Source organism: Saccopteryx leptura, chromosome 1 (assembly GCF_036850995.1).
Source record: "Saccopteryx leptura isolate mSacLep1 chromosome 1, mSacLep1_pri_phased_curated, whole genome shotgun sequence".
NCBI classification, from domain to species: domain Eukaryota; kingdom Metazoa; phylum Chordata; class Mammalia; order Chiroptera; family Emballonuridae; genus Saccopteryx; species Saccopteryx leptura.
Genome location: NC_089503.1, coordinates 387,669,498 through 387,798,344, shown reverse-complemented (window position 1 = coordinate 387,798,344; position 128,847 = coordinate 387,669,498). Strand labels below are relative to the sequence as shown.

Genomic DNA, 128,847 nt, shown 5'->3' with positions numbered 1-128,847 from the left:
GTCAGCCCTAAGCAACGGGATGAGGACTTCGCCAGGACTGGGGGCTGAGGGAAGGGCCACTGAGCAGGGAGCCAGGAGTCTGGGTGTCCATGGGCTTCCCTGGTAGAGCTCCTGGTGGGGAGCAGAGGACACAGCCTAACACGCAGGTCCGGGGCCCCAGGGGAGGTCTGGGCGAGGGATGTCTGTGGTCACGTGGCTACAGGGGCCCTTGAGGGTGGTCAGCGCTCCGGGGGTGGGAAGTAGCCAGGCTTCTTCCCAGAGAGTCCCAGGCTCTCCTGCGGACCCAGCAGTCCCCTGTGAGGGGAGGACCAGGGCAGCTGGGTGACAGGTGACCGGGTGTGGTCCCAGCAAGTGGCTCTCTGAAGGGGGGGTAAGGAAGGCCATGGCCCTCACTCACAAAACCCCAAGACCCGGGAGACGGAAAAGCTTATCTGAATGTGGAAGGAAGTCATTTAGGAAGTTGCAGGGGACAGGTACTGTTCCACTAATAAACAGGACACGTCACAATAATATTTACATAAAAGGTCTCCATTCCTTGATGACTCATTATGGGCCTGACCCTGTGAAGGGGTTATCGCATAGAAAATCCTCCTACGTTCGATTATTACCTCTTGTTTGCAAACGGAGGAGCCCAGTGAGGCCCAGGAAGGTTAGCTAGCTTGAGCCATGTCGCACAGCCGGCGAGTAGTGGTGAAGGCAGGACTACAACCCAGAACACCACACTCCAAAGCCAGGGTGTTCCCATGTATCGCACTCTTCTCTCCCCCACTGCAAAAAGTCCCTGTCAGCCCTTTGGTGCAAGAAAATTTTGTCTCCAAAGGTAGAATTCCTAACAAAAGAGACTCAAGCCATTCAGAAAAGATTTGGAACTGAGGCCCTGGCTTCCACCTGCGCCCCTGCCCTGCGCGCCCCATGCCCTCTGCAGCCACACCTGACCAAGGGCAGGACTGGGCACCCTCTGCAGCCACACCTGACCAAGGGCAGGACTGGGCACCGATGCAGCCACACCTGACCAAGGGCAGGACTGGGCACCCTCTGCAGCCACACCTGACCAAGGGCAGGACTGGGCACCCTCTGCAGCCACACCTGACCAAGGGCAGGACTGGGCACCCTCTGCAGCCACAGCTGACCAAGGCAGGACTGGCACCCTCTGCAGCCACAGCTGACCAAGGGCAGGACTGGGCACCCTCTGCAGCCACAGCTGACCAAGGGCAGGACTGGGCACCCTCTGCAGCCACACCTGACCAAGGGCAGGACTGGGCACCGATGCAGCCCCACCTGACCAAGGCAGGACTGAGCACCCTCTGCAGCCACACCTGACCAAGGGCAGGACTGGGCACCCTCTGCAGCCCCACCTGACCAAGGGCAGGACTGGGCACCCTCCGCAGCCACAGCTGACCAAGGGCAGGACTGGGCACCGATGCAGCCCCACCTGACCAAGGGCAGGACTGGGCACCCTCTGCAGCCCCACCTGACCAAGGGCAGGACTGGGCACCCTCTGCAGCCACACCTGACCAAGGACAGGACTGGGCACCCTCTGCAGCCACAGCTGACCAAGGGCAGGACTGGGCACCCTCTGCAGCCACAGCTGACCAAGGGCAGGACTGGGCACCCTCTGCAGCCCCACCTGACCAAGGGCAGGACTGGGCACCCTCTGCAGCCCCACCTGACCAAGGGCAGGACTGGGCACCGATGCAGCCACAGCTGACCAAGGGCAGGACTGGGCACCCTCTGCAGCCCCACCTGACCAAGGCAGGACTGGCACCCTCTGCAGCCCCACCTAACCAAGGCAGGACTGGGCACCGATGCAGGATCCCAGGTCGCCTCTCCCTGGATCTTAGCAAAGGAGGAAACCTTAGAAAACAGATAAAGTGAGTTTTCAAACTGTGTTCCCAGAATCCTAGATCTGGTAGGAATCTTTGAGAGGCACTCTGGGTGGTGTTGGGGGGGAGGAGACCCAAGAGGGGCCAGACTCAACCACAACACTGACACTGTATTCCTTTCCAAAGAATAATTTTGATCAAAAAAATTTCTCTATATTTGATATGATGAAATGAAAAAGCTAGAAAACCACCAGCAAGACTTTCACTAAGATCCTTTGTGGCCCTGGCCAGTTGGTTCAGTGGTAGAGTGACAGGCAAGCATGTGGAAGACCCGGGTTCGATTCCCGGTCAGGGCACACAGCAGAGGCACCCATCTGCTTCTCCACCACTCCCCCTCTCCTTTCTCTCCTTTGCTTTCTCCTCTTCTCCCACAATCATGGCTCAGTTGGAGCAAGTTAGCCCCAGATGCTGAGGATGGCACCATGACCTCTGCCTCAGGCACTAAGAAGAGCTTGGTTGCTGAGCAATGGAGCAAAGCCTCAGATAGGCAGAGCATTGCCCCCTAATGGGCTTGCTGGGTGGATCTCAATTGGGGCACATAGAGGAGTCTATCTCTCTGCCTCCCCTCTTCTCACTGAATTAAAAAAAAATCCTTTTCAACTCCAAGGTCCTTGGACTACGCTGGTGATTTCATGACCCTGAGAGAACCTTCTGCTCTGGTTTCTTCTCATGAGGCCACTGGCTTCCACGCAGAGCGGGGCTCTCTGTGAGAACAAAGGGCTTTCTTTCTTGTGAATTTGTTGCAGAAGAGTTCCAACCCCAGAAGCTTGTTCAGTAAAATTCACTATTACACACACACACACACACACACACACACACACACACACACACACACGGCGGTTAACCAGAGATGGAGTGGGGTGTCTGATTAACTGATGGTGTCCAGAGAATGGACTGACCCTATGGCTCTGTAATCAATACGCTTCCAGTCCGTGAAGGCCGGGGAGGCGGGCTGCTCACCACAGCATGGACAAGAACATTTGACTAAGAAGGACGAGGGACTCGGCACCCAGGATTTTCCCCAGGGCAGCGCGGGGCCTCGGGTGCTCCGGGGTGCGTGTAGCCATCCTGCGTCACCCTCAGCTGCCCCGTGGCCAGCGATTAACCGCGACCCAGTCCTTCCCTCCACCAGACATTGAAGAGCTCGGCCCCGGGTCTTCTCGACATCCCGCTCGCTCGTACGACCACTCGTGGTGGCTTCTCCGTGGACCGAGACAACCGACACGACACCATGGCCTCACACCTGAGCTCTTGGTCTTTCCCCGGCGGATGCTCCTGACCTCCCTGTGCTACAGCCACACGTTCTACAGTCGTGCTGTGACCGTGTTATTACCTGGACCGGTGACCTCTCCACGACCTCAGTGTTGAGGGCCCTGCACTGCGCTCAGCACCTCCTGTTCCTGCAAGTCACTCTCTGCGCTCCAAGGTTCTCTCCACTCCCCAGACCTCCAGCCCCGCGACCCTGACAGTAGAGAGCCTTCCCCCTTCCGCCTGACCCCATGAGATGCCAGGAGCCCATGTTATAGCGCCCACCTGGCACGCTCCGCCCCTTCCGGCCTGACCCCATGAGATGCCAGGAGCCCATGTTATAGCGCCCACCTGGCACGCTCCGCTCCCGTTTCCCTCATTCTCACCGAAAGCCCAGCTGTGGCTACACCCAGCCTCCCACCGACCTCACGCCGGCATCCAAGCAGCTGAAGCGACTGAGTTAAAACACTCAGCATCGTGAAGTGGCCGCTGCAAGGAGTGAAAACATGTGAGAGCTGACTTATCCACAGTTATGCTATGTAAAAACTCACCGGAGTCTTGGAGGATGCTAGGGAGTGAGCTCGTTGTCCTGAAAACCGATAAATAAAGAGCAAAAACAGGTATTAATCCGCCTTTCCTCAAGACATCATACTGAGCCTGACCAGGCGGTGGCACAGTGGTTAGAACATCGACCTGGGATGCTGAGGACCCAGGTTCGAGACCCCGAGATGGCTGGCTTGAGCGCAGGCTCATCTGGCTTGAGAGTGAAATCACAGACATGACCCCATGGTGGCTGGCTTGAGCCCAAGGTCGCTGGCTTGAATAAGGGGTCACTGGGTCGGCTGTAGCCCCCCAGTCAAGGCACATATGAGAAGCAATCAATGAACAACTAAGGAGCTGTAATGAAAATTGATGCCTCTCATCTCTCTCCTTTTCTGTCTGTCTTTCTCTCTCTCTCTCTCTCTCTCCCTCCCTCTCTCTATAACACATGCTCGCCCCCGTGGGCTCATGCATTCTCTCTCATAGCCGCCATGTGGGCCTAGCACCCGCCTGGGGTCGGACAGTGAGGAGCTCCAAGCGGGAGCCTGGGTACCGCCCAGCGCAGCACAGCCAGGAACACAAGCTAAGCTGGCTGGATGGGGACAGAGACTGGACTGACCCAACGGCACAGAATCTGTGGACCCTGACATTTCTTCCGGGCTTGATGAAGACAAGGCCGGATTTTTCCGCAGTGGGACGGACGGGGACGAGACGTCAGGAATGGGGGGGCAGCCTTCTGTTTCTATCCCAGTAACTCTCACCATAACACCTCGCCCTCCCATGCAGGGGTCCCTGGAAATGCTTGTCTTCCGACTCTGCTAAGTGGCACCAGAACGCACCGGGGTTGGAGCTGCCCGTCGCTGCTGACTCACGGACCCAGGGTCCGAGCGAGCGGCGTAGAAGCGTCTTTTATCAGCTCGCCAGCGAGCGGAGAAAGCAGGGAGCCCAGAAACGCGCCAGCTCCTGCCTTCACACTGTCCCGGTGCTGACTGTGTACGTGCGGTTCAGGGGCCGTTAGCAACGGTGCAAGCGGCAAACGTCTGTGCGGTTAGTCACCTAGCCAAGGGGGTAGCGAGATGCTCTGTCCTGGAGACAAGGGACCGTCCGTCCTTGCAGACCTCCGCGACAGAGTAGTTCCCATTGGCCGGCTCCTTTGTCAGTCTTCGGGTTCCTCCCAGATGCCTGTTTCCAAGGACGCTTCCCAGGTCCTCCTGCAAAGACAAGATTCTCATCTCTCTCCAACCGGAAGGCCAGCGAGCCACGTAAGAGAGAATAGCAAGTGAATGAGCTATTTCCTAAACCTTACATAATCTCCTGTTAGTTACAACTAGGAGCTACTGTAAGCGTAGCTGTCACCAGAGAAAACCCACGTCCAAGGGGGCTTTTCCCTCCTCAGTTCTTACAATGTATTACTTAAGATTTTATTTATTCATTTTTAGAGGAGAGAGAGAGAGAGAGAGAGAGAGAGAGAGAGAGAGAGAAGGGGGAGGAGCAGGAAGCATCAACTCTCACATGTGCCTTGACCAGGCAAGCCTAGGGTTTCAAACTGGCAACCTCAGCATTCCAGGTCAATGCCTTATCCACCGCGCCACCACAGGTCAGGCTTCCCTCCTCCATTCTTGTCACGTTTGTGAGAAAGAGGTCAGGCAAGAGACACAGTGCAACGTTCATGCGAAGCAAGCAGTGTATTAAGCAAAGCTCTACACTCAGCTCAAGGCACAAGCAGACAGCTCAGCTAGCCTGAGAGTCCCCCCTGTTGGGGTCTTGGAAGTTATATCTGCTCTCAGTTTCAAGGCTTTGTTTCCCTGTTATCGGGTCTAACATGTAGGGTTTCAAGGCTTTCCTTTCCTGACATTTGGGACTCACATACAGGGTTTCAAGGCTCCCCTTCCTGATGTTGGGACTCACATACAGGGTTTCAAGGCTCCCCTTCCTGATGTTGGGACTCACATACAGGGTTTCAAGGCTCCCCTTCCTGATACTGGGACTCACATACAGGGTTTCAAGTTTCCCTTCCTGATATTGGGACTCACATACAGGGTTTCAAGGCTCCCTTTCATGATACTGGGACTCACATACAGGGTTTCAAGGTTCCCCTTCCTGATATTGGGACTCACATACAGGGTTTCAAGGCCCCTCTTCCTGATATTGGGACTCATATACAGGGTTTCAAGGCTCCCCTTTCTGATGTTGGGACTCACATACAGGGTTTCAAGGCTCCCTTTCCTGATACTGGGACTCACATACAGGGTTTCAAGGCTCCCCTTCCTGATGTTGGGACTCACATACAGGGGTTCAAGGCTCCCTTTCCTGATACTGGGACTCACATACAGGGTTTAAGGCTCCCCTTCCTGATGTTGGGACTCATATACAGGGTTTCAAGGCTCCCTTTCCTGATACTGGGACTCACATACAGGGTTTCAAGGCTCCCCTTCCTGATACTGGGACTCACATACAGGGTTTCAAGGCTCCCCTTCCTGATATTGGGACTCACCTACAGGGTTTCAGGGTCGTCTGGACGTCTGGTGGTTTTGTTCTGGCAGACCTTAGGACTGCTGACTCTCCTTCAGGGGGTATGATAAACCCCTTGTTTCTCCCCTCCCATTTTCCTGCCCTGGTCACTGTCTAGGCTACCTGACGAAGCTAAATTTCTAACTTTTGGGTTCCCCTATCCAAAGGGCCCCATTCCCACTGCCAACACTTTCACAACAGTTTACGTTTCTCCCCACCACCGCCACCTGATGTATACAAACGTCCACAGAACTCCAGGACTGAGTGTGTCTTTCCCACCCAGCCAAGCTGCCGGTGGCTCAGACTCCACGCCCCCACGCTGGTCTTCTTCTTCTTCCTTTTTTTGGCTATCAATGGCCTAATAAACCCTTTGTTTTAAAAGGACTTTTAGCCACGCACATTAACATTTTTTGCTTTAACAGTTTCCTGATTTTGATAATTGTGTAAAAAGCATGTTCTTGTTCTGAAGAAATTCACGCAGGGGTGTTTACAAGCAGAGGGATGTCTTGTGTGCAACAAACTCTCACCTGGTTCAGCAAACAGTTCTGCGGAGTGTTTAGAGGAATCGTGATAGAGTTCACGGGGTGAAGGGACACCAACCGGCGAGTCTGAGTGAAGAGCGTCCTGGAATTATTTTTAGTATGATTGCCCTTTTTCTGTGAGTTTTAAATCATTTCAAAATGAAAGGTTTTTTTTGTTAACGGTGTTTGCAAAGTGCATCCGGCAGAAGAGAGGGCTCAGGGTGCCCAGGCCGCGGGTGGAGGGCTCCTGGTGCTGGGGTCGGTCCGCTGCCACACCTGCAGCCACCCCGACTCCCAGCCCCGCTGGCCGAGGCTGGCGGGGAGGTGACCCCACCTGCGGCCTCCCCGACTCCCAGCCCCGTGCTGGCCGAGGCTGGCGGGGAGGTGACCACACCTGCGGCCACCCCGACTCCCAGCCCCGCTGGCCGAGGCTGGCGGGGAGGTGACCACACCTGCGGCCACCCCGACTCTCAGCCCCGTGCTGGCCGAGGCTGGCGGGTGGGTGACCCCAAAGGCCAGGGTTCACTCAGGAAGGTAAGGTGAGTCAGGGCAATGAATTCTCTTTTGTAACTGTGTTTACCTCCATTTTTTTTTTTTCAGTTTCAGCAGCTGTTTTTGTTTTTATTAATTTGAGAGAGAGAGAAAGCATTTATTTGTTGTCCCAATTAGTTGTGCTTCCCGTATGCACCCTATCCCAGGACGGAACCGGAACCTTGGTGTTTCTGGATGAGCTAGTGGGCCAGGGCTACCTCAATTGTAAAGTCAGTGACTACCCTGGACGGATGGCTCGGTCAGTCAGAGCACTGTCCCCAAGCTCAGAGGCTGCCAGTTTGATCTCCAGTCAGGGCACGTACAGGAGCAGATCGATGCTCCTGTCTCTCTCTCTCTCTCTCTCTCTCTCTCTCTCTCTCCCTCCCTCCCTTTTCCTCTCTCTCTAAAATCAATAAAATAGATATTAAGTAAGTAAATAAATAAATAATGTCAATGACATGCCTGACCAGGTGGTGGCGCAGTGAATGGAGTGTCAGCCTGGGACGCTGAGGATCCAGGTTTGAAACCCCAGGGCCGCCAGCTGAGTGTAGGCTCATCCGGTTTGAGCCCAAAGTCGTTGCCTTGAGCAAGGGGTCGCTCGGTCTGCTGTAGCCCCCTGGTCAAGGCACATGTGAGAAAGCAATCAATGAACAACTAAGGGGCTGCAACAACAAGTTGATGCTTCTCATCAGATAGGATGCTCTCCCTTCCTGTCTGTCTGTCCCTCTCTCTCTCACTAAAATAATAATTAATAATAATAAAGTCAGGGACCACCCTTGCCTCCCTGGGCCCTCTGCAGCTGAGTGAGGACGTCACGGGGGGGAGGGAACGGCCCACGTGTTTGCTGTGAACAGTCCAGACTGCAACGTGCCGTGTAGATGTCATTCCTCACTGATGACGACCTTGCACATTCCCCTGAAAAGGGAGACCAGGACTTTCCCCTAAACTAACCCACCATCTTGCCCCTTCCCCGGAAGGAGAGAAGCCCCAGCAAGGGCCAAGGAAGGCCCGGAAGGCCCCTCTGGGAGGCCCACAGGTTTCCTCTGCCGAGGGAAGCCTTTTTGTTTTGTTTTTAAGTGAGAGGAGAGGAGATAGTGAGGCAGACTCCCACATGCTCCCCAACCGAGATCCCACCCAGCAACCCTATCTGGGGCTGATGCGTGAATATTAAGCTATTTTTAGCACCTGAGGCTGAAAAGCTGGGACCAGCCAAGCCATCCTCAGCACCCAGGGTGGACGCTCAAAGCAGTCAAGCCACTGGCTGTGGGAGAGGAAGAGGGAGAGGTGGAGAGGGAAGGGGGAAAAGCTGGTGGTCATTCTCCTGTGTGCCTTGGCCAAGACTCAAACCCAGGGTGTCCATATGCTGGGCTGACGCTCTATCCACTGAGCCACCAGCCAGCCAGGTAGTATTTTCAAGCTACACAATGTTGCAGGTTATCTGAGCAGCGTCCGTAGTGACCTCGGAGAACAAGCAACCTTTCCTAGGAGGAGAAGCAGGAGACCTCCCATCACCCCACACCTCCTTTTCCAGGTCCTGACCCTCCGGGCACAGGCAGCGAGCGGCCTCCAAGTTCCCTTCTCTAGAAAGCAGAGCCCACATCAGCAGAAGGGCGGGCTGTCCTCAGGGGCCCCCAGCGGCCGGTCTCCCCTCCTGTCTCCAGCCCTCCAGCCACTGTGCCCTAACCCTCCTCCCAGGGATTGTCAGGGACAGAAGGCCCCTCCCGCGTCCCCCCCCACACTGTCCCTCCCTCTCTCCCTATTACTAGGGTGTCCAAGACATTGTGTGACTCAGGAAACAGCTCAGACGTGAGACTTGCAGCGGACCGAGGTGGAGAAAGGGGCTGCGGGAGCAGAGGAGGGGGTCCGGACTGAGCGAGGGCTCGGGGGGCCGGGCTCTGGAATGCAGCCCCCGTCCCTGCTGCTGCTGCTGCCGCTGCTGCACTGCTGGGCCCTGGAGTCCGGAGGTGAGGCCCGGCGGGCGGGCGGGCGGGAGAGGTAGGGGCCGTCCTCCTTAGGAGCGTGTCCGTGTCCGGTGGGTTGGGGGCCAAGGGCGAGCCCCGTGCTTTGAGGCAACAGTGGATGGTGGAGATTCTCACTCCCTGGAGGGGACAGTGCGCAGGGAGAGGTGACTCCACCGCTGGATCCACACAGGCTGAGGCCGTGGGCCTGGTGCCAGGCGGAGACTGTTGGGGGATGGCCGACAGGGTGCCCACCCCCAGGGAGAACCCAGGGGCCCTGGAGCTGGGGGACAGCGGGCTCTTTTAGGAGGTGAAGAGGAACACACTGACCACTTGGCAGGGACAGAGATGTGAGGGGAGCCGGAGGCGTGGAGAGGTCAAGGGCCCACCAAGTCCCTCCCGAGTCCAGCTGTCCCCTTCCTTCCCCCTGACTCAATGCTGGGCCCTTCCGGGAGGAAATCCCTTCTCTGTCTCAGCCATTCACCTCCCAGGAGGCCCACAACCCCCCTCCTGGTCCCTGTTGTCTGGCTTCCGAGGGATGGAGCCTGAGGCTGGATTTGGAGGCCAGAGAAAAACAGGAAGGGGGGGTAGTGAGTGAGTGGCGTGGGACCTAGGGGGCTGGGCGGGCACCCCGTGGGAACCAGGCACGGGGGTGTGGAGGCTGCTGCAGGCAGGGCCCCGGCTGGGGACAGGTGGAGCACTGTGCTCCCGGCTCCCCGCTCACCCTTGCCTCCATCCTAGGGCTGCCTTGCAGGGGGCTCTCAGAGCCCTGTGCCAACGGAGGCACCTGCCTGAGCCTCTCTCAGGACCAAGGCACCTGCCAGTGAGTGTGGCTGTGGGGGTGGGAGGCTCGAAAGGGGGAGGGAGAGCAGGGGGAGGAGGGAGAGCAGGGGGAGGAGGGAGAGCAGAGGAGGAGAGAAAGTAGGGGTGGAGAAGGGAGGAAGGAGGAGGAACAGAAGGGGAGGAGGAGGGAGAGCAGAAGGGAGGAAAGAGGAGGGAGAGCAGGGGGAGGAGAGAGCAGGGGGGAGGAGGGAGAGCAGGAGGGAGGAGGGAGAGCAGGGGGAGGAGGGGGAGCAGGGGAGGAGGGAGAGCAGGGGGAGGAGGGAGAGCAGGAGGGAGGAGGGAGAGCAGAGGGAGGAGGAAGAGCAGGGGGAGGAGGGAGAGCAGGGGGAGGAGGGAGAGCAGGAGGGAGAGCAGGGGGAGGAGGGAGAGGAGGAGGAGGAGGGAGAGCAGGGGGAGGAGGGGGAGGAGGGAGAGCAGGGGGAGGAGGGAGAGGAGGAGGAGGAGGGAGAGCAGGGGGAGGAGGGGGAGGAGGGAGAGCAGGGGGAGGAGGGAGAGCAGGAGGGAGGAGGGAGAGCAGGAGGAGGAGGGAGAGCAGGGGGAGGAGGGAGAGCAGGGGGAGGAGGGAGAGCAGGAGGGAGGAGGGAGAGCAGGAGGAGGAGGGAGAGCAGGGGGAGGAGGGAGAGCAGGGGGAGGAGGGAGAGCAGGAGGGAGAGCAGGAGGAGGAGGGAGAGCAGGAGGGAGAGCAGGAGGAGGAGGGAGAGCAGGGGGAGGAGGGAGAGCAGGAGGGAGAGCAGGAGGGAGAGCAGGAGGAGGAGGGAGAGCAGGAGGGAGGAGGGAGAGCAGGGGGAGGAGGGAGAGCAGGGGGAGGAGGGAGAGCAGGAGGGAGGAGGGAGAGCAGGGGAGGAGGGAGAGCAGGGGGAGGAGGGAGAGCAGGGGGAGGAGGGAGAGCAGGAGGAGGAAGGAGAGCAGGAGGGAGGAGGGAGAGCAGGAGGGAGAGCAGGAGGGAGAGCAGGGGGAGGAGGGAGAGTAGGAGGAGGAGGGAGAGCAGGGGGAGGAGGGAGAGCAGGGGGAGGAGGGAGAGCAGGGGGAGGAGGGAGAGCAGGAGGGAAGAGGGAGAGCAGGAGGGAGAGCAGGGGGAGGAGGGAGAGCAGGGGGAGGAGGGAGAGCAGGAGGGAAGAGGGAGAGCAGGAGGGAGAGCAGAAGGAGGAGGGAGAGCAGGGGGAGGAGGGAGAGCAGGAGGAGGAGGGAGAGCAGGGGGAGGAGGGAGAGCAGGAGGGAGAGCAGGAGGGAGGAGGGAGAGCAGGGGGAGGAGGGAGAGCAGGGGGAGGAGGGAGAGCAGGAGGGAGAGCAGGAGGGAGGAGGGAGAGCAGGGGGAGGAGGGAGAGCAGGAGGGAGAGCAGGAGGGAGGAGGGAGAGCAGGAGGAGGAGGGAGAGCAGGGGGAGGAGGGAGAGCAGGAGGGAGAGCAGGAGGGAGGAGGGAGAGCAGGAGGAGGAGGGAGAGCAGGGGGAGGAGGGAGAGCAGGAGGGAGAGCAGGGGGAGGAGGGAGAGCAGGAGGGAGAGCAGGAGGAGGAGGGAGAGCAGGGGGAGGAGGGAGAGCAGGAGGGAGAGCAGGAGGGAGGAGGGAGAGCAGGGGGAGGAGGGAGAGCAGGAGGGAGAGCAGGAGGGAGGAGGGAGAGCAGGAGGAGGAGGGAGAGCAGGGGGAGGAGGGAGAGCAGGAGGGAGAGCAGGAGGAGGAGGGAGAGCAGGGGGAGGAGGGAGAGCAGGGGGAGGAGGGAGAGCAGGAGGGAGAGCAGGGGGAGGAGGGAGAGTAGGAGGAGGAGGGAGAGCAGGGGGAGGAGGGGGAGGAGGGAGAGCAGGAGGGAGGAGGGAGAGCAGGAGGGAGGAGGGAGAGTAGGAGGGAGGAAGGAGAGCAGGGGGAGGAGGGAGAGTAGGAGGGAGAGCAGGGGGAGGAGGGAGAGCAGGGGGAGGAGGGAGAGCAGGAGGGAGGAGGGAGAGCAGGAGGGAGAGCAGGAGGAGGAGGGAGAGCAGGAGGAGGAGGGAGAGCAGGGGGAGGAGGGAGAGCAGGAGGAGGAGGGAGAGCAGGGGGAGGAGGGAGAGCAGGGGGAGGAGGGAGAGCAGGAGGGAGAGCAGGGGGAGGAGGGAGAGCAGGGGGAGGAGGGAGAGCAGGAGGGAGGAGGGAGAGCAGGGGGAGGAGGGAGAGCAGGAGGAGGAGGGAGAGCAGGGGGAGGAGGGAGAGCAGGGGGAGGAGGGAGAGCAGGAGGGAGAGCAGGGGGAGGAGGGAGAGCAGGGGGAGGAGGGAGAGCAGGAGGGAGAGCAGGAGGAGGAGGGAGAGCAGGAGGAGGAGGGAGAGCAGGGGGAGGAGGGAGAGCAGGAGGAGGAGGGAGAGCAGGGGGAGGAGGGAGAGCAGGGGGAGGAGGGAGAGCAGGAGGAGGAGGGAGAGCAGGGGGAGGAGGGAGAGCAGGGGGAGGAGGGAGAGCAGGAGGGAGGAGGGAGAGCAGGGGGAGGAGGGAGAGCAGGGGGAGGAGGGAGAGCAGGAGGGAGAGCAGGGGGAGGAGGGAGAGCAGGGGGAGGAGGGAGAGCAGGAGGGAGGAGGGAGAGCAGGGGGAGGAGGGAGAGCAGGGGGAGGAGGGAGAGCAGGAGGGAGGAGGGAGAGTAGGAGGAGGAGGGAGAGCAGGGGGAGGAGGGAGAGCAGGGGGAGGAGGGAGAGCAGGAGGGAAGAGGGAGAGCAGGAGGGAGAGCAGGAGGGAGGAGGGAGAGTAGGAGGGAGGAGGGAGAGCAGGGGGAGGAGGGAGAGTAGGAGGGAGAGCAGGGGAAGGAGGGAGAGCAGGAGGAGGAGGGAGAGCTGGGGGAGGAGGGAGAGCAGGGGGAGGAGGGAGAGCAGAAGGAGGAGGGAGAGCAGGGGGAGGAGGGAGAGCAGGGGAAGGAGGGAGAGCAGGAGGGAGAGCAGGAGGAGGAGGGAGAGCAGAAGGAGGAGGGAGAGCAGGGGGAGGAGGGAGAGCAGGGGAAGGAGGGAGAGCAGGGGGAGGAGGGAGAGCAGAAGGAGGAGGGAGAGCAGGGGGAGGAGGGAGAGCAGGAGGAGGAGGGAGAGCAGGAGGGAAGAGGGAGAGCAGGAGGGAGAGCAGGAGGGAGGAGGGAGAGTAGGAGGGAAGAGGGAGAGCAGGAGGGAGAGCAGGGGGAGGAGGGAGAGTAGGAGGGAAGAGGGAGAGCAGGAGGGAGAGCAGGGGGAGGAGGGAGAGTAGGGGGAGGAGGGAGAGCAGGAGGGAGAGCAGGGGGAGGAGGGAGAGTAGGAGGGAAGAGGGAGAGCAGGAGGGAGAGCAGGGGGAGGAGGGAGAGTAGGAGGGAAGAGGGAGAGCAGGAGGGAGAGCAGGGGGAGGAGGGAGAGCAGGGGGAGGAGGGAGAGCAGGAGGGAGAGCAGGGGGAGGAGGGAGAGTAGGAGGGAAGAGGGAGAGCAGGAGGGAGAGCAGGAGGGAGGAGGGAGAGTAGGAGGGAAGAGGGAGAGCAGGAGGGAGAGCAGGGGGAGGAGGGAGAGTAGGGGGAGGAGGGAGAGCAGGAGGGAGAGCAGGGGGAGGAGGGAGAGCAGGAGGGAAGAGGGAGAGCAGGAGGGAGGAGGGAGAGCAGGGGGAGGAGGGAGAGTAGGAGAGAGAGCAGGGGGAGGAGGGAGAGCAGGGGGGAGGAGGAGGGAGGAAGGAGGCGAGTGAGAAGCTGAACCGCAGCCGGTGATGTGAGTCTCCCTCTTCCCTGCTCTCCAGGTGTGCTCCCGGCTTCCTGGGTGAGACGTGCCAGTTTCCTGACCCCTGCCAGGCTGCCCAGCTCTGCCAGAATGGGGGCAGCTGCCAAGCCCTGCTTCCCAGCCCCCCGAGCTCCCCCGGCGCCCCCTCTCCCGTGACCCCCGGCTTCCTCTGCACCTGCCCCTCTGGCTTCACTGGCGAGAGGTGCCAGGCCCAGCTCAAGGACCCCTGCTCTTCCTTCTGCTCCCCCATGGGCCAGTGCCACGTCCAGGCCTCGGGCCGCGCGCAGTGCTCCTGCCTGCCCGGGTGGACAGGTGAGTGGGGGTGGGGGGCGGACAGGCAGGTCTGCGCTGGGCCCAGGGGTACAAAGAATGACCGAGCCCTGTGAGAACAGAGGCCCTGAGAATCTACAAGCCCATTCTGGTGACACATTTGCCCAAGATTGACATTCCCTGGCATAGCTGTGCCGATTGCTAACATGCTGAAGTATTTCTAAACCAATTGGTCCATAGCCACTGCCACAGGCCCCTTAATGTAGGACCCTGACCCTTCCCCAGCCCCCCGCAACCTCCCCTCTGCCCAGCAGCTAGAGTGTTAATGCGGCGCAGCAGGGGACCCCTGCAATCTGAGCATCGGAATGGCTTCTGACCCTGGGTGCCCCTCAAGTCTCTGGGAAAGACCTCCATTGGGGAGGGGGAGGCATGATAGGGGTGGGAGGTGCGATGAGCTTGGGGAGGGTGACCCTGGAGAGGAACGGGTGCAGCCCTGGGGCAAGAGAGAGGACACGTGGTGGCCGCCTGAGGCCACGGTCAGGGTGCGCGGACAGAGCGTGAGCCCTGGAGGGAAAGGTCAGGGTGCGTGGACAGAGCGTGAGCCCTGGAGGGGAAGGTCAGGGTGGACAGAGCGTGAGCCCTGGAGGGAAAGGTCAGGGTGGACAGAGCGTGAGCCCTGGAGGGAAAGGTCAGGGTGCATGGACAGAGCGTGAGCCCTGGAGGGGAAGGTCAGGGTGGACAGAGCGTGAGCCCTGGAGGGAAGGTCAGGGTGGACAGAGCGTGAGCCCTGGAGGGGAAGGTCAGGGTGCATGGACAGAGCGTGAGCCCTGGAGGGAAAGGTCAGGGTGCGTGGACAGAGCGTGAGCCCTGGAGGGGAAGGTCAGGGTGGACAGAGCGTGAGCCCTGGAGGGGAAGGTCAGGGTGGACAGAGCGTGAGCCCTGGAGGGAAAGGTCAGGGTGCGCGGACAGAGCGTGAGCCCTGGAGGGAAAGGTCAGGGTGCGTGGACAGAGCGTGAGCCCTGGAGGGGAAGGTCAGGGTGCGTGGACAGAGCGTGAGCCCTGGAGGGGAAGGTCAGGGTGGACAGAGCGTGAGCCCTGGAGGGGAAGGTCAGGGTGCGTGGACAGAGCGTGAGCCCTGGAGGGGAAGGTCAGGGTGCGTGGACAGAGCGTGAGCCCTGGAGGGGAAGGTCAGGGTGGACAGAGCGTGAGCCCTGGAGGGAAAGGTCAGGGTGCGTGGACAGAGCGTGAGCCCTGGAGGGGAAGGTCAGGGTGGACAGAGCGTGAGCCCTGGAGGGGAAGGTCAGGGTGCGTGGACAGAGCGTGAGCCCTGGAGGGAAAGGTCAGGGTGCGTGGACAGAGCGTGAGCCCTGGAGGGGAAGGTCAGGGTGCGCGGACAGAGCGTGAGCCCTGGAGGGGAAGGTCAGGGTGCGCAGACAGAGCGTGAGCCCTGGAGGGAAAGGTCAGGGTGCGCGGACAGAGCGTGAGCCCTGGAGGGGAAGGTCAGGGTGCGCGGACAGAGCGTGAGCCCTGGAGGGGAAGGTCAGGGTGCGTGGACAGAGCGTGAGCCCTGGAGGGAAAGGTCAGGGTGCGTGGACAGAGCGTGAGCCCTGGAGGGAAGGTCAGGGTGGACAGAGCGTGAGCCCTGGAGGGAAAGGTCAGGGCGGACAGAGCGTGAGCCCCGGAGGGGAAGGTCAGGGTGGACAGAGCGTGAGCCCTGGAGGGGAAGGTCAGGGTGGACAGAGCGTGAGCCCTGGAGGGGAAGGTCAGGGTGGACAGAGCGTGAGCCCTGGAGGGGAAGGTCAGGGTGGACAGAGCGTTAGCCCTGGAGGGGAAGGTCAGGGTGGACAGAGCGTGAGCCCTGGAGGGGAAGGTCAGGGTGGACAGAGCGTGAGCCCTGGAGGGGAAGGTCAGGGTGCGTGGACAGAGCGTGAGCCCTGGAGGGAAAGGTCAGGGTGCGTGGACAGAGCGTGAGCCCTGGAGGGGAAGGGCCGGCAGCACCAGACGGGATGGAGGACTGGGCCCGGCAGCTGCCGCCATGTGGGTGAGAAAGACGCTGGACTGGGGGTGCCCTGAGCGGGGCAGGCTTCTCAGACTTGGCACCGCGATCACCTGGGATCTCTTAGAAATACTGGTGCCCCATCCCAGAAATTCAGCGGTTCTGGGATGAGCCCAGGCCATGGAGGTTTTTAAGTGGCCCGGGTAATTCTGAATAAACCGGGCCTAAGGCTGCATGTGACAAGCTCGCCGCGCGGTGCTCGTGGACGCAAGTCCCCGCCAGATCACTGCGCCGCCCAAAGGATGGGGAATCGGGGTGAGAGCAGCTGGAGGACCGCTCCGGGCAGCAAGGTCCTCAGCCTCCTGCCCGCAGAGCCCCCACGTTTGCCACCTCCTCTGTCTCCCCGCCGAGGTCGCCACAGAAGGAACCCCGCGGCCCAGGTCTTCCCAGGCAGGGCCGATTTGTAACACTCCACTGACAACTAGGCGTCTGAGATTTAGCTTAGAAAATAGTCACTCCAGGCCCTGGCCGGTTGGCTCAGCAGTAGAGCGTAGGCCTGGCGTGCGGGGGACCCAGGTTCGATTCCCGGCCAGGTCACATAGGAGAAGCGCCCATTTGCTTCTCCACCCCCCCTCTCCTTCCTCTCTGTGTCTCTCTTCCCCTCCCGCAGCCAAGGCTCCATTGGAGCAAAGTTGGCCCGGGTGCTGGGGATGGCTCCTTGGCCTCTGCCCCAGGCGCTAGAGTGGCTCTGGTCGCGGCAGAGCAACGCCCCGGAGGGGCAGAGCATCGCCCCCTGGTGGGCAGAGCGTCGCCCCTGGTGGGCGTGCCGGGTGGATCCCGGTCGGGCACATGAGGTAGTCTGTCTGACTGTCTCTCCCAGTTTCCAGCTTCAGAAAAATACAAAAAAAAGAAAGAAAATAGTCACTCCAGCCTAACCAGGCGGTGGCGCAGTGGATAGAGCGTAGGCCTGGGGCACAGAGGATCCAGGTTGGAAACCCGGAGGTCGCCAGCTTGAGCCCAAGGTCGCTGGTTTGAGCAAGGGGTCACTGGGTCCACTGTAGCCGCCCCCCCCCCCCCACCGTCAAGGCACATATGAGAAAGCAATCAATGAACAACTAAGGTGCCGCAATAAAGAATCAATGCTTCTCATCTCTCTCCCTTCCTGTCTGTCCCTCTCTGTCTCTGTCTCTATCCCTAATAAAATAAAATAAAATACTTAGTCACTGAGATGTAACCGGTCCAGAAAACGGGCCAAACGGAGCCCGGGTGACGGACAGGCGAGAGAGGGAGGGCGATGAATTAGAGAGGGCAGGTGGGAGGCGGGCTCTCTCCGAGCCGAGCCGCTGGGGCGTGGGCAGCGCTGACGGCCCGCTGTCCTCCGCCTCAGGGGAGCACTGCCAGCTTCGGGACTTCTGCTCAGCCAACCCCTGCCTGCACGGAGGGGAGTGTCTGACCACCTACCCCCAGATCCAGTGTCGCTGCCAGCCTGGCTTCGAGGGCCACGCCTGCGAACACGATGTCAACGAGTGCTTCCTAGACCCAGGGCCCTGCCCCGAGGGCGTCACCTGCCTTAACACCCTGGGCTCCTTCCAGTGTCTGTGCCCCGCGGGGCGGGACGGTCCGCACTGTGAGCTCTGGCCGGGACCCTGTCCCCCAGCGGGCTGTCCCAATGGGGGCACCTGCCAGCTGGTTCCAGGAAGAGACCCCACCTTCCACCTCTGCCTCTGCCCAGCAGGTGCGTCCTCCCAGGGACCTCCCCGCAGCCTCCCACCCTCCGGGCAGGCGGGTTGTCTCCCTCCCTCCGCTGATCCCATCACCCTGTCAGGTCTCACCGGGCCGGCCTGCGAGGTGAACCCAGACGACTGTGTCGGGCACCGGTGTCAGAACGGGGGCACTTGCCGGGATGCGCTGGGCGCCTACACCTGCCTCTGCCCAGACACCTGGACAGGTGAGTCCTTGAGAGCCAAGTTCGTGGCACTCGCGGCCAAGATGGCGGCCCCTGGCCTCGCCACGTGCGCGCGCGCACGGGGTCCCCCGCCCCAGCCCTGTCTCTGCCCCGCCCCGCAGGCTGGGACTGCTCCGAAGATGTAGACGAATGTGAGTCCCAGCGTCCCCCGCGCTGCAGAAACGGGGGCACCTGCCGGAACTCGGCGGGCGGCTTCCACTGCGTGTGCGCCAGCGGCTGGGGCGGCCCGAGCTGCGAGGACAACCTGGACGACTGCGCGGCGGCCACCTGTGCCCCGGGGTCCACCTGCGTGGACCGCGTGGGCTCCTTCTCCTGCCTCTGCCCGCCTGGCCGCACAGGTGCGGAGCTGGGCGTCCAGGGCGGTGGGCAGGAGAGGCGGGCCCATGGGAGAAGGCTGGGCGCTTCCAGTGACCGCGACCAGCCTCGCCCCACCCGGCACACTCCCTGCAGGTCTCCTGTGCCACATGCAGGACATGTGTCTGAGCCAGCCGTGCCACGGGGAAGCCCAGTGCAGCACCAACCCCCTGACGGGCGCCACACTCTGCCTGTGTCAGCCTGGCTACACGGGGCCCACCTGCCACCAGGACCTGGACGAGTGCCAGATGGGTGAGCGCCCCCCCACGGCGGACTGCTGTGAGCCCCCAGGCGGCCTCTGCACAGACACAGGCAAACTGTTTTCCGGACTACAAGTATAAGCGACTCTTCCCTGAATTGGTCCAGATTTGGCATCTCTTCCCCACACCCCAGTGCTCAGTCCTCCAGGCCCCGTCCTAAAAGACACGGCCCTTCCCCCACGTGGTCTCGTCGGCCACGCACAGGCCCCCAGCGCCCCCAGGCCACCTAGGCTCGCGGCCACCCCACCGCTGGCCCTCATGGACCCAGGTCCCCTCTCCCCCCAGCCCAGCAGGGTCCCGGCCCCTGTGAACACGGCGGCTCCTGCCTCAACACCCCGGGCTCCTTCAACTGCCTCTGTCCCCCCGGCTACACGGGCTCCCGCTGCGAGGCCGACCACAACGAGTGCCTGTCTCAGCCCTGCCACCCGGGCAGCACCTGCCTGGACCTGCTCGCCAGCTTCCACTGCCTCTGCCCGCCAGGTACCAGCCAGACGGGGGCCTTGGGTAGGAAAGGCAGGACTAGTCCCACACCCCCAGACTATCACCTCCCAACCCAGAGCATACACAGCCTGAGGTGGGGTCCGTTACCCAAGAATGCTTCTCTTCTCCCCACCCCAGATGAACATGCTGGAAAGCCCACGGTCACCTGGAGAAGGGCCACAGCTAGCAGGGAGGTTGTGCCCAGCTCAACTCGGGAGGGAAGGGGGACATCCATTCCATAGCTGCTGTAAAGCCCTGGTCAGTTGGCTCAGCAGTAGAGCGTTGGCCTGATGTGTGGAAGTCCCCGGTTCAATTCCCGGCCAGGGCACACAGGAGAAGTGCCCATCTGCTTCTCCACCCCTCCCCCTCTCCTTCCTCTCTGTCTCTCTCTTCCCCTCCTGCAGCCAAGGCTCCATTGGAGCAAAGTTGGCCCTGGCACTGAGGATGGCTCCCTGGCCTCTGCCTCAGGTGCTAGAATGGCTCTGGTTACAACAGAGCAACCACCCAGATGGGCAGAGCATCGCCCCCTGGTGGGCTCCCCAGGGAGATAGTGGCAGAGCTAGTAACAGAACGGAATAAAACCGGAACAGTAATACCTTACTCTGTGCCGGATACCACCTGAGTGCATCACCTCATTTTGACAATAACCCGCGAGGCCAACATTGTGACTGTGCCCACTTTATAAATGAAGAAACTGACTGGGACGCGGCAGAGGTTAAGTGACCTGCCCAAAGTCACTCAAAGAGACCGACGAGTGTGCCTTGGCACCTTGCCTGAACCAGGCTGTCTGCCAGCTTCTAAGTGGCAGAGCCAGAATTCAAAGAAAGCTCAGGGCTTCGCACACCTAAAGCTGAGCAGCTTTAAGGAAAAAATGTTGAGAAAACAGTTTGGTAATTCAAGGGACAAGGTTGTGGACATCCAGCAGCTCTGGGGTTCAGGCCTCGCGGGTCAGAAGAGGGAGGCGGCCATCGTCCAGGGGCTGACCCAGCTTTAGTCCAGGGAGAGACAGTAAAGACCGGATGAGCCCGGAGGCACAGGACGAATCTGGGAGTGAGCAGCTTCCCCAAGGCCCCCCCCACGTTGGGGAGCCCTGGTCCCTCTGGCAGAGCCCTGCCCAGGTCGGACGAGTGTGTCACCTCCAAGCAGATGTCCACCTGTCTCATCTGTGCCTCTGGGGTCTCCCAGCTGGTCCGCACTCCTGTGCACAGAGGTGGTCCCCACGCACGTGCCCACAGCCTCCCGCAGGCAGGGCAGCAGGGCCCGTGTGCACCTCTGTGAGCCACGTGCCCACAGCCTCCCACAGGTGCCACAGGGCACACGGCACGCAGGGCAGCAGGGCCCTGTGTGCACCTCTGTGACCCACGTGCCCACAGCCTCCCACAGGTGCCACAGGGCACACGGCACGCAGGGCAGCAGGGCCCGGTGTGCACCTCTGTGACCCACGTGCCCACGGCAGGCTGAGAGGAGCAGCCGGATGGGGCACACGTGGTGGGGCAGCTGCTTCTAGAGCCCGGGCCTCCCGGGCAGAGGGCCTGGCTGGGCCTCAGCCCTCACCCTGGCGCCCCGTCTCCACGTCCCCAGGCTTGGAGGGCCGGCTCTGCGACACGGAGACCGACGAGTGTGCCTCGGCGCCTTGCCTGAACCAGGCTGTCTGCCAGGACCAGCCCAACGGCTTCCAGTGCGTGTGCCGGCCCGGTGAGTGCAGCTTCTGCTCCGGCCCGGGCCTGCAGCCCTGGGCCTCCTCAGCCCTGGGCCTCCCCAGCTCCGGTCCGCAGCCCTGGACCTCCCAGCTCCGGTCCGCAGCCCTGGGCCTCCCCAGCTCCGGTCCGTAGCCCTGGGCCTCCCAGCTCCGGTCCGCAGCCCCGGGCCTTCCGAAGCTCTCCCAAGCCTACCAGGGGGTCCCCGTTTCTCCAGCTGCTCGGCTCCCCACTCCCTGAACTGTCTTCCCTTCCGTGACATCCCTGCCCCGCCTCATCTCTGTCCGGCCAAACCACCCTAGCGCCCGGCTCTGCAGACCTCGCTCAGAGTCCCCTGCACGTCCAGCCCCAGGCTCATCTGAGCGCGGCTGCCATGGACGCAGGGACAGCTGCCCCGGGCCTCCTCCACTGCACAGGACCCCTCTGCCCCTGCTGTGCTGATAACTGGTGTCCGTTGAATACTTTTACCCTGGGCCGTGCATTTGGCTCTATTCTCATTTACTCCTTTCTTTTGTTTTTTATTTTTTATTTTTTTAAGAGAGAGGAACAGACAGGGACAGACAGGAAGGAATAGAGATGAGAAGCATCAACCCGTAGTTGCATCACTTTAGTTGCTCATTGATTGCTTATATGTGCCTTGACCAGGAGGGGGTGCAGGGCTCCAGCTGAGCTAATGACCCCTTGCTCAAGCCAGCGGCCATGGGGTCATGTCTATGATCCCATGCTCAAACCCGCAACCCCACACTCAAGCTGGTGAGCCCGCAGTCAAGCTGGTGAGCCCGCACTCAAGCCAGCAACCTTGTGATTTCAAACCTGGGTCCTCAGTGTCCCAGGCCGATGCTCTGTCCACTGTGCCACCACCTGGTCAGGCTCTTTTACTCCTTTCAGTGGTACCCTAAGGTAGGCTCCATTATTAATCCTCTTCAAGGGAGGGACGTGGAGCCCAGGCGGGTCGAGAAGCTCCCCAAAGTCACCCAGCTGGTGCTGGGCTAAGCCTCACCTTCCCGCGCCCCCCCCATCCTCCACACCTGCCCAGGAGTCTTCTCTGGGACGCCTTACACGTTCACCTTTCCTGGCCAGGGGAAGGGCCAGGGCTGGTATTTACACTTTTGATAAAATGTACCATCAGCATTACTACATGTATCCAGTTATGCCTTATTTATATGAAGAATAAAGTTACCAAGTTATGCTCCCTTACCTCCTGAAACTGAAATCACCGTGTGAGAAGCCCTCTTCTTGGTGCTTTCGTTGCGTAATGATTCGTGCAGGCAAAGCTCCCAAAACCCCGAGCCACGCCCTGTGGTCTGTGGTGACGTCATCTCCGTGTAGGTAACGAGAACGCAAGAGCTTACCATATTTTTTACTCCATAAGACGCACGTAGAATTTTAAGGAGGAAAATAAGAAAAGAAAAAGTTCTGAACCAAATGGCGTGTTAAAATATTTAATAAAATACCATATTTTTCGCTCCATAAGACACACGGGCATTTTTCCCTCCACTTTGGGGGGGGGGGGAGTGCGTCTTACGGAGCGAAAAATACGGCAACTCCTTCTTTGAATCCTTGAAATCATTCCTGCGGAGTCCAGTCAAACGTTTTTAACAACTCCCCTAATAACTGCTGAGGGAAAAGAGATGCCCTTCACCGTCTGCCCTCACCCACCCCCGCCCCAGCAGGCTTCACCGGCGCCCGGTGCGAGGCGGACGTGGACGAGTGCGCCAGCGCCCCCTGTGCCCACAGCGGGCAGTGCCAGGACCGGCCCGGATCCTTCCATTGCGAGTGTCTCCCGGGTAGACTGGGGCTTGGACGCGGGAGGGAGTGTGGGGCCCCGGGCAGACTTCCTCCGGCCCCTGAGCCCCCTGCTGTGCCATAGGCTTTGAGGGCCCGCGCTGTGAGACCGAGGTAGACGAGTGTCTGAGTGGCCCGTGCCCCCTGGGCGCCAGCTGCCTTGATCTGCCAGGAGCCTTCGTCTGCCTCTGCCCCTCGGGCTTCACAGGTCAGCAGGGAGGTGTTGGCCAGGGCTGCTGGGGGTATTCCAGTCCTTTTGGGCTTGGGGGGGTGGTCAGAGGTCATAGGTAGGTATTTGAGGATTGGGATGTCAGACTAGAACGAGAATGGGACCCCTTATTCGGTGCACAGCCACGGGCTGGGGGCGGTGTTATTGTAGGGCCCACGTGGGGCCCAGCATGGATGGTGTGTGATTGGGGTTCAGGATCAGAGGCCAGGGCTCAGAGGGAAGCCATTCATTCGCTCATCAAGCAAGCACTTACGAAGGGCCAACTATGCCAGACCCAGAGTTGAGTAAGAGGGGTGCCATCTCAAGTGGCTTTAAATCTAGGGCAGAGAGACCAACAAGTCTCTTGCTGAAGCCCTGGCCAGTTAACTCAGTGGTAGAGAGTCAGTCAGCCCAGAGTATGGAAGTCCCGGATTCAATCCCCAGTCAGGGCACACAGGAGAAGCGCCCATCTGCTCCACCTCTCCCCTCCTTCTCCCCCTCCCCTTCTCTCTCTCTCTCTCTCTCTCTCTCTCTCTCTCTTGCTCTGTCTCTCTCTCTTCCCCTCCTGCAGCCATGGCTCAATTAATTGGAGTGCATCGGCCCTGGGGCTAAGGATGGTTCCATGGAGCCTCCGCCTCAGGCACTCAAAATAGCTTGGTTGCGAGCACGGCCCCAGATGGGCAAAGCATTGGCTCCAGGCGAGAGTTGCCAGATGGACCCTGGTTTGGGGCACATAAGAAAATAAAGAGTTTCTTGCTGATGATGGCCCAGAGAGGTACTCTGAGAGCAGAATGCACAAGATCCCAGGAGCACAAAGGACCCACCAGCCCAGGCTAGAGAGAAGGTGTTACGGGCTGAGTCTTAAGGAATGAGTGGGGCTTGTCAAGACAGAAGGCCAGACAGCAAGTCTTAGCTGCAGAGAACCACATGCACAAGGTGCAGAGAGAAGAGAAGAGACAGTCACCCCAGTCACCCCACTTCTGGAGCTGTGGGACACCCAGAGCTTAGGGTGCAGTGGGACAGCTGTGGGAAGGACCTGTCCTGCAGAAGCCCAGGCGTCCTTCTGGGGAAGTCGGGGAGCATCCTGGGGCCACAGGGAGCCACTGAAGGACCGGTCCCTGAGCAGCGGGCCTGTCATATATAAGCAGTGGCCATGGGCCCCAACAGGGACATGGAGGGACCCTGTTTTTTTTATCTCTGACGCATCTCCCCACCCCAGGTCATCTCTGCAAGGTTCCCCTGTGTGCCCCCAACCTGTGCCAGCCCAAGCAACAATGCCAGCACCCGGATGACAAGGCCCACTGTCTCTGCCCCGATGGCAGCCCGGGCTGCGCCCCCGCTGAGGACAACTGCACCTGCCAGCATGGGCACTGCCAGAGGTGACCTCTCCCGGGCCCTTCCGCTCGCATCCACCTCGGGCCCCAGCCGGGGCGGGAGGAGACAGCCAGCGAGGGGCCCGTCTGTGGGGAACGGCCGGTGGGGGACAGCCAGGGGCTGGCCGAGTTCTGAGGTCGCGGCCAGCGGAAAGGGCAGACTGCCCAGTGGCAGCCAGTGAGGGGAGGAGTTCATACACAGTGGAGCCAGCCTGACCGGGCGGTGGCGCAGTGGATAGAGCGTCGGACTGGGATGCGGAGGACCCAGGTTCGAGACCCCAGGGTCGCCGGCTTGAGCGCGGGTTCATCTGGTTTGAGCAAAGTTCACCAGCTTGAGCCCAAGGTCACTGGCTCAAGCAAGGGGTCACTCGGTCTGCTGAAGGCCCCCAGTCAAGGCACATATGAGAAAGCAATCAATGAACAAGGAGCCACAACAAAGAATTGATGCTTCTCATCTCTCTCCCTTCCTATCTGTCTGTCCCTGTCTGGCCCTCTCTCTGACTCTCTCTGTCTCTGTCACACACACACACACACACACACACACACAAAATAACAATGAGGCAAACAGCGGACTAGGGGGTCAGCACAGAAAGGCGAGCATCACCTCCCAGGGCCAGTTCATCTCTGAGCACCTGCTCTGTGTGGCTACTGCCCTGGGGGGCCGGGGGGCAGCACAGAACAAAGGAGAAAGTGCCTGCTCTGAGGACCACTGACTGAGGATACACATTGCAGAAGGAATCACGTGAGCCTGGGGACGTGAGAGGGGGACAGCGCTGAGGGCACAGACACTGCCGGAGAGGGCCGGCGTCTCGGGGACCAAACGGAGAAGAGGTCACCCGGGTCCGGCCCACGGGGAGGGAGGGAAGAGGATCCAGCCCCCCCCTTTCTCTTGGGACCAGGTCCTCCTGCGTGTGTGACGAGGGCTGGACAGGACCAAAGTGCGAGGCCTGGCTGGGGGGCTGCGTCTCCACGCCCTGTGCCCACGGGGGCACCTGCCACCCCCAGCCCTCTGGCTACAACTGCACGTGCCCCCAGGGCTACACAGGTGAGGTGCCCCCAAAGCCACGCACACCCTGGGCCAGAGGAAGAACCAGGCCAGCGCAGGCGGGTGACAAAGGGCCCTCGGGCTGGGTCGCCCCGAGGAAGCCTGAGCACCGGCTGCAGGGGACACAGGTGGGGGGAGAGCTGTTGGGGAGGGAGACAGGGTGGGGGTGAGGAGAGGAAGAAGGAGAAGGGGAGGAAGAGGGCTGAGGGGCGCATAGGAAAGGGGGCGCCCTTTCTCAGTCCCCCCCTTCCCTTAGGGCCCGCCTGCACTGAGGAGGTGACAGCCTGTCACTCGGGGCCCTGTCTCAACGGAGGCTCCTGCAACCCCAGCCCAGGGGGCTACTCCTGCAGCTGCCTTCCAAGCCACACGGGGCCCCGCTGCCAGACCAGCACTGACCACTGTGCCTCCGGTGAGTGCCCACCATGTCCTGGGCCGGGTGGCCACGGCGGGCAGGGCAGGGTGAGTTGGTGCCATATTGAAAAACAGAACACTGGACACTGGACGCAGCGCGCTGGCGTTTCAGTGAGGAATTGGGGGGGCGGGGAAATGTACCGCAGGTGACCTGACCGAGGTCACAGGCCAGGTCATAGGCAAGACACCCAACCCCTCACAGCCTCCTCTCTCCAGCCCCGTGCCTCAGCGGGGGCACCTGTGTGAGCAGGCCGGCTACCTTTTCCTGCTTCTGTGCCCCTGGCTTCCAGGGCCCACGCTGTGAGGGACGGACCCGCCCTAGCTGTGCAGACAGGTGAGCAGGGCGCAGAGACCCCTGGAGGAGGGAGGGCGCCCCTCATCCTTCCTCCCCTTCCTCCCCGCCTCTTCCGGGGCTCCAGCTGCCCCGTCTCCCACCATACCCCACATCCCACACCCCACTCCCTTCACTGGGCACCACACTCCCTCCCCCTTCCTCTGGGACCTTCCTCGGACTGAGCCTGGTCTCTCCTGTCCTCCAGCCCCTGTGGCAACAGGGCGACCTGCCAAGATGGTCCCCAGGGTCCCCGCTGCCTCTGCCCCGCTGGCTACACAGGAAGCAGCTGCCAGGTGAGGGCACGGAGCCAGGTGTGCAGAGGGAGGGGCTGGGGGTCGGTGGGGCCGGGGGGGTCTCAGGTACGAGCAGGTGGACAGCGGGGACGTCTGGGCAAGGCTCCCACGCACAGAGAGGTTTGGAAGCCTAGGCGCTGACGTCTGCATGGACGTGAGGGCTGGGAGGGTGTCCTCCCGGGGGCTGTTCTGGGATGTGAGTGTCAGAGGAAACCGGAGGGGGGGGGTGTGGCGGGGCTGAAGGTGGCCGAGGACCGCCTCCGGGCCTGGGCACCCTGATGGACGCTCCGTCCCGTCTCCTGCCCACTCCGAACCCTCAGACTCTGCTAGACCTGTGTGCCCAGGAGCCCTGTCCACGCCACGCCCAGTGCCTCCAGACCGGGCCCTCCGTCCAGTGCCTGTGCCTCCAGGGATGGACCGGGCCCCTCTGCGAGGTCCCGCTGTCCCCCTGCCGGAAGGCCGCCCTGAGCCAAGGTACCACCCCCAGGACGGGCTGGGGGGGCAGGCGGAGAGAACAGGGGTGCCCCCCTCGATGCCGTCCGTCCCGAAGGTCGCCCCCACGTCGGGCCAGAACGGCCGGCTGAGAGTCACAGCAGTGCCGAGGGCACCTAGCCCCACTCAGCCCCCCGCACCACGTGCAGGGCACCCCGACAAACACCGAGTCCACAGGACTCCGGTGCGACCCCACCGCCAGGGTCCAGACCGGGTGCGGAGCAGCTCGGCTCCGTCACTGTCACCGTCTCAGCCACCGTGGACAACAGTGACCCCAGCTGAACACACCTCACCACACCCCACTCGCCTGGTGTCACACCAACCCCCCCACCTTGTCAAAGAACAGCCCCTCCTTCAGAGGAGCTTTGACATCAGGGGACTTCGTGAAAGGCACCCGTGCGGTGAGGGGGTGCTTGCTGGGGACCGCGGTGAGGACATCGGAGGGTGCCCAGCTCACGCTCTGATGAGCCTAAGAGGGGGGCTCCCCCTCCGTTCTGGGAGAATAGGCAGGAGGGGGACTTGATGTTCTAACCTCTTCCGTGTGGGAGGTCCTGACCCCTCCAGCCGCCGCCGGCCCCGAGAGTATCCGTGGCTCCCACGGGCCTCTCCACTCAGGGTCCGGGGCCTGAGCACCTGCCACCCCACGTCGCCTACTGACCCCTCTCTGCCTCTCTCTGCAGGCACGGAAGTCGCCTCCCTGTGCCGGAATGGAGGCCTCTGCGTTGACAATGGCTCCTCCTATTTCTGCCGCTGTCCCCCGGGGTTCCAAGGCAGTAGATGCCAGGACAGGGTGAACCCATGCCAGTCCAGGCCTTGCCAACATGGAGCCACCTGTGTGGCCCAGCCCAGTGGGTATCTCTGCCAGGTGAGCGGGTCTAGCAGAGAGGAGGTCATGGTCACCAGAGTGGGCGGTCCATGGGGAACCGTCGTCATGGGGGCGGGTGGGGGGCAATAGAGCCGTTTCCCTCTCCCCCGCACGTCCGGCCAACCACCAAGTCATGCCGTCCTGCCTCCTAACCATCTCAGCTCCGTCCTTGTCCCTCCGCCCTGTGTCCACTGCCTTCGGCCAGGCCTTGCTGCATTCCACCTGGACACCTGCGTCAGCCTCCCGCCATCCCTGCCTCCACCCTTGTCCTCCTAAGAAGGAGTCAACCTTTATTTACTGCTAAGGTGCTGCGTGAGAGTGTTCAACTGACCCGTCACCGCCCCCGCCCTGCTTAAAACCCTTCCATGGCTGCCGCCGCTCCCGCACTGAAGTCCGAGGCCCTGCCGGCCTCTCAAGCTTCACGTCTCCCCACCCCCTGCTTGGCTCCAGCCACACCCAGCGGCTGCGGGCTTCCCTGCGGACCCGCCCTGGCCCTCTGGCCCCGCCTCCCTGCTTCCGCCGGATGGTGCCCAGGAGATGCCTTCCTCAGGACCACGCCCCCACTTCCCTCCAGGCCGGCTCAGGCCTCTCCTGGGTGGTTGGGTCACTGAGCAAGAGACCCTGAGATTCAAGCCCGAGCAGCCTGATCCCTGTATCCAAACCCTCAAGTTTATAGAAGGCACCACGCACATCCCTAACCACCCTCTTTACATGGGCGCATCCAAACACACACACACAGACACTCACACACACACACACACACACACACTCACACAGGTATTGTACTCATCAGGAGGAACACAGTGCACCTGTTACTCAGCACACACACACACACAGGTATTGTACTCATCAGGAGGAACACAGTGCACCTGTTACTCAGCACACACACACACACAGGTATTGTACTCATCAGGAGGAACGCAGTGCACCTGTTACTCAGCACACACACACACACACACACACAGGTATTGTACTCATCAGGAGGAACACAGTGCACCTGTTACTCAGCACACACACACACACAGGTATTGTACTCATCAGGAGGAACGCAGTGCACCTGTTACTCAGCACACACACACACACACACAGGTATTGTACTCATCAGGAGGAACGCAGTGCACCTGTTACTCAGCGCGCACACACACACACACACTCACACAGGTATTGTACTCATCAGGAGGAACACCGTGCACCTGTTACTCAGCACACACACACACACACACAGGTATTGTACTCATCAGGGGGAACACAGTGCACCTGTTACTCAGCACACACACTCACACACACACAGGTATTGTACTCATCAGGAGGAACGCAGTGCACCTGTTACTCAGCACACACACACACACACAGGTATTGTACTCATCAGGAGGAATGCAGTGCACCTGTTACTCAGCACACACACACACACACACACACACAGGCATTGTACTCATCAGGAGGAACGCAGTGCACCTGTTACTCAGCACACACACACACACAGGTATTGTACTCATCAGGAAGAACACAGTGCACCTGTTACTCAGCACACACACACACACACCGGTATTGTACTCATCAGGAGGAACGCAGTGCACCTGTTACTCAGCACACACACACACACACACAGGTATTGTACTCATCAGGAAGAACACAGTGCACCTGTTACTCAGCACACACACACACACCGGTATTGTACTCATCAGGAGGAACGCAGTGCACCTGTTACTCAGCGCACACACTCACACACACACACACAGGTATTGTACTCATCAGGAGGAACACAGTGCACCTCTTACTCAGCACACACACACATACACACACGGGTATTGTACTCATCAGGAGGAACACAGTGCACCTGTTACTCAGCACACACACACACACACACAGGTATTGTACTCATCAGGAGGAACGCAGTGCACCTGTTACTCAGCACACACACACACACACACACAGGTATTGTACTCATCAGGAGGAATGCAGTGCACCTGTTACTCAGCGCACACACTCACACACAGGCATTGTACTCATCAGGAAGAACGCAGTGCACCTGTTACTCAGCACACACACACACACACACACAGGCATTGTACTCATCAGGAAGAACGCAGTGCACCTGTTACTCAGCACACACACACACACACACAGGTATTGTACTCATCAGGAGGAACACAGTGCACCTGTTACTCAGCACACACACACACACACAGGTATTGTACTCATCAGGAGGAACGCAGTGCACCTGTTACTCAGCACACACACACACTCACACACCGGTATTGTACTCATCAGGAGGAACGCAGTGCACCTGTTACTCAGCACACACACTCACACACACAGGTATTGTACTCATCAGGAAGAACGCAGTGCACCTGTTACTCAACACACACACACACACACACACACAGGTATTGTACTCATCAGGAAGAACGCAGTGCACCTGTTACTCAGCACACACACACACACACAGGTATTGTACTCATCAGGAGGAACGCAGTGCACCTGTTACTCAGCGCACACACACACACACACACAGGTATTGTACTCATCAGGAAGAACGCAGTGCACCTGTTACTCAGCGCACACACACACACACACAGGTATTGTACTCATCAGGAGGAACGCAGTGCACCTGTTACTCAGCACACACACACACACACAGGTATTGTACTCATCAGGAGGAACGCAGTGCACCTGTTACTCAGCACACACACACACAGGTATTGTACTCATCAGGAGGAACGCAGTGCACCTGTTACTCAGCACACACACATACACACACACACAGGTATTGTACTCATCAGGAGGAATGCAGTGCACCTGTTACTCAGCACACACACACACTCACACACACACACAGGTATTGTACTCATCAGGAGGAACGCAGTGCACCTGTTACTCAGCACACACACACACACACAGGTATTGTACTCATCAGGAGGAACGCAGTGCACCTGTTACTCAGCACACACACACACACACACACACACACACAGGTATTGTACTCATCAGGAGGAACGCAGTGCACCTGTTACTCAGCACACACACACACACACAGGTATTGTACTCATCAGGAAGAACGCAGTGCACCTGTTACTCAGCACACACACACACACACACAGGCATTGTACTCATCAGGAGGAACGCAGTGCACCTGTTACTCAGCGCACACACTCACACACAGGCATTGTACTCATCAGGAGGAACGCAGTGCACCTGTTACTCAGCACACACACTCACACACAGGTATTGTACTCATCAGGAGGAATGCAGTGCACCTGTTACTCAGCACACACACACACTCACACACACACAGGCATTGTACTCATCAGTAGGAACGCAGTGCACCTGTTACTCAGCACACACACACACACACACACAGGCATTGTACTCATCAGGAGGAACGCAGTGCACCTGTTACTCAGCACACACACTCACACAGGTATTGTACTCATCAGGAGGAACGCAGTGCACCTGTTACTCAGCACACACACACACACACACAGGTATTGTACTCATCAGGAAGAACGCAGTGCACCTGTTAGCACACACACACACACACAGGCATTGTACTCATCAGGAGGAACGCAGTGCACCTGTTACTCAGCACACACACTCACACAGGTATTGTACTCATCAGGAGGAATGCAGTGCACCTGTTACTCAGCACACACACACACACACACACACACAGGTATTGTACTCATCAGGAAGAACGCAGTGCACCTGTTAGCACACACACACACACACAGGCATTGTACTCATCAGGAGGAACGCAGTGCACCTGTTACTCAGCACACACACTCACACAGGTATTGTACTCATCAGGAGGAACGCAGTGCACCTGTTACTCAGCACACACACTCACACAGGTATTGTACTCATCAGGAGGAACGCAGAGCACCTGTTACTCAGCACACGCACACACACACACACACACAGGTATTGTACTCAGGAGGAACGCAGTGCACCTGTTACTCAGCACACACACACACTCACACACACACAGGCATTGTACTCATCAGTAGGAACGCAGTGCACCTGTTACTCAGCACACACACACACACACACACACACAGGCATTGTACTCATCAGGAGGAACGCAGTGCACCTGTTACTCAGCACACACACTCACACAGGTATTGTACTCATCAGGAGGAACGCAGTGCACCTGTTACTCAGCACACACACACACACACACAGGCATTGTACTCATCAGGAGGAACGCAGTGCACCTGTTACTCAGCACACACACACACACACACTCACACACACAGGTATTGTACTCATCAGGAGGAACGCAGTGCACCTGTTACTCAGCACACACACTCACACACACACACACGGGTATCATACTCATCAGGAGGAACGCAGTGCACCTGTTACTCAGTTTTACTTCCTCTCTCATGGAACTCCCCACAGAATTCTCCAGAGCACCCCGTCACCTGCTTCTCCCAGCGCTCTGGCTGCTCCTCTGTGAGGGCCCCCTTTCTCCTCCCTGCTGCAGCCCTCCCGGTATTCCTGCCTCTTGCAGGCACTCAGCACAGGGCACAGGCCTCGGCGATCAATGCCTCTGCCGTCTCCTAACGGTTAAGGGCACCGGTGATGAAGTCGTAGGCTGGCATGGGGTCCCCACCCTGGCCACCTACAAGCTGTGTGACATGTACAGGTCACTGAATCTTGCCGGAAATTAGTTTTTGTCTCTGAGAAGTGAGAATCAGAAATCGTCGGCACAGAGGGGTGTTTAGGAGGGTTTTATGAGGTGAGGCGTATAAATCGCATGAGGAGTACGAGCTGTCTCCCTCCCGGTTGCCTGAGAACTTCACCTGGACACAGGGACACCTTCTGGCTTGGTGTCCCTACTGCCCAGAGTGGTGGCCGGCACCAAGCAGGCATTCTGTGAACGTTTGCAGATTAATAAAGCGTGAAGCGGGCCGTAGGTTTTTACCGACGGAGTTAGGTTTGGGGGCAGTGCATCCTGGAGATTGTTTGGGACTGCGGAGGGAGGAGGTCGCTGAACCACTAACTGTGTGTCACGTGGAGTTGATGTGGGTTAAGCTACATGTGGCCAGGATGACTGGTGAGTTAAGTCAGTGGTCCCCAACCCCCGGGTCGCGGACTGGTACCAGTCCGTGGGCCATTTGGTACCGGTCCGCAGAGAAAGAATAAATAACTTACATTATTTCCGTTTTATTTATATTTAAGTCTGAACGATGTTTTATTTTTTTTTAAATGACCAGATTCCCTCTGTTACATCCATCTAAGACTCACTCTTGACGCTTGTCTCGTAAGTTCGACAATTATATTTTAAAATGCCACAATTTTTACGCTGGTCGCATAATTTTATTTTGTGCATTTATCCGTCCCACCCTAAAGGCCGGTCCGTGAAAATATTTTCTGACATTAAACCAGTCCGTGGCCCAAAAAAGGTTGGGGACCACTGAGTTAAGTGACACAGTTGAGCTGGAAGGTGGGGGTCCGGACAGGCGACCTTGAGCTGGGTCTCCAGTCAGCGCTGTGAGGGGCCTCACTGAAACTGGTTCCCTGTCCCACCCTTCCGCCTGCAGTGCGCCCCCGGCTATGAGGGACAGAACTGCTCAGAGGCAGCCGACGCCTGTGAGTCCCAGCCCTGTCACAACCACGGGACCTGCGTCCCCGAGCCCGGAGGCTTCCACTGCGCCTGCCCTCCAGGCTTCGTGGGGCGGCGCTGCGAGGGGGACGTGGACCAGTGTCTGCACCGGCCCTGCCACCCGACGGGCACTGCGGCCTGCCACTCCATAGCCAACACCTTCTACTGCCAGTGTCTCCCAGGACACACAGGTGAGGCCCAGGACGGGGGCGGGCAGGGGCGTGGGCATCTCTGGGGCGCCGCTGCGCTGACCAAGAGAACCTAGTCCCCTCGTCCAGGCTGCTGCCTCCACGCCCCAGCCCAGCCCGGGAAACACGCCCCAGGTCCCTTTGCCTGTGGAGCTAGTGCCTGGCCGATTCCCAGGAATGAGCTGGGAGAAAGGCAGTGACCACAGCAGCATGTGACATCCCGCCCCACCCCCGCCCCAGGCCGGCGGTGCGAAGTGCAGACAGACCCCTGCCAGAGCCAGCCCTGCTCCCACGGGGGGTCCTGTGAGGCCACAGCAGGACGCCCCCCAGGTTTCACCTGCCACTGCCCCCAGGTGAGTGCACAGCCGCCTCCGTGTCCCCGACACTGACACAGGGTGCGTAGGGCTGAGCTGAGGTCCTGGGGGGCAGCCTGGGCGCACTGGGGAGGGAGTTATTGGAGAAAGCCCCCCTTGTTCACAGAGGTGAGTGGCTCTCAGAAGCAGACCCAGGGTGGGGAGGCAGCATGAGGGGGAGGGGGTAGCACAGATGGAATTTTCAGAAATCGTGGGCATTGCCTAAGGGAAGGTCCCCAAGGGCAAGCAGGGTGACCTTGCATAAGTTCTTAGTTCTTTTAACTCGTGTTTGTCTGTGTGTGTGTGTGTGTCTGTGTGTGTGTACACACATGCTATGTATACAACTGCGTTCATCTTAAGCCCTGGCTCACAACACACTAACACCATTGGTTTGTGTGTGGCTGTCTAACTTTTTATCCTTACAATATAACACCCATGAATCTAACCCAAGAAGTACAGGATTAATAACTTGCCTGTACTTATGTCCTCCTCTGTCCTCTTCCCCTTTCCAGAGGAAAGTGTATAATCCTACTTCCGAGGGTTAAGACAATACTAGCTCAGTAGCTATGACTCTATTAACTGTTCAGCCCGCCGAGACTTGTGTCACGATGCCACAGTCCGTCCGTCCGGGTGGCTGCACACAGCTGTGGCTCATCCGCCTGCACCACGACGGAATGCCATGGTGTGAAAAAGACTTGGGACCTGGTCTCAACATCCATAAAATGATCCGCCCAATGTTGGCTGCGAGCCCTTCCTGATAGTAGACTCCGGGACCCTCTGGGCCGTCTGGGTCGTCTTAGCCCAGGAGCGTGCTGGAGAGAAGTGGGAGGAGCCCTACCCTGTCCTTCCACACGGCTCTCCTCCTCTCCGCAGGGTTTCCAGGGCGCCACCTGCAGCCACAGAGCTGCCTCCTGTGGCCTCCATCACTGCCACCACGGGGGCCTGTGTCTGCCCTCCCCCAGGGCCGGCCTCCCACCGCGCTGCGCCTGCCTTGACGGCCACGGGGGGCCCGACTGCCTGACCCCACCCGCTCCGCAAGGCTGTGGCCCGCCTTCGCCCTGCCTGCACAACGGCAGCTGCTCCGAGACCCCCGCGCCGGGGGGCCCACGCTTCCGATGCTCCTGCCCACCCAGCTCCCCGGGGCCGGGGCCCCGCTGTCAGAGCCCCAGGGCAGAGGGCTGTGAGGGCAGACGTGGGGATGGGGCCTGCGATCTGGGCTGCAGCGGCCCAGGGGGAAACTGGGATGGGGGGGACTGCTCCCTGGGGGTGCTGGACCCCTGGAAGGGCTGCCCCTCCCACTCGCGCTGCTGGCTTCTCTTCCGGGACGGGCAGTGCCACCCGCAGTGTGACTCTGAGGAATGCTTGTTCGATGGCTATGACTGCGAGACTCCTCCGGCCTGCACGTGAGCCCCCAACCCTGACTCGGGTGGGCGGGGCTCGGGCGGGGCTGGAGGACCCCAACCCTGACTCGGGGTGGGCGGGGCTCGGGCGGGGCTGGAGGACCCCAACCCTGACTCGGGTGGGCGGGGCTCGGGCGGGGCTGGAGGACCCCAACCCTGACTCGGGTGGGCGGGGCTCGGGCGGGGCTGGAGGACCCCAACCCTGACTGGGGGTGGGCAGGGCTTGGTGAGGGCTGGAGGACCCCAACCCTGACTCGGGTGGGCGGGGCTCGGGCGGGGCTGGAGGACCCCAACCCTGACTCGGGTGGGCGGGGCTCGGTGAGGGCTGGAGGACCCCAACCCTGACTCAGGTGGGCGGGGCTCGGTGAGGGCTGGAGGACCCCAACCCTGACTCGGGTGGGCGGGGCTCGGGCGGGGCTGGAGGACCCCAACCCTGACTCGGGTGGGCGGGGCTCGGTGGGGGCTGGAGGAACGTAGAGGCCTCTAAGTTCCCGGGTCACAGCCGCAGGCTGCAGGGAGCTCCCACCCTCCTAACCATTGCTAAGACCCCCTACACCGCAACCCAGGCGCATGGGGCATCGCCAGTTTAACGGGGGACACAGAACAGGCTCGGCCTCTGCCTGGGCTCTTTGCTGAGTGTTGTAGGAGCTGTGGCCTCGAGCCTCTCTCTCTCTAAGCGCTGCTGCTATGGAGTATCTCCCCTAGCCACCTGCACCCCTGACGGAAAAGGGACTCAGGGTCCCCTTCAGGGAGGCAGGAGCGCTTGGGAGAGGAGGCAGGAGGGGCCGTGCTAGGAAACAAGGGTGTCAGGAGACGCTAGGCTGTCTGGGCTACCTGCCGAGCAGGGCCTGAGTAAGCCCACTTCTCTGCAGCGGTCCCCACGCAACCACAGGTGCCCGGAGGCTGTGCACTCTCAGGAATCCTCTCTGGGGTGCAGGAGGGAGTCGGGTTTCTCTGGGGGGTCCTGAGTTCCCCTCTCCTCACCCCCACAGCCCAGCCTACGACCAGTTCTGCCACGACCACTTCCACAACGGGCACTGCGAGAAAGGCTGTGACATCCCGGCCTGTGGCTGGGACGGGGGCGACTGCAGGCCGGAAAGCGGGGCTTCAGAGTGGGGCCCCTCCCTGGCGCTGCTGGTGGTGCTTCGGCCCTCAGCGCTGGACGCGCAGCTGCTGGTCCTGGCCCGGGCGCTGTCGCTGGCTCTGCGGGTCGGGCTGTGGGTGCGGAAGGACCGCGACGGCAGGGACATGGTGTACCCCTATCCTGGGGCCCAGGCCGAGGAGGAGCTAGGAGGGGCCCCAGACCCCTCTCATCGGGAGACAGCAGCCCCTCCCGTGCAGCCTGCAGGCAAGGAGACAGACTCCCTCAGCGCAGGGTAAGGTTGGGGGGGTGGCAGATGATCCACTTTTCTTTCATGGGCGGGAGAAGGGAGCCAGGGACCAACCCAGGGGTCTCTGAGGTGCCCTGCTGCTCCGCAGGTTTGTGGTGGTGATGGGTGTGGATCTGTCCCGCTGTGGCCCCGACCACCTTGCATCCCGCTGTCCCTGGGACCCTGGGCTCCTGCTCCGCTTCCTGGCTGCCCTGGCCGCGGTGGAGGCCCTAGAGCCGCTGCTGCCAGGCCCCCTACTGGCTGCCCACCCCCGCTCGGCCACGGGTAAGTGGCCCGTCCTTCCCCCTGGCTCTGCTCCCAGCAGTGGTGGTCACGGGAGTCAGACTCGCTGGGACCCGAGGCTCCCGTGGGGACTCGCCTTGTCAACCTCTTTCTCTGACTGGGCATCCTCCTGGACCACTTGCTCCGCAATCTCCTTCCTTCTTTTCCTAAGGACTTTATCCCGCGGTGGGACTCAAGTTTAACAACCGGTTGTCTGCCCTAACGATCATTTTAAGTATTAAAAAAAGATATACCGACAGGCAGTTTATTATTTCATGCATTTAATACTTAAATAAGAACAATATAAGAGGTGCACAAAACTAGATTGTAAGAAAGTTTTTAAAATATTAATGAAAAATATTAAATAATATCTGACCAAAAAAATAAATAATAAACCTATTAAGATATTTCCATATTGCTTCTTGATTGGCGTCCTCACTTGCAATGTTTTCCACCTGAGGACGGAATGAACATGACTATGGGCGTGTAGAACACGCTGTTGCACAGATGGACGTTAAAATAGAAGGAGGAATGTCAATTGGTGATTTCCACGTTGGGCGGCTGCCCAGGCGCCCACCTTAGAACCCTGATGACAAGTGCCATTTTAACAACCGGTTCGCCGAACTCAACAACAAAATTAGGTATCGGTTCTGCCGAACCGGTGCGAGCCGGCTGAATCCCACCACAGACGTGATCCTAACGTCTGTGGAAGAGCTCCCACAGACCTCAGGTTTGGGGCCGTCCTCCCTGCTAGACCGGGAGTAGCCAGTCACTCCTGTGTCCAACAGTTCAGAGCTCAGGAAAGAATAAGAACGCGTGCGTGGCCGTGCTCTAAGTGCCCTGCAGTGCCAACTCCTTTTAGCCCCCCCCCCCCCCACAGCCCCATGGAGGCGGTTGTGGTTGTTACTCCTGTTTCACAGATGAGGAACCTGGGGCCCAAAGGGCTCACAGTAGCACCCAGCCAGCCTCACCTGCAAGAGCCTCTCCCTGTGTCTCTCCCACCAGTGCCCCCTGCCAACCAGCTCCCCTGGCCTGTGCTGTGCTCGCCGGTGGCCGGGCTGCTTCTCCTGGCCCTCGGAGCTCTTCTGGTCCTCCAGCTCATCCGGAGGCGCCGGCAGCGGCAGCGCAGGGAGCATGGGGCCCTCTGGCTGCCCCCTGGCTTCGCCCGAAGGTCCCGGACTCAGACAGCTCCCCGCCGACGCCGGCCCCCCCTGGGCGAGGACAGCATCCGCCTCAAGTGAGAGTGAGGGGGAACCAGGGCTCGGGGAGGGCGGGGCAGGGGGGCTCTCGCCTGTGAGGATATTTATGATCAGAAGCATCGAGAGATGCCACCGCAGACACTGCAGACAGGAAGGGGAAGGGGGAGAGAAGCTGCTGGGACCCTGTGGCCCCCGAAGGCTCTCTAGCACCCACCGTCTTCCAGGGCCCTGAAACCAGAGGCAGAAGTGGATGAACACGGGGTTGTGATATGCCCGGGCCCTGAGGAAGGAGAGGAGGTGGGTCAGGGGAAGGCACGGAGGCGATGGCGGGCTGGATGGGACCAGGCAGCCTTCCTTCCCTGACTGTTTCTCTGATCCCAAGGCTGAAGAGACGGCCTCCCCTTCCAAGTGCCAGCTCTCGGCTCTGAGTGGTGACTGTCAGGAGCTGCCCCAAGCCACCATGCTGACTCCTCCCCAGGAACCAGAGACGGAGATCCCTGACCTGGACACCCATGGACCTGGTACGTGCACCAGCCCCAGACCCAAAAAACTCCCTTTCACCCTTAGGATATCAGACCTTTGGTATCAGACCTGGAGAAGCCAATGTGAGAGTTAGTGCCTCAGAACACTGATTCTGAAAGTGTTGTCCTGGGGGAGAAGAATCAGTGTCACCAGGGAAATTGTTAGAAATACAAATCCTCGAGCTCCACTCCCAAGCTCCTGATTCAGTCAAGCTACTGGGGAACCTGTTTGAACAAGCCCTGCAGGTGAGTCAAATCCAGACTCATGTTTGAGGACCACTTCTCCAGGGTGCTAGGGAATTACACAAGGCTCGCTCCTCGTACAGATGAGGAAATCGAAGTCTGGACAGAAGTAGATCATGTGACTAAAGCCACACCCAATCAAGAGCCAGAGCTGGGCTTCTTGACACCTCACGCTGTGATTCCTCCTGAGCCTCCCTATTCTCCACCGTGGACCCCATATCCTTCTGATAGACTTCTATTCCTTGTCTCTCTCACCCACAGATGGGGTGACACCCCTGATGTCAGCAGTCTGCTGTGGGGCAGTCGAGTCCAGGACCTTCCAGGGGCTGTGGCTGGAAAGCTCTGAGCCCTGGGAACCTCTGTTAGACAGAGGGGCCTGTCTCCAGGCTCACACTGTGGGCACTGGGGAAACCCCTCTGCACCTGGCTGCGCGATTCTGCCGGCCAACCGCTGCCCGCCGCCTCCTTGAGGCAGGAGCCAACCCCAACCAGCCGGACAGAGCAGGGCGCACTCCCCTTCACACTGCCGTGGCTGCTGATGCTCGGGAGGTGTGCCAGGTCAGTGCCCACCGGGGTCACTGAAGAGAACAGGGAACACACTCAGAAGTAAAGCAGGGACAAGACACCCTCTGGGGTTTGGCAAAGAGGAAAGTGACGTGAGACTGGGGACAGGACAGAGAAACAAGAACAGGCGGCTTGTTGAACAGTGGTTAAGCAGTGAGTGTGAGGAGCTAGAGCTGGCAGTCCAGGACACACCAGTGGTCACAGGCCCTCTCTGCACCCCGCTCGTCCCTCCCCCCCAGCTCCTGCTCCGCAGCAGACAGACCGCAGTGGACGCGAGGACAGAGGATGGGACCACGGCCCTGATGCTGGCCGCCAGGCTGGCGGTGGAGGACCTAGTTGAGGAACTGATTGCAGCCCAAGCGGATGTGGGGGCCAGAGATAAATGGGGTATGGACCTGGGGAGGCTGATGCGCTCTAGAGAAGTAGAGCAGATGGGATGTGAGAAAAATGCAAAAAGAACAGGGAGCCGCTGAGGAGCAACTGGAGGCTGGGGGACTCCCTCCCGCCCCGCTGTCAGGGTGGTCCACCTGCGGTGCGGTGGCAGGACGGAGCACATGTCTTCCCCTTTCCCCCTCAACAGCACACACTGTCCGGGCCCCCTGTCAACCAGGGAGGGGGGAGTGTCAGTGACAAGAGGGAGGGGTCTCCCGGTCCCACCGACCCCCAGAACAATGCCCCATTGTCCCCCTTCCGCGCGCCGGTGACGTCACCAGGGACCACGCTTCCTGCCCGCCGGCGGTCACCCGGGCAACGCTTCCGCCTTTGAGGGACCCGGGACCCGACGGGCACGAATAGCCCTTCCCCCCAAGACCAGGATCCATGGGAAGCGGGAACCCAGGCGTCTGGCCCCCCAACCTCATGGTGACAACCTCCCACGTCGTTCTCCAGGAAAAACCGCTCTGCACTGGGCGGCCGCCGTGAATAACGCCCGGGCCGCCCGCGCCCTCCTGCAGGCCGGAGCCGATCCAGACGCCCAGGACGGCCGGGTTAGAACCGCCTCGAGGGCTCCCCAGCGAACAACGTGGGGGCGGGGAGGTGGAAGGCGCGGGAACGCCCCCTAACTAGGAGGGAGCGGGGCCGGCGGCCACGTGGGCGGAGGCACGGAGGTCCCCTGACCTCGCCCCTGGCGGCTTCCTTCCACGCAGGAGCAGACGCCCCTGTTCCTGGCCGCCCGAGAAGGGGCCGTGGAAGTGGCCCAGCTTCTGCTGAGGCTGGGGGCGGCCCGAGCGCTGCGGGACCAGGCTGGACAGACGCCGGGGGACGTCGCCCGCCAGCGAAACCACTGGGACCTGTGGACGCTGATCGAAGGGGCGGGGCCTCCGGAGCCGCGTCCCCAAGCCCCGCCCACGCCAAGCCGCGAGCCGGGCGCCTCCGCGCGTGCGCGCGCCGCTCTGGGCGGGGCTCGGCCGCGCTGCCGGACGCTGTCAGCGGGCGCGGCCCCGCGCGGGGGCGGAGCGGGTCCGCCCAGCCGGACTCTGTCGGTAGACTTGGCCGCGCGCGAGGGCGTGGCCTACGCGCAGTGCCGCAGCCTATCCAAAGGAGGAGCCGGAGGAGGCCCGCCCCGCGGCGGCCGGAGGTTCTCTGCAGGCATGCGTGAGCCGAGGCCCGGTCCTGCCATCTTGCGAGGAAGATCCGGGGTCGCGGCCAGGGGTGGGGGCGTGGCCTCAGCTGACTGGCCCTGCGATTGGGTTGCCCCGTCCTGCGGTCCCGCCCCCAGCGCTCGGGTCCCGCCTCCTTGCCCTACACCGTCCCCAGAACGCGCATCTCCTCGGGTCGCCTGGGGTCCGCCCGCCCACCAAGTCACGCACTTAAGCGCTGTGAGCGAAGGTCCGAAATAGAAGGGAAGTAGAAGGCTCGTGGCCTCAGGATGGGATTCTAATTCAAGTGACTGCCCATTAAACGACAGTCTGGAAGTCCCCCAGATTTTAAAGTTCTCGAGCCCCAAAAGTAGGGGAATCGGGAATATAGCTCCCCTCCAAAATGGGTGTACAATATGCCCACTCACAGCCATCATCGTCTCTTACACGGAGACGGTGCAGCCCTGGAAAGGGCTCAGGATGCCCGGGATGAAGTGGGCCCAGCCCCTCTCTCGGAAAATAAGATGGTGTGGAGTGGGCTAAGGACCCTAGGTCGGAACCAAGAACTTCAGATAGACAGGATGTAAGATGTTCTTTCTTGTACAGTCTATGGTTCCCAAAGGGAGCCTTTATATCATCCCCACCACCTACAAACAGAGGACAGATATTTATTATGCACCTGCCCTGTGCAGGTACTGCAGGCGGTGGGGGGAGGACCCCTCCAGCTGATGACTCCTTCGCATTCTTACCACCCCCAAACAAACCCGTGCAGGGATGAAACGCCACTCTGAGGCACTGCTGTCTCCAAGAACCCCAAACCTGTCACCAGACAATAAAGCTGATATACAGTGTTACCTTCTTTTGGAGGGTTTGGGCAGTACAATGGAGAAAATACAGAGTTGACTGCATAGTCTTCAGAATTTTATGTCCCAAATTCAATATTCGGATGGAGACTTTCAGTATAGTTTTAAAGCAAGGATAAAATTTGGAGGGTCCTGTGTTAATTTAGGGTATCCTCTGAAAGCACAACTGTCTAGTGGCCCCAGGGGAAGCCACATACTGTCTTCAAAGGGCATTTAGGTCTAGCCACTGAGGAGGCTCCCAAGGCTCAAGTTAGATAGAGGAAATTGAGAGACCATCTCAAACAATCCACCTTTCAACAACATAGTTACACCTCTTTGGTGGCGATGGTGGGCCTGAGACGTGGAGGCATGAGGCATTTTGAAAGCTAAGACAAGCATACCTCATTTTATTGTTTCCCAGATACATGTTTTCATTAACATTGAAGCGAAGACCTTATACCAGTGGTCCCCAACCATTTTTGGCCACAGACCGGTTTAATGTCAGAAAATATTTTCACGGACTAGTCTTTAGGGTGGGACGAATAAATGCACAAAATAAAATTATGTGACCGGCATAAAAACTGTGGTATTTTTAAATATAATTGTCTAACTTACGAGACAAGTGTCAAGAGTGAGTCTTAGACGGATGTAACAGAGGGAATCTGGTCGTTTTTTAAAAATAAAACATCGTTCATATTTAATTATAAATAAAACAGAAATAATGTAAGTTATTTATTCTTTCTCTGCGGACCGGTACCGGTCTGTGGCCCGGGGGTTGGGGACCACTGCCTTATACCACAAAAAGATTATGATTCACTCAAGGCTCAAATGATGGCTCGCATTTCTTAGCAATAAAGTATTTTTTAATTAAGGTGTTGTTTTTAAGACAGTGTGCTATTTCACACTTTATTAACAGACTACAGTGTAGTAAACATGAGCATGTCACTGTTGCGATGATCACTGGATTGTGGTCTTGAACCAAACCTGCCAGCTCTCAGGTGTGCCTTGTAACGATGACCATTTCTTGAGCATTCACTACGCCAAATCCTTCATCACATTTAGTCCTCACATCAGCTCTTAGGTCTACTAAAACTCCACTTTACTCTTGGAAACTGAGGCACAGATTGTATTTGGCCAAGACCGCAAGGCCTTAAGCGGCAAAACTAGAGCTCTTCACTTTTCATGTTTGAAGTCACTCCTATGACAGGTTTCCCTTCAGAGGTCTCAGATGTCTTTCTGTCCTGCTTCTACCTTGGTGCCGGCCAGCCCGATCAGCATGGATCAAAGACCAAGCCAGGTCCTCTCCCTTCTTCATTTCTATATGCCTTGTATATTTCTATATCCCTTTTTCATTTCTATATCCCTCGCTCTTGACCAGAAGAAAGTTTTCCCTGACCCACGTCTCACATTTGGTGCATATCTTTTCCGCTGAATAGACCAAGCACCTAGAGGGCAGGGATAACTATTTAACACGTTTATTGAACACGGTGTGTATGACCCGGTGCTATGCGTGTATGTCTGTGTTTGAGGGCCTGAGATGCCTAGATCTGAGTCCTTCCCACTGGAACCACGTCTGTCCCGGTCCTGGGAAGTCCAGGAAGCCATGAAACGGCAGAGAGCCAAATCCTACGTCAGGGTCCATCTTAGGGAGAGAAGTGACCTGGGGTTGAGGGTTCTGAGGAGTGAAACCACTTCCTGTGCAGCTAGTTCCTGTGTTGACAGAGCTGAAGGGGAGGAGGGGATGGAGGGGACAGAATGGGGGGTTGGTGGCGTTGGGGGCTACTGCGGCTCTGGAGATGAGAAGCCCAAGAGTTCCTGCCCACCTTGGAACCCCCTCCACTACAGCTGGAGCAGCTTTCCCCAGTCTCTCAGTGCTCCCCTGGGGAGCGAGGTCGAGCTGCATTTTGGGTGGGAAAAGAGAAGTGGAGGAAGTTGACAGGGATGGGCGGGGCCCGTGGGGGGGCTGACCAGGAACCCAGCTTCCTGCTTAATACCCAGACATCCAGCCCCCGGCACACCCCCACCCCTTCCAGCCCCCACTCCCTTCAGGAACTCAGGGTTCCGGCCCTCCTCCAAACCCTAGCTGCCCCCTCCCCTGTCAGTTTCTCCCCTCCAGGGGATGGAGGCTGAGAGACCCCAGGAGGAAGAGGACGTTGAGCAGGTGAGCTGGCACCCGCCCGCCCTGGGAGGCTGGTCCTGAGAGAGGAGAGGTCAGAGGCCCTGAGGCAGCGACCTAGTGGCGTGGACTCAGGGGACTTGGAAGGGCCTTGGGCACACTGGGCAGGGACAGAGACAGGGAGAGAAAACAGCCTCTGGCTTCGCCTCCTGCCCACCACGCCCCTGCTTGACTGGAACGGCCGTCTGGGCATCAGGGTCCCCATCAGGATGAGCACGGCTGGCCCCCTGTGAACACCACCACCCGGCCTTGGCGATCTGCTCCTCCATCCCCTCCTCTAGGGACCCGCCACCCAGGTACCCCCACCCACCCAAGGAGCCCCCGACCCTGGTGCCCACATCCTTCCTGAAACCATTGCCAGGGTCCACTCCCATCACAGGCCCTTTGCCCCCACTTCCTACAGGCTCCCAACCGCACCCTCTCACCTCTGACCACCAGTCCCTAGCCACCTCACCCTGTCTGTCCCTGTCCCCATCCGCCCCAGCTCCTCTGAGCCCTCCCCCTCCTCTCCCAGCCCTGGGACCCCGCTCGGCCTCCCTGCTCTCCCTGCAGACTGAGCTCCTCCTGGACCTGGTGGCTGAGGCCCAGTCCCGCCGCCTAGAGGAACAGAGGGCCACCTTCCAGAGCCCCGAAAACCTCACCCCGGCCCCAGTCCGGCCTCTCGAGGACAGAGAACAACTCTACAGCACCATCCTCAGTCACCAGGTGAAATGCTCCCCTGCACCCCACCCAGGAGGCAAGCCCCAGGTTTCCTGGTCTCCTGGCCCTGTTCCCTTTGGGGTCCCACCCCTCCTTCTCTCCGGGCACCTGTGCCCTAGGCCCCCATCCCCGTCTTACATAATGCCCCTCACACCAGGCCTGTTCTGCTACAGACCTCACCAACCCCCTTTCCCTCCCGCCATCCCCCCCCAGTGCCAGCGGATGGAAGCCCAGCGATCAGAGCCCCCCCTGCCCCCAGGGGGGCAGGAGCTCCTGGAGTTGCTGCTGAAAGTTCAGGGTGGGGGTCGGATGGAGGAGCAAAGGTCCCGGCCCCCCACACACACCTGCTGAGACTTGGGCCCCCCACCAGCCCCTCTGCACTGCTGAGGCTCAAAGCTGGGCAGACCACTGCGTGCCCTCAAACCCTGCTTGGCAGGGGCACCGGAGACCAAGACCGGGCCCAGTAGAAATCTTAGCATTCATCGCCCTCATCCATGATCCCCGGGAACTGCAGGGGGTGAAAGCCCTCAAACCTGGGAATAGTCAAGGTAGGCTGGTCATTGAAGCCCCTCCCCAAGTCCATGGGAGCTTGAGACTGGGACACCCCTCCCTACTCTGATCTCAGGGACTGGCTCCAAGTCTTGGTCCTGAGCTGTTGGAGTCACCCCCAGTAGTCAAGCCCCTAGCAGGATCTGAGGGTTCAGGCCTCCAGCTTCCAAGTAAAGGCCAATCTCCTCAAGGCTTTGAGTTGAGGAGGGACAAGTCTACCCTCCTCTCAATAAGGAGGGAGGGCGGGCACAGCAAGGAGAAAATACTCTTCTCCCACGCCACCCCCACCCCAGCACCTCCCGGCCCCAGGACTGGGGGGCTCCAGGCTGGGAATGGACTCTTAGCCCTGCCCACCCTCCCTCTCCACGGGCTGCTCCGTGTCTGTCGGATGTTTTGATTCTACGAATAAATGTCATTCCCCTCTGGACTGAAGACTCTGGTGTCTGGGGCAGCGGGCGGAGGGCAGGGCCGCCGGGCCAGAGGCTGCCTAGCTCTTCCCCAGCCTGGCCCGAGGCCAGCAACCCTCCCTGGCTGGTTAATTACCGGCTCATTAAGCAGCGGCTGGAGACCTCCCTAATCACCCCCTCCCTCCTGGTTTTAATTAAGTAGAGCAGGGAGGGGAGTCATTAGGACGAGAAATAACGCACTGAGCTGCACCGGGACCCAGGCCTATTCCAGCGGCCAGGGGCTACAACACCTGGACCCCCTGGTGCGGGACCTTGGGAGCAGGGGCCCCTCGCCCCGAAAGCGGCCCAGCCCGGCCCCGGGGCCTTCCCACATTCTCCCCGGCGGGCGAGTCCCCGCCCCGCGCCCCTCTCCGCCCCTCCCTCCACTCGGGCTCGGTTCCTCTGTGTCTGCGCGCCTCTCCCCGCCCCCAGCTCCGCCCTGCTTCCCCGCCCGTCTCCCCTCCTCTTCCTCCGCGCTCCCCTCCCCCTCCGCCCTGCGCTCCCCCTTCCCCCTCCTCCCTCCTCCCTCCTCCCTCCCTCGCTCTCACACACACCCCCGCCTGGGCCTCCTCTCTCTCTCTCTCTCTCTCTCTCCGGCTCCATTTTCTCCGCCGCCGGGGGCCGGGGTCTCCTGTGGGGGGCCCAGCCGGTACCCCAGGTCTCCCTTCAGGGCCGGGGTGAACCCCCGGGAGAGTCGGCAGCGGGGGAGAGACGGGGAGGGGGGGGTTGGGGCCGACGGAGCAGCGGCCCCAGCGAGTTTGGGGGGGAAGTAACCAGGCGGGGGGGAGGGGCGGAACAGGGAGGGGGCCTCAGGGCCCCCCCCAACTATGGACGAGCGGCTGCTGGGGCCGCCCCCTCCAGGCGGGGGCCGGGGGGGCCTGGGGTTGGTGGGTGGGGAGCCCGGGGGCCCTGGCGAGCCTCCCGGTGGCGGAGACCCCGGTGGGGGTGGCGGGGGTGTCCCGGGAGGCCGAGGGAAGCAGGACATCGGGGACATCCTGCAGCAGATAATGACCATCACCGACCAGAGCCTGGACGAGGCCCAGGCCAAGTGAGTGCCCCCACCCCGGGACCCCACACAGACCTGGCAGAAACCCCATTCACAAGCCCTGAGTCTTCTGGGAGCCCCCCCCAACTCCAGGCCCTCTCAGGGGTCCTACAACTCTCTTCTTTCCTTACTCCCGGGAACCCGGAGATAAGTGACCCCTCTCAGACCTTCCTGCACCCCAGGCCCTGAAACCTTAAAGAAGGGCACCCCAGGCAGTCTCCTCCCGCCCTTCCTAACCTCTCCCTGACCTCCCACACTCCCCTGGAACATCCTTCTGGCTCCGGAGCCCCCTTCTGGCCCCTGGACTTAGAAAGGGCTACGCTGGCTTCTCCCCAACTCTCCACCCAGCCACTCCGCCTCTGCAGAGGAAGGGACCACCACACCCCTCCCCAGAGTTCCTACCACCCCTGACCATCATGGCCCAGCCTCCAAGGGTTCTCTCACCCAGCCTTCACCCTTGCTCTGTCCCAGAACCACCCTCCACACTCGTCTCTACTACTACTGATGTCCCCGCTGGAGCCTGGCACCCCTGACCCCTCCCTGGCACCCCTGACTCAGACTCTTCTCCCCAGTCTCCACCTCTTTTCTGCTGAAATCTACCTAGTCACCCTCAGGTCTGCCGTCCCCACCCACCCCCGCTCTGCCCCCTTCTAGACAGCCCCCAGCCGCCCAGGGCCCATGGCCTGTGGCCTGCCACCTCCCCACTCCTTCACGCCCTGGGAGCTGATCTTTTTCCAGGAACCCCCAGCCCCACTTTCTACCTTCCTCCTTTCTCACCTTCGTAGTCCCCGCCCCCCATCCCCCTGACCCCCTTCCTGGTTCTGCAGCTCAACTTTTCTGTCTGTCCCGTTCCTCCAAGGAAACACGCCCTAAACTGCCACCGCATGAAGCCTGCCCTCTTTAGCGTCCTGTGTGAAATCAAGGAGAAAACCGGTACGTGGGTCCCCTTCTGCTTCCTTACCTGGGGTGGAACCCAGTTCCCTAGAGACTCAGGCCAAGAGTTGGACAACTTGGGCCCCGAGGGAAGTGGGGGGTCAGGGAGGTGGCCAGGAGGGGAAACGGGATGGAACCAAAGAAACCTGGGTCACCCGGAGGCACCCCGAGGGCTGAGAACTGGCTATGTGAGTCCCCGGATCCCCAAGTTCACACGCCTGCTCACTAGGCCTCAGCATTCGAAGCTCCCAGGAGGAGGAGCCAGTGGACCCCCAGCTGATGCGCTTGGACAACATGCTGCTGGCGGAGGGTGTGGCCGGGCCCGAGAAAGGGGGGGGCTCGGCGGCGGCTGCTGCGGCCGCAGCGGCTTCCGGGGGCGGCGTGTCCCCCGACAACTCCATCGAGCACTCGGACTACCGCAGCAAACTGGCCCAGATCCGCCACATCTACCACTCAGAGCTGGAGAAGTATGAGCAGGTGAGGGGCGGAGGCCCGAGTGGGCGGGGGAAGGGAACCCCACGGCCACAGGGTTCCTACTGACAGCCCCCCACCCCCGCCGCAGGCCTGTAACGAGTTCACGACCCACGTCATGAACCTGCTGCGGGAGCAGAGCCGCACGCGGCCCGTGGCCCCCAAGGAGATGGAGCGCATGGTCAGCATCATCCACCGCAAATTCAGCGCCATCCAGATGCAGCTCAAGCAGAGCACCTGCGAGGCCGTCATGATCCTGCGCTCCCGCTTCCTGGACGCCAGGTGGGGCCCCAGCACGGGGTTCCCTCCCCTTCTCCAAGCCCCTGCGCCGCCATGTTGCAGAACACCCAGCTCCACAACCATGGCGCCCACGGGAGTTTATGCCACGTGCGGGCCCAGCTGGGGCAGCAGCGTCCTCCTCACCACCCTCCCCCCTCCTCTGTAGACGGAAACGCCGAAACTTCAGTAAACAGGCCACTGAGGTCCTCAATGAGTACTTCTACTCCCACCTGAGTAACCCCTACCCTAGTGAGGAGGCCAAGGAAGAGCTCGCCAAGAAGTGCGGAATCACCGTCTCTCAGGTGCCCGGGAAGAGTTTTCTGGCAAAGAGCTCGCCCCCTCCGAGCCTGGTGACCAAGGGTCAGACAGAGGGAAAGGTTTTCAACTGACCCTCCTTTCGGCCCCCTCCTCCCCCCCACAGGTCTCCAACTGGTTTGGCAACAAGCGGATTCGATATAAGAAAAACATTGGCAAGTTCCAGGAGGAGGCCAACATCTACGCGGTCAAGACCGCCGTGTCGGTCACCCAAGGGGGCCACAGCCGCACCAGCTCCCCGACGCCCCCTTCCTCCGCAGGTGCAGCCCGCTGCCGCCCTGGCTGGCTGCTTTGCACACTTCCTGCTTTTGTTCCCACTTCCTCTCTAGACAGGATCATAGAGTGGGGGCTCTGGGGGAGTGAGAGGCCAAGCTGAGACAGGGTGGGGGTGTCGGTGTCAGGGGACAGAGGCCCCTGTGGAGCTAGCTCGGGGGGCCCTTTGGAACCGGAGCCGAGGTGCCTCCCATCGGCCGAGGCAGGCTGGTGTGAGGCCCCTTCTCTGACTCTCCTTCTGCTCCCGCAAGGCTCTGGCGGCTCTTTCAATCTCTCAGGATCCGGAGACATGTTTCTGGGGATGCCTGGGCTCAACGGAGATTCCTACTCTGCCTCCCAGGTCAGAGGGCCCACCTCTCCTTGAGTAGGGTTTCCCCAAACCCCGCGTACCTCCCCTCAGGATCTAAGACTTCTCTCGAGGCTTCTCACATGGCATACCCGCCTTTGCTGCCCACAGGTGGAATCACTCCGACACTCGATGGGGCCAGGAGGCTACGGGGATAACCTCGGGGCAGGCCAGATGTACAGCCCGCGGGAGATGAGGGTGAGGACCCCTGAGGCTCCCCTCTCTTCAGGACAGGAGGGCCTTTTCTCTGGCAGTGTGGTCCTCCAACTGTCTCTTTTTTCTCCCAGGCAAATGGCGGCTGGCAGGAGGCTGTGACCCCATCCTCAGTGACATCCCCAACAGAGGGACCAGGGAGCGTTCATTCGGACACTTCCAACTGATCTCGCCCTCCAGGGCCACAGGGGTTGAGGGGGCTCACGAGGTGACTCTCGAAGAGGACGAAGGCATCCAGAGGACAAACCCCAGACACAGGAGAAGCACAAGACAGAGAAGGGCAAAGGGGGCCGTCCCCGCCCCCCGCCAGACTCAGCGCTGGGGGTGCTGACTCCATGGCAAGGAGAACGGGGTCTTCCGAGGGCAGGATGGGGTCTGTCTCCCCCTTTCTACTTTGTTTCAGTCTTTTTCTCTCCTGCTTTTACACAGACACACACCCAGAGTCCTGTTTTTCAGATCCCTTCCTCTCTCCTGTGCACACACACACACACTATTCCTTCTCTCTCTCCCTCTCTCCCTCTCTCTCTCTCTCTCTCTGGTTTCCCCCACCCACTCTCCTTCCCCTACCTCACCCCCTTATCTGCTCTGGGACTTGTGGAGACGCCAGCCTTGCCCTACCTACCAGAGATGCCAAAAATGGGGACACCACTTCTGGACCGAGGACCTGGGCCACGGCCCGGGGCCTGCCACGCCCGCCCCTCCAGACGCTTTATTACCTCATGCAGCTCATCTGAAACCAATAGAATCGCTCGGTGGACAAGAGTGTCTGACTCAGATATCTACCTCGGAGGGAGTTTCTGCTACTTTAGGGAATTGTTGGCTGGGCTTTGGGGTAGAAGTTTATTATTTTTTTTAATTATTATTTTTTTAGGAAAGAAAAAGAAACCCGGGGATCCCTTGGGGGCGGGGTTTTTGTTTTTCTTGGGGTGTTTTTTGTTGTTGTTACTGTGTTGTTATTGTTGGTTCTTAATTTTTAATTTAGTTTGGGGAAGTAGACGTTTTTATAAATATGTTGGTTTCTCTTTTTTTTTTCCCCCCATCATTTCTTGCTTTCCCATATTAGGGGTGATAGCCACAGGGGTCCTGATAAGAGAAAGGGGAACACACAGACATGGCGGGGCCCACCTGGCTCCAGTCCTGGCCGGCAGGAAGTACACTGAGCAAGGGCACGGAGCCTGCCCTCTGAGTATCTTAGGTGTTCTGGGCTCGTCACCCCAGGTGTGCCCCGTGGCTGTGGGCAGCTTCCTGCTGCAGGTAGGGTGGAGGCAGGTGGAGGCTCTGGGCTGGCGCCCCCCTCTCCCCTCTCCCCACAGCCCTCAGGCAGGGCCAGACGCAGTCATCTGGAGGAAATGGCCACCTTCCCCCGAAACATCTCGACATCATTTTTTTTTAAAAACTAGTATTTACAGATTGGAAGGCAAGAACGGGGAGGGGGTCATTGCAAACTAAGTATGGGTTGGGGGGGCTTGTGTATGTATTTCCCTCCATTTCCCCAGAAATGAGGTATCTTTTTTTTCCTCAGTCTGTTCAAAACCATGAGGGTGGGGAGAGGAGGGAGGTTGCAAAAAAGGCCAAGTGTGGGGGACAGTAGAGTCACCGCTTCACCATCCTCGGCCCTGACCCAGCCGACAGCTTCGGGATTTCACAAGACTGTCACCATGGGGAAGCCCTTCCCTCACGGACCGGACCGGGACCGGGACCGGGATGGGCAGGACTGAGGGCAGGTGGGGATGGCGACGGGCTGGGGGGGAGGGAGGCACGGGCAGTTCTCTCCTCGCTTGTAAACTTGTAGTTTAAGGGGGGGGGGGGGAGAAGCAGTTTTAAATAAATTTCTTTTACCCCTGGGTTTAGTTGAGAATTATTTTCAAAAATATGAGAAACCTCAAGGAAAAAAAGTTTTCTCATGAAGTTCTGGAAGGCTGGTCCCCCAGCTCCACCCAGGACCCACGTCTCAGCCTCGGCTCCCATCCACGGGAAACAGGCTGGCCTGAACCCCGTTGCCTGGCAACCTTGCCTCTTCAGATGGGGCTCCAGTGGTCCACCAGGGAGCCCTTGGCAGACTGATGGGACGGGCTGGGGGTCCTAAGAGCATGCGAGACCACGGGAGGTGGACTCCCCACCCCCATGGAGGTGGCTGTGCCCAGGGCTGGGGCGATCCTTGTTTCTTCTAGTATCTGAAGGACTCTTGTCCCGGAGTCACGAATTCCTAGCATTCCCTGTGCCAGGACAGGACAGGGAGATGGGGGCAGGGGAGAGGGCACAGCCCCACCTAGGGCAGTGGCCACAGCTGTGCGAGGCAGACGGAGCCAGACGCCCGGACAGGAGGCAGGATGGCGGCGGGGGCCACCGCTGGAGCCTGGGTGCTGGTCCTCGGCCTGTGGGGTGAGCCTCTCCCCCTGACCTGTGGAAGGCTCTCCGCCCTCTCCCCAGACTGTTCTGGAAACGGGGCCGCTCTCCCAGCCCCCCGAGGGCCCTGTGCGAGATCTGGCAGACCTTCTCCCTTCCGGCCCTCCACCTTGGCACTGTCTCCCAGGGACCGTGGTAGGCAGTCAGAATGTCACAGCCCGGATCGGGAAGCCGCTGGTGCTGAACTGTCGGGGTGCCCCCAGAAAGCCGCCCCAGCAGCTGGAATGGAAACTGGTGAGTGGGGCCCCCGTGGCAGCCTCCCCAGCTCCCTGCTGCAGGAATCCTTCCCCAAAGGGCGCGCTCTGTTCAGGCCCCTCTTCTCTGTCCCCAGCACACAGGCCGCACAGAAGCGTGGAAGGTCCTGTCTCCCCAGGGAGGCCACTGGGACAGCGTGGCTCAAGTGCTCCCCAACGGCTCGCTGCTCCTGCCGGCCATGGGGATCGAGGACGAGGGGACCTTCCAGTGCAGGGCGATGACCCGGAAAGGGAAGGAGACCAAATCCAACTACCAAGTCCGAGTGTACCGTAAGGTTCCGGGCCGCCGCGAGGCTCACCGCGCACTGAAGGAGAAGCCTTCCGCCCCCCAGCCCTTGACCCCTTGGCCCTGGGGTGTAGGTCTCTGACGGGCTGCCCCGTTCCCACACTGGGGGTGTGAGAGTCTGCAAAGCCCCAGCCCCTGATGGGAAAAATTTTCCCTCCTTCAGAGTCTCCTAAGAAGCCCAAAATTGTGGATCCTGCTTCTGAACTGCAGGCTGGCATCCCCAGCAAGGTAGTGGGTGGAACGGGGATGAGGAAGTGGTCCTGAGAAGGGGCCTGTAGCTGCTGGGTACTTGTGTGTAGCAAGATGACGAGCGCTCTCTTTCCCCAGGTGGGGACGTGTGTGTCTGAGGGGGGCTACCCTGCAGGGACTCTTAGCTGGCACTTAGATGGGAAACCCCTGATACCTGATGGCAAAGGTGAGTCCCAAGTCCCCATCCTCACTGACCCCCCCTTTTATTACAAGGACAGAGAGAGAGAGTCAGAGAGAGGGATAGATAGGGACAGACAGGAACGGAGAGATGAGAAGCATCAATCATTAGTTTTTCGTTGCAACACCTTAATTGTTCATTGATTGCTCATATGTGCCTTGGCCACGGGCCTTCAGCAGACTGAGTAACCCCTTGCTCGAGCCAGCAACCTGGGGTCTGAGCTGGTGAGCTTTGCTCAAACCAGATGAGCCTGTGCTCAAGCTAGCGACCTCGGGGTGTCGAACCTGGGTCCTTCTGCATCCCAGTCCGACGCTCTATCCACTGCACCACCACCTGGTCAGGCCTCACTGCCCTCTTTGTGATCCAACCCCCACCCCCCATCTCCCCCCACCCTCCCTCCCCCGCCACACCCCCCCTGGGATATCCTGCCTTCTTCCTCCATCGCAGGGGTGTCTGTGAAGGAGGAGACCCGGAGGCACCCGGAGACGGGACTTTTCACACTGCAGTCAGAGCTGACGGTGACCTCAGCCCTGACCCGGGGAGGGGCGCCCCACCCGACCTTCTCCTGTAGCTTCCACCCTGGCGTTCCCCGACGCCGCGCCCTGCACACGGCCCCTGTCAGGCTCCGGGTCTGGGGCGACCACACAGGTGAGGAGGGCTCCAACCTCAGGGGAGCGTACCTTCTGACAGCAGGGCCACTGGGTCTGCACGCAGGGGTCTAACTGTCAGCCCCCTGCCCATTCCCAGCCCCCGGGCCTCTGGAGGAGGTCCGGCTGGTGGTGGACCCAGAGGGCGGAGCGGTAGCTCCTGGTGGAACTGTCACCCTGACCTGTGAAGCCCCCACCCAGCACCCTCCCCAGATCCACTGGATCAAGGATGTGAGTGCCCGGAGAGGGGCTGGGGGTAGACGAATCCTCGGCAGTTACAGGAGGGCAGGGAGCTTGTGGAGAGAAAGGCGGTGTGGGGACTGGGAGGAGAGTGTGAGGGCGTGGGGACAGACAGAAGGACTGGGGAGGAGAGTGTGAGGGCGTGGGGACAGACAGAAGGACTGGGGAGGAGAGTGTGAGGGCGTGGGGACAGACAGGAGGACTGGGGAGGAGAGTGTGAGGGCGTGGGGACAGACAGGAGGACTGGGGAGGAGAGTGTGAGGGCGTGGGGACAGACAGGAGGACTGGGGAGGAGAGTGTGAGGGCGTGGGGACAGACAGGAGGACTGGGGAGGAGAGTGTGAGGGCGTGGGGACAGACAGGAGGACTGGGGAGGAGAGTGTGAGGGCGTGGGGACAGACAGGAGGACTGGGGAGGAGAGTGTGAGGGCGTGGGGACAGACAGGAGGACTGGGGAGGAGAGTGTGAGGGCGTGGGGACAGACAGGAGGACTGGGGAGGAGAGTGTGAGGGCGTGGGGACAGACAGGAGGACTGGGAGGAGAGTGTGAGGGCGTGGGGACAGACAGGAGGACTGGGGAGGAGAGTGTGAGGGCGTGGGGACAGACAGAAGGACTGGGGAGGAGAGTGTGAGGGCGTGGGGACAGACAGGAGGACTGGGGAGGAGAGTGTGAGGGCGTGGGGACAGACAGAAGGACTGGGGAGGAGAGTGTGAGGGCGTGGGGACAGACAGGAGCGGGGGATGTACAGACAGGGGCTGTGACAGCCTCCCGTCCCCCGCCCCACCCAGGGCACCCCCCTGCCCCTGCCCCCCAGCCCCGTGCTGCTGCTCCCGGAGGTAGGGCCCCAGGACGAAGGAACCTACAGCTGTGTGGCCACCCACCCCAGTCACGGGTCTCAGGAGAGCCGCGCGGTCAGCGTCAGCATCATCGGTGAGGGGCCTCTCCCTGACCCCAGGGACCCTGTGCCGGCCCTTGGGAGCCACCCCCTCCACCCACAGCGCCCCCACACCCAGGCTCGGCCACCCACCCAAACCCGACTCGGGGAGCAGCCCGGCCTGCCCCTCTGCACCCTGAACTAAGGGCAGAAGCCACTGGGGCGGCCACCACGGAGCCCTCTGTGAGCCCGCCGCCCTCTCTGACCTGCTCTGACTCTGTCTCCCACAGCAGGAGAGGAGGGGCCCGCTGCAGGTGAGGGGTCGCACGAGGTCAGAGCGGCTGACACCCCCAACATGCCTGGGGGATGGTGGACAGGAGTGGTGAGTGGGGGTGACGCCCTCAGTCCCCCCCCCTTTCCCTACAGGCTCTGTGGGGGGCCCAGGGCTGGGAGCTCTGGCCCTGGCCCTGGGGATCCTGGGAGGCCTGGGCGCAGCGGCCCTGCTCATCGGGGTCATCGTGTGGCGGAGGCGGCGGCGACGCCGAGAAGAGAGGTGAGTGGAGAGAGCCAGGCGCCTGACTCGGCCCTGGCATGCGGGGGAAGGTGCCAGGACCCATGCCCCCGTCTTCCTCCCCAGGAAGGCCCCAGAAAACCAGGAGGAGGAGGAGGAGCGGGCAGAGCTGAACCAGCCGGAGGAGCCAGAGGCGGCCGAGAGCGGAGCCGGGGGGCCTTGAGGGGTCCACGGCCACCCCCTCCCCCAGCCCCCCTTTCAAGTCCCCATACCGGGTTGTTCCCAGACCAGTCCTCCCTTGTATCATATAACCTGCACCCACCGCACCCCACTTGCTTCCCCAGCCAGAGCCTCCCACGAGCAGTGACGAGTAAATCACCTGACCTACCCTGCCCCCCTTGCTCTTGTGTTTGTGTGTCTGAGTGTATGTTTGTGAGTGTCTACGTGTGAGTGTTTGTGGGTTTGTGAGTATGTCTGTGAATGTGTGTGTGAGTGTGTGTATGTGTGTGAGTGTGTGTATGTGTGTGAGTGTGTGTGATGCCCTCACTCACTGCACCGGGAGCCTTGACAGAGAGGGCCTGGCCCGCAGGCTTCCCCACACCAGCCAGACATCTCCTCTACCTGGGGGCACGTTCCCGTCTGGGAGGGCCGGGGGGTGGGGGACAGCTAGGCAGAGGCAGAGCTCCCGTTGGTACGGCTCACCTTGTTTATTGAATTTATAATAAAGGAGGTAGTGAGGGGAGAAGGGAGCATTTAGAGTCACAACCCATGTTAGACACTGGGGAGGGAAGAATTAAATTAAATCAACGAAGGCAAAGTAGGGGAGAGTCAGACAGAGAGAGCCTTGCCCACCACCTTTCAACATCAAATCAAGAAACGTGGGGGAAAGCCAAGGAGGAGGCGGGAGGAGGAGGGAGAAGCAGCAGACCCGCTCTCCAGCCTGTCCCCTCTTGGGAGCTGGAAGGCAGCTGCTCCCCGCTGGAGCAGGCTCCTCCCTCCTATGCATGACATCACTCCTCCCTACACCCTTCTGGAGAATGGCTAGCGTTGGCCTTAGCCAATAGGAATGGAGGAGCTGAGGAAAGGGTCCAGGAGTAAGGGAGGGTCAGCGGGGACCCCCAATACTGATTCTCCTCTGGCTGGAAGTGGGCAGAAAGGAGATACAGCTCAAATACTGAGGAGCCAGAAAAAGAAGAAGATGGCAAGAAACAGGAAGAGGGAGTCCTGCCAGCTGGAGGCTGGGTGGCCCTGTCCCAGGTCCACACCTGCAGGAGAGAGGAAAGCTGTGGCAGAAGCATCCCCCCCAGGGCCCGGGGCTGGGGTGCCTGAGGGGATGCGGGGGCGGGAGGCTCCTGGTGGCGGCTGAGGGAAGGCTCTTACCTGCACCCCGGCGGAACGGCTCATGGGCATTGAAGACAGTGGTGAAAAACCCAAAGGGAAAAGCACCAACACCGAAGGAGAAGTGAAAACCCCCAGTATCGCCAAACGGCTGGAATCCCTGCGGGCGTAGAGAGAGAAGGTCAGAGCAGGGCTGGGCAAGTCTTTTAGCAAGAAAGGAACACGATCGGACAAGACTCACCCCTCTGCTCTCCGGAGCCGGCCGCTGGCCCTGGGGCCGGGGTGGCGTTTTCAATCTGAGGAGCAGGAGAGGGACCTCAACGGGAAATGTCCTCTCCATGTCCATAACCCCAGTCCCGGGGAGGAAGTCTCCCACCTTCCCTGGGCACCATAACCCCACTCGCGGGGAGGAAGTCTCCCACCTTCCCTGGGCACCATAACCCCACTCGCGGGGAGGAAGTCTCCCACCTTCCCTGGGCACACACCCCCCCCTCACCTGGGATCCTGGGGTTTCTGGCTCCCTCGCCCGTAAAGGGGCACAACCTTTTCTCTGCTGATCCCAGCTTTACACACTGGGCACTCCTGCCGCTCCGGCCGTGTCTCCAGCCACTGGGGGGGGGGGGGGGGGGGGGATAAAACGAAGTGGTTTCCAGTACACAGCAGGGACTTTCAGCTCCTCAGACCTCCCCCATTTCCCTCTTCATCTCCTCTGAGTACGCACCTGATGAAGGCAGGGCCAACTGGATGGGGGGAAAGAAAAACGGTCAAACCAGCTAGAGGAAAGTGGGGTACAGACCCGACCTCGGTGCCCCATCTCACCCCCAGTTCCCGGGTATCACCAACTCTCGGGTATCACCAACTCTCTCTTTCCATATTTCCCACCACCTCGACCATGCCAGCCAACCTGGCCGTCCTGCCTTTCTGATCTTCCACACCTCCAGCTTCATCCATCAACATGCTCGACCCTGTCCTCTCCCCCAACACACTCACACACCCTCTCTTCTCCTTCTGACCTGCCAGTTCTCCTGAACCACGCCTTTCCAGCCCGCCCCTCTCAGCCCCAGCCCCATCCTTGCCCCTATCACTCCCCAACCCTCCCCCACTATTCCTTTCCCTCCCCTTCCAGGCCCAAGAAAGCCCCAATTGCCACAATCCTTGAACCTCTCAAGACTGTCCCTCCCTCCAAGTGCCCTGGTCCCCAGAGCATGCCACCCCCTGCCGTACTTCGCCTGAATGGGATCCCCCACTTAGGACTAACGCCTCCCCTCTCTTCTTTGAGTCTTTTTTTTTTTTTTTTAATTTATTCATTTTTAGAGAGGAGAGAGAGAGAGAGAGGGAGAAAGAGGAGAGAGACAGAGAGAGAAGGTGGGGAGGAGCTGGAAGCATCAACTCCCATATGTGCCTTGACCAGGCAAGCCCAGGGTTTCGAACCAGCCACCTCAGCATTTCCAGGTCGACGCTTTATCCACTGCGCCACCACAGGTCAGGCTCTTCTTTGAGTCTTGACCCTCAGTAAAGAGGGTCAAGTGGCTCGGGTCTCACCTGGACAGATGTGTGCGGTGCCCACCCTGCCCCCTTCCTTTCTCCTAACACACCTTACGCCTCAGCTTCTACTTTCCATGCCTCTCCTGTCCACAGATCTCGTCTGTGCAGACAGGACCCCTCACCCCACCCCCGATACACAGACCCGAAAAGACCGCTGTCCCCTCCTCGGGGCTCACCTATAGGGCGATGCCCTCCGAGGATGGTGCCCTCGCCCCCAGCCTGCCTCGTATGGAGGTGAGCCCCACTCCTGGCGCCCCCCGTCCCGAGTCTCACCAGTACAGGTGGCCACACATACTGATCACAGCTTCCCGAGCCGTCTCCAGACAGATATTGCATTCGAAGGTCGCGCCCGCCCCGCCCCGCTCGCAGTTTGGCCCTTCGGGGGCTCCGTCCTCCTCCTCCGCTGCTGCCATGGCCGGTTCGGCTTCGGCCCCCCACCCACCCACGTACCCCTTAACCCCGACACACACACAGACACCAGCCCCAACAAACAAGGAACCGCCTCCTGCACACGATCGTAGAGTGGGGGGGGGCTTCAAGGTTTTTAAATCACGATTGGTCTGCCTGCCTGCCAATCACACAGATTCAAAGGAAAGGATTGGTCCAGAGGAGAAAGGAGGCAAGAGATTTGCGCGGTCCTGCCCTTGCACAATGACGATTGGCTTACAGAGTCGCAGTCAGCACGCAATGCAAAGGGACTGGCCGGGCCAAAGGAGGCTTTATTGGTCTGAGTAGCTGCCAGTCATATCCAAAGGCCAGAAGCAATTGGCTCGGGACTGCATAGACCTCACCCGTCTGAGCCCTCGTCTTTCCTTCATTTCCCCTTTCAGAGCCTGTCTGGACTCCTATTGGGCAACGGCTCCAAAGCAAGCGATTGGCTAGAACTCGACGGAAACTGGTAATGAGGTAAAATGCGCGTGCGCAGCAGGCGGCGGGAAGAAGTGGCCCAACCTTGTGAGGGTTGAGCTTCCTCTGGTCCCGCCCCTTCACCTCTGCCTAGTCGCCATAGTGACTGCTCTACAATTGGCGGGGTTTGGGGGTTCAAAGGACTCAAGCTCAGCCACATCCGGGTCCTCCGGATATGGTCTCTCTCGCCTGATTGGACCGTTTCTTCCGCCCCCGCCCCCCCCACTAATGGGCCGCGATCGGAAAAGACGGCGGAGAGCTCAGTAAAGAGGGCAAATACTGGGGTCGCAAGGTTCAAAATGGCTCCGGCCTCCCTCGGTGACGTAGAGAGCGGAGCGTGGGCGCGCCCCTCCCTCTTAGTGAGGCAGGGAGAGGTGGGATTAGCCCCGCGTCTGGATGGTGCGAGCATCGACTTGCGGCGGGCGTGTTAACCACCTCCCCCCTCCCTCGGCGGGACGCCTCCGTCCGCCACGCTTTAGGTGATTTACGGAGCAGAGCTGCCCGAAAGGCCCACCCCCTTTTTAAAGTGACCCGTAGAACCGGAGCCGACCTCGACTCGGCCCTAAACCTCAGCAGCCGAGGCCCGCTCCACCCCTTGGCGAGTGGATGCAGAGGGGCAAGGCCCATCCACCCCCCTTTTTTTTTAAGGCGACCGCGGCCGTTTGTTTTTGATGCCTGCCCTTTCCTTCTAGTTAAGATGCCTGGGAGAACGGGGGTCTTCCTCCTCGGCTGGACCCCTGGGACTTAGGCAAGCTGCTGCAGAGCTTGGGCCTCCCGTACGAGCGTGGGCCTTTGTTCTACAGGGACCCTCCTTGTGGCCCGAGGCGCAGCCCTAGGTAACACTCCTCCCACTCCCGTGCAATCTTTACATCTTCCACCCTCCCGGGCGTGTAAGCTCGCGCCGCAGAGGGCGGCGGGCAGTCCAGCCACCAGCTGATAAGAGCGGGGATGGTGAAGGTTCAGGAGTTCTGGAGAGGTGGACGGGGAAAGTTAGCAAGCAGTGCTGGAAGGACTCTGGGTAAAGGGGTCATGGGAGTCGAGGAACGCGGGCTAGGGACGGAGCTGGATCCGTGGCTATGAAATGAAGAAGGCAGGCCTATCCCAGAGGAATCAATCAGCCTTCTTCCCGCACCCTCTTCTTCCCAAGAAAGCAGCCCGAATGCCCCGTTTCCATTGTAAGAACCAGATGCACCCTGATTCTGTGCTGGGGAAGAGGGGCTGTCTCAGCTTGGGTGCGTAAGGAGACTGATAGGAAGACACTAGAAAGCAGCATTGAGGTTCAAGAGCCTAACAAGGAAGGCAGGGGCAGGGAGGGAGAGGTCCTGGGAAGCCTGGGAGTATCCTTTCTCTTTATAGAGGCAGGGGCTGGGGGGGGGGGGGGGGGGGCTGGTGGAGGAGGAAGTTGGGACTGCCGGGAGGTAGTGAAGGGGACAAAGGGCGACGAGACCAGACTAGAGGGACAAAGGCAGGTGAAGGACTCGGGGCTTGGCATACAGCAGATGCTTGATAAGTGTTTGGAATTGAGTGGCGGGGGACAGGAAAAGGGGTCTCGGAGAATTGGAAGCGATAAGCCGCAGATAGGGGCATTAAGGAAAAAAGGAAACCAAGAATACGTGAGGAGAGCTCAGGAAGGCTGGGGAGCGGGAATGGGCTCCGAGAGGAATACAGCACGTAGGGACACACGAGTCACGCCGGCTGAAAGGGAGCTTTATGGAGGAAATAAAAGAGATGCTGCAGCCCAGCTCTCCCGAAACAGCGAGAGCGAGAGGAGACTGGTGGATGTGGCGGGGAGACGTCTGGGTGCCGGGGAGGCGATTGGCGGGCGGGGCCGTCCATCACCGCCCCCTACTTCCTGGCCCGCCCCGGAAGCCAGCAGGCGTTGGGGAGGGGTGGGGGGATAGCGGCCGCAGCGGCCCCAGCCCTCCGAGAGACGGCAGGAAGGGCGGGAGGGAGCCGGGGGGACAGCCCCCCACCAGTCCCAGCGCTATGGGCCCAGACTCCCGCTCTCCCCTCCCCTCCATCGGCCGGGGCTAGGAGACCCCCCCCATTCTCTCGCCCCCTTGGCACCGACACCCCGACCGAGGCAGAGACACAGCCACCCGCCAGCACCGCTGCCGCAGCCTGGCTGGGGAGGGGGCCGGCCCCCCACGCCCCCCTCCCCGCTGAGGTGGGGGCAGGAGAGGGATGGGGCGGGGGGGGGGAGGAGGTCTCCTGGAGGAGATGGAGCCTGGGAGGGCAGGCTGAGGAGGGGGTCGCTGGGGAGAGGAGAGGGGGCGGGGGGGGGGGGTGGGAGGGCCCCGAGGGGGGGGCAGACCCTGTGCGCTGCGGGGGGGTGTGCACAGGGAATCCTGGAGAGGCCATTCCTACACCTCCCCCGGTTTCTGGCTTCGCCCTTTGGCCCCACTCGACTCCTGGGGGGTTGGGGCCGAGTGAAGGCGGCTCCTGGCCCTCCTAACCCCCCCGGCAGAATTGGCGTCCTAGGAATGCCCCCGGACAGGTCTGATTCCATCCAGACCGGGCCTCTTGTTTCCAGTGGCCTTCTGCACTGCTGGACCCTGACTGACACTCGAGTGCCTTGTGGGTGGGGTGGGTGGGGTAGGGGGGCATATTTTCTGTGGTGAGTGACAGCAGGAACGGCTTATGTGCAGCCAGGTCGTCCTGTGCCGTCTGTGGGCTGTGGAGAGGGGATGTGACTTTCCATCAGGATCGCCTACTCTGATATCTCACGTCTGTGTCTCACGTCCAGCCTTGACATGTTCAAGTGTGTGTGTTTTCACACGCATATTGCACCTTGATATTTTGGGTTTTGTGTTTCTTGCACATGCTATGTTTCTGCATGTTTGCTTTCGTGTGTAGAGATTCTACCTCGTTTTCTCCGGCTCACGTGTTCTGTCCACGGCCCTGCCGTCTGCAGCCGTGTCCATGCGTGGGACCCGCGGTTTACCTGACTTACACACGCTCCTTCTGTGATCGGGTTGTTCTCTTTGCTGCGTATGTTTTCCTAGTCAGCGTTCACTCCACATGCATATGTGCCCCTTCGCGTGTTGCGCCGATGTGACATGTCCAAAGTGCAAGAGCTTAATGGTGACGGATATCATTTCTTAATTTTATTGACCATACATTTGGGAGCCATGTGCTCGTTAACCCACGGGCGCTCTGTGGTATTTCTAAGTCCTTGGTTATTTCTGCTCCAGACAGGGTCAACTTAATGTTATGTATTAGAGAAGGCAACTGGGCCTCATCTCCCCAGAGAACCGTTCCGCAGTGCCTTACCTGGCCGCCCTCCCAGGCCGTGTCTCCTGCACGTGGTCTGTGGTAGCTTTGTGCAATCTGTGGGCGTGAAGCTCCATGCATGCCATGGGGTCAGTCCTGCCATGCACGTTATCTGTCCCCACCTCCACTGTTGCGTGTGTTCGATGACAGCGGCGACTTTCTTCGTGGCGTGGTAGTCCCCTTTCTGTGTGTTTCTGTTGTGTGTATGACGGCGTGTACCGTCTTGATTGTGGTCACTGCTTCCGCTGTGGCCGTGTATCGAATGTGTATCTTTAGATTACTGCTCAGCTTGGCATGTTCGTTGATTCCCCGGTGACTTTTCACAGCTCATGGCCCTCAAGAGGGTCACTGCCCTACTCATGTTCAGAATCGTTGTCCCTGTCAGTGATTGTGGTTGCCTGGGTATGTAGACAGCCTATGATCTGTTCGGCAAGTACAGACGCTTATGAGTGCCTTCTCTGTCCTCTTCTGTCCTGGACATTGGAGATAAGACCGTCCCTGCCCTCAAGCTGCTTACAGACGAGAGAGGGAGACAGAAATGCCAGTGAGCAGTTATACATGGTGGTGTCGAGGTCAGTCGCAAACTCACCTGCAAGGCTTGTTAAAATACAGATGAATGGGCCCAACGCCCAAAGTTCTGATTCAGGAGATCTGGGGTGAGGTCCAAGAAGTTACACTTCCCTCCTTTGAGAAACAGTGATCAAGATAAAAGCCTAATGAAAAGTCAGGCCTGGAGGGGTTCAGGAAGTCCTCCAAAATGTCACACTCAGCTGAGCGAGGCAGGTGAAGAGGTGGAAGGGTGTTCCGGCCAAAAGGAACAGCGTGTTCGTGGCACAGATGCATGAAAGAACACGGTGTGTTCGAGGAACTGAAGCTCATCAGTTTGGAGTAAAAAGGCGTTTGTTTGTAGGTGGGTGGCCAAAGATGTAAACAAGTCAACTGGTCAAGAAGGGCCTCTGGGGAAAACAGGGAAATGCCCAGATTTGTCACAGAAAAGTCTCTGGCTGCCACGTGGAGGAGGGTCTGGCGGGGAAGGCTGAAGAGCCTGTTGCCGGAAGTCCAGGGGAGAAACGCTGGTCTGGTCCGCCCTCATGAACTTGGGGGGCAGCGCTGTGGGGCGCCCGAGGCTGCCCTTTCAGAACTGACAGGGAAGGGACTTGCGTTCCTATTGCCTGGTACCTTTGTTCTTGGCAATGGGCTTACCTTTGAGTACAGCCCTTCCTGCCCCTGGAAAGGAGTGTCTTTGGCCCCGACGAGTATGTGCCTGAACGCTGTTTCTGTGAATTGTGACCGTACCCCCAGCAGTGGGGCCACAGAGTGGAGGAAGGAGGAAGAGCCCAGGAGGTAGGTTCCGGGTGCCCCAGGTCTTCCTCCTGAGCTCTTCTCTGTCCGTCCGGGGCAGGTGGTCAGGCAGACTGCCTCGGGCCGCTGGAAGGCAGGGAAGGAGAGGTAGGGTTCATTTGCCTGTCTGTAGAGGCGGGATTGATGGGTGAGGTCACTCCTGGTGTGTGTCTATCCACGGCGGCTTCTGGAACGGGAGGCTGCGTGGGTGGAGAGGGACTTTCCTAGGTGTGCGTTTCCAGCCCTGTCTGGATGGTGGGATGGTGACCTCGTGTGTGCGTGCGAATCAGTCCACCTTTATGTGTCTGTGTTTGCCTGGTGACCGAGCCTCGTTCTTGCCAGGTAGCCCTTGAGAGTGTCTGTGGTGTCCCATGACTGGCACTGTACCCGCTGTGTGTGCACCTATGCACGGCAGACGCGTCAGTGTGACTTGAGTGCTTAGGGGCACAAGCCGCTTAGGTTGAAGCTGGGAAGTTGTCCCTTAGGAGCCGTATCGCCTCAGGTTAAGTCATTTATCCTCTCCAGGCCTGTTTCCTATAAAATGCGGATTGCTGATTTAACACAGCGTGTATATAGTATATAAACCTGCCCTGTCTAACACAAAAGTAACACAAGCCACCTGTGTAATGTTTCATTTTTTGGCAGGTGCGTTGAAAAACGTAACAGTGAAATTAGTTTTAATAATCTACTCTATCAAACCCAAAAGGTTGTCATTTCAAAATGTAATCAATATAAAAGGTTATTACTGGGACATTTCCCATTGTGTTTCTGATTCCAGCTTTTTGAGATCTGACGTGTGCTTTTCCTCCAGCCCGTCTCAGTGTGGACTAGGCCACATTTCAGGTGCCCGGGAGCCACGTGTGGCTGGCTGCCGGCTGCCAGACGGGACAGTGCGGGCACAGACCCCGACCCACTGCTAGCACTGGCTCTCCTTTCTATTGTCGTTTATTGTCGTGCGTGTGTGACTTGTGGGTGCGCACGTCTGGTGTCTCCTGTGTGTCAGAAGTTACCTAGAGCCTGCGGAGAGAGCGGTGGGAGACGGTCTCCCCACCCCCTCCTAAAGAGGCTTCCGGGGGAGTTTCAGTGGGAGCTCGGGCCCCCTCCTGTGTCTCCCACCTTCTGTGCCTGCTCTGCCCACCCCCTGCAGGCGTCAGGCCCACCGTCCCTCGCCCCGCCCCTGCAGGTGACCAGGATGGAGCTGTGGCCAGGCGCGTGGCCAGTGCTGCTGCTGCTGCTCCTGCTGCTGCTCTTGCTGCTGCCCACCCTGTGGCTCTGCAGCCCCAGTGCCAAGTACTTCTTCAAGATGGCCTTCTACAACGGCTGGATCCTCTTCCTGGCCGTGCTGGCCATCCCTGTGTGCGCCGTGCGGGGACGCAACGTCGAGAACATGAAGTAAGGGCCCGGGGTGACCCGGGAACCCCAGGTCAGGGGCAGGCCGTGGGCGGGAGGGACTGTGAGGGTCTGGGACAAGAAGGGGGAGACAACTGCACAGACGCCTAGCAGGGGGCTGGGCAGAGGGGGGCCGAGGCGTGCAGGGGGACATCAGCGGCCCCTACTGGAACCGCATGCCGTGACCCCGTAGGATCTTGCGTCTGATGCTGCTCCACATCAAATACCTGTACGGGATCCGAGTGGAGGTGCGAGGGGCTCACCACTTCCCCCCCTCGCAGCCCTACGTCGTGGTCTCCAACCACCAGAGCTCCCTGGACCTGCTTGGTGAGACCCCCGAGGCTGCGCCCCGCATGCCCTCCCTCCTGGAGCCTGCCCTGCAGGCTTCCCTCCTGGGGGCTCAGCCCACCCTCAGCCAGGCCTTCAGTCCCCTTCCCTCCCCCCCCCCGCCCTGAGGCTCACCCCGCACCCCCGACACCCCCACACCATCCCAGGGATGATGGAGGTCTTGCCCGGCCGCTGCGTGCCCATCGCCAAGCGGGAGCTGCTGTGGGCCGGCTCCGCGGGGCTGGCCTGCTGGCTGGCCGGTGTCATCTTCATTGACCGGAAGCGCACCGGGGACGCTATCAGTGTCATGTCTGAGGTCGCCCAGACCCTGCTCACCCAGGACGTGAGTCCCCGGGGGATGTGGGGCTATGAATGAATAAACTGCTAGGCATGGCCACGGGGCACCTGCGTGCGGGTCCTCCTCCACCCTCTTTCCCCCCCAGGTGCGGGTCTGGGTGTTCCCCGAGGGCACGCGCAACCACAACGGCTCCATGCTGCCCTTCAAACGTGGCGCCTTCCACCTCGCAGTGCAGGCCCAGGTGACTACTGCCCTCTGGTTCTGGGCCCCAGCCTCAGCACCCCTCCACTCTGCAGAGGCCTGTCCTGGGGGCTCCATAGGGAGCCCCGGCTGATGGCTCTCCCCTCCCCAGGTCCCCATTGTCCCCATCGTCATGTCCTCCTACCAGGACTTCTACTGCAAGAAGGAGCGCCGCTTCACTTCCGGTGAGCGCTCAGGGTGGAGGGGGCGGGCCACGGCAGAGGCTAGCGGGGGGCCCTCCCTAGGAGGCAGGCAGGACAGCCAGTGTCCGAGCCGTGGGGTGTCCGCAGGACTCTCTGAGGATTTATTCAGTGCCCTCCACACAGGGGCCCCTCTGAGAGAGGCTGGTACTGTCTAGCAGAGATACGATCCCGTGTGTGCACAGCTTGGCGCTGGGCAGTAACCGCTGAGCCACTCAGCGGGGCCCGGAGGGGCTGCGCCTGCTTCTGGACAGGGTGTGAGGAAGGCTCTGTGGTGAGGGCCCAGGAGCAGGAGGCAGCGGGCACGCAGTGTCCAGGCTTGAGGGAACAGCGCTGAAAGGCTGAGCAGGACAGTAGTCCAGAAGCTGGGCCCAGCCTGCAGACGGAGGCCCGGGCGGACAGGCCCTGAACACTCTGGTCCCCTTCCAGGGCGATGTCAGGTCCGGGTGCTGCCCCCAGTGCCCACAGAAGGGCTGGCGCCAGACGATGTCCCAGCGCTGGCCGACAGAGTCCGCCACTCCATGCTCACCGTATTCCGAGAAATCTCCACTGATGGCAGGGGCGGAGGTGACTGCCTGAAGACGCCCGGAGGAGGGGGCGAGGCCCGGCTCTGAGCTCCCCGCCCCCCACCTTGCTCCACGCACCTGCCAGCCCCTGGGTCCCTGAAGCAGGGCTACGCCCTCTTCCTCGGTTCCCCTCTCCCCACCCGGGCTCCTCTTTGGAGGCTTCAGCCTCTGAAGTGAATGTCTGTGTGTCCCCCGCCCCTCCCGTGCCATCGTGTCTGTGGGACGGTCGCCTCCCGTCATCTCCAGTGGGTCAGCCTCCACGCGGGTGGGCGTACTCCATCCTGTCCCCGCAGGCACTATTCCTTTGTGGTCTTCTCCCCTCTCCACCCCACGTTGGCCAGTGGACTCGTCCACTCTGTGAACAGTTGCCCAGCCCCACTCCCAAGTCCATGGATTCCGTGGGCTCCTCCGTTCGTGAGGACAAGTCCTCACGCTGTGCCTGGAAGCTGATGCCTGGAACACTCCTCCCAGGCTGTTCTTGGGGACCCTCCTTAGCGTTCCCCTCTCCCACAGAGCCTCCTGTCCATGGAGGCCGGACTCCCCTCACTCAGAGGTCTGGTCCCTGCCCCGGTGCCCGGGGGCCCAGGACAGCACACTCCCGGATGTCAGTTTGGTCCTCACATTTCTGCTCCCCTGTCCCTGTGGTACAGTTCTTCTGTCGCCCCACCCCCTGCAGCCTGCTGTACCATCCTGAGCAGGCGGGCGACAGGCAGCCGGCAGTGCTCTGCTCCCTGCTCCCTGGGCAGTTGGGGGAAGCACTGAACCCTGGCCAGAGGGGGTGGGAGGGTTTTTTATTTATTTCTCTTTCTTTTGAGGTTCCCCCTCTGAGCCAGTTCATTTCCTCCCTGTGGCATTGGCCACACCCTGACTCCCATCCCAGACACGTGCCCACAACAGGGGGCCGCTGGGAGGAAAAGGAGAGGGTGGGACTCTGTTTTGCGTGGTTTTTATTATCCGGATAACAGCAAGGAACCGAGAATAAAGGTTGAGAGAGAGATCTGGACCCTCTGGCTGTGTTTCTTAAGGAGTTGAAGAAGCAGTTCCCACAGGCCATGCATTCTGCCCAGCTTGAAGACGCTGCTCCTCAGTGACAGATAACCTTATCTGCACCAGCCTCCCAGCTGGAGAATCCCCAGGATTCGTGGGTCCAGTTTCTGTATAAATTAGGGGGCAGAAGCTCTGCAGATTCCTCATCGCTGTCCCTGGAGGCCCAGGCTATTGTCTTCACAGGAGCCTGGTTAATGACAAGGAGACAGGCACATGGCCATGAGCTGCCTCCGGCTTGGAGTGGGTGTGAGGACTGGGGAGACTGTCACCCAGCAGTATGGGAAGCCACCAAGCTGGGGACAGCGTGAGGAGGGGTGGTGAAGTGTAACTATCTGGGGACAGCAGGGGTGAGTGAGGACTGGGGGAGGGTTTGGGGGAGCACAGCTGACTTGGGGAGAGCCTGAGGCAGTTGTTGGGGGGCTGGCGGCCCCAGCAGGGGGTACTGGAAACTCACAGGCGCCTAGCCGCTCCTCCAGCAACAGCACCTGGTCGCTGAGGGACTCGATCCTGTCGCCCTGGCCCCACAGTTCGGCCACCTTCTCCGGCTGCAGGTCTTCCGGTGGCGTGGGCAGCACCGCTCGGACCCAGGCCCCAGCCTGCCCAGCCCACTGCAACAGAAGAAACGCTTCGGGGGGTCGGAGACGGGGCGCAGCCCGCCCCGCAGGCGCGGCCCCGCTCGCGGGCTCCCGCTCACCTGCTCCAGCCGCTCCAGGCGCCCGCGCAGCTCCCGGAGCTCCCGCCTCAGGGCTCGCTCGTCCTGCTCCGCTTCCCGAACTGGGACAGAAGAGGGCACTACCGGCCGCTGTCCGCGCCCGCAGCGGGCCCCACCCTCCCCGCCACCCACGCTCCCCGCGCTCACCTGCCACACTGAGGATGCTGGCGCTGGTCGGGGGCGCTGGGGACCCCTCCGCGCAAGAGCGCCCTCCAGGGCCCAGCACCAGGCCGGGGGGGCAAGTGCAAGTGAAGCTGCCTGCCGTGTTTAGGCAGCGGTGCGAGCACAGGGGCACTCCAGCCCGACATTCATCCACATCTAGTCACGGGAAAGAGGCGGGGACTGAGGGTGCAGGGCGGGGCCAGAGCCCAGGTGAGCGGGGCGGGGCCTGAGGGTGCAGGGCGGGGCCGGAGCCCAGGTGAGCGGGGCGGGGCCTGAGGGTGCAGGGCGGGGCCGGAGCCCAGGTGAGCGGGGCGGGGCCTGAGGGTGCGGGGCGGGGCCTGAGCCCAGGTGAGCGGGGCGGGGCCTGAGGGTGCAGGCCGGGGCCCAGGTGAGCGGGGCGGGGCCTGAGGGTGCGGGGCGGGGCCGGAGCCCAGGTGAGCGGGGCGGGGCCTGAGGGTGCAGGGCGGGGCTGGAGCCCAGGTGAGTGGGGCGGGGCCTGAGGGTGCAGGGCGGGGCCTAAGTCACCTTGGCGAAGGGAGGGCGGGCCGACTCACCCACGTGGCAGTGCTTCCCGCCCCAGCCTGGCGCGCACTCGCACCGGTCAGGCCGTATGCAGACGCCTCCGTTCAGGCAGGGCTTAGTGCAGACGGCTGTGGGCACAGGGCAGGCCGTCAAGAAGGGCCCCAGCACCCGCTGGCGCGCCTCCCCGCGACCCGGGAGGAGCCGGCCTCACCTTCGTCACAGGTGAGCGCCCCGGGATGCCGCTTCCTCCACCCCTGGCAGCACACGGTGTGCGTCTGCAGCACCTCCCTCCTCACCTCCCGCCAGGCCACACGGTACGTGGTCCTGCAACACAGCGCGCGGCTCTGGACCGTGGCCTGTGGGTCCTGGTCGGGGTTCTTGAGGTTCCCCTAGAGAGACCCCGGAACCCAGGCTCCCCGTCCTTCACCTGTAGGTGCTGCAGACGCGCCTCCCCGCGCACAGGGTCAGGTAGGGCTTATGCACTGGCTGGCTGTAGGACTCGTTGTAACGGAGCGGGACCACCAGCGTCTGCTTGGAGCAGACCCTCTGACTGCACCGAGGCGGGAGAACGTGGGACACATTACTGACTGGGCCAGGTCCTGGCGGGCCTGGGGTCCTAGATGACTCGAGGCTCACTGGGGTTCAGTCCTTTCTTCCGGTGATAGCCTCGCCCTCCTTCTAAACTTCTTTGTTTTGCCCCCCTGTGAAGCTCCGCCCCCAGAAAGTTTTTCTGATGATCTCACCCTGCCCCGGCCCCTCTGTTGTCACCTCTCTTTGCGGGATCCACCCTTGGACCCTTCGCCCGACGTCAGCAGGAGGAGGAATGAGAGTCCACCCAGGAGAGCGCAGACCTCAGCCCTGGACCCCATGATTCTCCTGGACTCTGGACTTCGATTACCGATTACCGGCTGCAGGCAAGAAGAGGTTAATGTCGGCCCTTCCCCTCTCCCTGCACTCCTCCAGCTCCGGCCCCTCCAAAGCAGTCTGCTGGTGCCCTCTAAGGGTGACAGGACAGTACTCTCCTCTAAGGGTGACAGGACAGTACTCTGTACACACTTGCACTGGTCGTCAGGAACAGCACCCGACAGACAGCACACGCTGGTCCATAGGGGCTCACGCCCTGACACACCCTCCCCTCCCCTCTACACACACAGTGAACCCTCCCCTCCGTGACCCTCCGATCTCTAACATGCCCTCTTCCCCCTTATTCTTACTACTTTCCAAACCTCAGGTACTCACCGCTAACTACACCCTCTCCCTCCTCACACACAAACCCACGCTCCGAGAGACTCCACACCTTCAACACATCCCCGCGACCCTCACACACGTGTGCCATCACGTACATCTCTCACCCAGACAACACCCCTCAACTCACACTCCGAGGCTCTGAATGAACCCCACGTTCCCCATGGACATTCTCTCCCCACCTGCCTCTCCCTGGGAAACTTCAGGCCCACCAGCCTCAGCGGCAGCAGCTCAGACTGGTGGGCCGGCCGACCGACCACAGCAGAGAGGAGGGGCTGGGCCACACGGAGTCCTCCCATTCCTGCCCCCTCCCACGGGCCTCCCCTGGAGCTCCACAGCTTGGCCCACTCACTGGGGTCCAAGTCCCACTACCTTCACCCTATCTCAGCAACGGGCGCCCTAGAAGTATCTTTCCAACTTTCTGGGGCTCCTTCTGTCTGAGAACCCCCCAAATCAGCAGAGGCTACTGGCCGTATAACACCACCAGTACCCTGGGTCCCTGCCTCCCCCTTAAACCCAATACAGACTAGGGGAGAACTGGGGGGGGGGAGCAGAGAGCTGGCAGACAACAAAGTGGGGTCAGGTCATGCGAGAAGAGGCAGGATCGGCCGAGGAAAGAAATGGGGGAGGTCATCACAGAGGGGCAGGGGGCAACCCAGGGCACTGAGGAGAAAACTGACCCCATTTCTCGATGACATTTGTTAGGGTCTGGGGGTGGGGGGCCCAGTCGAGTCAGCCCCTGCCCCCTGTGTCAGAGCAGACAGGGCCCTATTGTCCCTCCCAAAATGCCTTCTTTCAAGGAAGAGGAGGTCCATTGTCCAGCCCCTAACCCCACGCTGGCCTACAAAGGTCGAAAAGGGGCCCAACAATGCCCACCCTGAGCCTCAGGCCCCTCGTCTAGCCCGGGGGTGGCAGGGACATTCCATACGTGAAGCGGGGGCACAAGCCACTGGAGCCAGGGGCTCGGCTCCCCAATCCTAGGCTAGGACAGGAAGAGAATTGTACTCAGCAGGAAAGAACCCACGGGGAATCAGGAACCCACACAGAATGGGCACTGAGAGAGCGGAAACTCCAGGGGTCCCACCCCAGACCAGGCATCCGGGTACCCAGGCCTCGGGCTCTCCGTTCCCACCCTCTTTTGGGGAGCCAGGTCCCCCTCACCTGGAAATGAGCCAAGCCACACTGAGGAAACGGAACTTTATTTCCATAAATACAGGGGTAACCCCCATTCAACGGTAGCTAAAAGAGGGGCTGGGGCCTCAAAGAAACTAGGCTCCCAGAGGGTTCCCCAACACTGAACATAGGGACTGGGGGATCCCCAAACCTGAGATGGGCCTCACAGGCCACAGATATACCCCAACACTGACACTTCAAGAATGGAACTGTCCCCATAGGGGAGCCTCAGGACCCCACTCTCATGGGTAGTCCTTCCTAGGGGCGGGAGGGCTGACGAGGAAGCTCAGAGTCAAAGGGGACGTGGAGCACAGAAGCTAACAATGTCCTGAGTGGCCTGGAAGAAACCCCTGTGGTGGGCAGGCTGGGGTCCCCTCCTGTACAGCCAGAGATGGAGGAGCAGCCACACGTTAAAAACCTGGTTTTTCACGTCCCAACCTCAGCCTTGGGAGGAAAGGAGAGCGTGGAGCAACCCCCAGATGAAGACAGGAGGTGGACGAGCCCAGGACGGACGTGGCATTCACGGAACACAGGAGGGGGTCCTGGTTGGCTGGCAGGGGCAGTGTGCGAGCAATGACATGGTCACAGGCACAACAGAGCCGGACATCTGCTTCCCAAGGTCACCACTTGGTGTCTGGGCCAGAGAGTTCCTGGGGGACCCCTGGGGATGTCCTCAGGAGAGCCAAGGTTCAATGCAGGTCTCATAGAGGGTTTGGTTGGAGTGCCAGGCTGTGTGGGCAATGCCAGCCATGGGACACCGCACGATGGCCCCCCGGGCCAAGAGAGTCTTCAACCCAAAAGAATCCCGAAGGTAAACCTTAGAGGCGGGTGAAGGGGGAGGGAAGAAAGACAGAGGGAGAGACGAAGTGAGCTCCTTCTGTTGTCTCAGGGCCCCTCCCCACAGGGTGCACCCTTCACGAGACGGCAGCGGGAGAGCTGCGGACTGAGCTGGGACAGGGCAGAGCAAATCCCGGGACTCACCGGCTGCTCCTCCATCTCCAAGACTGTCTCGTTTGAATCATAGAAACCGAAGAAGCTACAGAGAGATGGGGGAGGGGGCATTATCAGAAGAGCTGGAGAAAACCAGGGTGGGCTAGTACCCTTTAGGAACTGAGCCTCTTGGGGAGACGGGCAGCAGGGGGGACACTCAAAATACTTAACTAGAGGCCCTGGCCGGTTGGCTCAGCGGTGGAGTGTCAGCCTGGTATGTGGAAGTGCCGGGTTCAATTCCTGGCCAGGGCACACAGGAGAGGTGCCCATCTGCTTCTCTACCCCTCCCCCTCTCCTTCCTCTCTGTCTCTCTCTTCCCCTCCCGCAGCCAAGGCTCCATTAGAGCAAAGTTGGCCCGGGCACTGAGAATGGCTCCTGTTGCAACAGAGCAACGCCCCCTGGTGGGCATGCTGGGTGGATCCCGGTCAGGCACATGCTGGAGTTTCTCTGCCTCCCAGCTTCTCACTTCAGAAAAATACAAAAAAAAAAAAAAACTCAACTAGACATCATGTGCCCCATGAGGCATGCACTGAGGACACAGCGCCACTTCTGCTGAATGCCCATCAGAAATGTATCACCTAAATCTAATCCTGAAGAAATAGGGCCCTAGCTAGTTTGCTCAGTGGATAGTGTCAGCCTGGCACAGGTTCGATTCCCAGTCAGGGCACACAGGAGAAACAACCATCTGCTTCTCTCCCTCTTCCCTCCTGCAGCCAGTGGCTTGATTGGTTCAAGAGTCGCTCGGGCACTGAGAACAGTGAATTGGTCAGTCCCAACACATCAGCCTCAGGTGCTAAAAATAGCTCTGTTAATTCAAGCATCTGCCCCAGACTGGGGTTGCTGGGTGGATCCCAGTTGGGTGCATGTCTGAGGGAGTCTGTCTCACTATATCTCCCTCTCACTTAAAAAGAAAAAATCTAAGCATGAGAAAATAAGCAATGAACCCAAACTGAGGGACATTCTGCAAAAGAGACATGAAACCTACATACAACATGTGATCCTGGTTGGAGATTACACTGAAATTTTTTTTTCCTAAAAGGACAATTGGAAAAATTTGAATGTGGTTACAGAGTACTGTATCAATGTCAATTTCCTGATTTTGATAATTGGACTGCAGATATATAAAAAAAATACCCTGTATGCAGGAAATAGACATACTGAAGTTTTAGGGTAAAGAGACAATGTCTACCACCTACTCTCAAACAATTCACACACACTATAGAGAGAGAGGGTGCTAACAGACACAGTAAAATGTTTGCATTTGGGGAAACTGAAGAGTATACAGGATTGCTTTGTACTACTTTGGTGACTTAAGTACGAAATTGTTTCAAATCTTAATTTTTTTTTTTTTTTTTTCAGTGAGAGGAGGTGAGACAGAGACAGACACCCCCCCCCCCCACTTGCCTCCACTGGAATCCACCCAGAAAGCCCACTAGGGGGCGATGTTTTACCCATCTGGGGCCTTGCTTCATTGCTCAGCAACCAAGCTCTTAGGCCTGAGGTGGAGGCCACAGAGCCATCCTCAGCGTCCAAGGCCAACTTGCTCCAATCAAGCCATGGCTGCTGGAGGTGGGAAGAGAAAGAAGCAAGAGGGGAAAGGGTGGAGAAGCAGATGGACGCTTCTCCTGTGTGCCCTGGCCAGGAATCAACCCCAGGACATCTGCACGCCTGGCCAAAGCTCTACCAATGAGTCAACTGGCCAGGGCCTTAACTAAGAATCTTTAAGTGGCACGGGTGCTAAGTGGGCGCTGGGGATGAGATACTGAGCAAGTGCAGACAATAGTAAGTCCAATGGGCTGCAGGAGCAAATAGGAGAGGCCACTGCCCCAGCTGAGAGCATCAGCAAAGGCTTCCCCACACTGACCCTGGACTAGGGACGGCTGTCTGTCCCAGGCAGAGAACACAAGAACAAAGGCACGCCTGGGGGAGCTGGGCCCGGGACTGGGGGACTGTGTGGAGAGGCTGGAGTTCCTAAGGGGCAGGACAGCGGTGGGGACACCAAGACCTGGGCGTGTGCTCCAGCTCGGCCACACTCCCCACGGGGTGCAGCTGAGCGTGTCACTCCTCTTTGCCCTGCACCAGCAACACCTCCTTGGTAGAGAGGAAGTGGGACGTTGCGGTTAACAGATCTCCTGACTCCGCCACCGACTAGCTCGATAAATGTGATGCGTATGATCTCATCTCTGCAGCCAGGTTTCCTCAAATGTCAAATGCGGGTAACAGTAACTACCCACAGGGTTGTTCTGAGAATTAAATGAGCTTTGTTTGAAAAGTCCTTCGAATGCTGCCTTGGGACCTAAGAGCTGCTATGTAACTATGAGCTATTACTCTCTTCGTAGGGTTGCTGTAGATCTGACATGAAATATAAATAAATCCCATGTCATTATATGGGAGGTTACTCCTTCCCTCAGCACCTGCCAGCCCTGGGTTGCTGGTTCGATCCCCGGTCAGGGCACACACAGGAACAGATGTGTTCCTGTCTCTCTCTCTCTCTCTCTCTCCCTCTCTCTAAAATTAATCAATAAAACCAATTTTTTAAAGCCCTCCAATGCCTTCCCACTTTACTTAGAATAAAAAGTCAAGGGTCACGGTGGCCAGGGGCTGGGAGAGGCAGCGCTGAGGCACTGAGTGTTTAATGGGTCCAGAGTTTCTGTCTAAGGAGAGAAAAAAGTTCTGGAGACAGATGGTAGTGATGGTCACACAATAAAGTGAATGTACATAATGCCACTGCACTGATACTTAAAATGGTCAATTTTACGTTGAGTATATTTTATAGAGGAAAAGAAAGTCAAGGGCCATCCTTTGCCCTCCGAAGGCTCTCGATGTAACTGGCGCCCTGGTTCCTCTTTCCGTCTGATCTGCCACCCTCCCCGGTGCCCTGGGCACCGGCTCCTCAGGCCTCCCACCCACCCCAGGGCCTTGCACAACGCCTTCCCTCATCTCCTTCTGTCTCTGCTCAAAGGGCGACTCTTCCAGGACGGCACCTCGATGTAACTGGCGCCCTGGTTCCTCTTTCCGTCTGATCTGCCACCCTCCCCGGTGCCCTGGGCACCGGCTCCTCAGGCCTCCCACCCGCCCCAGGGCCTTGCACAACGCCTTCCCTCATCTCCTTCTGTCTCTGCTCAAAGGGCGACTCTTCCAGGACGGCACCTCGATGTAACTGGCGCCCTGGTTCCTCTTTCCGTCTGATCTGCCACCCTCCCCGGCGCCCGGGGCACCGGCTCCTCAGGCCTCCCACCCGCCCTGGGGCCTGTGCAGGTGCCGTCCTCCTGCCCCCACAGGCTTGCACAACGCCTTCCCTCATCTCCTTCGGTCTCTGCTCAAAGGGCGACTCTCCAAGGACGGCGTCTCCGGAAGCTAACACAGGCTCCGGTCACCCTCTCGTCCCTCCCTCCGCCGATTTCATTATGGCCTGCCGTACCCGTTCCCATTTATCACCGGTCTGCTCGCCCAGAACGTGAGCCACTATACATGACAGCAGGGCTTCTCTTCCATCTGAACCCCAAACAGCGCACGGCACGCAGTGCTCATGAGTGACTAAGTGGGTCAGGCGACATGTCAGATCACCCATGCTGACCTGTAAGGGAGGCACACGCAGGGTGCCATGGGGACCTGGACTTCCCCAAGGAACAGGGTGGAAGGGATGAGTATGGGGCGGGGGCAATCCCAGGAAGCCAGGTAAGGAAAAGAGGTCACAGGAAATAGGTTAAAATGGCATGGAACTATTTATACACACTGTCCCAATGTCAGTTTCCTGATGTTGACATTGTGCAAGCATGACACAGGACGCAGCCAGCGGGGACACTGGGTGAAGGATGCAGAGCGCCTCTCTAAGTCAGCTCTGCAATTTCCTAGACATGCATACTTGTTCCAAGTTTTTACAAAACTGGGGGTGGTGGGGATGGAGAGGAGGTAGGGTCAGCAAGACAGTGACTGGCCTGATACCGGGGCTGCGGGGTGACTCCCAGGACCTGGCCCCGGCTTCCAGGCTCAACAGTGGCATTGACCGAACAAGGGAACCAGTTTCAGGCATGAGGCGAGGACCGGTGGAGATGAGGGGGCACCCTTAGCCAATCTTCAGGCCACACGGTCCCTCGTTACCTGGACTGCCAGGGGGTAATCACACCGTCGTCAGGGCCCCCAATCAGCACCATGCGGCCCACACGGAGGAAGTTCTTCCGCCACGCTGCACGTTGAGAAGAAGAGGGCCCAAGTCAGGCACAGGGGTCAGGCCAGGGTGGAGCGGGGAACACGGTGGTGGGGGGGGTCAGAAAAGCAGAGAAACGGGCCCCAAGGGGAAGCCTGGGGTCTCACCGGTGGCATTGGGATGGTCTCTTTCCCCGTTGATCAGGGCCAGGAAGCTGCTGGCATTGAGGTACAAGTCATCGTGGTGGGGGTCTGGGTACAAACAGCATTTAGAAAGTCAGAGGAGCAGGGAGAGGAAGCAAGACTGGAGACTGGAAGACCAGTCCGGAGGCCACAGTAACAGACAAGGTGAAAACTAATACAATGTAGCAATGATAATAATCACTAAGCAGGGCAGCAAACACCTTTATCCAGCACCTACTACAAGCCGGATCCTGTCCAAAGTATACATTATATTCATTCACGTATTTAATGAATACCACCACCCACCCTATAAAGCAAGTACTACACTATTATTTCACAGACAAGGAAAAGTGAGTCACAGGAAGCTTAAGGAATACCCAAGGTCACCCAGCAGGGGCTGACTTCAAACGCCAGCCGTCTGCACCCAGCATGCGTGGTCTTAAAAAGTTCCCTAGACAGGCCCTGGCCGGGTGGCTCAGCAGTAGAGCGTCAGCCTGGTGTGCGGAAGTCCCGGGTTCGATTCCCGGCCAGGGCACACAGGAGAAGCGCCCATCTGCTTCTCCACCCCTCCCCCTCTCCTTCCTCTCTGATTCTCTCTTCCCCTCCTGCAGCCAAGGCTCAACTGGAGCAAAGATGGCCCAGGCGCTGGGGATGGCTCTGTGGCCTCTGCCTCAGGCACTAGAATGGCTCTGGTCCCAACAGAGCGACGCCCCGGATGGGCAGAGCATCGCCCCCTGGTGGGCGTGCCAGGTGGATCCTGGTCAGGCGCATGCAGGAGTCTGTCTGACTGCCTCCCCGTTTCCAGCTTCAGAAAAATACAAAAAAAAAAAAGTTCCCTAGACAGGTGCACTAGGCCTACTGCTCATTTCTGTAAATAAAGTTTATGGGAACACGGACACACTCATTTCCCTGTGGTGTATGGCTGCTTTCACACTGGCGTGCCAGAGTCCAAGTTGTTGTGACAAACTATATGGCCTGCAAAACTGAAAATATTTATGATCTGGCCCTTTAAAGAAAAAGTTGAGCCCTAGCCGGTTGGCTCAGCGGTAGAGCGTCGGCCTAGCGTGCGGAGGACCCGGGTTCGATTCCCGGCCAGGGCACACAGGAGAAGCGCCTATTTGCTTCTCCACCCCTCCCCCTCCTTCCTCTCTGTCTCTCTCTTCCCCTCCCGCAGCCGAGGCTCCATTGGAGCAAAAATGGCCCGGGCGCTGGGGATGGCTCTGTGGCCTCTGCCCCAGGCGCTAGAGTGGCTCTGGTAGCAACATGGCGACGCCCAGGATGGGCAGAGCATCGCCCCCTGGTGGGCAGAGCGTCACCCCTGGTGGGCGTGCCGGGTGGATCCCGGTCGGGCGCATGCGGGAGTCTGACTGTCTCTCCCTGTTTCCAGCTTCAGAAAAATGAAAAAAAAAAGAAAGAAAAGAAAAAGTTGGCTGACCCCTGGACCAGACTCTACGTTTTGAGACACTAGGTAATACATATAAAGCATTCTGAACAGTGCCTGTTCACACATTGTTATCATTATTGTTATCACCATTATTGTTGCTGTTGGTTAGGGTAGAGCGGGGGCACCAGGCCTGACCTACCCTCCAGGGTCCCCCTCCACGGAGGTCCAGTTTAGCATCCCCTACTCACCATGCCAGTAGTTGCATATGGAGAACTCCTGCCCCCAGGGGCTATAGCAGATCCGGTAGAGGTTAGATCTCATGGAGGTAGGGAACAGCCACTTCAAGTAGTCCGTATCTGGGAGGAGAACACAAGTGCCCAGTGGCCCCAAGCCTTTGTGTCCCCAGAACTCAGGGCCCCCTATGAAGCCCACAGTACCCACTCACCTCCATACTGGCCCATCTGTGGAGAGGAGAGAGAGATGAAGGAGTCCACGTTGTGCTCATCCATCACAGAGAGCAGCGCCCGGCACACCAGGCCCCCTGCCGGCAGACCGCCACCCCAGGAAGGTGGTTAGGGACAACCAGGCCAACAGGCCTCTTCCCCACTCCGCCTCGCCCCCCAACCAGAGCGCACAGAAATAAGCCTGAGCTCCAGAGAACTAGACACAGCCTGTGGTAACAGGTCCCACGCCGTGTAAACGACAGAGCCAGGGTTAGAGTCCCGGCCTTCCACCTCTGAACTCTAGGGTACTTTTTACGGCCCCACTCACGATCTCCTTGGTGCAGGAACCATGGGTAAGGGAGAAAGGAGGGGGCAGAAGTGCAGGGAGCCTCCCACTCAGGACACACACGGAGATGAGACCCAGGTGCTGAAAAGGGGCATCCCGACTGGAGCAATGTGGTTCAGAAAAGGGGACACTAGGAATTGTCTCTCAGATAAGGATCAAGCTTCGAATTGGGGGTGGGGTGGGGGTGGGCACCTACCCTGCGAGTAGCAGATGAGGTGCACCCCTTGAGGGGCCTCGGCCATGATAGGGGCCACAGCCTCCCGGAACCCCTCCACCTGTTCCCACAGGGGCCGCAAGCTCTCTCTGCCATCGAAGAGATCCAGCACGGTCACCGCAGTCCCGGGGTGTGTCTGTGGGAAGGGGGGCAATACTGCAACTGGGGACGGACCGGGAGGCCCGGGCACACCACCGCCCGGGCTGCGCCCACAATGCCTGCTGCGCCTTGCCAGAACCGGGGGTTCCGTCCGCCACCCAACGTCCCCCACGCCAGCACCAGTTCCCGAGGAGGCGGGCAGGCCCCGAGGGGCGGCTTGCAGCGCCTCGTTCTCCCCGCCACCCCCCCCCACCCAACCCCCACCCTCACCCCACCCCCCAGCCGCCGTAGATTCCTCGGACGCCCCACGACCGGGCGTCCCCTGCCCGACCTCGTTGATGTATTCCAGCAGGTGGCGGAAGCTGTACGAGCTGTCGAAGAGCCCGTGCACCACGATGACCGGCTTGTAGGCAGCCAGGCGGGGCACGCGGGCTGCCGGCAGCAGCAGCAGCAGCCGCAGGAGGAGCAGCAGGAGCAGGACCCCCGCACGGGGCAGCCGCGGCCCCCGGAGCCCCAGCATGCTGTCGCCTGAAAAGGGGGCGACGAGAGCTGGTGAGGGAGATGACAGCGCCCCCGCCCCTCGGCACAGACACCGGGCCATCGAGCCTCTCCCGCCCATGTTCCCTCCAGGTTCTGGGTCCCCCAAAACAGCCAACTTTTCGTTGACGCGGGTCCTCTCCCCACAAACACACCCACTCCAGCGTGGACGCACGGACACGCACCCGAAGCCCCGCCCCCAGCTCAGCGGGGACCGGGTCCCCGGGCCTAGGACCGTCCTGGAGCATCGCCCGAGTGTGCACCCCCCGCGGCTGTGCAGGGAGGACCCCTGGGCGGCAGCAGCCCGGGTGCCCGGGAGAGTGCCAGGTCCCACCTGGCCTCGCTCCGCCCGCCGTTGACTGCGCCCCAGTCTGGAAGCCCGCGGGGGAGGGGACAAGGGTCAGGACAGCGTGCGCCGGAGAATGACGGACAGGCGAGGGGCGGCTGCTCGGGGGCGCGCTCCGCCGTCACGTCCGGGGCTTTCCCTGGCAACCGTGCCGGCGTCCTCCGCAACGCAGGCGGGTAGACCGGACGGGCCATGGAACTTTCCATTGCGTCCTCGGAGCGGGGGGAGGAAACGGTTGGAGCGATCCATTTTAGATCGGTGAGGAAAGGAAGAAACAGCCAAGATATCCTGGGAACGGAAGGGAGGCCTTCTCCCCGGTGACCGCTTCTGGGGCCCAGTTCCGCAGGACAGCACGCGTCCCGCTGGGGGGCAGATTCGGGGAAGGCGGCGCTCCGCACTTCGTCGTCCACCTGCGGAGGGCTGGAACCAGGCCAGGCCAGGCCAGGCCAAACCTACCCCTGCCTGCCCGCCCAGGTCACCCTCTTACAACTCTTGATTCTGAAGTGCGTGTCGTACCCGTGTCTCCAGAGACGCCGAGAGTCCTCCTGGCCCCTTGAGCTAAAAGAGCAGTCTGGCCCAGTTTCTCCTGCCTTATTCTCAGCGCCCCATAAAGGATCCACCCCCAAGGGGCGGAGGGCCCCCGAGGCAGCACTCACTGACTCAACGCTTGCGTGGCTTCGACCAGACTTTCAAGCAGAGCGACCCCCACAATCGGGCCCTTAGCAGGGAGCTCGCATGGATAGGTGGCTTCCCGCCCACACCCTTCCACCCAGTCCAGACTTCCAAGCTCCAGGGTATCCCCACCTCGCCACCTGTGACCCGTGAAGAATCTAGTGAAGAAATAAAATGGACTCACTATAGCCAAGCTGCTCGATTACTAAGTCAGGCAGGCTGAGGTATGAAGAAATTATTTTATTCTTGTTTCAATGTAAACTTTTAAAAAGAGATTTCACTTCTTGATTTTTTTATATAATATTTTTTTTATTTATTCATTTTAGAGAGGAGAGGGAGAGACAGAAAGGGGGGGGGGAGAGGCAGAAGGGGGGGGAGGAGCTGGAAGCATCAACTCCCATATGTGCCTTGACCAGGCAAGCCCAGGGTTTTGAACCGGCGACCTCAGCATTTCCAGGTCGACGCTTTATCCACTGCGCCACCACAGGTCAGGCCTTCTTGATTTTTTTTAAAGATAGGAGAGAGAGAGAGAAAGAGAGAAAGAAGGGGGTTAGAGAGGAGCCGGAAGCATCAACTTGTAGTAGGAAAGTGCCCTGACCCGGGTTTCAAACCCATGACCTCAGCATTCCAGGTCCACACTCCATTCACTGCACCACAGGTCAAGCTGAATTGAACTTTTGAACTTTCTAGTCCTGTGTCAGTGCCATCAGACGTCCAAATAACTCTGATTATCCCCTGAGGGACTAAGGAAAGACTATTCAGGTATCCAGACCACCTGACATCCAGCATCCAGACCACCGGTCATCGAGAGGATTACCAATCCAGAGGCTAAGAACGCAGAATGGATTCCTCTCAAGAATGTACTTTCTACTATAAGAACTCTCAGCTTTTCTTTCTTCTTGGGAACACTGGATATTTTGCCTAATTGTGTTACCGGTTTGCAAACCCTAAGACCCTTGAACAAATCCTTGTCGTTTATTTCTAGCAGAGCTTCTAGACTCTTGTTGAGTTCCTTGGACACGGGGGCACCCCAGCTAAAGCTTTAACTTAGCATTTGAAGATGTTTCCTTTGAGCAAAGGACTTCCTAGATTGTATGAGCCCCTTCTTTTTCTTTTTTAACAAGGTCTTTGCTGGTCTACAGTCCCTCCCAGTCAAACCAGTTTGAGCTCTGAGTTGTCTAGGAGGAAGAGCTGGTGGTGGAGGGTTAGGAGTTCGCACAAACACCATAGAATCCAGAACAAGGAACAATGATCTAAATCTCGGCAGCCTGGCTTTGGCCCGGGTGAAGGTCTCTGTACAGCTAGCTCTATAGCCTTTGTTCATATTCAAAGGGGGGGGGGGGACGAACACAGCCTGGGGGAGTGAGTGCCTCAGGCGGGGACTGGGAAGTACTAATCCAAAGGGGGGGTAGTAATGATCCCCCCACACACGTATCCCTCCCCTTCTAGGTATTCCCAAGATACAGTAAGCACATTAAAAGACTGCAGTTACTGCTGTGGCCCATGTTGACTCAAGAGGTGGCTTTGTGTCTTGTGGGGGTGGGAGCATTGTTGGGAGCAGGGTTGGGGGGTGGAATTTAAGGAATGGATCTGAACACTGCTGGGCACAGAAACTCTAAGAAGCCCAGTAAGCAAAGAGGGGGAAGGGCATCAAATGCATATTCCCAAGCCAGCTGCCAGAAATGAGCAGGTGATTCACACACACACACACAGTGTGCTAGCTCCTTCACTCCAGTGGAAGAAAAGTATCACTGCATCTCCTAAGCTCCGTCTGGTCCTTCCTCCTCCCTGGCCCAGGCCAGGCTTACTCGGAACTACTACAGACCTGAGCCTCCCCATTCACCCCAAGCCCAGGCGGCAGGTTGAGGCCGTAACCCGCGGGGGGGGGGGGCACGTTTCCGGGAACCGCTGCGCTCAGCTCTGCACCCAGGTCTCTCTCACACACGATTCTCTCTCCTCAAGTGGGGAAACTAGGGTCAAACGTGGGAGAGGATTCTGGGACCTCGCAGGGAATCTGAGGAAAGCTGAAGGGGAGACCTGGCTGGAGTGAACGGGGTCTGCAGGGAAGTGGGGTGCCGAACCCACGAGTACTGCTCAGCGCCTCCCACCATCTGATCGCTACAGCCAGTGTTGGAGGGGAAGTCTCTAGAGGGTTCTCTCTCCCTCCTTCCTTTCCTCAGCCCCAACCCCCCCTCGCCTGGTCTTGCTTGCCTCGCTGTTTCCATGACAACTCCTAGGGAGCCCAAACTGGGGGCTTGAATGCTGGGGTAAGAGGAGGAGAGACGAGTGGGGGTACATCTGAAGCGCTCCCCCACCCCCGCCTCGGTCCCTTTAAGCTCTCCCCCCTCCCTGCTCTCCCTCTGTCCCCCCCCCCCCCCCCCGCCGCTGTCTTCTCTCCATCTCTTGTGCTGCGGCGGGCTGCGCAATCCGTGCACCCAGACTCGGGCGCCAGTTCGGGACCCCGACTCCAGCTGCGGGGACCCTGCCCCAGCGAGACCGCAAGCATGTCATCGGAAAAGTCAGGTAAAAATCCACAACAAAACCTCCCACCCCCGCTCTACGGTCTCCTGACTCTCCCCCACCCTCAGCTCCCACCCCCTCCCTCCCCCCTCCCCCGCGGGTGGTGCGGTTCAGTTCCCCTTCTACCCAGCTCCCCCCCCCCAAGTCCCCCTCCTCTTCCTATGACCCCTTCCTCTCTTCCCTTCCTCCTTCCAGTTTCAGCCTCTGCCCCCTGCCGACAACATGGGCCGCCGGGGGTGGGGGGGGGGGGGGTGAGGAGCGGGGCCGGGGGGGGGGGGGTGTGAGGAGCGGGGGGGGGGTGTGAGGAGCGGGGCGGGGGGGTGTGTGAGGAGTGGGGGGGTGAGGAGCGGGGCGGGGGGGTGTGTGAGGAGCGGGGGGGGGGTGAGGAGCGGGGGGGGGGGGTGAGTCAGGGAGGGAAGTACAAGAGTGGTTTAGCATCGGCCAGGCACTGCAGGGAGGGAAGGACAGGTGGACGGGTGGACAAATGGCCCTGGCTGGCGTGGAGACATCCCAGTGGGGAAATATGGAGACACTACCAAGCGTGGGGGGGGGGGGTTCGGGGGGGTCAGGGGAGTAAAATCCAGCAGAGCCTTCTTTATCAGCTCTAAGAGAAGTCCTGAGACTCCCAGAGAGGCTAGGACAGCTCCTCCCCACAGGAGGAATGGCCCAGGGGAACCTGTCCCCCCTCCCTGTGCTTATACAACTGTTGAATTGAGCATGTGTTCATACAGTGTTGCATGTCCACCCGTGTGCAAACGCAGGACCCACTCAGATAGGCAAATCCAGAGGCCGCTACAGGCCCGGGAGGCCCAGGGAGATGGGAGTCTGCGTGCAGCTTCTTGTGAAGAAGGGACAGGAGCAGCGGGAGAGTTGTGACCTCAAAACTAGACTGAAAGGCAGAAGGGGGGACACAGATGGCCTAGATACAACCCCTCTCCTGTCCCAAGAATGAGAGATGCCTTCTCCTCCACCTCTGTCTCTCCCACTACCTTCTCCCTCCCGGCCCCTGTACGTCTGCCCCTAACCCCCGGCCCCTCTCTCATCTCCCCCCCAGGCCTCCCGGACTCAGTCCCCCACACCTCTCCGCCCCCCTACAACGCCCCCCAGCCGCCGGCCGAGCCCCCCGCCCCGCCCCCACAGGCAGCCCCCTCCTCGCACCACCATCTCCACCACCACTACCACCAGTCCGGCACCGCCACCCTCCCGCGCTTAGGGGCCGGCGGCCTGGCTTCGGCCGGGGCCAGCGCTCTGCGGGGCCCCTCCTTCTCGGCCACGCTGCCGCGGCCCCCACACCACGCCCCGCCCGGCCCGGCCTCCGGGGCGCCCCCGCCCGGCTGTGCCACCTTGCCCCGCATGCCACCCGACCCTTACCTGCAGGAGACTCGCTTCGAGGGCCCGCTGCCCCCGCCGCCACCTGCCGCCGCCGCCCCGCCCCCGCCGGCGCCCTCTCATGCCGCCCAGACCCCCGGCTTCGTGGTGCCTACGCACACCGGGGCGGTAGGCACGCTGCCACTGGGGGGCTACGTGACCCCCGGCTATCCCCTTCAGCTGCAGCCTTGCACGGCCTACGTACCAGTCTATCCCGTGGGCACGGTGAGTACGCGACGGCCAGGATCCCGGGACGGAGGGAGGGCACGATGGAGCGGCACCTGGGATTGGGGGCACACTGGGGGCTGGGGGGGATAGAGAAACAGGGCCAGGTGATCTGGGGGCGTCGGGTAAGGCCTAGAGAGAGGAGGGACCCGGGAAAGGCCGGGAATGGGGCTGGCTGGGGGTGCCTGGCAGCCAGCGGGGGTCAGGGGTCATGGCCTGCGAGGGACCACGGGGCGGATGAGGAGGACGCTGGGACTGCGCGTAGGGGAGACCGCCAGGGACACATCTGGAGAGAAGAAACAAGGTGTGAATGAGAGCAGGGCAGCGCGGACGGGCCGGTCCTCGGGGGGAGTGTGGAGACCCGCGAGAATGCAGGGTTAGTGCCAGCAGGGCAGGGAGGAGGGACCTAGGTGGGGTTTATGGGGGTTTTGGAAGGGTCTTGGATGGTCGAGTTTTTGGAGAAGCAACGCGCAAACACTGTGTTTTAAAATCCGTTCTTCCAAAAGCAGCACACTGAGGGACTCAGAGAGGGTCCGAGTAACGTCCTCTTCCCCCGACCCCCACACCCCCACCTTCCTTACACAGCCCTACGCAGGCGGGACCCCGGGGGGAACGGGAGGAGCCTCCACGCTGCCCCCGCCGCCCCAGGGCCCAGGGCTGGCCCTGCTGGAGCCCAGGCGCCCGCCGCACGACTACATGCCCATCGCTGTGCTGACCACCATCTGCTGCTTCTGGCCTACAGGCATCATCGCCATCTTCAAGGCAGTGCAGGTGTGTGCGTGTGTGTGTGTGTGTGCGCGTGTGGTGTGTGTGCGCGTGTGCGCGCGCTTGTGTGTGTGCGCGCGCGCGCGTGTGGTGTGTGTGCGCGTGCGCGTGTGTGTGTGCGCGTGTGGTGTGTGTGCGCGTGTGGTGTGTGTGTGCGTGCGCGTGTGTGTGTGCGTGTGTGTGTGTGTGCGCGTGTGGTGTGTGTGCGTGTGTGTGTGCACGTGTGCGTGCGTACGTGTGCGTGCGTGTGTGTGTGCGCGTGTGTGTGTGCGCGTGTGGTGTGTGTGCGTGTGTGTGTGCACGTGTGTGTGTGCGCGTGTGGTGTGTGTGCGTGTGTGTGTGCACGTGTGCGTGCGTGTGTGTGTGCGCGTGTGTGTGTGTGCGCGTGTGGTGTGTGTGCGCGTGCGCGCGTGTGTGTGTGCGTGCGTGTGTGTGTGCGCGTGTGGTGTGTGTGCGTGTGTGTGTGCACGTGTGCGTGCGTGTGTGTGTGTGCGCGTGTGTGTGTGTGTGCGCGCGCGCGTGGCGTTTGGGGAGGATCGTCCCTCGGTTTCCTTACGCCCGAGGAGGGCTGGACGTTCTGGGGAGCATCCCAGAGGGAGGCAGAGGCGTGCGGACGGGGCAGCGGTTCCCTGATCCGCTTCGCCCCGCCTCTGCCCCGCAGGTGCGCACCGCCTTGGCTCGCGGAGACATGGTGTCGGCCGAGATCGCTTCACGCGAGGCGCGGAACTTCTCCTTCATCTCCCTGGCGGTGGGCATCGCGGCCATGGTGCTCTGCACCATCCTCACCGTGGTCATCATCATCGCCGCCCAGCACCACGAGAACTACTGGGACCCGTGAGGCCGCCTGCGGCCCGGCCCCGCCCCGCGACCTCCGACCCCCCGAGGATCCGCCAGGCGTCCCGCACACCCGCCCCGGGAGCTACCGGACTGCGAGACAGCCTAAAGGCGGTCTCCACGGAACCGCTCGCCGGGCAGGCACGCTCCGAGCCCCGCTGCTCAGGAACCCCGCCACAGCCCTCCTCCCCGGGGGACGCCGCTTCCCCGGACCCCCAGCCTCCTGTCGGGCCCCCGCTGGCTGCAGACCCGCACCCCCTCCCAATGCAGCGGAGCTCCCCGGGCGTCCGTCCCGCAGCCTGGAGACTGGTCCCCCAAACCCCGCCTCCTCGGTAGGCCTGGTCCGCGCTCCGACTAAACCCTGCCTTCAGGTCGGCAGGCTCCGCCTTCTCGTCGCCCTCGCGGGCCGATTCAGTCCGGCGTTTGGGTTTGGGGAGCCAGGCGGAGCCCCCAGGCCAGCAGGCTCCACCCCTTGTCCCTGCGCGGGCGGCGAGGCCCGGGGTAGCCACGCCCCCGGGGTCGCCACGCCCCCACGCTCACTCACGGTTTTTTGCTAGTACAGTTTCTTCGCACCTCCTCTACCCGGGTCTCCGCCGGTTCTTCTTGCTAATCCCAGAACCTCTATTTTTGTTTTGCTGTTGCTGTTATTTTAATGAGATCTGGGAGGTTCGCAGTTTAGGACCCTTCCCCCTGGGAGGAAGATGACATCCCGGTTCTCTGTAAATACTCCCACCTCTCCCAACCCCTGAGAGGCCAAGCAGAAGGAACCCAGGGTACAGACGTTCCAATGTCCTGAGGCAGCGGGCCGGCTCCCCGCTCTCCTGGGCAGTCCCCACCTTGTTCACCCGTGTGTGAGTGTGTGTGTGAATTTCTGAAAGACAATATTAAAAAGAGTCTAAGCGGATTTGCTACCCGCAATTCCGAAGGCTGCAGCCTTGCAAAGACCTTGCTCTTCGGGTGTCCCCCTTTTCCACCTCCCCTCATTTCCCCTGGGGTGTGGTGGGCGGAGAAAACCGGCGGAGACTGGTTTCCAAGGACACCAGAGAGACAGACGGAGGTCCTGCGGGAAGGGTTCCCTGGGATCCTACGGGGAAGACTTTGGGGTCCATTCTCGGTGGAGACTTTTTTTTAATTTATGTATTGATTTTAAAGAGAGAGAAAGAGAGAGAGAGACAGAGAGAGGGAGAGAGGGAGAGAGAAACATCAATCTGTTTCTGTATGTGCTGACCTGGGGACTGGACCTGCAACCTCTGTGTATTGGGATGGTGCTCAACCTACCCAGCTAGCTGGGAGACCCAGGGATCTCTCCCCAGAACTCAAGCAAGTCAAGAGAAAAGAAGAGGGCAGACCATTCTGAAGAAGTTGGGGTGGCAGGGGCAGAGAAAAGATGCCAACTGCCCACAGCCTCTCTGCTGTGGGCTGGAGAGTGGCAGACCCCTTGAGCCCGGGCCCTAAGCGGTGCCTTGGACGAGTCAAGGGAAGGCAAAGGCTACAGAGAGCTGTGGGGGCCCGTCTCAGCCCATTCCAGCTGCTAGAACAGAAATATCACTGGGGGGGTGGCTGTAAACAACAGCAACTTCTTTCTCAGAGAGCTGGGGGCTGGAAGTCTGAGACCAGGGTGCCAGCACCATCAGGCGAGGGCCCCCTTCTGGACGGCGGGCTTCTCACTGTACCCTCCTGTGGCGAAGGGGTCCAGGGAGCAGCTATGTGTGGCCTGTTTCAGAGGAGCACCACTCCCATTCATGATGGGCTGCACCCTCAGGACCTGATCACCCCCCAAAGACGCCACCTCCTCAGGCTCTCTCCACACACTGGGGTTTTAACACACGAGTTCAGACTACAGCGGAGCCCCAGGGAGGGGGTCAAGAGCTTCTCAAACCCAGTCGGGGCTTGTTGCCCTTTCCTACCCTGAGGTCAGCCAGGGGGGGCTCCTGCAGGAGGGGAGGAGCGGGAGACACACAGTAGACTTGGTCTCTTCAGCTGTACCCCTGCAGGGCGGGGTCCTGTCCTGGCTCTACGCATTCATAGGACATGCAGATACTCTGCAGCTGCTGGCGAGACAGCCGCTGAGAACACCAGCCTCAGGGCGCTGGAAAGCCGTGCACCAGGCGGGAAAGGGACGGTTGGGTGTGGAAAGCCTGGGCCCTCCTTTAGATGGTCCAGGTCGAATGTGCCTTCCTCACCAAGCTTCTCGAAAAAAGAATTCACATTTGCAACCTCCACTTTCTCACCACGTACTTATTCTCCCTCTTCAACAGGGAGTATTGTTGCTATGGACAGACGTGTCTGTGTCTGTCTGTCTTTCTTGCCTGCTGTTTCTTAACCCTTTGAACTAGGCTTCTTCCACTCCCTGCTCGACTGAAACTGCTCTCTTAAGATAGGACCCAAAAGCTACCAGGAGCCAAAATCAATGGCATTTTCCTGAACCCTCCCGTGTTTGTCCCTGGACTCCGGGTGTCTCAGTCCCCCAGGGTTCTGAGACATGTCGTCTTTTCCCCCTTTGCCTCCATACACGCCTCTAATCATCTTCCTCCCCTCCTTGGTTTTTCTTCTCCCTTCCCCTAAGTGCCTATCTCTGGATTTTTTTTCCCCCTTCTTTGAGAAATTCCTCTGAAAATCTTATCCACTCCAAAATCAGACACCATGTCTAATGCTTCTCTGCTACAGACTGAATGTTTGGGTTTCCTCAAAATTCATCTATGGAAACTTGATCCCCAATAGGATGGTGGGTGCTTAGGTCATGAGGATGACTGTCATGAATGAGATTAGTGTCCTTATAAATGAGACTACAGAGAGCTCCCTGTGTCGCCCCTCCCCCCCCCCCCCCCCCCCGCATGTAAGGGCATAGTTGGAAGACAGCCCTCTATGAACCACAAGTGGCTGTCAGCAGACACCGAATCTGTTGGCACCTTGATCCTGGACTTCCCAGCCTCCAGAACTCTCTGTGGTTTACAAGCCGCCCAGTTTGTGACATCTCATTACAGCAGCCCCCGTTCACTAAGACATCATCCAGCCTGACCAGATGGTGGCACAGTGGATGAAGTGTTGGACTGAGATGTGGAAGGACCCAGGTTCGAGACGCTGAGGTCGCCAGCTTGAGCACAGGTTCATCTGGTTTGAGCAAAGCTCACCAGTTTGGACCCAAGGTCGCTGGCTTGAGCAAGGGGTTACTCAGTCTGCTGTAGCCACCCCCCCCCCCCCATCAAGGCACATATGAGAAAGCAATCAATAAACAACTAAAGTGCCACAATGAAAAATTGATGCTTCTCATCTCTCTCCCTTCCTGTCTGTCTATCCCTGTCTATCCCTCTCTCTGATTCTCTCTCTGTCTCTGTCAAAAAAAAAAAAAAAAAGGACCTCATCCAGCCTGTGTACTGACAGGCAGATGTGCCTCCGGGGCCGTGGGATACCTCCACGTGGCTGCGTGGGCCGTGCTGCTGGCTGGTCCTCTAAACTCAGCATGTTCCAGTGAGACTCCTCCGAAAACCTGCTACCGGCCTGTCTCTCTGGAGGCCGCCATTTCCCAGCACCCCTGTCTGGAAACCCCGCGCCTCCCCCGTCTCCCTCCCGCCTTTACTCTTCATACGCAGTCCCACCCGATCAACTCCACCATCACATTCTCTTTTCTGTTTTCCAGCTTTGATGAAAATTAATAACGTTCATATTTTTTTTATTCCCCCATTGATATCATTTGACTCTATAACTTTGGCCCAGCCCTTGCCGGGAAAGTGATCTCATGGGGGATTACTGCGACAGCTCCCCTAACAGGTCTCCCTGCTTCCTGCATGTCCTCCCTCCACGTCCCCCTGGACACTGCCGGTGGGCCACCCTCCCCAAGCACGCTGCTGGAACCACACTGCTCAAAGGGCAGCCGTTCCCTGTTGTTTGCTCAATGTCGACAGCGTTTTCACCTGGCCTTCGACCCCTTCCGGGATGTAGCCTCCTTCAACTTTCTCTCTCCAGCCTCATCCCCAGCCAGACTGAGTCATTCATTCCCACCTCTCCGGGTCTTTACCAGCTAGTCCCAAACCCTCGACCTCTTTCTCCAGCCTCTGCCCGCTGCAGACCAGATCGTCTGCCACTTGTCGCCTGTGTCACGTTTCAGGTCACATCTAAGCCTTTGCTCTGGAGGTCCGTGCCCACTTCACATCAGCTTCCGCACTTGGTCAAAATGTACCTGCTCTTCAAGACCCGGGATCAATTCACCCACCCCCCCACCTCCACCAGAAAGGAATCTGTCTCTTCTACAGGTTGGACTCGAGCAGTGGGTTTCTAAACAGAGCTGTGGCAATCCTTGGAGCAATGGTTCTCAGCCCCGGCTACACATTAGAGCAGGGGTCCCCTAACTTTTTACACAGGGGGCAAGTTCACTGTCCCTCAGACCATTGGAGGGTCGGACTATAAAAAACTATGGCTTGACCAGGCGGTGGCGCAGTGGATAGAGTGTCGGACTGGGATGCAGAGGACCCAGGTTCGAGACCCCGAGGTCGCCAGCTTGAGCGCGGGCTCATCTGGTTTGAGCAAAATCCCACCAGCTTGAACTCAAGGTCGCTGGCTCCAGCAAGGGGTTACTCGGTCTGCTGAAGGCCCGCAGTCAAGGCACATATGAGAGAGCAATCAATGAACTAAGGTGTCGCAACGAAAAACTAATGATTGATGCTTCTCATCTCTCTCGGTTCCTGTCTGTCCCTGTCTATCCCTCTCTCTGACTCATTCTCTGTCTCTGTAAAAAATAAATAAATAAAAATTTAAAAATTTAAAAAACAACAACAAAAAAAACTATGAACAGCCCTGGCCGGTTGGCTCAGCGGTAGAGCGTCGGCCTGGCGTGCGGGGGACCCGGGTTCGATTCCCGGCCAGGGCACATAGGAGAAGCGCCCATTTGCTTCTCCACCCCCCCTCCTTCCTCTCTGTCTCTCTCTTCCCCTCCCGCAGCCAAGGTTCCATTGGAGCAAAGATGGCCCGGGCGCTGGGGATGGCTCCTTGGCCTCTGCCCCAGGCGCTGGAGTGGCGGCAGAGTGACGCCCCGGAGGGGCAGAGCATCGCCCCCTGGTGGGCAGAGCATCGCCCCTGGTGGGCAGAGCGTCGCCCCATGGTGGGCGTGCCGGGTGGATCCCGGCCGGGCGCATGCGGGAGTCTGTCTGACTGTCTCTCCCCGTTTCCAGCTTCAGAAAAATACAAAAAAAAACAACAACTATGAACAAATCCCTATGCACACTGCACATATCTTATTTTAAAGTAAAAAAACAAAACGGGAACAAATACAATATTTAAAATAAAGAGATGAGATGGTCAATGTCCCGTTCCATATTTGTCACTGCTAGCCATAACAAAGTGATATGACGCGCTTCCGGAGCCGTGACGCGTGCGTGCCGCGTCACCGGAAGTAGTACTGTACGTGAGCGATGCAGCGCTTTGTGGCATCCGCATCCTGTGCTCCTCTCACTGACCACCAATGAAAGAGGTGCCCCTTCCAGAAATGCGGCGGGGGCCAGATAAATGGCCTCAGGGGGCCACATGCGGCCCGGAGGCCATAGTTTGGTGACCCCTGCATTAGTCATCTGGGGAGCATGTAAAATTCCCAAAGCCCTGGTTGTATCTGGACCCATTAAGTCAGAATCTCTGGGGGTGGCGCTCAAGCATCAATATATTCAATATTTATATATATTTTTGACAGATAGACAGACAGAAAGGGAGAGAGATGAGAAGCATCAACTTATAGTTGAGTCATTTTAGTTGCTCACTGATTGCTTCTCATACGTGCCTTGATGGGGGAGGGGGGCATCCAGCCTAGCCAACGACCCCTTGCTCAAGCCAGCGACACTGGGCTCTAGCCAATGACTCCTTGCTCAAGCCAGCGACACTGGGCTCTAGCCAACAACCTCTGCGTTTAAGCCAGGGACCATGGGATCATCCCATGGTCAATCTGCGGTCCTGGGCTCAAATCAGCACCCTCGGGGTTCGAACCTGGGACCTCAGCATCCCAGGTCAACACTCTATCCACTGAACCACCATGGTCAAGCAGGCATCAGTATTTTCTAAAGATATCTCTAGGTGATTCCCATGGGCCTCACTACAGGGACCACCCAGGGAGAGGGGAGAGGACAGAAGGTGTGGCCTCAATCAGAGTAACTTTCTCCGGGAGAAAGACATCCGGATCCAAAACCTACTCGTTATTGAGGTTATCTGTACCCCCCATCTCTTCCCATCTGAGGCCTTTTTATTTTTAAAAAGATTTTATTTCTTTATTTTAGAAAGAGGAGAGAGAGAGAGAGAGAAGGTGGGGAGGAGTAGGATGTGCCCTGACCTGGCAAGCCTGGGGTTCTGAACCGGTGACCTCAACATTCTAGACTGACACTTGATCTACTGCGCCGCCACAGGTCGGGCCCCATCTGAGATCTCGATGTGCTCACCTTCCCTTGTGAATGCAGGAGCCAAATCTGGCTTCTCACTGGTTCTTAGACCCTTATCTGATGGAGCCTCTCTGAACCGCACTGAACTGAAAGGGATCAGGCAGAGAAAGACTCAGCTGCCTGCGACTTTCCCCGTTTCCCAAGGCCCTGACCAGGCAGTTCAGTCGAGGCCTCTGCTTTCAAACCCCAGATGGCTGGCTGGAGCACGGGCTCATCATGCTTCACTAATGGCTCACCAGCTTGGGCGTGGGGTCACCAACATGATCCCAAGGTCGCTGGCTTGAGCAAGAGGTAACGGCTTAGCTGGAGCTCACCCCCCACCCCTGTCAAGGATTATATGAGAAGTAATCAATGAACAGCTAAAGTGCCGCAAATACAGGTTGATGCTTCTCATCTGTTTCCCTGTCTCTCCCGAAAGAAAGAAAGAAAGAAAGAAAGAAAGAAAGAAAGAAAGAAAGAAAGAAAGAAAGAAAGAGGAGAGGAAGGGAGGAAGGAAGGAAGGGAGGGAGGAAGGGGGAAAGAAAGGAAGAAAGAAAGAAAGAGAGAGAGAGAGAGAGAGAGAGAGAGAGAGAGAGAAAGAAAGAAAGAGGAGAGGAAGGGAGGAAGGAAGGAAGGAAGGGAGGGAGGAAGGGGGAAAGAAAGGAAGAAAGGAAGAAAGAAAGAAAGAAAGAAAGAGAGAGAGAGAGAGAGAGAGAAAGAAAGAAAAGGAAAGAAAAGGACTCCTCCCAGCCCTCTTCACCTCACACCAAGTCCCCTGCAGGAGGCACTGTTCCGCTGGTGTCTCCTTCTACCTTACCTCAACTCCCTGTCAACATGGTGCCTCCTGCGCCCCTATCAGCAAAGATTCTGCCCTCCAGAGCAGCTCTGACCCCTGTAACTTCTACCCGGAGCTCTGGTTCCCCCATGAGTCCATTCGGGTCACCGCTCCTCCAGGACAATTCAGTACCCGCAATGATGTTTCTCCCCCCTCCCTAGCCACTCCCTCCCTGGGCCCAATCTTGCACTTGGTTGTCACCAGTAACGGCCACCATCACAGCCACCTGGCCCATGCAGGTTCACATTGGATTTGGACAGTCGGTAATGAAACAACGGAGCCAAGAACTGGAGGGCCATCATCTTTAATCCTAGCTCGCACTCAGCAGGCAAGTAAAAACACACACTGGGCTGCAAAACCCACTCATTCAGTACTCACAAAGCTACTGACTTATCTGAGTTTCCTAGAATCAAAGGTTTCTAGCTCACCAGACTTATTCACCTCTGTTCCCCATCTCCTTCTCTCTGCACAAACTCTGCACAAACTGGTTTCTCACTCAACACTCCACCATCTTGGCTGCTTCTCCTGGCCTCCTCCATGTGGCCTTTCTCTGCTCTCCTCTCTAATATTAATCTCAGGAAACAAGAGCAAGCTCCTGTTCTGTCCCCATTTTATAGTGCAGAAATCAAAACCTTTAATTCAATATATAAAATAGGGAAGTCTCTAATACAAAGTCACTTATCTGGGGCATGATGGGATTGTACCACCCCACATCAAAAAGGGTGGGAAAGGCCCTGGCCGTTTGGCTCAGTGGTGGAGCGTCGGCCTGGCGTGCAGAAGTCCTGGGTTCGATTCCCGGCCAGGGCACACAGGAGAAGCGCTCATCTGCTTCTCTACCCCTCCCCCTCTCCTTCCTCTCTGTCTCTCTCTTCCCCTCCCGCAGCGAGGCTCCATTGGAGCAAAGATGGCCCGGGCGCTGGGGGTGGCTCCTTGGCCTCTGCCCCAGGCGCTAGAGTGGCTCTGGTCACAGCAGAGTGACACCCCGGAGGGGCAGAGCATCGCCCCCTGGTGGGCAGAGCATCGCCCCCTGGTGGGCAGAGCATCGCCCCCTGGTGGGCGTGCCGGGTGGATCCTGGTCGGGCGCATGCAGGAGTCTGTCTGACTGTCTCTCCCCGTTTCCAGCTTCAGAAAAATACAAAAAAAAAAAAAAAAAGGGTGGGAAAGGCTTAGTCCTAAAACCAAGCCCCAGGCTACAAGGATCCTGCCTGCCCACAGCCAGCCCCCAACACACATTAATATCACCTGGGCGAGGGGCTTCCACGTGGGCAGCGCCATCTTTAACAAAGTGAGCATAATATATTTTATCTGCCCAGCAGCCACCCTTTCAAAATCTCTTCAGTCTTTTCAGGTCACCCCCTCCTCTGCCCAGATCCCCCATCCCAAAAATTCTTCAGTCCCTCCTGGGCCTCCCTCCCATCCCCTGACCCTCTCTCACTCTTCTGTGATGTGTGATGGCTTCCATTTCTCACTCCCCCCTTCGCCCAGTGGAGCCCCCCCCCAACACCATAACCGCCTCTCAGCCCTGCCTCTTCCCTCTAACACAGGGGTCCCCAAACTTTTTACACAGGGGGCCAGTTCACTGTCCCTCAGACCGCTGGAGGGCCGGACTATAAAAATAACTATGAACAAATCCCTATGCACACTGCACATATCTTATTTTAAAGTAAAAAAAACAAAACGGGAACAAATACAATATTTAAAATAAAGAACAAGTAAATTTAAATCAACAAACTGACCAGTATTTCAATGGGAACTATGGGCCTGCTTTTGGCTAATGAGATGGTCAATGTTCAGTTCCATATTTGTGATATGACGTGCTTCCGGAGCTGTGACGTGTGCATCCCGCGTCACCAGAAGTAGTACTGTATGTGAGCGAGGCCTCGCTTTGCAGCGCTGCCACATACAGTACTCCAGGAGCACAGGCATCCTGTGCTCCTCTCACTGACCACCAATGAAAGAGGTGCCCCTTCCAGAAGTACGGCGGGGGCCTGATAAATGGCCTCAGGGGGCCCCATGCGTAGTTTGGGGACCGCTGCTCTAACACATTGTATCCCGGCTTAGGTCCGACTCTGCCTGTTCCACGCCGGCACTCAACAGCTGAATACCTCTGGGGAAAAACCCAGTCGCCCTGACCAGTCTCACTTCCCGGGGCTCTCGGCCTGGCCTGGCCTGCCTGCCCACACTTCTGCGGTCAGTCGGTTCACGTTCCCCAAACCGGGGACCACAACCTCACAAGACGACAAGCTTTCCTCTGATTTCTGTGAGAAATATAGAAACCTTAAAAAAGAGAACTTCCTCACCGCCTCCGCCCCAAACCCACCAGGCCCCTGCATCTCTCCCGTAACTCACTGCCTGGGTACCACGGAGAAGAGAAGCCGACCTAGTCCCAGCACCAACGACCTGTAATGCTGGGACCCCATCCCGATCACCTGCTCAGAAGCGGACTCTTGAAATGATCCCGTATCTTTCCCACATAATCAGTTTTCCCCTCTTTACCAAAACATTCCTATCGTCACACAGACATAACATAACTTGTCTTTGAGAAGAAAAAGAAATAAATAACCTCATTGCCGACTCACTTAGTAGGAAGAGCATAACATTCAGCAAAGTGGTGACCCCTTGGTGCGATCTTATTTATTCATTTTTAGAGAGAGGAGAGAAAGAGGGAGAGAGGGAGAGAGGGAGAGAGGGGGAGAGAGAGAGAGAGAGAGAGAGAGAGAGAGAGAGAGAGAGAGAGAGAGAGAAGGGCAGGGGAGGAGCAGGAAGCATCAACTCCCATATGTGCCTGGACCAGGCAAGCCCAGGGCTTCAAACTGGCGACCTCGGCGTTACAGGTCAAGGCTTTATCCACTGCGCCACCACAGGTCAGGCTGGTGAGTGAGGAATTCTGGTGCAGAGACACACAGGGAACTTCGACAAGAGCAGGGAGGTTTTATTTCTCGAGCTGCCTGACGTTCATTTCCTTCGTTATACACGGCATATAGGCCATGGTTGAGATATCAGCAGCAGTGGACACAGTGGATCACTCCCTCCTACTTGAAATGCTTTCTTCACTTCAAGTACTCCTCGTGGATTCAACTAGGAAGTCTTCCCTGGTTCCTCATTGCTGCTGCTTCTTGTTTCCACGGAGACTTCCCGCTGCTCTTCCGGACTCCTGAGCCCGAGGGGGCCTCGGGGCTCCGCCCTTGGCCCGCTCCCTACCCTAAGTGGGCTCCCATGACTAAGCCCCTTAACTGGATTTTCTGCTTCCAGCTTTGAGGGGCAGGGTCTTTCCTCCAGGCAGAAACCGGAGGGACCTTTCAAATTGTTATGGTGATATCACTCCCCTTGCTCCAGCCCTCTGAAGGTTTCAATCACACTTACAACAAAGCCCAAACCCTTCCTTGCCTGGGCCCGGGAAGCCGACAGTCTCGTTTGTCCCCACCTCTCGGACTGCACCCTCTCTCCCTCTTCCCCTTCCTTCCTCTCTGCTCAACCCACTCTGGCTCCCTTGCTGTTCTGCTAGCTGGTAGGAATTTAGCATAAAAACCCAACTCCTTCCTGCCTCAGGGCCTTGGCACTCTGGTTTTTTTTTTGTTTGTTTGTTTGTTTTTTAATTTTATTCACTTTAGAGAGAAGAGAGAGAGAGAGAGAAGGAGGAGGAGCAGGAAGCATCAACTCCCATATGTGCCTTGACCAGGCAAGCCTAGGATTTCGAACCGGACCTCAGCAATCCAGGTCGACGCTTTACCCTCTGCGCCATCCCAGCCAGGCCTCCTGTTTCCTCTCTGGGCACATTCCTTCAGATACCTGCCTGTGTGCTCCCTGACATCTCTGATGACTGCCCCACCGTCCCCTCGGCAAGGAGGCTTTCCTGTCACCTGATTGACAGCGGGACTCTGCACTCCTGGGGCACTCCCTGGCCGGGCCTCACTGGGTTCACACCTCTGTGACTGCCTGACATTCACCTGTGTCATTTTTTTTTCTTTTTTCTGAAGCTGGAAACGGGGAGAGACAGTCAGACAGACTCCCGCATGAGCCCCACCGGGATCCACCCGGCATGCCCACCAGGGGCGATGCTCTGCCCACCAGGAGGCGATGCTCTGCCCCTCTGGGGCATCGCTCTGCCGCGACCAGAGCCACTCTAGCGCCTGGGGCAGAGGCCAAGGAGCCATCCCCAGCGCCCGGGCCATCTTTGCTCCAATGGAGCCTCAGCTGCGGGAGGGGAAGAGAGAGACAGAGAGGAAAGAGGGGGGGGGTGGAGAAGCAAATGGGTGCTTCTCCTATGTGCCCTAGCCGGGAATCGAACCCGGGTCCCCCACACGCCAGGCCGACGCTCTACTGTTGAGCCAACCGGCCAGGGCCATTTTTCTTTTTTTGATGTAATTAATTTATTTATCTAATACCTCCTGGTTGTACAAGATTGACGTTCTACTTTCCTGATGGGTTTTCACACTTCACTTGAATATAAACCAAAAGAGGTGCAGACCTTTTCCCCACTGCCTTATTCCCAGAAGCTGCCACAGAGCCTGGCCGGGAGGAGGTCCTGGCCCGGAGGAGGGGCTGGCCCGGAGGAGGTCCTGGCCCGGAGGAGGTCCTGGCCCGGAGGAGGGGCTGGCCCAGAGGAGGTCCTAGCCCGGAGGAGGTCCTGGCCCGGAGGAGGGGCTGGCCCGGAGGAGGTCCTGGCCCGGAGGAGGTCCTGGCCCGGAGGAGGGGCTGGCCCGGAGGAGGTCCTGGCCCGGAGGAGGGGCTGGCCCGGAGGAGGTCCTGGCCCGGAGGAGGGGCTGGCCCGGAGGAGGTCCTGGCCCGGAGGAGGGGCTGGCCCGGAGGAGGGGCTGGCCGGGAGGAGGTCCTGGCCCGGAGGAGGGGCTGGCCCGGAGGAGGTCCTGGCCCGGAGGAGGTCCTGGCCCGGAGGAGGGGCTGGCCCGGAGGAGGTCCTGGCCCGGAGGAGGGGCTGGCCCGGAGGAGGTCCTGGCCCGGAGGAGGGGCTGGCCCGGAGGAGGGGCTGGCCGGGAGGAGGTCCTGGCCCGGAGGAGGGGCTGGCCCGGAGGAGGTCCTGGCCCGGAGGAGGTCCTGGCCCGGAGGAGGGGCTGGCCCGGAGGAGGTCCTGGCCCGGAGGAGGGGCTGGCCCGGAGGAGGGGCTGGCCCGGAGGAGATCCTCCACAAGGATGTGTCGAATGACTAAGACAGGTAGCTCCTGGAGTTGTACGAGGAGAAAATGGCGTGATACACACGAGACGTACGTGGCCATAATGCAGTCAGGGCTCGATAAAGAGCGGCTCTGGTCACTGAACATTGCACTGTGGTTAAAGGCTGCCCGTCCTGCCCAAAAACCCTGCCGAGAAGGGAAGGGCAAGCCAAATGCTTTGGGAGCAAACAGGAGGAGGAACACTTTTGACATAAATCCCAGTAGAACTAAAAAAGAAAACCACAGAAACCACCAAAGCCAAACAGAAGGGGAACTCACACTCTTTGGAAAGCTAGGATCTCTGTCCGCACGCTGATGCCAAGTGGCAGAAAGCAAGGGCGCCATATGGCTCCAGGTGGCGAGTAGGAAACACAGCGGGTGTGAGGATCAAACCCCCCACCAGCTGACCAGCTCGAAGCCTTGTGACAGGGCAGCACCGGCAAACACTCCGGGGAAGTGGAGACAGACCAGCCGCGAGCAGACGGGTGACACTGGGTGGGAAGGGGCGTCCCTCTCCGAACCCCCCCCTTACCCCTCCTGCCTTGCCAGGCTCTCTCCACCTGCAGCTCCACCCTTGAGTCTCAGCGCGTCACAATACTGACGGCCCTCCGCCAGGGCTCGGCCACCCGGACTGCTTTTCGGATCACCCCCAGCTGGACACGACTTCCCTGCCACTTACCATGTTTGCCCTCGAATCTGGGGCTCTGGTGAAATGACTCTTTACCCCAGGGGGTTGTGGGGAGCTGGAAGGGGGTGTGAGGGAGGAAGTGGTGATGGGCGGAGACTTGACTTGGGGGGGTGAACACACAATACAGGCTTACAGGTGATGTGTCGTAGAACCGTGCACCTGAAACCTGTAGAATTTTGTTAACCAAGGTCACCCCAATAAATTCAATTAAAAGGACAAAAATATATATATGACTCTTTTCCCTTATTAGACCACTGGTGGGGAATCTCTGTATTTATCTCCATGTTTCCCTGGTGAATTCTGAGTACTGAGCGGGGATTATTCAATGAATAAGAAAGAAGCCTTACTTCATCCATTTACAAAACCACCACCCGCTCACAGATTACTCAGCTCCTGGACCTCACCTTGGTTCTGCCATCAAATTAGATCTTTTCTTTTTCAATATTTTATTTATGGAGCTTAAGGCGTGGGGTGGGAGCAGGAAGCATCAACTCGTAGTAGTTGCTTTTCCTATGTGCCTGACCCGGCAAGCCCGGGATTTTGAACCGGCGATCTCAGCGTTCCAGGTTGAGGCTTTTCCACTGCGCCACCACAGGTCAGGCTCAAATGACATCTTCAATGAAGGCAAAACAACAACAACGCCCTTATGGAATAAGGCAGAGAGTAGCAGTATGTGGCCAGATCCTCAGAACCACCTTGGAAGGAGGAGACTCAAAAAGAAGGAAGGAAAGAATTGACTTTGGGTGAGGTGTAAAATGATATTTCCAGGTAAATTTTTTTTTTTGTACTTTTCTGAAGCTGGAAACGGGGAGGCAGTCAGACAGACTCCCGCATGCGCCCAACCGGGATCCACCCGGCACGCCCACCAGGGGGCGATGCTCTGCCCACCAGGGGGTGATGCTCTGCCCCTCCGGGGCGTCGCTCCGCTGCGACCAGAGCCACTCTAGCACCTGGGGCAGAGGCCAAGGAGCCATCCCCAGCGCCCGGGTCATCTTTCTTTCTTTCTTTTTTTTTTTTTTTTGTATTTTTCTGAAGTTGGAAATGGGGAGGCAATCAGATAGACTCCCGCATGCGCCAGACCGGGATCCACCCGGCATGCCCACCAGGGGGCGATGCTCTGCTCATCTGGGGCGTCACTCTGTTGTGACCAGAGCCATTCTAGCGCTTGAGGCAGGGCCATGGAGCCATCCTCAGCGCCCAGGCCAACTTTGTTCCAATGGAGCCTTGGCTGCGGAAGGGGAAGAGAGAGACAGAGAGGAAGGAGAGGGGGAGGGGTGGAGAAGCAGATGGGCGCCTCTCCTGTGTGCCCCGGCCAGGAATCGAACCCGGGACTTCCGCACGCCAGGCTGACGCTCTACCACTGAGGCAACCGGCCAGGGCTCCAGGTAAATTTTAAGAAACTTGTCAGATAGCCTGACCTGTGGTGGCACAGTGGATAAAGCGTCGACCTGGAAATGCTGAGGTCGCCGATTCAAAACCCTGGGCTTGCCTGGTCAAGGCACATATGGGAGTTGATGCTTCCTGCTCCTCCCCCCCTTCTCTCTCTCTCTTCTCTCTCTCTCTCTCTCTCTCTCTCTCTCTCTCCTTTCTAAAAAAAAAATGAATTAAAAAATTTTTTAAAAAAAGAAACTTGTCAGATAGAGGGTTTTCCCTCAGACCCATCCTCAGCAAAGCATTAGTGCCCCCTTGGAAGAGGAAAGTATTATTCCAGAATGGGGTTCATCTCCCTTAATCACAGCCCGCAGAATCAGTAGACCCCCCCAAGTCATTTCATTATCCCAGATGTATTTTTACTTTCTTCTTTTATAAAGGTCTTAGTTTATTAATCCTCTGATGAAAAATGTGCACAACCACCACAGATAAATTCACTGAAGAATCTTTAATTTTTTTATTTTTATTGATTTTTCAAGAGAGGGGGAGAGAGAGAGAGAGAGAGAGAGAGAGAGAGAGAGATACAAGTTTTTTATGCTTTCATTGGTTGACTCCTGTCTGTGCCCTGACTAGGGATCAAACCTGCAACCTTGGTGTGTCAGGACAGTGCTCTAACCCATTGAGCTACCTGGCCAGGGTCTCACTGAAGAATCTTTATTCCTTCTGTTAGGTAGGGTAGACTGCTATCAGGCAGGAGTGGGGGGGGGTATCGCACCCACTAATAAAAGGAGTCAGCAGTCTTAAGGTCTGCCAAAACAAAGTCACCAGATGTCCAGACAGCCTTGAAACCCTACAGGTTAGACCTGATAACTGAAACAAACCCTTGAAACTGAGAGTATATGTAACTCTTAGACTAGCTGAGCTGCCTGCTTGTGCCTTGTGCTGAGTGTAGTGCTTTGCTTAATAAACTGCTTGCTTCACTTGAACGCTGCACTCTGTCTTCTGAATTCATTCTAGTGAGCATGACAAGGATGGAGGATGGGCCCTGGCCAGTTGGCTCAGCGGTAGAGCGTCAGCCCTGGCGTGTGGAAGTCCCGGGTTCGATTCCCGGCCAGGGCACACAAGAGAAGCGCCCATCTGCTTCTCCACCCCTCCCCCTCTGCTTCCTCCTCTGTCTCTCTCTTCCCCTCCTGCAGTTGAGGCTCCATTGGAGCAAAGTTTGCCTGGGCGCTGGGGATGGCTCCATGGCCTCTGCCTCAGGTGCTAGAATGTCTCTGGTTGCAACAGAGCAACACTCAGATGGGCGGAGCATCGCCCCCTGGTGGGCATGCCGGGTGGATCCCGGTCGGGCGCATGTGGGAGTCTGTCTGCTGCCCCCAACTTCTCACATCAGAAAAATACAAAAAAAGAAAAAAGAAAAAAAGAAAAGAACGGAGGCCAGAGAAGCCCCCTTGGACTTGAGCCTCCTCTGAGATGTTGTCCAGCCCCCGGCTTTTGCCAGCACCGACACTGCAGCCCCCTACCCCCGATTTTCTTCATTCTGTTGACATTCTTTTTGCTGTTTTCTTGAGGTCTTCTTCTCATACACGTCATGCCTTGTAAGTCAATGTTTGGGTCCGTTTTTCTTTGCGTAACCCAGGGAATCATACGTACATCACGCCAAAGCCGGTTGTCCTGCCCCCACCCGTGGGTTCTGAATCCAAACACAACGATGACATATGACGTGGTCTTGGCTACATTTTGACTAATTCTTGACTTTCTTCCCCCAGAGTCTCCCATAACCTCACTCTCTTTCCGGAGGCTCCTCTCTGTTCTCTCCTGCCCTGCTCACCTGAGGCTGGGCGGGCGGGTTAGGGACGAAGTGAGTCATGTCCCAGGTGCACCCACAGACTTTGATGCTGGTGAGGTTAGTCTCTGTGCCACCAAAGGAAAAAAAACGGGGGAGCAGAGGACGCCTGGGACACCTGTAAGTGAGAGAGGGTGGGATTGAGCCCGGTCACTAGGGGAAGAAAGTTCCTTTTCCTCTCAGGTATGCTCTTCCATTTTCTTCTCAAATCTTGAGGGGAGAGAGGAGAGAAACATCGCTCCTTCCTCACTCCCCAGGCCGAGCCTCCATCCCAACAGGTAAGCAATTTTCCACCTGCCCTCCGCTCTCTGTGTCGTCCTCACACCCCGTACTCTCTAGCCAGGCCTGGGAGTAGAATTATCCTGGCCGTTTCCCTCCTTCTTCCTGACACCTTCGTGGCTGTTCCCAGAGAGCTGAGCCCCAGAATCCTGACCCTCGCGGGGCAGGAGCCGGGAGAGAGAAGCGGTGTGAGCCAGCAGTCACTCCGGGACGGGACATGTCGGGAGATGGCCCCTGCTCTCCCCCATCTCGGAGTCTTCACACCTGGGCTCCCTCCCGGTCCTGGGTTTCTCCAACGGAGACCTGGGGGGAGCCCGCAGATCCATGGGTTTCTCTCTGGGGACTTGAGTCCTCTGATACAACTTAAATTCTGTGTTTTCATTTGATGGGTCAGCTTTTAAAAAAATAACTATATTCATTCTGGATCACTTGGATTACTTTTTTTTTAGAAGTTTCAGCACCTGCCTGCTTGTATTGGGTTTTATGGTCACAGTGGTCACCAGGGATCCCTGAAGAGACAGAGGTGACAAAGTTAATTCAGTGTTTCTCAATATGGGAGTCTATGGTGTGTTCTCAGAACTTCAGTTTTTTGTGTGTTTATTTGTTGTTTTTGTTCTGTTTTGTAGTGAGAGAAAGACAGGCAGGAAGAGAGAGAAATGAGATACTTTAACTCACAGTCACAGCACCTTAAGCTGTTCATTGATTGCTTTCCTCTTATGTACCTTGACTGAGGGGTGGCCCCGGCCAAGCAAGTGACCCCTTGCTCAAGCCAGCAACCTTTGGGCTTAAGCCAGATGAGCCCACACTCAAGTTGGCAACCTCAGGGTTTCGAACCTGGGTCCTCAGCATCCCAGGCTGACACCCTAGCCATTGCACCACAGCCTGGTCAGGCAGCTCTAACTCATTCTTTAGAAGCCTATAAAAATGTCTCATCTCCAGCCCTGGCCGGTTGGTTCAGTGGTAGAGCGTCGGCCTGGCATGCAGGAGTCCCGGGTTCAATTCCCAGCCAGGGCACACAGGAGAAGCGCCCATCTGCTTCTCCACCCCTCCCCCTCTCCTTTCTCTCCTTTCTCTCCTTCCCCTCCTGCAGCCAAGGCTCCATTGGAGCAAAGATGGCCCGGGCATTGGGGATGGCTCTGTGGCCTCTGCCTCAGGCGCTAGAATGGCTCTGGTTGCAACAGAGCAACGCCCCAGATGGGCAGAGCATCGCCCCCTGGTGGGCATGCCGGGTGGATCCTGGTCGGGCGCATGCGGGAGTCTGTCTGACTGCCTCCCCGTTTCCAACTTCAGAAAAATACAAACAAAAAAAAAGTTTCATTTCCAAGGAGTATTCTGTCGTCCCACAGTCCCGCATTCACACTCAGAGCACCTCACGCTTCTCTGTAATCGCCTGTTCTCCTTGGCCAGACTTTAAGTTCCACGAGCAGAGGGACTGCATCTGTCTCATTCACCTACGTATCCCCACCCCTAGCATGCTGCCAGGGACACAGCAGGTGCTCAAGAAATATTTGTTGAATGAATAAATGCAGAGATGAAACACAAAGTAACTACAGACAAGTTCCTGCCCTTGCAGAATCTGTTGGAACTGAAACACACACACACACACAATATGAGGACATTACAAAGCAAATACACTTGTAGCAGAGGATCGTTTCTCTTCACCGGAAAGCAGCTGATCTTTGAAGGTCATTGGAGTGACCTGCTCAGTTAAGGAACACGTAATACAAATTAGCAATCTTTTCCCAGTGATTAGGGTATAGTCAAATCTTTTGTGACTTATTATAGACTTTCCGCTTTTCCCAGAAACCCCAGAAATGGAAAGAGGAAGAGGGAAGAAGAAAAGATAGATTAATTTTCAACAGGAGCCCACAGATTCCAAGAATCAGAGTATGGTTCCCCGATAGGGGGAAGAGGGTGGCAGTGTATTAAAGTTACCAGAAATAAACCTTAAAGAATAAAAAAGTCCAGGTTAGTGAGTCTCAACACGAAACAGGAAGCGGACTGTTCTGACACACACCTGTGGATAATGAGGAAGCTATCTTCCCTCCTGGCTGTCCCGCCATGGTCCTTGTAGCCTGGGGCACAGCAGCAGCTGTCAAAGAGCAAAGTCAAGGAGCCAAGGGGAGGTATGGAGACTGGGGTTCTGGACAAGCCAGGCTGAACCACAAAGGGACCCACATCTTCTATCAGGTGGGAGAGGCCCCGTCTCCCACGGATACACCCGGTGGAGCAGGTTATACCAGTTATATGTGCAAAATACAGGATGCACTGAAGGGGCCCAGAGCAAGGGGTGAACGGAACGGGGTGAGGTTATTCTAGACTCATGCGGCGGCAGCATCCAAAAGCGTCTTATAAATGCAGAATCCCAGGCCCTACCCCAGACTCTCTAAATCCGAACCTGCAATTTAAGTTCCCCCAGTGATTTATATGCACATCGTGGACGAAGAGGGTGCCACATGCCGAACCTGACAAGTTCAGGGGAGACCTGCACGGTGGCCTTGCGAAAACTCAGAACCTACAGTAACCACATAGGATGGTCTGAAATAAAAAACTTCCCAACTAACAGTGAGTCACAGCAGGTGGTCATGTCCTAGACCGGTATTTTTCCTCTGACAAAGGTCCGCGCTTACCTCAGTTGGGCCTGTTGTCCTTTTGCACCTACAATAACAGGCGTGATAACATACCTTAGACATGGAAGAGTACTCTTTCCCAGCATCCTCAGGGCAGTCACCCCATCCGAGCAGAAACCACAAACCCCCTCATTGTTATTATCATGTTGTTACTGTTAACCATCCTACACTTTTTTTTTTTTTTTTTTTGTGGCAGAGACAGACGGGGACATACAGACTGGAAGGGAGAGAGATGAGAAGCATCAATTCTTCATTGCATCACCTTAGTTGTTCATTGATTGCTTTCTCATATGTGCCTTGACCAGGGCAGGGGGTACAGCAGACCAAGTGACCCCTTGCTCGAGCCAGGGACCTTGGGTCCAAGCTAGTGAGCCTTGCTCAAACCAGATGAGCCCACGCTCAAGCTGGCGATCTCGGGGTCTCGAACCTGGGTACTCGAACCTGGGTCCTCTGCATCCCTCTGCATCCCAGTCCAACACTCTATCCACTGCGCCACCGCCTGGTCAGGCAACTGTTAACCATCCTATACCTGCCTCTGTAAAGGAAGTATGTGTCTATACATTTTGCTTTTTATCCAATCTCAGAGATTTCCCTACTTTGCTTTCTCCCACCTCCCTAATCTATCACCGATGGATTCCGTGTTACCCCTCCCCTTACGTCTTCCCCCTCCATTCTGATGTATATAAATAAAACAAGTGGTGAAACTGCCATCTGTCAGAGCATTTTCCCCAACCGTTGAGATCCCGCTATCTGGCAACTGTTGAGAGTTTGGCTCAAATAAACTCATAAAAATTCTTACAGGTTTGGACGTTTCTTATGCCGACAACATCAAAACTTGAAAAGCGTGCCCGACTAGGCAGTGCGCAGTGGTTAGAGCATTGGACTGGGACGCGGAGGACCCAGGTTCAAAACCCACCCCGAGGCTGCTGGCTTGAGCATGGGATCATAAACATGGCCTCACAGTCACTGGCTTGAACCCAATGGTCGCTAGCTTGAAGCCCAAGGTAGCTGGCTTGAGCAAAGGGTCACTCACTCTGCTGTAGCTACCCCCACCCCCATCAAGGCAGATATGAGAAAGCAATCAATGAACAACTAAGGTGCCGCAATGAAGAATTGATGCTTCTCATCTCTCTCCCTTCCTGTCTGTCCCTATCTGTCCCTCTCTCTGTCTATGTCACACACACACACACACACACACACACACACACACAAACACACACTTGAAAAGCACGGTCTAAGATTTCCCGAGGAAGGAGAGCTTGAAGGCTGAGATGAATAGGAACGAAAGGGTACGGGGACGCCTCAAGGGAGCAGAGCCGGCTGAGGAGAAAGGGGCCTGCGGCTTTATCTTGGGGCGCCCTGGCCTGAACGAGGCAAGGGGCAGACGCGCAGCCCCAAACAATAAAGTCAAGTGCACGCGGCCTGATGCTGCCAGGTAAAAGGACGACGGACCTGCTGCCGCTGTCACCCCGCTGTCGCCCCAATCCCCCATCCCAGGACCTCTCCAGGCTCAGTAACCTCGCCAGCCGCGTCCCCCGCCCCTCGGTTGCTAAGGCCTGAAGCTTCCGGACGCGGGGAGGAGGGGGGAATGACGTCACACACGGAAGGCGGGCTAACCAGGCTTCTCCCGCCTCCCGATTGGTTGCCCGGACTCGGACTTGGATTCGCCTCTTTGTGGGCTCGGTTAGCTGTCAGTGTCCCTCCCCCACGGCCACGGGGCCCCGCTGTCCTCTCCGCCGGCCGCAAGGCTCGGGGGAACAGCACGCGGTAAGCGCTTAGCTTTGGGAGGAGAGGTGATCCGGGTGATCCAGCCGGCGCTGCCCGGCTAGGCGCTCCGGCCGCCCAGACTCTTTTGGACTCGGTCAGTGTCCGTAGTTGGGGCGGGCACCCGAACCGCAGGGAATTGTGGGACTTAGAGTTCTGGATTCGTTCCCGGTGGAACCGAGGCTCGAGCAGGACAGGGATTTTTGGAGGGAAAAAAACAACAACAAATAAGGACTTTAAGAACCGGGTCCCAGGTTCCAGAAGGACGGTAAAGGAGTCTAAATTAGAATCCTGCCATTAGCATTGTTTTGATTTTTTTTTTCAGGTGCTGACCTGAACCTGGTCCATCCCTTTTCCGACCCAAACCGTTGACCCGCGGGAGAAGAGACCAGGCAGCGATATGGAGACGCCACCAACCAATGCAGTGGGAGAGAAAAACACCTCTCAACCGCAGCAACCACGGGGACATAACCCCAAGAAGACCCTTGATTCAGCTGCTCAGATTAGGCAGCAGCCCCAAGAGCCTCTTACTGAAGTTCTTGAGCTGAAAATGAGCCCAGACCCAGCCAGCCCAAGTCTAGAGAGTCCTCAAGGGACTGAAAAACTGCCTGCTGGACTTGCATCAGACTCCGATAAGTCTCACGGGTCAGATAATGAGACGCCAGAGCCCCTCCACGCTTCTGATCTCTGGTACTGTCCAGACGGCAGTTTTGTCAAGAAGATCATAGCCCGTGGCCATGGTTTGGACAAACCCAAGCTGGGCTCCCGCTGCCGGGTGCTGGCTTTTGGGTTTCCTTTTGGGTCAGGGCTGCCAGAAGGCTGGGGAGAGCTAACTATTGGATTAGGCCCGTGGAGGGAGGAGACCTGGGGGGAGCTCACAGAGAAATGCTTGGAGTCCATGTGTCAGGGTGAGGAGGTAGAGCTTCGGGCCCCTGGGTACTCTGGACCTCCTGTCAGGCTCACACTGGCTTCCTTCACTAAGGGCCAGGACTCCTGGGAGCTGGAGGACAGCCAGAAGGAGGCTCTGGCCATGCAAGAACGTGCGAGGGGCACAGAATTATTTCGCTCCGGGAACCCTGAAGGGGCTGCCCGATGCTATGGACGGGCTCTTCGGCTGCTGCTGACTTTACCCCCACCTGGTTCTCCAGAACGAATTGCCCTTCATGCCAACCTGGCTGCCTGTCAGTTGCTGCTAGGGCAGCCGGACTTGGCAGCCCAGAGCTGTGACCGGGTGCTGGAACGGGAGCCTGGGCATTTAAAGGCCTTGTACCGAAGAGGGGTTGCCCAGGCTGCCCTTGGGAACCTGGAAAAAGCAATTGCTGACCTCAAGAAGGTGCTGGCGGTAGACCCCAAAAACCGGGCAGCCCAGGAGGAGCTGGGAAAGGTGATCTTTCAGGGGAAGAAACAGGATGCAGGACTGGCTCAGGGTCTCCGCAAGATGTTTGTCTGATTAAAAAGGAAAAGAGACAGGAACCTGAGAATTGTGATCTTTACTGTGAGATTGGGGGTGGGGGGAGGTAGGTTTCCAGCCCACTCCCAGCTCTCGCCTTCGTAGGGGAGGTAGTAGTGGTCTGAGTGCGCCTCTTGACGTTTTCTTTTACCATGATAAAGCCATGGTTACCTGAGCTGTGTTTGATGGGGCTTACCCATTCCGAAGATGAACAGAAGCTGTCTAAACCTTCAAATTTAGGACTGGTTGGGGGAGATGGCGAACCTTTAAATCTTAAGACCTAAAACTCCCAAGGTGCTTTCTCGATGCGTCCCGTTTCGCGCATGCGCAAACACCACCACCTGGTGCTGCCGAGCGCAACCTCCTGCTCCTGCCATGCTCCCATTGGTCCAGCCTGTAGAGCCACCGCCTCTATTGGTTCGTGTGCTCAGCACCCAGGTCTCCCACTGGTCGGAAGAGCTTCCGGGATGCCCTCTTTTTTTTTGAAGAGTCAACGGATTGGTTGCTGATGGGGAGAGGCGGGCTTTGGGAGCCGGCTCGTGGTTGGGGGGCGGGGGGAAAGATGGCGGAGCTGATGCTCCTCAGCGAGGTCGCGGACCCGACGCGCTTCTTCGCCGACAACTTGCTGAGCGCGGAGGACTGGGGTGTGTGGGGCGAGGCCCCGCGGCCGGGCGGGGGCTGTGGCCGAGGTCGCGCCCGTGCGGCCCGCCGGGAGGACGCGCACGCCGCAGGGGGAGGCTGGGCCCATGCGGAGGGCAGCGCCGCTGACGGCGGAGCGGGGGCGGCCGGGCGCGCCTTCGGGGCTGCGGGAGTCGGGGGGGAGCCCCGCTGCCCGCGGACACTGCGGGCCGGGCCGGGGCTGGAGTGGGCGGGCTGGGTCCCTTTCCGAGGGGGCGGGCGGTGGGCCGGGCCGCGCCGACCCGGTGAGGACGGGGACGAGAGTTGTGCGCGGACCCGCGGACCGGGCTGGACCGGACCGGGCCGGGCCGCCCAGGGCCCCTGACGCTCGGCCGCCCCTGCAGACTGTGGCCTGTACACCGCCCTGGACGAGGTGGCCGAGGAGCCGACGCAGCTCTTCCGCTGCCCGGAGCAGGATGTGCCGGTACCGCTCCCCCGCTGCCCCAGTCTCTTCCCCTCCCGGCGGGCGGGAGCGGCCCCGGACCCCGGGCCGGGGCCGAGCTGTCTCACGGTCCTCCCTTCCGATCCCCTCCCGTCCTCAGTTCGGCAGCTGCATGCTGGACGTGGGGATGGATGTCAGCCCCCCCGAGCCCCCCTGGGACCCCTTGCCGATCTTCCCAGGTAAGATACCGTTTGCGGTGCCTTCGTCCTTCCGGAAGTCCTCATTCTTCTCCACTTCCCGGGAATCGTGCAGCCCCCACCCCGTGCCCCGTCCTCCCCACGCAGTGCCCGCTGCACCCTCTGTGTGCCCGCTGCTGCGGGGCCGCCGCGGGGAGGGCCGGGTTGGACACCTCCTTGGACTCTTCTCAGGCTCTGCGTCCTGCTGACTTTCTAACCCGTTTTCCTCCAGAGCTGCAGGTGAAGTCCGAGCCGTCTTCTCCCTGCTCGTCGTCCTCCGTCAGCTCCGAGTCGTCGTGTCTGTCCTCGGAGCCCTCCGTCCAGGTGAGAGCCATCTCCCCGCTTCTCCCGGTGCCGAGGACCCTGCTCCCCTCCCGTCACCCGCAGGCGCTGAGGGTGGGTGTGTGGCGGCCCAGGGTGGGGGCAGCGTCTTCCCTGCCTTTGTCCCGTCTTTATATTCTCGTTACACCTCCCCGCGGTTTCCAGAAGTGAAAATGGAACCCTTTTAGTACGTGGAGATACGTGGTGGGGCAGGGGAGAAGAGAATCGTGCGCCGCGGAGAATTCTGGAACTGTTCTCGTCCGCGTTGTCCACTCCGAGGAAGTGTTTGAAATCATTAGGTGTCATCAGCCCTCCCAGGGGTAAATCAGGAAGCGAGAACCAGGCGGGGGAGACAGCGTAGGGAGATGTGGAATACCACTCCCACCAGAGGGTCAGATCATTGGAGGCTGTAACTTGTAAAACCTTTTCTTCTTGCTTCTACTCTCAATACCTCTCTTGTTTTCTCCCCCTCCCCCTTCACCCCGGCTCTCACCCAGGCCGCTGGTGTGGGAGAGGTGCTGGTTGTAAAGATAGAGTCCTTGGCACCCCCACTGTGCCTCCTGGGAGAGGACCCCACATCCCCCATTGAAACCGTCCAGATCAACGTGGGCGCCACCTCGGATGATTGCTCAGGTAATGTAACAGCCTGCCTCCCCAGGCCTTACGGAGGCGGGAGGTGCCCGCGAGTGCGTGCACCGGTGTGTATGGGGCGGGGCAGGAGCCCCGCCAGGAGGAGAAGGTGGGGGCAGTGGCAGATAACAGGAGAGAGGCAGGACCGAGGAGGGTTTCGGGGAACCAGAGCGAGACCAGCGCTAAAGAGGCGGGTCTGATTGTTGTTTCTTTTCCTTGTTCTCAGTATCCTGCCCTTGATTTAACTTCCTGTTGCTTTGCATTTCTTAAAGACTTTGGACAGTATAGGGCGTGTTTAAACACACAGGAAAGCTGGAATACTGTGTACCCAATTTTGACGTTGTACCGTTAACAGTGTTTGTGTTCATTTTTGAGCATCAGTCAAGTTTGCGTATTCTAATATGTTTAGTCTGCGACGTTTATTGAGCACCTGCCCCACGCCAGGCACTGGCCTGGGTGCTGGGGTTGCTATGATGAGAAAGACGGGAGCGACACACTGACCCGGGGACCCTGTAGCGTGGCGGGGCAGGGAGAGAGTACTGGTCAGCACAGACGGGGTCATCCTGGGACAGGGGTCATTAGAGGGCACGGTGACAGCTCATAGGAGAGGACCTCACACTGATGGGGGCTGGCTCTGGGATGTGCTGCTGGAGGAGGGGTTTCCTGAGCTGGGTTTCAAAGGACACATGGAAGGTAGCCAGAAGGAGAATGTGGGGATGGCTGTGTGTGCGTGTGTGTGACTGTGTGCAGGAGGACGGGGCCCCGCTGGCCCGGCCTGGGGAGCTCCCAGCCGTAGAGAGAGAGAGAGAGAGAGAGTGTGTGCAGGGGGACGGGGCCCCGCTGGCCCGGCCTGGGGAGCTCCCAGCCGCTGAGGTCCAGAGCACAGGTGTGGACATAGCCCCACCTGACTGACAGCTGTGCGTGTGCGTGTGTGTGCGTGTGTGTGTGACTGTGTGCAGGGGGACGGGGCCCCGCTGGCCCGGCCTGGGGAGCTCCCAGCCGCTGAGGTCCAGAGCACAGGTGTGGACATAGCCCCACCTAACCATCGGCTGTGCATGTGCGTGCCTGTGTGTGTGTGTGTGTGTGTGTGTGTGTGTGTGAGGGAGAGAGAGAGAGAGAGAGAGAGAGACTGTGTGCAGGAGGACGGGGCCCAGCTGGCCCGGCCTGGGGAGCTCCCAGCCACTGAGGTCCAGAGCACAGGTCTGGACATAGCCCCACCTAACCAACAGCTGTGCGTGTGTGTGTGTGTGTGTGTGTGTGTGAGAGAGAGAGAGAGAGAGAGAGAGAGACTGTGTGCAGGAGGAAGGGGCCCAGCTGGCCCAGCCTGGGGAGCTCCCAGCCGCTGAGGTCCAGAGCACAGGTGTGGACTTAGCCCCACCTGACCGACGGCTGTGCATGTGCGTGCTTGTGTGTGTGTGTGTGTGTGTGTGCGCGCGTGTGCGTTCGTGTGTGTGTGTGTGTGTGTGTGTGTGTGTGTGTGTATGACCTGCGTCTGTTCAGAGTGGATGTGGGCGGGGTTGGGAGTTGGCACAGCTGTAGAGGCTGCAGGACCAGGTGGGCACGCTGCTAGGGGACTCTCGTCTGTTATCCTCTGGGCAGTTGGGAGCCTTGAAGAACCGAGCAGGAAGCAGTGTGTGGGAAGATGACTGGCGGCAGAGTGAGGAGTGGACGCAGAGAGGCAGGGCTGGCGGCGGGAGGGCCGAGGGAGAGGCTCCCGCCGTGCGTGAAGTGAGGTATTGGAGGCCGAGAAGAAGGCTGCAGGGTGGAGCTGGACGGGTGAGCTCAGTGATCCCCTGGGCTTGGGGCAGGAGTCAGCGCATGCCCAGGTTTCTGGCCGGGGTAGCTGTCCAGTAGGCAACGGCACTATTCACGGGCTGGAGCGTGCAAGGGCAGGCGCCCTCTGGGGAACATGGTGACCTCAGTGTTGAGGGCCTGGTGGGTTTCATGGAGCCGTCAGGATTCCCTGGCACTGCCTCGCCAGCCAGAAGCAAGGGGGGGCCCGGGTGTCCCCTGTTCCCGGTCCCTCCTGGGCCTCACAGCAGGGCAGAAGGATGGAGAACGGGCATGGAGGAACAAACAGGCCGTGAGCACATTATTAGAAGTCACAAGGAGAGCAGACCCAGTAAGGACTGGAAAGCCTTTGACAGCCAAAAGGTTGCTGCTGACTTTGCAATCAGTAGTGTTACTGGAGTCATCTCCCTGCAAGCTGGTTTCCGAGGGCCTGTTCTGGGCTCATCACGGGGACAGTCCTGGGAAGGAAGACGTACTCCTTGCTTTTGAGAGTCCCGGAGAGTTGTTTTGCATGGTTAACAGCTCAGTTAGCGGTCACCTCCGAGGATGGGGCCTAGGATCTGAGGGCTGGTAGGCAAGGAAGGGAAGGGGATACGCTTCTCCCCGAATTCCCCTTTATTTCTTTGGAATTTTTTATATTGTGACCGTATTTCCTATTCAAAAATATAAATTGGTTAGAAACTTTGGGACAGCAGTATTGGTGATCATAAAACTGCGCACCGAAATGAGGAGTGTGGAGCAGAGTTAGTAGCAGATTGGTGACCTGGGTGGCGGGAGCTGAACTGCCCGCTGGAGGGGTTAGATTCGCCTGCATGAGGCAGTCAACAAGTCTGTGGATTTGACAGGCCGTGAAGGTTCCGCGGTGGCCGGGCTTTGTGACGTGCTGTCTGGGAGGCTGACGGGCGTGGGGGGGATTGTGTGAGGGGACAGTGGTGAGCTCTGTGTAAGTCCAGCTGCACTGGGGTGAACGGTGGGGCCGGAGGAAGAAAGGGAGCAGCAGGGAGCTCGGGGGTCAGGATCGGGCACGGGGAGCCGTGGAGGGGAGCCGTCGGGCTTGTCAGCCCGGAGGTGAGTGACAGCGCTGGGCCAGGAGGAGGTGGAAGCTGGCCGACAGGAGTGTGGGCTGTATGAGTGCTGCAGAGTCCCTGCCGGGGCCTCTCTGAATGGACCTGGTCTGTGAGGACGAGAGAGGGAAGCAGAGGGCAGGGACGGCGGAGCGGGGTGGCAATGGGCAGCGGCAGCAGATGGGGAGTCCCGGAAGCAGAGGGCGGGGCGGGGGAGGTGGAGGAGAGCCTGCGGGTCCCCGCCCAGGGCGGGGACCGGGTAGGTACCAGGCGAAGTGGCCATCCCCTTTTCCCATCTCCACCCTCTTCCCTTCAGTGTTTATCTGACACCAGTGTTTGTCTCGTCTTGCCACCCACAGATGTCCAGACCAAGACGGAGCCTGCCTCTCCCACTTCCGCCCCCTCGGAAGCTCCCTCGCACTCGGCGGAGTCCCCCAACCAGGTGAGCACGGGTGTTCCTCCTCCTGGGCACGACCGAGCTTCCTCGCACCCTGCGCCTCTCACACCCACGTTTTCTGGGACGCCCCCCAGGCTCTGCTAGGGGAGGAGGTGCTGGAGGTGAAGGCGGAGTCCCCCGCCCCGCAGGGGTGTCTCCTGCCAGATGTCCTAGGCCCCCCACTCGGAGCAGTCCAGATCAGCGTGGGTCCGTCCACCGATGGCTCCTCAGGTAACAGGGTCCCTGACAGCTGGGGTCCCTGGCAGAGGCCTTTAGTACAGACACTTCCCCCTCTTGCCTTCCTTCTTTCCTTCTTTTCACCTTCCTTCCCTCCTTCCACCTTCCTTCAGGCAGAGCCCTGCCCGCCCGGAAGCCACCGCTGCAGCCCAAACCCGTGCTGATAGCCGCTGTCCCGGTCCCGGTGCCGCCCCGCCCCGCGCCGCCCCACGCCGCCGTGCTCCTGCAGCCGCTCGTGCAGCCTCCCCCAGGTACTGCGGGAGGACGTAGCCGGCCAGCCCGGCCTGGGGAGCTCCCCGCCGCTGAGGCCCGGAGCGCAGGTGTGGACGCAGCCCCACCTGACCAACGGCCGTCACTTCCAGTGTCCCCAGTGGTCCTTATTCAAGGTGCCATTCAAGTTCAGCCCGAGGGGCCAGCCCCCGCTGCCGCACGGCCCGAGAGGAAGAGCATTGTCCCGGCCCCGACACCCGGGAACTCCTGTCCCCCCGAAGTGGATGTGAGTGTCGGGGCGGCCAGTCCTGGGGACGGCAGGAGAGTGTCGGGTGTGGTGAAGAACTGTGGAGCGAGGAGAGGAAAAGGGAGGGAGCTGACGGTCAGAGTGGACCCCCGTCTATGTAGGAGCATCAGCTGTATGCAGCTTTAGAACGCGTAGGTCTGTCAGACTGCAGACAGAAGTGGGGGTGGTCTCGGTAACCAAAGGCGGGGACCCTCCTGTGTTATGGTTGCAGCAGTGGTTGGAAGAGGGGGGCTGCTTGGAAAACCAGGCAGCAAGGTTAACTTAGGGCCCTGAAAAGGAGAACTGAGAGGAAGGAAACCAGCCAGAAGCAGAGAAACTGAGGCTCCAGTAGGAGCCAGGGCGGAGGAAGTTCTCCTGCAATCTAACTTGTCTCAGCTCTGAGCAATAGGACCAGGGAGTGGTTGAGAGAAGGGCTCTCTCCCTGGAGTGATTTTTTTTTAAAGAGTTGATTGGCCCTGGCTGGCCGGCTCAGTGGAAGAGCGTCGGCCCAGTGTGTGGATTGCCCAGGTTCGATTCCCAGTCAAGGCACACATGAGAAGTGACCGTCTGCTTCTCTTCCCCTCCCTCTGCCCCTTCTCCCTCTCTCAGCCAGCCAGGGCCTCGACTGGTTTGAGCGTTGGCCCTGGGCGCTGAGGACGGCTGGGTCGATCAGAGCATCAGCCCCAGATGGGGATTGCCAGGTCATCCTGGTCGGGGTGCATGCGGGACTCTATCTACCCTCCTCCCACTTAAAAAAAAATTACCAATTTTAGAGAAAGAGAGAAGCAGGGGCGGGGGAAGCAGGAAAACATCAGCTCATAGTAGTTGCTTCTCGCAAGCCCTGGGTTTTGAACCAGCGGCCTCAGCGTTCCAGGCTGACGCTTTATCCAGTGCGCCACCGGAGGCCAGGCTCCTTGAAATGCTCCCCGATGCTTTAATGAGGCCAGGAAGGCGGGAGGGGATCCCGGGAGCGGTTGGGATGGGGGTCTAGTGCCCCCTCCTGCCTCTCACTCTCCCCAGGCCAAGCTGCTGAAGCGGCAGCAGCGCATGATCAAGAACCGGGAGTCGGCGTGCCAGTCGCGGAAGAAGAAGAAGGAGTACCTGCAAGGCCTTGAGGCCCGGCTGCAGGCCGTGCTGGCTGACAACCAGCAGCTGCGGCGTGAGAACGCGGCCCTGCGGCGGCGGCTGGAGGTCCTGTGGGCCGAGGTGAGCCATGTCCCCAACCCTGGGGGGTGAGACCGCGGCTGGGGGTCCTGTGGGCCGACCCCGGGGGGTGAGACGGCGGCTGGGGGTCCTGTGGGCCGACCCCGGGGGGTGAGACGGCGGCTGGGGGTCCTGTGGGCCGACCCCGGGGGGTGAGACGGCGGCTGGGGGTCCTGTGGGCCGACCCCGGGGGGTGAGACGGCGGCTGGGGGTCCTGTGGGCCGAGGTGAGCGTGGGTCCTTCACCCCGGGGGGTGAGACGGCGGCTGGGGGTCCTGTGGGCCGACCCCGGGGGGTGAGACGGCAGCTGGGGGTCCTGTGGGCCGAGGTGAGCGTGGGTCCTTCACCCCGGGGGGTGAGACGGCGGCTGGGGGTCCTATGGGCCGACCCCGGGGGGTGAGACGGCAGCTGGGGGTCCTGTGGGCCGAGGTGAGCGTGGGTCCTTCACCCCGGGGGGTGAGACGGCGGCTGGGGGTCCTATGGGCCGACCCCGGGGGGTGAGACGGCGGCTGGGGGTCCTGTGGGCCGAGGTGAGCGTGGGTCCCCGACCCCGGGGGGTGAGACCGCCCTCCGGAGCACTCACCCGACCCCCTCTCTCCCTCTGCGCCCCAGAACAGCGAGCTCAAGCTGGGCTCTGGGAACAGGAAGGTGGTCTGCGTCATGGTCTTCCTCCTCTTCATCGCCTTCAACTTCGGGCCTGTCAGGTGAGGCGCTCCTGCCGCCAGGGTCAGGTGGAGACAGCCTCGGCCACCTGGTTCCCGCTGCGGGCTGTCCCCTCCGTCCCCTTCCCGCCCCACACGCATCCAGCTAGGGGGTCCCTCGGGTCCCCGCCAGTCTCAGACGGTTGGTCCTGGGGCCGCTGGTGCTGGTGCCAGTGCTGGGAGACTGCCTCCTGAGTGGGTTGGGGGGAGGCTGCTCTCCTCTTGTGTTTCCTGGACCCGTGCTGCGCGGTGGGGGTTTCCTGTGCCGGCCGGCAGGCAGAGACTTGAACTCGCACTCGGACTGGACTAAGGGCACTGAGACCGGGCCCCACCCTCTGCCCCACCCTCGACCTGCTGGAGCCGCCCCTGGTGCCCTGTCCTCCCCTGTCCACCCCTGTCCACCCCTGTCCGCCCCTGTCCGCAGCATCAGCGAGCCGCCGGCGGCCCCCGTCTCCCCGTGGACGAGCAGAGAGGAGCCTCGGCCCCGGAGACACTTGCTGGAGTTCTCAGCGCAGCCGGTGCGGGGAGACAAGCCCGTCCAGGGCCCCGCCCCGGACCCTGTGGAGCCCCCGCCAGGCCACGAGGGCCAGGCCGGCTACAGGTGAGGAGAGGGCCCACTCGGGGTGCTGTGCCTGTCTTCTCCCCAAGTTTACGTTTCCTTGCGACGGGCCACCGCCGCCCTCTGCTGTCCCGGACCTCTCTGTTGGTGGCCTGCTGGGCAGCGATGGTCACTCCCGGCCTTGGTAACTCCCCGCCTCGCCACAGGAACCTGACCGCCTTCCCTGGGGGCGCCAAGGAGCTGCTGCTGCGGGACCTGGACCAGCTCTTCCTGTCCTCGGACTGCCGCCACGTCAACCGGACTGAGTCCCTGAGGTGCGGGGACCCCGGGCCGGGCACCTCCCTGCCGCTCCCTGCTCCTGCTCCCTGGGGTCTAGTGCCCCCTCCCGCCTCTGCCGGAGCCCAGCCTGGCACGGAGCTGTCTCCTCTGCCCCCCAGGCTGGCGGACGAGCTGAGCGGCTGGGTGCGGCGCCACCAGAGAGGCCGGCGGAAGGCGCCCCGCAGGGCCCAGGAGGGACAGGTGCACAGGGCCTGGGGTCCCGGGGCTTTGGGGGGCACCCTGGGGAGGTCCGAGAAGGACATGACAGGTGGGTGAGGTGGCAGCGGCTTCCAGGGCCGTCTCTCTGTCCCTCCTTCGCCCTCTCAGACCCTCAGACTCCTCTTCCTCCAGAAGCCGCAGCGCCGGAAGACGTGGCCTCCAGTCACGGCGGTCCCCACCCGCCCCCCTGGGCCCCCCGAAAGGTGAGTCTGGTGGGTGCGTTTCCTTGTTGACCAGGTTCCCCTCTAACGAGTTCAGCGCCCACTGGCTTCCTGCCCCCACTCCTGCCTTCTCGCCTCCTGCCACCCCCACGGGAGGGGGCCCTGTGCTCCCTCCCGACTCCGTCCCCCACCTGTGCAGGGACCCCGCGGGCCAGCTGCAGCTCTACCGCCACCCGGACCGCTCGCAGCCCGAGTTCCTGGACGCCATCGACCGGCGGGAAGACACGTTTTATGTTGTCTCCTTCCAGCGGGTGAGCCCCCAGCCTGTCCTGTCGTCCCGGGTCCTGTCCTGTCACCCGGGTCCCACGGCGCGCTCAGGCTGAGGCGGCTCTCCCCCACCCCTGGCCTGGCCCCTCTGTTTCCAGGACCACCTGCTGCTCCCAGCCATCAGTCACAACAAGACCTCTCGGCCCAAGATGTCCCTGGTGATGCCCGCCATGGCCCCCAATGGTGAGGCTCTCCCTGCGGGGTGGGGGGGCCCGGACACCGAGGAGGGGTCCTAGGCTTGGGAGCTGAGGGGGCGGGAGAAGGGGCATTCCAGACACGCCAGACTCCTGGGCGGGAAGCGGGAAATAGGGAAATGGGCGTGCAGCAAGCCCAGTGGGGGGGTGCAGGCGCTGGGGGAGGAAGACGGGTCTGTCCTCGCGGAAGGGGCCTGGATGGGAGCTGGGTGTGGGGGATAGGGAACTGCCGGACCCCCTCTGTGTTCCCTTCGTGTCCTCCTCTGTGACCTCACTCTCATCAGTGTCCCTCCCGCGCCTGCTCACCCCACCCTGCTCCTCCATTGACCCTGCCGCCCCCCCCGGACCCGCCCTGTCCCCACCCTTCCCCCACGTCCGCCCCTGCTCTCCTGTGCCCCCCCCCCCACAGAGACCCTGTCGGGCCGGGGGGCCGCTGGGGACTACGAGGAGATGATGCAGATCGAGTGTGAGGTCATGGGCACCCGGGTGATCCACATCAAGACCTCCACGGTGCCGCCCTCCCTCCGGAAACAGCCGTCCTCGACCCCCGGCAATGCCACGGGCGGCCCTGTGCCGGCGTCCACAGCCGGCCATGCCCGTCAGCCTGCCCGGGGGCCCCTCTACCTCAGCCACCCCTGACCTCTGCCTGTCACACTGACCTGGGCTGGGACGGGTGCTCCCCTCCCTGCGCCTGGCGCTTGGGCCCTGGGTAACGGGAGGACAGTGGGGCTGAGCACTGACCGGGGTGGGGTGTGCCTCCTCCACCCCTTTCTGGGATACAGGGCTCCTCGCATTTCTCTGAACCCCGGCCCCGGCTTCTTTCTCTGGGGGCACCGAGTGAGGGTCAGCTTTGGGGGGGGTGGGCTCTTGACTCTTTTGCTTCTCTCTGTGGGGTGTGGAGACGGACCGTAGTCCCTGGGCGGGACAGGGGCCACTTTGACACTGTGGGGCTCGTTTCTGGGTGTAACAGAAGGGAGGTGAAGGTCAGGTTTAAGTGTGTGTATGTCTTTTTTTTAATTGTTAAATAAACAACTTGGAGGGAGTTAAAGGAACGGTGGCTGCCTTCCTGGCTCGGGACGAGGACTTTGGGGGGAAGCAACTCCTCTGGGGCCAGCATGTCAGAGGCTGATGCCCTGCAGACAGCTGGCACTGGGCTGGGGGGCGGGGGGACACAGACGTGCGACCCCCCTTGCCCTGCACCCCTGGGGCGTGTGGGCGGGAGGCCTGCAGTGGGAGCGTGTCTCATGGTTGACAGCCAGAGGATACGGATCCCTGGAATGTGTCTGAGTAAACAGGAAGGACAGGGGGCCCCACGCCCTTTGGGGGGAGCAGCCTCCCGCGGCCCCCTGCATTCTAGCAGGTTCTTTCTCCCTCCCTCACTTTCCAGCACAAACAGCTGAGCGGGGGCCCAGGGCTGCGAGCCACAGAGGCGGCTCTGGTGAAGGGCTGGTGTCTGGAGTGGGGTGTGAGCATCTCAGCGGGGAACTGCAGGAGACAGACCTGCAGTCCAGTTGAAAGAAAAGGATAAGAGCAGTTGGTCTGGCAGGAAAGGCTGGACTTCCTAATTGGGAGGAAGGGGAGCCGGACAAAGGGTGAGGGGCAAGCCTCCGCCTGCGGGGATCCCCGTCCATCCATCTGTCTGCAGCACCTCCACGCCTGCAGGAGCGCCCGGGTCAGCTGGAGGGTGTGGGCTGGGCCTGGGCTCCACGCCCGGATGACTGGACAGAGGCCACCCGGGCCACGAGCCCAGGCCTGAAGGAGGGGGAGAACCTCACGTGTCCGGCCAGGCTCCCCCCTGCCCATCACTGTGTTTGCGGTGAAAACAGTAACCGTGGCAACCTGGAGGCGGCTTCCCCCTTGAGAGGGCAGCCCTGGCTCTTGGGCCAGCACTTCCTGCCAGGGCTCCCGTGGGCCTCGTCCAGGCGGAGAGTGCGAGAGCAGGGTCACCTGCGCTGGCGTCTAGTGGGTGTCCTCGCTGTGCAACCCTGAGCCTTCGTCCTCATCTGCTAGATGGGACGAGAACCCCTACCACCTCACAGGGTTGATGTGGGGAAGTGACGCTGTCCTGTGTCTGGTCCCCTCAGACACACCTTCCCCGCACCCTGCTCCACTCGTCCCCCTCCTCTGGTGGCTTTTGTCCCTCTGGGCCCATCCCTGCTCCATTGTCCCACTGCTCTTTCCCTTCCCTGACTCCGGCTCTCGAGAGTGCTTGACATGCTGCCATCTGACTGGGGACTGGCGTGCCTCTCCCCTGGCCCGTGGCAAGGGACAGCTGCGCTGGTGTGAGCAGGACTGGGCCTCCAGGCTGAGCCAGGGCGGTGGGGAGGAGGGGGGTGGGTATGCCGGGGGGTTCAAGGCCTGTGAGGCTGCCCAGCCGCAGCCCTGTCCCTGCCACCGCCTGCCAGCAGCCCTTGCACGGCCTGTGCGCTTCCCGCCCCGGCCCCCTCTGCTGCTCTCCTTCCTCAGGACCCTGCCTTTCCTACACCCCTGACCCACTGTCCCCTTCTCTTCCCCTGCCTGCCTTCACTGGCTCTGGGTCCTGCTGCTTCGCCCCCCAGCCTTAGGTCTCTTTCCCTCTCTCTTCTCGGTCTTCTCACCTCCTCCTGCTGCGGAGCCTGTGCTTGCCCCTCTCTGCCTGTCCCCCGGGCCCCTGTCGCTTCCCACAGCTTTGTCTCACTCCTTGTCCCTCTCCATGACTTCCTCCCCTCCGCCTCAGCCCTCCCCCTCCCCCCGCTCAGTCCTCTGTGCTCCCCCAGCTGCGAGGCCAGGACTGGAGAGCCTAGTGCTTGCCTCATCATTCTGCTATGGCTTCTGGACACGGCACATCTGGATTCCGGGGCCCAGATGTGTGGTTGCCACAGCGACCTAGGTCCCTCTGGTAAATATGGGCACCCACCCGTCCCGGAACACAGAACAAAACAATTGTGTGACTTTCTTTTGTCACAAGATAGAAATGTCCTCCCTCCTCCCTTCTCCCCACACCCATGTCTCCAGGCAAAGGAAGTTCTGAGGGTCCAGACCTTTCTTCCTGTGGCTCTCTGGGCCCGTTCAGTTCAGCCCAAGCCTCTTAGTTCTCTCCCGTCTTCACCTCGGACTCCACCTCTGCTCCATGTTCCCCTGTCTCTCCCCCCCCAGCCGTACATCTCAGGATGACCTGCTGGCATCCCCCACCTTATTATACTGGGCAGTTTCTTCTGACCAGATCTACATAATCACAACAACTCAGAAGTTTCCAAAATTCAGATCACACTCTCCTCAAACGACTCCTTCCAGGACCCTGCTTTAACTCTGCCTTCAGCCTCGGTCTCTGCAGGGCTACCCGGGGGAGAGGGGACAGCACAGGCTGAGCAGAGCCTGGGTCCCTCGCTGTCTGAGCCTCCCTGGACGGCACGCAGCACGGCAGGCGAGCGCTCCGCGAGGGAGACGCGTGGACAGACGCGTGGACGGATGTCCTGTCCTGACACTCCCCTCCCGGAACGGCTCCCTTGGCTCACAGCCCCCGGCCTGTCTTCCTCCCTCGCCTTGGCCTTCAGGTCCCTGCCCTTAACTGCCCTCGCTCTTCTGTCTTCTTCCCTTCTCTGCGTCTCTCTCTGCCCCTCCCTCCCTTGCTGTGTCTTCTCTCCCTTATGTTATCCTCGTGAGGTCAGGACAGGGGCTGGAGGTTCACTCGAGGGTGGAGACCTGGAGCTGAAGACCCCTGGACTGAGGGTTCGGAGGACAGCGGGGACAGGTGGACGGGTCTCAACAGCACCCCTTTCAACCTGTGGCCCGGGACCACGCCCGGAAGGTGACCCTGCCTTCACGCCCCGGGCTCCCGGTCTTTCTCTCCCGGTCCTTCCACGGTTCAGTTCCTGACTTGGACGAGAGGAAGTGAACTCAGAACGGCACAGAGGTGGTGGAAGCGAGCCAGCCAGGCTGCGTGGGCTCAGGCAAGGGGCTGCAGCAGCAGCAGCAGGGCCCCTGGGGCCCATGAGAGAGGAAGGCAAAGGGAACCAGAGGCCAGGGCCAGGGAGGACAGGGGACAGGGAGGACAGGGGACAGGAAAGGGGCCGGAGGGTGCACCTCACAGTCCAGTGCTGACAAGCACTCCGGTGCAAGGAAGGCCTGGTGCTCTTCTGAGGAGGGCGAGCTGAAGTCCAGGAGAAGCGAATCTCAGACAGTGGTCATTATCTCAGAACCTGGATCCTGTCTGTCAAGCTGCCATTGCCTCCTTCAAATGCCTTGTCAGCGTGAAAATGTCAGCAGTCCCGCCCTGCTTCGAGACCCCGCACCCCAATCCCGCCCCGCTCGGAGGCCCCGCACCCCAATCCCGCCCCGCTCGGAGGCCCCGCACCCCAATCCCGCCCTCCTCGGAGGCCCCGCACCCCAATCCCGCCCTCCTCGGAAGCCCCGCACCCCAATCCCGCCCCCCTCGGAGACCCCGCACCCCAATCCCGCCCTCCTCGGAAGCCCCGCACCCCAATCCCGCCCTCCTCGGAGACCCCGCACCCCAATCCCGCCCTCCTCGGAAGCCCCGCACCCCAATCCCGCCCTCCTTGGAGACCCCGCACCCCAATCCCGCCCCGTTTGGAGACCCCGCACCCCAATCCCGCCCCGTTCGGAGACCCCGCACCCCAATCCTGCCCCGTTCGGAGACCCCGCACCCCAATCCCGCACCCCTCGGAGGCCCCGCACCCCAATCCCGCAGTCCTCGGAGGCCCCGCACCCCAATCCCGCCCCGCTCAGAGGCCCCGCACCCCAATCCCGCCCCCCTCGGAGGCCCCGCACCCCAATCCCGCCCCCCTCGGAGGCCCCGCACCCCAATCCCGCCCCCCTCGTTGGCCCCGCACCCCAATCCCGCCCCGCTCAGAGACCCCGCACCCCAATCCCGCCCTGCTCGGAGACCCCACACCCCAATCCCGCCCCTTCGGAGACCCCGCACCCCAATCCCGCCCCCCTCGGAGGCCCCGCACCCCAATCCCGCCCTGCTCGGAGACCCCGCACCCCAATCCCACAGTCCTCAGAGGCCCGCACCCCAATCCCGCCCTGCTCGGAGACCCCGCACCCCAATCCCACAGTCCTCAGAGGCCCGCACCCCAATCCCGCCCCCTCGGAGACCCCGCACCCCAATCCCGCCCCCCTCGGAGGCCCCGCACCCCAATCCCGCCCTGCTCGGAGACCCCGCACCCCAATCCCGCCCTCCTCGGAGACCCCGCACCCCAATCCCGCCGTCCTCGGAGACCCCGCACCCCATCTGACCCGCCGTGGACTTCCGGAACAGCCCTGGGCCGTCCTTCCAGCTCCTGTGTATCTCCCGGGTCTCCGGCCACTCTCTGGGCCAGCCTCACCTGGGGTGGTCACACTTCCTAAATCACAAAACCAGGATACGAGGCACAGGCCCAATATGTGCATGTGTGTGAGCGTGGGACAGAACTAGTGAATCGTACACTACCGTCCCCTGTGCAGCCTGCTGTCCCCGGGCAGGTGTTTCAGACCGTCGCCTGCCGAGGACCCCCCTACCCCCGTCCAGAGGTCTCGGGAAGCTGTGGGTGGGAGCTTCGGGCCGAGACAGCGGAAGGAAGCTGTGCCCAGCTCCAAGAGTCTGACTTCATCTTCCCCATCGAGCCAGGAAAAAAAGAGATACACACACGCCCAGACACACGGACACCCACGGGGACACCCTCAAGGGCCTTGTCCCCAGTCCCAGGGACAGCCACATGCTGGTCTGTGCGCCCTGACCCAGGCACACCACACACCTGCGGCCAGGGGGGCGGGCACCGGTGCCCCGCCCCAGGTGGCACAGTCGGGCACATACAGGCGCCTGCGCGCCCTCTTCCCTTGTGGCTTGGCCCCTCTCCCACAGGTGGAGGTGGCGCAGTGTGGGCCTGGGCTGGGGCCCCGCTCCGCCCCGGCTGTCTCTCTCGCGTGTCAGGCCACCTTCTCAGCCCTTGTCAGGGCGGCAGGCACGTGGGGAAGGAGGCCAGGCCGCCAGCAGCCTCGTGTGGGCGTGTCCGCTGCCCGCCCTCCGGTGTCGGTCTCCGGGGCTCCGCCTGAGCCCAAGCGCCCCTTCCCTCCAGCCCCCCCTCGCCCTGCCCGCCCCCCGCGTCCCTGCAGCCTCCAGACATTAGCCCCTTCTGCTTTCCGCACTGCACCCCGTACCTGCCGCTGGCCTCTGGCTCTTCGTGAAACCTGCCTCCTAACTTTCGGCCTCCCCTCCCTGTCTGCCCTGAACCCCAGATGCTTCCCCGCATCTGTGTGTCCTGGGGTTCAGCCCGTGCCGGAGCCTCACCTGCAGTGTCTGCAGGAGTCTGCCGAGGTGGGGGAGGAAAGGGGGCGTTGGGGCCGAGCTGGCAGCAGGGGCAGCACAGGGTGGGCGGGGCAGGTGAGAGCCGTGGGCGGGGCTGGTGGGAGGGGGCCGGGGCGGGGTGGGGGGTGGGGGGGTGGGGGGGTGGGGGGGTGGGGGGGCGGGGGGGCGGAGCAGGAGTGGGGGTGAGACCCTGAGCGGAGAGTCCTCCTGCCCCAGGCCATCGGTAGAGAACTGGTGCTGGACCGAGGGAGCAGAGGGGCAGCTGGGAAGAAGTTGGAGAAGAGGTGCAGGGGAGGGGAGAGAGGGGCTGGGAAGCCGTGGGAGAGGTGGTGCAGGGGAGGAGAGAGAGGGGCTGGGAAGCCGTGGGAGAGGAGGTGCAGGGGAGGGGAGCAGAGGGGCTGGGACGAGATGAGAGAGGAGGTGCAGGGGAGGGGAGCAGAGGGGCTGGGATGAGATGAGAGAGGAGGTGCAGGGGAGGAGAGAGAGGGGCTGGGACGAGATGAGAGAGGTGGTGCAGGGGAGGGGAGAGAGGGGCTGGGACCAGGTGGGAGAGGAGGTGCAGGGGAGAGAGAGAGGGGTGGCCTTAGGGACGGGGTGTCGGGACAGAGGGGAAAGCAGGTCTGAGAGCAGGAGCAACAGGTGGAGAAAGGGTGGTGGGGGAGGGGAGAAACAGCTGGAGGGCGAGGATGTCAGGTTGGGCAGAAGGAGGCTGGGAAGGGGGTTAGGAATGGGATGAGGAAAGGACTCTGGAGGGCAGTGCAGGGATGGAGGGGGCAGGTGAGGGTTTGGCGGAATCGGTGACCCCAGACAGAGGAGTCAGGGGGGCGGGGCGAGCCCGGAGGCGAGGAGGGACGGCGATGACTTGGGAGGGCCTGGCGGGGGCGGGCGGGGCGGGAGGACCTGCCCTATCTCCGCTCCCCCCACCCCTGACCTCACGCTGGTCCTCCGGGTCTCCTCCCCCTGCTAGCTGCAGCCTCCCTCCTTCTCGCTGTCGCTGGCTGCCGGCGTAGACGCGCTGCAGAGCCGTGCGCCCCAGCTGGAGGGAACAAGCCGGGGACCCCCAGGGCACCCGGGGCTGCCGAGGGGACCCCCAGCCAGCCCTGCTCTGCGGGCTCGGTGCCTGAGTTGGGGCCAGAACAGGTGCGGAGGTGCTGCAGCCGCTCGTTGCCCAGGTGAGGAGCAGAGGTCTGGGGGCGCCGCGGGGACAGCCGGGGAAGTGGGGGTTCTGTGCTCTCCCCACGACCCAGGCGAAGGTTGGCAGACTTGCTCTCAGGACCGGCTCCCTGCCCAGGCAGGGACTTTCTGCTGGGACAGAGGCAATGGGACTGGGGACGGGACTCCTGTGGAGGGTGCATCTGGGGGGGACAGTCAGTGTGTGGGCGGAGGGCTGCCGCGGGTCCGACGGTGGCAGGACGGGGAAGTGGTCGTCGGGGAGGTGAGCGCTGGGCGAAAGCAGGGCTGGGTGAGCTGTGGCACCCCATGTGCTCTGGCTGGAGCAGCAGGGCCCCAGCTCAGCAAGGTGCCAGGGAAAGCTCCCCTGGGCATCCAGATGGGGACTGCCAGGGGCCACCCCGGGGAAGGCAGGGCCTGGGGGCAGGGGCTGGGCGTCTCGGTCTTTTAAGAAGCGCTGAGATGGAGCAGAGTCAGGCCCCCCAGGTCTGGGGCGGGCACGGAGCCTGCAGAGAGGATCCTAGAACTCGCTCTTGGCCGAGAGCTCCGCACCCATGACTCACAGCTCAGCGGGCCGGGATGACAGAGATGCCTCCAGGGGCACGGGGGCTCCGTTCCATCCGCCCCTTCCCAGGCTCCCCCTGCTTCTGTCCGTCTGAACCTCCCCCCCATACACGTGACACGCCCGGGCGGGGCGGGCGGGCCCCTTATCTTGCCTGGAAAGAATTTCATAGCTTGGAAACAACTGGGAATGAACTGGAAGGAACTACTGGGAAGCAGCTCGGAAACGCGGCAGCTGCTGCCCGTCCGCTTCCAGTCCCCGCCCGCTTCCCGGATCTGGGCTCCCCCCTCCCCGCTCTCCCAGCCCGGGCGCTCAGTTCCAGGGTTCTCGTCCAGCTCCTCAGGTCCTCAGACCTCGCTCTTCAGTCCTGGTCACTCGGGGCGCAGGACCCAGACCTGCCTCCCTGTCTCTCGCTGCCCCCATGGGGGGGTTCGGAAATCCTGCCTGGCCTATTAGCGCCGCAGAACATGGGGCATCTGGTCCCCCAGCGCACCCCTGCCTGGCGTCTCTTTGCTATCTGGACCCCCATCCTCTTCCCTCCTTCCTCTCACTCTCCTGGCATCATGGGGACCCCTCTCCTTGGGACAGCCCCTCTCCCCACCTCTTGGGAACCACGGTCCCTGGTGAGCCAAGTGTGGAAGTTGGCCGTCACACGAATACCCGGCCTGCTGAGTCACAGCTTGGGAAGATGCCCCCCGTCCTGCCAGCCCTCCAGCTGTGGGGAGGGTGCCAGGACGGGGAAGCCAGGGCCCCCTCCCCACCGCAGAAAGGCACCCAGCCCTGTGGCAGGGGCACAGAGAGGGGGAAACACAAGAGATACTCAAGTGCCTTGCTTTCCTAGTGCTGAGGGAAGAGGTGGTTCTCCCAGGAGTTGGACGTGGGGACTTGCGGGTGGCGGTGCCAGGGCAGGAGAGGAGGCTCCGGGGGTGTGGTGGCCTGTTCCTGCTCCAGCTGCTCTGGCTGCCGAGACTCCCCCTCCCCGCCACCCAGGGAGAGCTGGGAGACCCAGTGGGGGTGGAGGGGTAATGGACAGGTCCCGGAGGCCTCCAGGGCTGTGGGGCACCTGGCAGCCTGGTCCCCCCGCCAGGGGAGAAGCACCTCCTGGGTGGTCCCCCTCACTCCAGCTAAGGTCTTTGACTCGCACGGCTACCCTGTGAGCCAAGGACAAGTCAGGGTTCTTAGGCGTCACTGCTGACTGGGTGGGGAGGAACATGAAGGGGAGACTGTGTGTGTGTGTGTGTGAGTGTGCGTGCGTGCGTGTCTGCATGCGTGTGCGTGTGCATGTGTGTGCGTGTGCGTGTCTGCAACGCTGCAGGCTTGTTTGGATGGAGCTGTGTATGTGCACAGGCACGCTGTGTTTGTATTTGTGGACGGGCACACACAAGGGTATGTGTACGTGCACGCGTGTGTGCACGCACGCTGGGATGTGCACGGCCTTAGACACCGGGTGGTGGGGTTTGAGGGTAGGTACCCCACTTCACACCCACGGCCACGCCCCAAGCTGGGAGAGCGGCTGCAGCCCCGGGGACGGGCAGCTCCCTGTGGACCCGGCCTCTCGGCCTGGCCTTTCTTGGGCAGGTGCCTCTCGGTGTCCAGCTCCCTCTTCGTCTTGCGTAGCTGGTGGCCACGTGCGATGGCCAATAGCCCTGAGCACTCTCTTTCTCAGATCCAGAGGAGAGGTTCAGGCGTGGAAGCCAGGACACGTGTGTGTATGTGTGTGTGTGTGTGTGTGTGTGTGTGTGTGTGTGTGTGTGTGTGTGTCGGCGGAGGGCACAGTATCTGTCCCCTTCCCTCCTGTCCAGGAAGCATGTCCTGCCCTTCTCTCTCCAGCCTCCCTGGTCTGGAATAGCCACAGCCTGCCCTTCTCCTTACCCCCTGTCCTAAGCAGAACTGGGGCCGCCCCCTGCAGACCCTCTCCTTACCCCCTGTCCTGAGCAGAACTGGGGCCGCCCCCTGCAGACCCCCTCCTTACCCCCTGTCCTGAGCAGAACTGGGGCCCCCTGCAGACCCCCTCCTTACCCCCTGTCCTG

At 60.0% G+C, this 128,847-nt stretch overlaps 13 protein-coding genes and 2 long non-coding RNA genes across 25 annotated transcripts in view; 11 read left to right on the top strand and 4 right to left on the bottom strand.

Annotated features, from left to right (window-relative positions):
- Positions 1-9,052: 9,052 nt before the first annotated feature.
- NOTCH4 (notch receptor 4) lies at positions 9,053-42,471 on the top strand. The gene is given in 31 exon segments (XM_066359816.1): positions 9,053-9,198; positions 9,934-10,015; positions 13,726-14,018; positions 17,360-17,707; positions 17,798-17,920; positions 18,040-18,276; positions 18,389-18,544; positions 18,838-19,032; positions 20,614-20,727; positions 22,403-22,516; positions 22,600-22,722; positions 23,942-24,101; positions 24,995-25,140; positions 25,397-25,549; positions 25,768-25,885; positions 26,091-26,178; positions 26,499-26,652; positions 27,351-27,535; positions 33,082-33,334; positions 33,572-33,684; positions 34,558-35,087; positions 36,077-36,460; positions 36,564-36,739; positions 37,742-37,973; positions 38,160-38,232; positions 38,318-38,456; positions 38,961-39,256; positions 39,502-39,649; positions 40,151-40,248; positions 40,408-41,053; positions 41,056-42,471. Coding segments are annotated over 31 exon segments (5,997 nt in total). The 5' UTR covers positions 9,053-9,134; the 3' UTR covers positions 41,112-42,471.
- Positions 42,472-43,461: 990 nt separating this feature from the next.
- On the top strand, positions 43,462-45,521 carry GPSM3 (G protein signaling modulator 3). Its single transcript, XM_066361465.1, has 4 exons — positions 43,462-43,842; positions 44,054-44,153; positions 44,372-44,562; positions 44,770-45,521. Exons 1-4 carry the CDS (start codon positions 43,801-43,803, stop codon positions 44,905-44,907), a joined length of 471 nt encoding a protein of 156 aa, XP_066217562.1. The 5' UTR covers positions 43,462-43,800; the 3' UTR covers positions 44,908-45,521.
- An 857-nt stretch (positions 45,522-46,378) lies between these two features.
- PBX2 (PBX homeobox 2) lies at positions 46,379-51,139 on the top strand. The gene is made up of 9 exons (XM_066359812.1): positions 46,379-46,599; positions 47,456-47,529; positions 47,759-48,006; positions 48,092-48,282; positions 48,446-48,581; positions 48,701-48,854; positions 49,119-49,207; positions 49,325-49,411; positions 49,501-51,139. The coding sequence occupies exons 1-9, from the start codon at positions 46,379-46,381 to the stop codon at positions 49,591-49,593; spliced, it is 1,293 nt and encodes a 430-aa protein (XP_066215909.1). The 3' UTR covers positions 49,594-51,139.
- Positions 51,140-51,665: 526 nt separating this feature from the next.
- Positions 51,666-55,461, top strand: AGER (advanced glycosylation end-product specific receptor). The gene is made up of 11 exons (XM_066359814.1): positions 51,666-51,808; positions 51,960-52,066; positions 52,164-52,356; positions 52,536-52,600; positions 52,700-52,787; positions 53,247-53,447; positions 53,547-53,677; positions 54,473-54,614; positions 54,849-54,872; positions 54,985-55,111; positions 55,196-55,461. Exons 1-11 carry the CDS (start codon positions 51,757-51,759, stop codon positions 55,290-55,292), a joined length of 1,227 nt encoding a protein of 408 aa, XP_066215911.1. The 5' UTR covers positions 51,666-51,756; the 3' UTR covers positions 55,293-55,461.
- Positions 55,462-55,761: 300 nt separating this feature from the next.
- On the bottom strand, positions 55,762-58,433 carry RNF5 (ring finger protein 5). Its single transcript, XM_066361464.1, has 6 exons — positions 58,226-58,433; positions 57,129-57,147; positions 56,904-57,016; positions 56,649-56,703; positions 56,450-56,567; positions 55,762-56,334 (listed from the first exon to the last, which is right to left on the bottom strand). The coding sequence occupies exons 1-6, from the start codon at positions 58,363-58,365 to the stop codon at positions 56,237-56,239; spliced, it is 543 nt and encodes a 180-aa protein (XP_066217561.1). The 5' UTR covers positions 58,366-58,433; the 3' UTR covers positions 55,762-56,236.
- Positions 58,434-59,072: 639 nt separating this feature from the next.
- AGPAT1 (1-acylglycerol-3-phosphate O-acyltransferase 1) lies at positions 59,073-67,489 on the top strand. 6 transcript variants are annotated; one of them, XM_066359805.1, is made up of 8 exons: positions 59,074-59,337; positions 59,551-59,694; positions 64,656-64,864; positions 65,055-65,188; positions 65,356-65,531; positions 65,632-65,727; positions 65,839-65,911; positions 66,356-67,489. In XM_066359805.1, exons 3-8 carry the CDS (start codon positions 64,665-64,667, stop codon positions 66,538-66,540), a joined length of 864 nt encoding a protein of 287 aa, XP_066215902.1. In that variant the 5' UTR covers positions 59,074-59,337; positions 59,551-59,694; positions 64,656-64,664; the 3' UTR covers positions 66,541-67,489. The 6 variants fall into 6 exon arrangements, with proteins under 6 accessions (XP_066215904.1, XP_066215902.1, XP_066215903.1 ...); XM_066359806.1 differs by having other exon boundaries at positions 59,132-59,150; XM_066359807.1 differs by lacking the exon at positions 59,551-59,694 and having other exon boundaries at positions 59,073-59,337.
- Positions 67,423-69,808, bottom strand: EGFL8 (EGF like domain multiple 8). Of its 3 annotated transcripts, XM_066359801.1 has the most exons (8): positions 69,704-69,808; positions 69,363-69,485; positions 69,147-69,259; positions 68,968-69,063; positions 68,399-68,569; positions 68,234-68,313; positions 67,994-68,147; positions 67,423-67,726 (listed from the first exon to the last, which is right to left on the bottom strand). In XM_066359801.1, exons 1-8 carry the CDS (start codon positions 69,802-69,804, stop codon positions 67,683-67,685), a joined length of 882 nt encoding a protein of 293 aa, XP_066215898.1. In that variant the 5' UTR covers positions 69,805-69,808; the 3' UTR covers positions 67,423-67,682. The 3 variants fall into 3 exon arrangements, with proteins under 3 accessions (XP_066215898.1, XP_066215897.1, XP_066215899.1); XM_066359800.1 differs by having other exon boundaries at positions 67,994-68,313; XM_066359802.1 differs by lacking the exon at positions 69,363-69,485 and having other exon boundaries at positions 67,994-68,313; positions 69,704-69,804.
- On the top strand, positions 68,985-72,393 carry LOC136387776 (uncharacterized). The gene is made up of 3 exons (XR_010748155.1): positions 68,985-69,157; positions 69,751-69,859; positions 72,258-72,393. It is a non-coding gene; the product is annotated as an uncharacterized lncRNA (long non-coding RNA).
- On the bottom strand, positions 71,364-80,925 carry PPT2 (palmitoyl-protein thioesterase 2). Of its 4 annotated transcripts, none has more exons than XM_066359797.1 (9): positions 80,558-80,925; positions 79,490-79,686; positions 79,042-79,195; positions 78,502-78,597; positions 78,305-78,412; positions 76,658-76,741; positions 76,445-76,529; positions 72,335-72,389; positions 71,364-72,170 (listed from the first exon to the last, which is right to left on the bottom strand). In XM_066359797.1, exons 2-9 carry the CDS (start codon positions 79,676-79,678, stop codon positions 72,027-72,029), a joined length of 915 nt encoding a protein of 304 aa, XP_066215894.1. In that variant the 5' UTR covers positions 79,679-79,686; positions 80,558-80,925; the 3' UTR covers positions 71,364-72,026. The 4 variants fall into 4 exon arrangements, with proteins under 4 accessions (XP_066215894.1, XP_066215896.1, XP_066215895.1 ...); XM_066359799.1 differs by lacking the exon at positions 80,558-80,925 and adding an exon at positions 80,030-80,520; XM_066359798.1 differs by lacking the exon at positions 80,558-80,925 and adding an exon at positions 79,881-80,020.
- A 2,175-nt stretch (positions 80,926-83,100) lies between these two features.
- PRRT1 (proline rich transmembrane protein 1) lies at positions 83,101-87,327 on the top strand. The gene is made up of 4 exons (XM_066361463.1): positions 83,101-83,236; positions 84,288-84,826; positions 85,412-85,597; positions 86,253-87,327. Exons 1-4 carry the CDS (start codon positions 83,218-83,220, stop codon positions 86,427-86,429), a joined length of 921 nt encoding a protein of 306 aa, XP_066217560.1. The 5' UTR covers positions 83,101-83,217; the 3' UTR covers positions 86,430-87,327.
- Positions 87,328-99,936: 12,609 nt separating this feature from the next.
- Positions 99,937-105,462, bottom strand: LOC136389623 (uncharacterized). The gene is made up of 2 exons (XR_010748330.1): positions 105,021-105,462; positions 99,937-100,217 (listed from the first exon to the last, which is right to left on the bottom strand). It is a non-coding gene; the product is annotated as an uncharacterized lncRNA (long non-coding RNA).
- Positions 105,463-107,299: 1,837 nt separating this feature from the next.
- On the top strand, positions 107,300-108,860 carry FKBPL (FKBP prolyl isomerase like). The gene is made up of 2 exons (XM_066361462.1): positions 107,300-107,400; positions 107,723-108,860. Exon 2 carries the CDS (start codon positions 107,798-107,800, stop codon positions 108,845-108,847), a length of 1,050 nt encoding a protein of 349 aa, XP_066217559.1. The 5' UTR covers positions 107,300-107,400; positions 107,723-107,797; the 3' UTR covers positions 108,848-108,860.
- A 513-nt stretch (positions 108,861-109,373) lies between these two features.
- Positions 109,374-119,847, top strand: ATF6B (activating transcription factor 6 beta). The gene is made up of 18 exons (XM_066359795.1): positions 109,374-109,491; positions 109,870-109,949; positions 110,068-110,146; positions 110,376-110,467; positions 110,962-111,097; positions 114,309-114,391; positions 114,481-114,616; positions 114,736-114,873; positions 114,985-115,118; positions 116,139-116,324; positions 116,933-117,024; positions 117,446-117,622; positions 117,787-117,894; positions 118,018-118,099; positions 118,250-118,320; positions 118,478-118,589; positions 118,704-118,788; positions 119,209-119,847. The coding sequence occupies exons 1-18, from the start codon at positions 109,410-109,412 to the stop codon at positions 119,436-119,438; spliced, it is 2,103 nt and encodes a 700-aa protein (XP_066215892.1). The 5' UTR covers positions 109,374-109,409; the 3' UTR covers positions 119,439-119,847.
- A 3,187-nt stretch (positions 119,848-123,034) lies between these two features.
- Positions 123,035-124,036, top strand: LOC136388495 (uncharacterized). Its single transcript, XM_066360320.1, has one exon. The coding sequence runs from the start codon at positions 123,035-123,037 to the stop codon at positions 124,034-124,036; it is 1,002 nt and encodes a 333-aa protein (XP_066216417.1).
- Positions 124,037-126,085: 2,049 nt separating this feature from the next.
- TNXB (tenascin XB) overlaps positions 126,086-128,847 on the top strand; it is an 87,701-nt gene continuing 84,939 nt past the window's right edge. The window contains exon 1 of the mRNA XM_066359815.1: positions 126,086-126,257. The gene's annotated coding sequence lies outside the window, so the exon portion shown is untranslated. The remainder of the gene's footprint in view (positions 126,258-128,847) is intronic.

What these genes read in the sequence shown, in the direction of transcription:
- GPSM3 (XM_066361465.1), top strand. Translation starts at nt 43,801, where the DNA reads ATGGAGGCTGAGAGACCCCAGGAGGAAGAGGACGTTGAGCAG. An exon ending in AGGAAGAGGACGTTGAGCAG is followed by an intron (nt 43,843 to 44,053) that starts GTGAGCTGGCAC and finishes TCTGGGCATCAG; the next exon opens with GGTCCCCATCAGGATGAGCA. An exon ending in GCACCATCCTCAGTCACCAG is followed by an intron (nt 44,563 to 44,769) that starts GTGAAATGCTCC and finishes ATCCCCCCCCAG; the next exon opens with TGCCAGCGGATGGAAGCCCA.
- PBX2 (XM_066359812.1), top strand. Translation starts at nt 46,379, where the DNA reads ATGGACGAGCGGCTGCTGGGGCCGCCCCCTCCAGGCGGGGGCCGGGGG. An exon ending in TGAAATCAAGGAGAAAACCG is followed by an intron (nt 47,530 to 47,758) that starts GTACGTGGGTCC and finishes CCTGCTCACTAG; the next exon opens with GCCTCAGCATTCGAAGCTCC. An exon ending in ACAGCCCGCGGGAGATGAGG is followed by an intron (nt 49,412 to 49,500) that starts GTGAGGACCCCT and finishes TTTTTCTCCCAG; the next exon opens with GCAAATGGCGGCTGGCAGGA.
- AGER (XM_066359814.1), top strand. Translation starts at nt 51,757, where the DNA reads ATGGCGGCGGGGGCCACCGCTGGAGCCTGGGTGCTGGTCCTCGGCCTG. An exon ending in GCTGGTCCTCGGCCTGTGGG is followed by an intron (nt 51,809 to 51,959) that starts GTGAGCCTCTCC and finishes ACTGTCTCCCAG; the next exon opens with GGACCGTGGTAGGCAGTCAG. An exon ending in GGTCTGGGGCGACCACACAG is followed by an intron (nt 53,448 to 53,546) that starts GTGAGGAGGGCT and finishes GCCCATTCCCAG; the next exon opens with CCCCCGGGCCTCTGGAGGAG.
- RNF5 (XM_066361464.1), bottom strand. Translation starts at nt 58,365, where the DNA reads ATGGCAGCAGCGGAGGAGGAGGACGGAGCCCCCGAAGGGCCAAACTGC. An exon ending in CGGCTCCGGAGAGCAGAGGG is followed by an intron (nt 56,568 to 56,648) that starts GTGAGTCTTGTC and finishes CTACGCCCGCAG; the next exon opens with GGATTCCAGCCGTTTGGCGA. An exon ending in GCCGTTCCGCCGGGGTGCAG is followed by an intron (nt 56,335 to 56,449) that starts GTAAGAGCCTTC and finishes TCTCTCCTGCAG; the next exon opens with GTGTGGACCTGGGACAGGGC.
- AGPAT1 (XM_066359807.1), top strand. Translation starts at nt 64,665, where the DNA reads ATGGAGCTGTGGCCAGGCGCGTGGCCAGTGCTGCTGCTGCTGCTCCTG. An exon ending in GAGCTCCCTGGACCTGCTTG is followed by an intron (nt 65,189 to 65,355) that starts GTGAGACCCCCG and finishes ACACCATCCCAG; the next exon opens with GGATGATGGAGGTCTTGCCC. An exon ending in AGACCCTGCTCACCCAGGAC is followed by an intron (nt 65,532 to 65,631) that starts GTGAGTCCCCGG and finishes TTTCCCCCCCAG; the next exon opens with GTGCGGGTCTGGGTGTTCCC.
- EGFL8 (XM_066359800.1), bottom strand. Translation starts at nt 69,804, where the DNA reads ATGGGGTCCAGGGCTGAGGTCTGCGCTCTCCTGGGTGGACTCTCATTC. An exon ending in GGCGCTCACCTGTGACGAAG is followed by an intron (nt 69,064 to 69,146) that starts GTGAGGCCGGCT and finishes CTGTGCCCACAG; the next exon opens with CCGTCTGCACTAAGCCCTGC. An exon ending in CGGGAAGCACTGCCACGTGG is followed by an intron (nt 68,570 to 68,967) that starts GTGAGTCGGCCC and finishes TCCCGTGACTAG; the next exon opens with ATGTGGATGAATGTCGGGCT.
- PPT2 (XM_066359796.1), bottom strand. Translation starts at nt 79,777, where the DNA reads ATGGGCGGGAGAGGCTCGATGGCCCGGTGTCTGTGCCGAGGGGCGGGG. An exon ending in AGACCATCCCAATGCCACCG is followed by an intron (nt 76,530 to 76,657) that starts GTGAGACCCCAG and finishes CTCAACGTGCAG; the next exon opens with CGTGGCGGAAGAACTTCCTC. An exon ending in ATTACCCCCTGGCAGTCCAG is followed by an intron (nt 72,390 to 76,444) that starts GTAACGAGGGAC and finishes ATCTCTCTGTAG; the next exon opens with CTTCTTCGGTTTCTATGATT.
- PRRT1 (XM_066361463.1), top strand. An exon ending in CAGTCTATCCCGTGGGCACG is followed by an intron (nt 84,827 to 85,411) that starts GTGAGTACGCGA and finishes TTCCTTACACAG; the next exon opens with CCCTACGCAGGCGGGACCCC. An exon ending in CCATCTTCAAGGCAGTGCAG is followed by an intron (nt 85,598 to 86,252) that starts GTGTGTGCGTGT and finishes TCTGCCCCGCAG; the next exon opens with GTGCGCACCGCCTTGGCTCG.
- FKBPL (XM_066361462.1), top strand. Translation starts at nt 107,798, where the DNA reads ATGGAGACGCCACCAACCAATGCAGTGGGAGAGAAAAACACCTCTCAA.
- ATF6B (XM_066359795.1), top strand. Translation starts at nt 109,410, where the DNA reads ATGGCGGAGCTGATGCTCCTCAGCGAGGTCGCGGACCCGACGCGCTTC. An exon ending in GAGGGCCAGGCCGGCTACAG is followed by an intron (nt 117,623 to 117,786) that starts GTGAGGAGAGGG and finishes GCCTCGCCACAG; the next exon opens with GAACCTGACCGCCTTCCCTG. An exon ending in GCCCGCCATGGCCCCCAATG is followed by an intron (nt 118,789 to 119,208) that starts GTGAGGCTCTCC and finishes CCCCCCCCACAG; the next exon opens with AGACCCTGTCGGGCCGGGGG.
- LOC136388495 (XM_066360320.1), top strand. Translation starts at nt 123,035, where the DNA reads ATGTCAGCAGTCCCGCCCTGCTTCGAGACCCCGCACCCCAATCCCGCC.